Source organism: Anser cygnoides, chromosome 1, assembly GCF_040182565.1.
Source record: "Anser cygnoides isolate HZ-2024a breed goose chromosome 1, Taihu_goose_T2T_genome, whole genome shotgun sequence".
NCBI lineage: Eukaryota > Metazoa > Chordata > Aves > Anseriformes > Anatidae > Anser > Anser cygnoides.
Genome location: NC_089873.1, coordinates 136,278,441 through 136,422,619, shown reverse-complemented (window position 1 = coordinate 136,422,619; position 144,179 = coordinate 136,278,441). Strand labels below are relative to the sequence as shown.

Here is a 144,179-nt window from a genome sequence, read left to right as displayed (position 1 = left end):
GTTCCATGTGAATAATTTATTTCAAATTACAGTAGGTACCAAAATTTTGGCAAATGAATCATGTCTCAAATATGCTTTCCCCCCCAAATTCCTTTCCTTTGTTTTCTGTTGTCATATAGGCATATCATGGATTAGTAAAAAAAATATATATATATGTTTATTATCATATAAAAATTTCTGCAACAAATTGAAAAATATATGTAAAGCTCTAGGTCATATTGTGTAAAGACCTTCAGAAATTCACTAAAAAAGCACAACTTCCTTTCACAGAGGAAAGGATATTAAGATTATTTATATTAAATTTTATGTGCTGAAATTAATATATACAGAAGTATTTAAAATAGATATTAAATACACATATGAAGACATTAAACCTAATATTTAAAAATATTAAATTATGTCTATTTAGAGAAAAAGAAGTATGTGAAATGAGATTTAATTATAGTAGAAAACAAACTTCATGACTGATATGTACGCTTTCAAATTACCAAAATGTGTAATGCTATCTCATTAAAGTTCCTGTGAATTGTAATGTTGTGATACTCAATATACGTATACATATATATAGACAGCCAGCCATAAGAACACTGGCAGATGCACTTAACATTCAAAAACTGCAAACTCTGATGGCTACATCATGTTCCCCTCTCTGGCGTGTCAGGATTAAGCTGTTAGTGGGAATATATGTATGTATACACATACACATTTGAGCTCAGACACTGAGTCTGTGTATACATATATGTACATGTATATTTATACGTATATGTAAATAGTATGTTCATAAAAATGTATATTTATATATGTGCACATATATTACATATATATATATATATACACACATACATGCTCCAGCACAATACATATATTCAGTATGCCCAATAGCTGCCCCTGGATCCCAGTCTCCTTACCACCCTGGGGCCCCTTGGGCTCCCTTCATGGTGCAGTGGGATGGGATGGGATGGGGTAGGGTGCAATGTGTGCATCATCTGTCTATTGTTGTTCTTCTGTGTTCTTTCTGTGTCTGGAGATGAACTTCTCATGTACCCTAACAGAATGTACATGATGTGTATTATATTTTGATTTATTATTTTTTTTTTTCTGAAGGCTAAAGAATCTAATCCTCTGTTTTATTAGTAATATTTAGGGCACATTAAAACATATTTTAAAATATAGGGTTTTTTTTGTATAATTACTTTTATTTGTACCATTAATTAAAACAGAGAGGAATTGCAACATAAGCTTAGGATGACTGAAAAGCGCACATTTCAAGGACATTTTTTTTCAGATGACATTAACATCTTTTTAATGTTTTTAGTGTTATCCTTTTAAGGTTATTTTAATATTTTAGAAGTGAAAACAACAACAAACAAAAAACACACAAACCAAACCAAAAAGCAAGCAAGCCATAAAGTATTTCATGAAGTTATTTAGGAAAAGACATATCAAGATTATTTTTAGAGATGATAACCTTGTCAAGCTCAGAGTCAGCCACTGCCTTTTTCAGTAAAGACTTTAAAAAAAATGTTGCGAACAAACTCCTGTTTGAATCACATTAATTTTGGTAGGCTCTGGATCGAGCCCATAGTGATATTGTTATTAAAGTATGTTTGCTCTTTGATGAATTAATCCTATGGACAGTTTACAAAAGCAACCAATGTGTATGATCTGTATGTCATTCACTAGTCATGGCATTGTGTGAATTACCGGAAAAGTCTAAAAGGCATTGGCTGTGCCTCCATAGACCATGTGGAAATCCCCTTTATCTTCCTATTATGGATTAGTGTTATGTATATTCTGGCACAGTGGCAGAAAATAAAACAGTCTTATCTCCTTCACCATTTAGAAACTCTGTTTTGCTTTATTCTCTCTTTACCATTATCTCTTCAATTAAATGAAAAAAAAAATCCAATAAAATGTAATTTTCTAAACCAATTTGTTCCATTATATTTTTACTCTGCCTCCATCGTTTATACCAATCTTTTTTTTTTTTTTTTTGGTCTTTTTTTTTTTTCTATTTGACTTTTACTCTTGCTTTATAACTCTTTTGTGATGTTATTTCTTGTCTTCCATTTTTACGCAGCTATCAGTTTCCAGCTATCAGAAAGCTAAAACAGTTACTATTATTTTACAACAAAAAATTCTGTTCACTTAGTCAAAGTTTGGAGCTTTTCTCAAGACACGAGTTCGTACATCCTTGATCCATATGAGTTAGAGTTTTTCTATAAATCCCCAAAGCATTTTGTTCTCTCTGTGGAGTGCCTCTGTAAGTGTAAGGTTGTGTTTGCAGAAAGGCTAAGCATTCAAATACATGTTTCAGGGCACATACTTATTTGATGGTGAGTGATGTTAGCTGAGAGTGCTGCTACAGAAAACTAGTGAAACCAATTGAACTTTCTATCTTCATAGACTTAGCCTATCTTAGCTACAGAAAGGATGCACTGTCGCTTGGGCTGTAGTACAAAACAACACCAAAAGTAAAATGCTAATAAGACACTCCACAGTCAAGTATTAAGTTCACTTGTTTTTACCCTGAATGAGAATTTTAATTAAAAAATAATAAAAAAGTAATTGCTTTAATTTGTACTTCGTCTAAAGATTGACTGTGAAGACAGGCATTTCTTGTTTAACATACCTATTCACTTTGCACTTATGTTTTCCATTTTTATGGCTAAACCTTCCCTCCCTCAAAAGAGAAGGGAAGGGAAGGGAAAACAGAAAAGAGATGGGAAAAAAAACAAAAACAAACAAAAAAAACACATACCAAATAATAAAAGCAACATGATCTCAGGCCCATATTCCCCTGGAGGTGAACAATGAAGCAACATACCTCTATACATCTGAATTACTTAATCTGACTCTGCTGAAGATCACAGGCAGTAAGGTGAGTACCTTCTCTGCCTCAGCAGAAGGGCCTGATATCACTATATAAAGACATACCATATGGTGGTGTTTTTTTTAAGTCACAATAACAATCAAAGTATGAGATATTAATAGAAATAGAGAACAAGATTTAATCTCTATAAACTATTTTTATGCCTATTGTAACAATAACATCTAATGGACTTCTTTATCAACAATGTTCTAGCACGACAACAAAGTAGAATGGTAATCTATGTAAATCCCATGTGCTCCAAAATTATCTTTATTCAGGTTACTTTTGTCAACACAAATCTTTTTATTCTGTCTATAAATGTCAGCCTCTTGAGATATTAATTGCCATTTAGCTTTGTAATGTCATTTATGCCTCTTGTTGAACAGTGCTGGGCAATGTGTTTAACAACCATCCTATTGTTACATATTCTGGATTGCAAATATTGAAAGGGAAATTGTTTGTGCAATGCCTCTTAATGATGTTATTAAGAACAGTTCCCCTGCAGTGAAATGCTTAAATAACAGTGAAAACAAAGTCAAGGCTTCCAGAAAGCATACCATAAATGTAAAAAGAATGATGATTCTCTGATTCATTCTCTTCAAGTTGAGCATGCTTTTATGCATTCTTAAATAAAATAAAATAAAATAAAATAAAATAAAAAATAAAATAAAGGAATATAATGTCAAAATAATTTTATCTTTGGGATTTCTAATGTGCTGGAAATCAGCTGGTGGTTCAGTGAAAGCTAAGGGTTTTGTTTGTTTGTTTTCCATATTTGTTGTTTGAGACTTTGAGTTGTTAGTTTGAGACTTTCTGTCTCTTTCTTTAAATTCACACATTCGCATAATACAGCTAATCGTATTATACCTTACACTCTTCCTTATACTTAAGAGAACTACGTATATGTCTGTCATTCTCACATCTTTAAGTTGAAATGACACAGTTTTCTTGACTTCAGAAGGACCAAGATTTTACTAATTATCTGTTCTTTCCGACTATATGACATTATGAAACATCTTGACAAAAGGTATAGCTACTCCTGAGTTTGAGTCCCATGAATTAAAAAAAAAAAAAAGTAAGAATAGTGCTAATAAACTGTGATTAATTTTATTATGGAAATGCTAAGAACTTCCATTTTGCAGCTATCATACATTAATTTAGAATAAAGGACTGAGGCAACCTCACTTCCTGAATAGGTGAAAAGGTGCAAAGAAAGAAAAAAGACACTCATCCTTTCTAAATAAGGAAATGAGAGAAACACGTATTTCTCTCCCTTGACTTCAGGCATCTAAAGAATAGATCTACATCAAAGCTCATTGCTTAGGTTTCTACTGGAAACTGCTTTCACTTAAGGAGTCCTCAGTTACAAGTCTTTAGCTCATAAAGTCTGTGGTGGTTTCACACAACTAAACTCCACCACACTGCTCTCCCACTCCTCCTCCTCAAAAGGACAGGGGGAGAAAATATGATGAAAACAAACAAACAAACAAACAAACAAACAAAAACTCATAGGTTGAGATAAGGATTTTGTCATGGGCAAAATGGGCTCAACATTGGGAGGTTAGTGTAATTCATTCCCTAATGCTAACAACCGACTAGAGCTGTGATAACTAAAAGAAAACTAAAACCACGTTCACCCCATCCACCCTCTTCCACCTCCTCCCCCCAGGTGGAACAGGGGAACAGGGAATGGGGAAACTGGTCAGTCCATAACACTTCGTCACTGCTGCTCCTTCACGGTCACTCTCTACCCCTCCTCCAGCATGGGAACCCTCCCACAGGATGCCATCCTTCCCAAACTGAGCCTGCGGGGGCTGCCCAGAGGCAGCAGCGCTTCAAGAAGTGGTCCCACATGGGTCCATACAACGGGGTCTATCCCCCAGGAGCAAACTGTTCCAGCACGGTTCCCCACGGGCAGCAGCTCCCCCAGACCCCCTGCTCCTGCGTGGGTTCCTCTCCACGGGCTGCAGCTCTGGCCCAGGCCCTGCTCCTGTGGCGGCTCTCCATGGGCCGCAGCCTCCTCCAGGCCACATCCACCTGCTCCACCAGGTTCCTCCACGGGCTGCAGCGTGGAGATCTGCTCTACGTGGGACCCATGGGCTGCAGGGGGACAGCCTGCTCCACCAGGGGCCTCTCCACAGGCTGCACAGGAACTTCAGCTCCGGCTCCTGGAGCACCTCCTGCCCTCCTGCTGCACGGACTGACCTTGGGGTCTGCAGGGCTGGTTCTCAGAAAATTTTCTTACTCCTCTCTCCCAGCTGCTGCTGAGCAGTATTTATTTATTTATGTATGTATGTATGTATGAATGCTCTCACAGGAGCATGACCAGCATTGCTCATGGCCTCAGCTTTGGCCAGCAGCGAGTGCCTTTTGGAGCCAGCTGGAACTGGCTCTTATCTAACATGGGAAAACTTCTGGTCTGTTCTCACAGATGGCACCCATGCAGCAGCAGCAGCAATACCCCCCCCCCCATCCCCCCTCCCTCCCCCCCCCCCCAAAAAAAAAGCCATGTAAACTCTATACAACACTGTAGTCTTCCCTTTCTGTTTATAACTTCCCTCTCACATACCCCTACATACATCTGAGGAAGTAATTTTTACCCTCACATTCCAAAAACTGATCATCCTTCTAGTGTTGCACTGGCATATTCTGAAAACATTGCTATAGCTCTAATGGTAGAGTTAGAGGGAAGCAAATACAATTAACACTTGAATTGTCTTTTCTTTCCCCTCCCCTTTCTAAGCACTTTGCTTTATAATTTTTAGTTTATAATCTTATATTTGATAATAAACAGAATTTAATGGACAGCATTAGTAAAGTAGGCATTTAGAGAGCCATAAGCATATCTCGTTAATGTACATGCACAAGCTTTAAAAGTTAACTCCGCAGTTTCTGCAAATTAGAGCATGCTTCAGTCAGCACTACTAGAGTAACAAATCAGAGCAACAAGTAAAAAAAAATGAGGGGTTCTTGTAGAAAATTTGGAGTTGTATTGAAGATATTTGGAGGGTGTATTTGCTGCCCTGGACGAGATGTTGAGAGGAAGGTGTTCTTCTAGGGAGCCCCCCATTTTAGCCTAAAGGAATAGATTACCAATGTTTAGTTTCTGCTATTACTTTAAATGAATGTATGGAAAATTGCAAGAGAATTTTTGGTATGTGTATTAGACACATCTCCTAAATTAAATTAATAATATGCTTCTTTATAACCTTTGATACTTTGGAAAAAAACTCCCTGCCCTCCTTGATCTCCCGCTCCGCTGCAGAATGTGTCTGCCCTGGAGCCAATTGCTTCAGCAAGAGCCGAGGTCTTCTGGAGAAGAGGAGGCTCAGGGGCAACCTTATCGCTCTCTATAGGTACCTTAAAGGAGGCTGTAGAGAGGTGGGGGTTGGTCTATTCTCCCACATGCCTGGTGACAGGACGAGGGGGAATGGGCGAAAGTTGCTCCAGGGGAGGTTTAGGTTGGATATTAGGAAGAACTTCTTTACTGAAAGAGTTGTTAGGCATTGGAATAGGCTGCCCAGGGAAGTGGTTGAGTCACCACCCCTGAAGGTCTTTAAAAGACGTTTAGATGTAGAGCTTAGTGATATGGTTTAGTGGAGGACTTGTTAATGTTAGGTCAGAGATTGGACTAGGTGATCTTGGAGGTCTCTTCCAACCTAGGTGATTCTGTGATTCTGTGCGTCTACAAATAAAAATAACCCTGTTCCAGCCAAAACCATGACGTGTGACCCAATATCTCAAATTTGAGGTTAGATAAAATTGACTTTTATATAAGATACAATTTTCTAGTACTGTAGATAATTGAACATTGAAACACTACCATAGGTAGTGGTGGATAAACCAAGAACTGCAATTTAAATCAGATCAAATATCTTTCCAAAAATACAACTTTGATTTTTGGAAATATTCTCTAATCTGCATATGCAGAAGGTAAATTTTGATGATAATAGAATTACTTTTGGCATTGAAGTCTGAATCTAGATATTCAGTTGAAGTGAATAAAATTTTATAATTAAGATATATTGAAACTGCATTAGGTGACCAGAATTTAACTTCCTGCAGTTGTAAACTGATCCAAAATAAAGTACCCACTGCAGTGACACTGAAAACCTCTTAATTTAGCTTAGTATCCTGTCTTAATAGGAAAATTACAGATTTTATTTTTGCAGATTTTTGTTTTGTTTTGTTTTGTAAAATCAAGGCTTTCTATAAATTTAAAAGAGCTGAAGATCTACACAATTTAAAGTACATGTACTTATTTACTGTTACAGGACACAATTTAAAGTGTCCTGTAACAATAAGCACATACAGATCCCTGACTAAATATGTCACTGTCAAGATGCTTCTACTTCAACCAATCACAGGTCTTATTTAATGAATTTTAGATCAAATATTAGAGGTCTCTTAGGTGTTCAACTGCTCTTCTCTGTCAACCTAGGTGACGGAAACTTCCATTCACTGGGAAGGAAATAATATTTTTACTGTGTAGTGCAACCTATATTTTTACTCCTACACTTTATTCTAAACAATACAACACCCTGCAAAGTTACCTTCAGAGGAATGTAACTTCAGAGACTGTGCAAAAATCTACGGAATCTTAAATAATGACACTTCTTGACATTTGACTTTGAAATTTTATTTTATTTGGTTTATATTTTTGTTCCTTATTTTCTTTTATAATATCTTTTCATTGAAACATGGAACTTTTTTTTTTCTTCCAATTTTTATTCAGTGGATAACTAACAAAAATATTCTTTCTTCTTCATTTGTACTTTGGGTAAACAGTGTGAATGGTGTTTTACTAAGGCATAATAAATGCAGGGGTGATTTTACTTCGAGGTATACAGGATACAGCAATCTCAGTTCCCTGTGAGTGGTGGAGTGATTCAGTTGACGCTTCAGCTCATTCAAGACAAGATGTCTGTTTCATTCTTGCAGCTACTTTTTCAACTCTGTGAGGACATGAAAATGACTACAGACTTTTATGAATTTAGAGCATATCCACAAAGACATGGAGTGTAGTACTATCTTTACAGAGATCAGAATTTTGATCAGAATCTGACATTTGCTGAATAACCCATTTTAATTCTAATTTTGAAATAATGCATTGCTCTTCTATAACTTAATTAAATATGAAGTAATATATCTGGCAGGCATCCCATAGGTTTTGAATACTGATAAACAATAAACTTCAACGATATTGGGTTTTGTTCCCATAGGCTGATGGCTTTTAACTGAAATCTGAATTCAGAGGAACATAAAATACAGCAGGCAACTTGTCATTGTCAGAGAACAGAAGGGCTAATTAAAAGTACGTAAGGAAAGAAATGGTTAAAAAGAAAAAAAAATGTTTCTTAGTGTTTAATGGAATTATAACACATGACATTGGTTAGTTGTTTGTTTGGTTTGGGTTTGGTTTTAGAAATTTTGATGTAAGGTCTATGTAAGCATGATTGACAGGGCAATGCCAATTTAGACTCTAATAGGTAAATCTTGCACACTGTGTGAAACTAAGGAAGCACATAAACCTTTTATGCTCTAAGAAGATGTTTTAGTTGCATAAGTAGAATAGTTTACGTTTGATAGATGTATGTATTTCAGAACAGTCTTGCTGATAATAAAAGCACAATGTAATGTCACAAACATTGATTGTCTTGTAGATGATGCATCTCTCTTTTTAACAGCTCAAAGTTTCAGTGATTTGAAGTTTTAAATCAACTAACTGGAAAGTTGACTTACTTTACTTTATTTCTTAATAAAGTATTCAGACAATAAACAATCCGTTATTTCTACCATCAAAGGTTAATGGGCTTGGAAAAACTATTTTGACTCTGAATAACAGACTACCACAATTATTCAGTAAAGATACAGCCATGAGAAGTGATCACAGAAACTGTGTTTTTTTTTTTTTTTTTTTTGTTAGAATATAAACAATGTAGGATTGCTGCAATATTCCCTTGACACTAAGAAGCTTAATGGTACTCTTGGCTGCATTAGGCAAAGTATCGCCAGCAGGTCAAGAAAGGTGATCCTTCCCCTCTATTCAACACTGGTGAGGCCACACCTAGGTGTACTGCACCCAGCTCTGGTGTCCCTGGTACAAGAGCGACATGGACATACTGGAAAGAGTCAAAGCCACTGAGATGATCAGGGAACTTGAGCACATCTCCTTTGTGGAGAGACAGAGAATTGGGACTGTTGAGGCTGGAGAAGAGACAGCTGGGGGGGATCTTATTAATGCCTATAAACACCTGAAGGTTCAAAGAAGATGGAGCCTTCTCAGTTATGCCCAATGACAGGACAAGAGACAATGGGCACAAACTGAAATACATGAAATGCAGCCTAAACATCAGCACTTCACTGTGCAGGTGATGGAGCACTTGAATAGGTTGCACAGAGAGGTTGTGGGGTCTGTCTCTCCTTCGAGATCTTCAAAAGCTGCTTGGACAGAGTCCTAGGCAGTCTTCTCTACATGTCCTTTTTTGCACAGGAGGGTTGGACCAGATGAGTTCCAGAGGTTCCCTCCATGCTTTTTTTCTGTGATTAAAGAGATCAATTTTATGTACACATGAACAAAAGAAATACTGAGATATAAATCGATAAACAAAACCAGATATATGACCATATTAATTATCTAAGATTTACAAAACCAAAATTATTTGAGAGAAAAAATGTCCATGTTTCAGAGAAACTCTCTGGTTCAGTACACAGACTAAACACAGATATGACATAAATAAACTGACTGGAATAACTTACCTGTATGCTATGTAGTTTTTAAGACTCATTTCATCCTTTCCAGCAAAATATACACATATGAAAGAGACTCCCTGAGATAACTGCTGTTCAGTAAAACAAATTATGTTTTTTAAAGGTTAATAAAGAGCCATAGAATATGAGGGCAATTTTCAAATAGTTTTTTGCCCAGCTTAGTCTAGATGTTAAACTTATCTGAAGAATATGTCTGAGTCATAGAGATTTCATCATCTTTATCCAGGTTTCGATGCATAGTTGCTCTGCTGATATTTAGATGTATTATCTATTGGCAACATATACTGTATGTACTTCTTAGGAAAGCTGACCTAAGTGTGTGTGTGTGTGTGTTGGAGGGGGAGAGGGGAGTAAAATGATCTAATCCTTTCTCTGACTTAATAGGAATAATTTTTTTCATTAGGAGGTCACCTTGAGGTTGGGGTGAGAGATGATTATTTCCACATTGTGCGTATTTTTTAATACATTTTTGAGTATTTTTATACTCTGTAATACCTTGCTGAATATACATATATATTAATATATATGAATATATATTTCATATACTTAGTTCAGAGAAGTGACTGTAGATCCTAATCATCAGCACGGTCTTGGCGGAATGGTCTGATTCAAAATTTCACCAGTTCCCCATTTAGTGTTTTTGCCATCTAAATTCCATGTTCTTGCAGCTAGATTTCTACTAGGGTCCAAAATAAATTAGGTTTCTTAGGTTTATCTCCTAAATTAGGAGATATCTGCATGCAAGTTGATATCTCATTTCCCTGTAATGAAGCACATTCAGTCCTTCTGTGTTATGAAGCCTCTTCTATACTTACAACAGCGTTGTAATACAAAAGCTTCTAATGTGCTCAGAAGAAAGGAAGTACAAGGTAGAACTTTTTCGCCAATAATTTCTTCAACTCTATAGCATTGCACCAGCACATATGTTCTTTAACCCTTTCATAATGTTACAGATGTGTTTACCACAGGAACTATAGAACACAGAATAATTCTGCTTTACAGAAACCAATAAATAAATACATAAATAATAATCAATCTACATATCAACTTCACAACTACAATCAATCTTCAACTTCAACTTCTATTGTCAAGAAACTATGGATACCAAATCTATTCAAGAAAGGGATTCTTATTTGATCTTAATTTCATCTTCTTTCTCTGCTTTTCTTCTACTTCTTGGTCTTGGGGAGTATCTTCTATGTACATTTTCATTCTTACATCTTCCCTTCCCTTCCTTTTTTCCCCTTCCATTTTTCCCCTTCCCCTTCCCCTTCCCCTTCCCCTTCCCCTTTCCCTTTCCCTTTCCCTTTCCCTCTCCCTCTCCTTCTCCCTCTCCCTTTCCCTTTTCCCCCCCCTCCCTCCCCCTCCCTCCCCCTCCCCTCCCCCTCCCCCTCCTCCTCCCTCCCCCTCCCCTCCGCCTCCGCCTCCCCCTCCCCCTCCTTCCCCCCTTCCCCTCTCCTTCCCCCTCCTCCTCATCTCCCCCTCCACCCTCCCCCTCCTCCTCCCCCCCTTCCCCTTCCCCCCTTCCCCTTCCCCTTCCCCTTCCCCTTCCCTTCCCTTACCCTAGGAAACAGAGACATTCATGCCTCCAAAATATCTTTCAGATGATTTGCAGACTCTGACAGAGATCATTAAATCAGTAATATTTTGTAAAAATATGTAGTCTATCTTCAGGTGAAAAACATCATACTTACAATAATTATTTTGGACTTATTTTAAGATTTGGTCTGCCTAAATCTAGAAAACACAGTCTTTTAATTGAGCTGTATTGAAAATGTCTCACTCAGCTAAATTTATATTGACTGCTTTAAATGGGTTTGTGTCTTTTCATGCCTTCTCTTTAACCCTATTTTTATTAAAGGGTCATAGTCTTAGAAAGGTCTATTTCTGTAAAGGTTTATGATGAAGGATATTTTAATGAGATTTTCATGTTCTGCTGTTATAATACTATTTTGAAAATGAAGGTTTCAGTATAGCTATCTCTTCCCCAGTTTATTTTGCCTTATTTTTAATTTGCTTAGTTTTGTTTCTGCAAAATATTTCTTCTTTAATTATTTTGTTACCTGTTAATTGATAACAAAGACTTAGAATCATTATAGACCACCGGTTGCTGCATTTAATGTCAACATTATATTGTCTGAATTTGATTTTACTTCAATTTCTCTTCCTTGCTCTATGCTTCTCTAAAAGAATTGCCCTTGTCACATCTGGTATTTAGGGATTATGAAGGATTGAAAGTGATCGACATAAGAGATTAGAGATGTCTCTAGTCTCAGTTTTTGTTGTTGTTGTTGTTGATAATGTTTCTTCATCTTTCTTGTGCTTTTGTTATTTTTTATTTATTTTTTATCTTTTCTCTTTCATGACTTCAGCTATTTTGGACTTCATCCAAAAATATAAGCTTGTTTGGAAAAATTCATTGCAGAACTTTAAATAAATGAATACAAGCAAACAAACAACAATAACAATAACAACAAACAAAACAAAACCCAACAAAAACAACAACAACAACAACAACAAAGAGAAATATTATTTTTAGAAGATGGAACTCCAGTGCCAATTACATAGCCTAAAACATTTGCATCATTGGGCTGATCTAATTAGCTTATGGCAGAAGAAGCCTCTAAAAGGTCACAGTATGTAAAAATAAGAAGCCACATCATGTCTCATCTTAGGAATCTCTGCCACTGATGTAAAAATGATGTGTCTTATGCATTCATATGATTTGTGCATTCTATGTCTTGAACATCATCATAAATTATGCCATCACTCATTTTCTAAAGTGCCCAGTTATACATATATAGTCCAGACTATATGTAGTGTAAGAGTGCCAGGCATAATGATATTGGCAAAATTGTGTGAAAACATGGTAAGAAATGCTAGCAGCAATATTATCATAAACTGAGACATGATGGGGCAGATCTAGAGGTGAAAGAGAAGGAAGGCTCTAGTTTTCACTGCTGAAGGAAGGATTTCCTAATTTCTGAAATCTGAGATTTTAGGAACTGCTTCATCTTGTCTGGAGGTTTGAAATCCCTATGTTATTTAAAGGATTTTAAAAAGTATCATATGCCAAAAAATATGAGCAACACATTGGGTAAATAGTAAATAAATAAATCTTAGCTCATGTCAGTATCCTGACAGCTACATTGTTATTCCTACATTTTCCTACATAGCTACTCTTATGTCAATAAATATATTACTGGTTTGTAAAACACTACTGGTTTGTAGAACACTATTAAACTCATTGGTTTGTCACCATGTTCAAAAAACATAAAAAAAGTAATCTTCACAGTCCTTAGAGAAGTAATCAGTTAATAACCTGGATCTTCAGATGATAGAATGCATCACAGTTTTTTCAAAAGTTGCAAGTAAGTATGACTGCCTTGTTGTATTTATATTTAGCAAAGTCCATCTTATTCTTTGAAACTTGTCAGACCTTACCTTGAAGCAAAACAGAAATACTAGATTTTTTTCTTCAAGGATAAAACCAGTTCTTATTGCAGCAAGTTGGAAAATGATAAATATTTCACAGCCCTCCTAATCACACATGGGACTTTTTGGAAGATTCTGTAAACATGGACTGAAGTAAATATTTTAGAGTGATGAACATTAGTGACCTATCCTGGACAAGATGAAGATGAGAAGCATAACTCAGTACTAAGGATCAAAACTATTTAGAAGTGATCTGCCATTCTCTTACTGCATTCTCCACAGTTTAGCTCTTCATCAAACGTAAGGAAATATGAAAAGACTTGCACAGCTTGCCTTAGTTCTGCTGTCACTGAACTCATTTCTACAACATGCTCAGGTTTGTGTGTAATTTGTGCTGAAGAAATTCATGATCATTTGAAAAGTAAGAAACTGCTTCCCTTGAATAAACTTCCTAAGACTGGTTTTGTACAGAAGTGGAAAGCTCTTGTAGATTATTCCCATGGGTAAGAAATGAATATATATGAATTTACTAGAGAAATAAATGCTGTCAGAAATTATCTTCATTGCAGAATTCTAGTTTCACAGGTTTACATTAGAGAATAAATGCTGTTAATAAATAGTAGTTTTGGAAAATGTGGTTAGGTCACATTCAACAGAAATAAATCGTCTGCAAAAGATTTCAGGCTAAATTAGAGTAAGAAACAAACAATAAGAAAAAAAAAAACATAAAAACACCTACTTATTGAAACAGCTATCCAAAAGGATTAAATACATGATTAACAGAAGATTTTAATTGTGTCCTAAAACCAAAGATTCAGGTGATGACTTGCAAGTATCATTCCAAGAAAGAGGGAAAAAATTTGCAAGGTCACCTGTATTGAGAGAGCTGCATCAAATAAATAAATAAATAAATAAAGAGTAAGACAGCTGGTAAGACTTGTACTAGAGTCTTACATCTACTTCAGATGACCAAAGCAGAAATACAAAAAAAAAAAAAAAAAAGTTTGGTTGAGAGACTTAAAAGCTGGAAAAACATAAAAAGGGACATTGAAAGGCTTTTTTTTTTTTCTTTTATATTTTTGTTAGCATGTGTAACATCAGTGACTGGAGACAAATGTAGAACAAAACATCATAACAATTTTTGTTTTTTTTGGTTTTAATAAAGGAAATTTTTATTCTGCTCACTGAGATTATTTCTACAATCCAGATATGGAATACCAGTCCAGAGTTATCATCCAAACAAAGACATTGCTGGACAAGTGGAGGTACCTTTAGAGCATCAGGTGAGTTAATATACACTTATAAAGGTATAAGGAACCCGCTGTGGAAAAAAAAAAAAAAAGATAAATTTTATCTATTCCTTCTTTAAATTTCTACTTGGACATTGATATGAAAACTGTGACACAACTCTAGTGGTCCAAGAGACATCATTTTAACACTTTAAAGAAATGTTAATTTTTCAAGGAATCACTGGTTTTATCTTTTTTTGCCAACTACAAAAATTTAAGGGTTCATGAATTGTTGTGTCATATTCCCTGTGCATAGACTTTCAACCTTTGATAATCTATGGGGAGTCAATCAGGCACTGGTTTTGTCATTAAGTTTTAGAACAGATGTATGATGAATGAATGTATGTTATTCATATGTGCATATGAACATATATATGCATATGTATATATGAACATGTAAACATATATGCTTTCTACATAAAGCAGAGAAATAGAGCAATAAAGTTGTTCTTTTTATTTCTTTCTTCATAATTCAGAAATGTTTAATCAAAATATATTTAATTATTCAGCACCTTCATACTGGAGTTCTTTGTAGAAGTAATGGGAGGGGTAGTGGTCCTCTTGGGGATTGTTAGCATAAAAATGACTATTTGGGTCATCATTAATTTGCTTTCTAAATACCATGTATTTTCATTTGGAGCTTTCATCTGCTATTAAATTATTTCTTTCCCCTGTGACTAGGCACTGAGGAAGGTCTGCTGCTAAATAAGGATTGCCAGAAATTAAGGACATCTCTTACAGGAAGATGTAATGAAAATATAAAACTTCAATTACTTTAATTTTACTGTCTTTTTTTTTTTTTTTTTTTTTTTTTTTGGTAGACAGCTAAGTACCACACAATTGCTCTTTCACTCCTCCTCATCAAGACAAGAGTCAGGTTAGGTTGGGAAGACATCCTTCATGCTGTGCCAGCACTGCTCAGCAATAGCTAGAATGTTGATGCAATAACAGTGCTGTTCTAACTAAAAGTACAAAACATAGCATGGTATCGGGCTGCTGTGGGGAAAATTAACTCTGTTCTAAACAGACCCAGAACATTTTCTGACTTCTTTTGGTCATCTCAAATATAAGATAATTGCAAACAGTGGTAAAAAATACCTCTGGGATCAGATAGTCTGGTTGATTTCCAATAAATATATCATATAAATCCATTCACAGTTTAATCAATCTTCATCTTAAACCAAGATAAGCTGTAGGCCCATGCTTCTCCTCCTTCACTTCATATTTCTTTTGCAATCTTGTTCTTTCCCTCAAACCACCCCCCCCAAAAAAAAAATTTATATATATAAAAAAATAAAAAATAAAAATAAATCATTGTAACTGATGTTACAATTTTAATCTGACTGTGGTGGTTTTACCTTGCTAGGTAGCTGAACTCCACCACAATTGCTCTTTTACTCCCCCTCCTCAAAAGAGGAGGGGAAGAAGAAAAGGAAAGAAACAACTTGAGATAAGGATAATTTAATTAAATGAAAAATAATTATTAAGGGAAAATTATTATTAATTACATAATTTAACTAAAGGGAAAAGGGAAAGTGAAAAAGGGAAAACAAAACAAAAAACAAAAACAAAGCAAAACAAACAAAGCAAAGGCTGTGTGGAAGAACAGAGGAAAGAAATTACTTCCTACTTTCCACCACCGAGTGTTGCTTGACCACATCCTTGAAGCAGTGCCTCAACATGCATAGCCGGTGTTTGGGAGGACAGACATTTTCACAAGAGTCCACCCCTCCCCTCTCCTTCCTTTTTCCACCTTTTATTGCTGCGTGTAACATCACATGGTATGGAATATCCCTTTGGTTGGTTTAGGTCAGCTGCCCTGGTGATGTTCCTTCCTCAGCCCCAGCCTGCTGGCTCTGGGCAGGTTAGAGGGAGTCCTGATGCTGTGCCAGCACTGCTCAGCAATAGACACAACACTGGTGTGATACCAGTGCTGCTCTAGCTACAAGTGCAGAGCACAGCACTGTATGGGCTCCTGCAGGGAAAAAAAAAAAAAAAAACAACTCCATTCCAGCCAGACCCAGTACATTCTTAATAGCGAAAACTTAATAGAGACCTGTAATTTCAACTACACAAAAAGAAATCCACAATGATATTGTTACAGGAAAGAGATTTGAGATAGCTATCTTAAAGAATTTTTCCTCATAGGACCACGTGTCTGTGATTTTTCTGAAAATGCATAAATAAAAATTTGAAAGTGCAAAATTCAAATACAATATCAAATACAATAATAAAACCACCAAATTCTCTTTCCATCTCAAAACTCCTTTAAATCAATTATTTTTTCTGACTTTTTTTTTTCTTCTGAAGATTTGTAGTTGTTGGGTGCAAACATGCTCTGATATTCTAATGATGAGTTTAAAAAATACATGTAGCTCATCCATTCCCTTTGCCATTTTTACATCCTTTCTGCTTTTCGTCTTCAGATTCATTGCCCTGACGTTCTCTAAAACTAAAGCTCTCTTTCATATCATCTCTCATCTGAGATCTGCTCTCTTGTACAATCTTGGACATCTCAGTCTGTCTGACATTTATTTCTGGATGGTCCACTGTCAGCTCAAGGCAAGTATACTAAAGACAGCAATGTCCATTACTTTTCCCATCATTATTATTTTTATCTCATACTTGCAAGTTAAAGAATCTCTTTCTATTCCAGCTTCTCTGCATTAGCCTAAAGTTAGCAACTATTTCTTAATTACATTTATATGTAACCAAAACAAAGCAACAACAACAAAACCCACATTTTCTCATTAGGACAATATGTATATGTATATTTATATGTATGTGTATATATAAACACTGATTTTTTCTTATACTCACTACACTGTTCTAGACAACCCTTCAGGCATCCCATAATGAAGATAACTAAATTTTTCTTGATTTGCTTACCTCCATTTCTTGGGATCTCTGCTTTATCTCTCACTTCTGTAGATAGCTTCGCATTCTTACCTTGAAAGTCTTCCAGAATTTCACTGTGTTTTCATATTAGATTTTTCCTTTACTAATTTAGTTTAATATATATATATTTTTTCTATCCTAACACAATATAAATTCTAATTTTCTTTCTCCTATTATTATTATTATTAATTTTCTAAGCAAACATACTGTGTTTCCAGAGAATTGCCTTAGGTTTTCTTATTGATATATGGTAGCTGAAAGGTGCATGTCTGGTCTTTCCATTAGTTAGACTTCAGATTTGCTCATACTTCAATTTAATTCAAATTCAATAACAATTAACTGTAGTTATTGAATATCTGTCACTATTTTAGTCCTCTGTTTTTCTATTTAAACTATCTTGTATTAAATATTACAACACGCTGTTAATCTACATTTGAAAGAAAAAAAATATTTTAGTTTGTATTAATCTTTCCATATGTTATTATAATTACTAACATATATCTACCACAGCTCTTTGCTAATATAAGATAGAAATAATACAAGATGCAAAGACTTCTATTAAGTTTCTGTTTCAAAAAAGTACTTCATTACAAAGGAAAATTCAAATAGTCTATTCATTGACTCTTATTTTTGACTTTTATTTTTTATTTTTTTAATATTTAACTAGCTGAAAAATGCTGTAACAAATGTACTTCACTGATGTAAGATATTAAACCTTATGACAAAAGATTTTGCCTTTTACCATCTTTCAAGCTCATTTCTTGGAAAAGAATTTCCATTCCTGGAAAGTGATCAGCATCTTTCATACTGAATTGATATCACAATGATGTAATTTAACCTTATTAAGATATGACATAATTATTGCGTGTTTTAAATTTGGACATCCTACCACAGATATGCACAATTGTTTTTTTCCTTTCCTTTTTTTCCTTTCCTTTTTTCCTTTCCTTTTTTTCCTTTCCTTTTTTCCTTTCCTTTTCTCATATGTAACTTATCCATTCTGTTGGAGTAATCTAAGCTTCCATGCACATTTCAACATTTATTTGGGGGTTGAAATTTTTGTGTACATTCAGCGATTTGTTTTCTGGTCAACAACTGAATATGTAGATCAATTTTTTCACAAATCATGGTGTATCTGGTAATAAAAAGTAATGACTCTTTATTGTTAGCCGGATAATCTTTGCACAACATCTAAATAATCTTTTATTATTTTAAACATATTTTTAAAAACATAATAACACTGCGATAGTGCAGCACATTTTCAAGTTTCATGTGCATCCTTATTACAGATACTCTGACCATTTGTGGAATGCACAGACAGCAAGCTGAAATTCTGCACTGGTAAGCTGGAAAAGTCTGGTCCACCTGGTACAACCACCACCCTACCACCAATATCACCCACTAAACCATGTCCCTAAGCACCACATTGAACCTTTCCTCAAACACCCCCAGGGATGGGAACTCCACCACTTCCATGGGCAACCCATTCCAATACCTAACCACACTTTCTGAGAAGAAATGTCTCCTAATTTCCAATCTAAACCTCCTCTGGTGCAACTCGAAGCCATTCTCTCTAGTCCTATTTCTGGTTATCTGTGAGAAGAGTCCAACCCCCACCTTCCCAAAACTTCCTTTCAGGTTGTTGGTTGTAGAGAGCACGAAGGTCTCCCCTGAGCCTCCTCTTCTCCAGATTAAACAACCTCTGTTCCCTCAGCTGCTCCTCATAGGACTTGTGTTCCAGGCCCTTCACCAGCTTTGTAGCCCTTCTCTGGACATGTTCCAGGGTCTCAATGTCCTTCTTGTAGTGAGGGGCCCCAAACTGAACACAGTGCTCAAGGTGCAGCATCACCAGAGCGAATACAAGGGGATGATCACCTCCTTGGTCCTGCTGGCTACAGTATTCCTGATACAAGCCAGGATGCTGTTGACCTTCTTGGCCACCTGGACACACTGCCGACTCATAACATAAGCACATAATGAAATACAGATTCTTTCTCAAGCTGGGGACACCTGTTTCTTTCCTGATGAGCATAACCCAAAATGGTGATATTGTAAAGGAGTTATGAGATGATACTTCTAGAACAAGTGCATCCAGTCTACACTATAATTAATTTTAAGTATTAACATGTATAAATGGCAGTCTATATTGCAAGTCATTTTCATATCATTTTATATCTGAGAAACAAGATATATAAAAGTGCAAGGACATTTTAAACACTGTATATTTATTTCTATTTTTGTCTGGGAAGTAGAATCCAGTCTCTGAGAAAGGGCTTTCATTCTAGCTAATCTTGTAATTTTGTAATTAATTATTATTATATAGTTATAAAATCAAACTAATGACACAAAACAGTTCTTATATTTATTGGAATACATTTCCCATTCTGGAACGACTGTTTCAATCATGCTTCTTACTTCATATTTGAATTCCTAGTTATGGTTAGGTTTTTTCTTAAAGAAGTAGCATGATCAAGTATATTTTACACTGGATATTAGGAATTTCATTATCTTTCATGCTTTGGTTACTGGCATCTTTAGCATCTCTTATGTTTTGTACATCCTGATGTTTCCTTGGTAGAGTAGAAATAAACGGGTCTTTCTAGAATATGTCATCTGACCTAGTTTCAGCTGTCAACTGGTAAGAAATATGGCCAAAGGCAAAGGACTGGGAGAATGAAGAACAGCGCACTGTAATCAGGTTCAAGACTACCTAAGGAATGTGAAGGTGCACAAGTCCAAGGGACCTGATGAGATGCATTCTGTTCTCCATGATGGTAGAATAATCATAGAATCATAGAAAGGCTTGGGTTGGAAGGGACCCTTAAGAGCATCTCGCTCAGTCTTCCTGCCTTCGACAGGGAGGCCACCCACTAGATAAGGTTGGCCAAGGCTCCACCCAACCTGGCCTTGATCACCTCCAGGGATGGAGCATCCACAACTTATATGAGCAACCTGTTTCAGTGCCTCACTACCCTTACAGTGAGGAATTTCTTCCTAATATCTAATCTAAATTTATCTTTTTTTCTTTTTCTTTTTTAGTTTAAGACCATCCTCCCTTGTCCTATCATTATTTACCTGAGTAAAGAGTCTCTCCCCATCCTGTTTATAAGATCCTTTTCAGTACTGGAAGACCACAACGAAGTCTCCCTGGAACTAACTAAATGTCTAGAGTGACAGAATGAATGAGAACATACCATTATTGATAACTGTTCGTAAAAATGTGACATGCTTAAAATTAATTCTGCATGTCCTTCATTTAACTGCACATTTAGATCAATTGTTAGTAGACATCATCTTTTTGAGATCCTTCTCAAAATTGATGCCATATATGAACTTCCTTTCACTGAGGAAAAAGGCAGAAACAAAAGAAGACAGAGTTTTATCTTTGTTAGGAACACATAAATATCTCAAAGTACAGCACAGGCAGCATATGAATTGATACAAAATGTTTCATAAGGAGGTGCTTGACTGACCCTTTGTACATTAAAAAAATAGTAATTCCAAATATTTTTATTTATGTGGAGGAAATTAGGAGATAGTAAAGCATATATGAAGATTTGCAAATTACTGAATTTTCTATTTTGTTAAGAAAAATAATATTTTCAATTAAATGAAACTATGTGCTTGACACAAATCAAAGCCTCTCATTTTGATATATAGTATTCATGTCTGAAGCATGCAGTGAGTTAAAATGAATCTAAATTTTGTAGGGTTAGAGACTCGCCTGGGAAATGTGACACTTACTTCCATGTTTCCTAAACAGCGTAAGAAAGAAATAAATAAAAAATGAAACCATAGAGTGTGTGGAGGAAAATAATGTAAATCTTAGAAACTGAGACAGTAACTTAACAAAAGGGATTTATTAGTCTATGAAGGCATAATAGACAGCAACTACAGCAACTGTTTCAGTAAAAATGTACTTTCTCAAAGAAGGTTGGGATTATTATTGCTAATATTAGTTCTTCCTCTTCTCTATGAATCTTGCATGGAAAACATGAGTTTGTGTACATACTCTTTCTTTCTTTCTTTCTTTCTTTCTTTCTCTTCCTTCCTTCCTTCCTTCCTTCCTTCCTTCCTTCCTTCCTTCCTTCCTTCCTTCCTTCCTTCCTTCCTTCCTTCCTTCCTTCCTTCCTTCCTTCCCTCCTTCCTTCCTTCCCTCCTTCCTTCCTTCCTTCCTTCTCTCTTTTTTTTTTTCTTCTGTAAAACACATGGATATACTTATACATATATGAATATGTATATGTATAAGCATATATAGGCAAGTTAATAGTTCTGAATGCCAAGAGAACTACTTATGCTTTTCACTGATTTAGTAAATTTGAATTCATGCTGGTCAGATGCAATTTTCAGACTCCTGGAATTTGATTGCATGGCTGAAGTTCAAGAAGTTGTTTTAAATGAGCTAGGTGTTAATGAAGATAAGAAGCCTAAATGGCACTTAAATGAAACTGATCTAACTTTCAGTAGTAGTCATCACTGAGAATCTATTATATACAATAATCACTGTGCATAACAGATAAAAAAGGAGAAGGATTGCAATTGTGGCTAATTTCAGCAATAAAGACATTTATAAAAATATTCTTTCAGATTAATGTAAACATGGAACTTTATCTTGGATAATTTGGGATGTCAATTTGAGCAATAAATAAGGAATGTTTTCTTGCAACCCATAGTGCTCACAGTAGCCAAGCCCAGAGTGAAGGTTTTTGGCAGACAAAATCTTTATCTATTTGAAAAAAGTAGATAAAAGATAATATATAAAGAGAGATAGTAGATAAAAGTAATATATAAAATTATGTCCCAAGAAAAGACAGGAGAATAACCACAGAAATCTAGCCAGCTCCTGATAGACTTCTAATTTAAAATCTAATTTGTGATCACCAGACATACTAAATACACAGTAAATATCATGGAATATCATTGTATGTCTTGTTCTATCAAACTGATTTTTCATGTTTCATGTTGAAACACAATTTACTGAATAATTTCTGTTTTCTTCAGTGTAACTTTTGCTTCATATTGCCTTGATATATTTCAGTGTTTGGAAGTATACAAAATCAAGGGATCATAAAATAATTTATCTATGACAAGAAAGTGGATTGAAATAAGCAGTATATTTATATCATGCTGTTCTTGTGTTACTTGCTATCAACTCAGCCACATGAAAATACAACATACACTGCATTGACTTATTTGACATATTTTCAGTATTGCTTTAATAAGTTAGTAGTTACAAATATATATTACCTGTGCGACATTTATAAATTTTTGAAAATTGCTTCTTGACAAGTTAAGCATCAGTTTTATTTTATAATGTGTTACATTCCTTTACGTGAGAACTTAAAAACTTTCAATAGCTAAGGCATGACACAACTGTTTTAAATATTGCCAACTCTGCTTTTGTAAGTAATGTTTTTTTTATTATTATTATTTTGTTTTGTTTTGTTTTTACCTTACTTTTCAACATAGAAAACGTAAGGAATACCAAGTTTCCCCTAAAGAAGAAGAAGTGTTTCCAATGTTAGTTAAACTTAACAAAAAGCAACATCTTCCCAGCTACAGCTCTTGGAAAAATATAATCACATTAGAGAAAATACTTACACATAATTAATTCTGAGGATTTCATTTTAAAATGTAAACTAAATTTGAAGAAGACAGTTATATTATTAATACATTTATTTTCTAATAAGCCTTATCTGATAGGCTTCTACAGCTGTAGCGTCCAAATATTTTCTGAAACAATATTAAAAAGCGTGCACACACACACACACTAAAATTTAAACAGTTTCTTGTATTGAAACAAAATTCCTAGGTTTTGTGAGAGGAACATATATATATATAGGAACATATAAATACAGAATACCAGTAGCAAAACTGTCTGTGAAACCTTGTTTAAATACCTAGTCATGTCATTAAACACAGTGCAGCAACTTTTCTGTTTGGTAGTCTGCAAAACAATATAATACACCATAATTTGTAGATTAAAATGTCACCAAAAAAAAAAAAAAAAGGCCATTTCACAGTTGGTGTGTAACAGGGTAACAAACATTACTCCTGTTGAATACAAATGGGTATAGCAGGAGAAAGCATGTTTGAAGGAATAACTTCTAGCAGTTTGGGAGTGCACAGATGCAATTTCAGTATCTCCAAAGGGTCACAGTACAGTGGCAAACTCTAGGAGCTTTTGATTCTTCCTGTCCCTTCACTAATGTTGCAGAAAGTGCATCCAGAAATTTTTTTTTCTTATCAAGCTAGTCTCTCTTAGACTACTACAGAGATGTGATAGCTTGCTTGAAAAGAGACTGGAAACCATTCTCCATTAAAACAAATAAAGATGTGCTATTAGTTTTTCAATTTTGAATACTCTTATTATGACTAGTACAAGCCCAAGGGAAAGACAGATTAGTAATAACAACAATAAAGCAAGCAAAACCATGCAACCTTATATTTACACAGTGTGAAGGGTACACTCTTACCGTGTGTTATACACCCAGTTATTCATTTCCTCCATTTTTTTTAGTTTGTGACAAGATAATTCTGAAAATAACAAAAATAAAAGCAAGACCTGCATTAACATATAGGTGATAATATGACAAATTCATTAGCAGTGAACTTTTCTGACAGATAATTCCTTTTTTTTTTTCTTCCCTTCACAAGCTCTGGCAGAACCAAATATGTTTACGTGTGTGTATTCTGGTTGATATCTTCCACCTCTTAGTGTCAGAAAAAGCTTGGTATTACATTATATATGATATTACATTATATAAGATGCCACCCACTAGATCAGGTTGCCCAGGGCCACATCCAACCTGGCCTTGAACACCTCAAAGGATGGGGCATCCACAGTTTATCTGGGCCTCATCACTCTCTGAGTAAAGAATTTCCTTCTAACATCTAATCTAAATCTCCCCTCTTTTTGTTTAAAACCATTCCCCTTTGTCCTATCATTATCTACCTGAGAAAAGAGTCTCCTTCTCTCCATCCTTTTTATAAGATCCCTTTAAGTACTAAAAGGCCACAATGAGGTCTCCCTGGAGCCTTCTTTTCTCCAGGCTTTTCTATAGCCCCAGCTCTCTCAGCCTTTCGTCGTAGGAGAGGTGCTCCAGCCCTCTGATCATCTTTGTGGCCCTCCTCTGGATCTACTTAACAGGACCCCTTGGACCCCTTCTTGTGCTGGGGGGCCCAGATCTGTGTGCAGTACTCCAAGTAGGGTGTCACAGCCTCCCTTGACCTGCTGTCCGTACTTCTGTTGACGCAGCCAAGGATATGGTTGAAGACGGCATACACACACTGAATACAAGCATGAAAGACAATCCTTTGTATGCTGCTGCAAATCATTCAATCAAGAGGTTACTCTTACACAAATGCAATTGATAACACAGAACATGCATGGAGAAAAACAACAAATACCAGTCTTCTCTACCCAGGTATGTAAACGTATACACAGATACCCAATATATAAATACATATAGTACAAAGAAATATATACACCTGGGTATACATACATATAAACGTATATATATACGTATATATGTACGTGTATATAGTATATGTAAAAATACTGCACTACATCTGATACATATATACATATACATATGTATATATGTATCAGATGTAGTGCAGTTATTTACTTTAGTGGAAGAGCAGAAAGGTTTTCACTATAGCTGAGTCTAAATTTAGATTTAGCTCTTTTTCATAATTTGAGATCATGTCTTTAAACAGATTCATGATGAGTGTAGATGTGAGCTTTGTAGCTTTCTACTAGCCAGGCCTCACTTACACTTCTAATGGATCCACCACTCTGTAAAATTAAAGATAAAATTAAATAGAAGTGAAAAAGAAAAAAAAGAAAAAAAAGAAAAAAAAAAGAAAAAAAAAGTTTTGTTTTGTCTTTTGTTTTTCCTTAAATATACTTGAATAATATATACTTCATAATGTCTATTGGAAATGGAGATGTGTTTGTGATTTTTCCATTTATTCCATTGTTTCCATTAGGGCATTTGCAGTGATTTATCTGTGGAATGTATCCCATTATTGTTTTAAGTAGTAAGTACAGAATTTCCTACAATATCTACTAAATCTAATCCTTAGCATGAAGGAAAGTACCTAAGTAGGTACCATAGTACCTATTGGTACTGGGGAGACACTCTTTATCAGGGAGTGTAGGACAAGGGGTAACAGTTTTAAACTAAAAAACGATAAGTTTAGATTAGACATTAGGAAGAAATTCCTCACTGTAAAGGTGGTGAGGCACTGGAACAGCTTGCCCAGAGAAGTAGTGGATGCCCAATTCCTAGAAGTGTTCAGGACCAGGTTGGATGGGGTTTTGGGAAACATGGTTTTGCTGAAGGTGTCCCTGCCCACAGCAGGAGGGCTGGAACTTTAAGGTCTCTTCCAACCCAAACATTCTACTTTTCTATGATTCTATGATTTTTAGATCACATCTTGAAACTATATCAGTCTGAAGAAATTATATGATTATAATTTTTAAAGATCTTTCCATTTGGATGCTGATTTTTTATTAACATTTCAAGCAACAGGTTGGGCTTAGAACTAGTTTGAAAGTAATTTAATAGTTCTTTACCATTAAAGATGAGATTTAATGTATGGTTCAATGTGAAGAATAAATTTGTCTGTCTGGTCAAATAAACAAATTTCTTATATGTAAAATTTACATTTGAGCTATCATCAAGCCTTAGATGTGTTCTAATGGGAATAAAAGACTCCAATGATTTGCCTTAGTATAAAAATGTCTTATTTAACAACTTTTTTTTTCTTTTTTTTTTTGTGTCAAAGAATAATGGCACTGACATTTCGTAAAGCTAGCAATCATGACCCATTGTTTGACATTGCAATGCATGTGCTGAGTTTACATCGGCTTAATATCTACAGAGGTAACTTTGCTCGTATCCCAGAACACCAAAGAACAGGAAATGTTATGAGTGATTTTATCAAAGCCTTTCTGTATAATCTTATAGTGATCATGTCTGTAATTTCTGATCTACAGTACTTTCATTTCTGTTTTGTTGTTGTTGTTGTTTTTAAGTCCCGAGATGATGCTACAAAAAAGTGAACTATAGATCCAGATATCAGAGAGCCTTAAATTATCTGTAGCATAGATTCCTTCATCATCATTGCATTTCTCTTTTGAAACCCTCTTTGATTTCTTTATGGGCTAAAGAAGCATTGTATGTATAAATAAAAGGCTCTAGTATTTACTATAAATAAGTATTTTTGAATCAACTGAGAACAAATACAGCGCCCCATCAAATTGAACTTTACTGAAGGTAGGTTTCTACTGTCTCCTGCACCTAGTGAAGACGGTTTTTATATTCCTTTATTTTTTCCACACCACAACCAATAACTGTTTTCAAATGGATTTAAACCAAGTTGGATTGTTTTCTGCCAGCAACAGATAAACAGCATAAGCAGTGTCATCCCTTAGTTATACCATCTCTTTGCAATCTGTGTAATATACAATTTTAGATTAAAAGCAGACCTGTCATTCTAAGCAATTTAATTTCATTCCTCAACAACGATCCTTTCTGAGAGTTATGAGGCAAAAGGACATTTCTCCTACACTCTTCCAGTGTAAACTACCATTTCTTCATCCTTGCTTCCATTTTCCTCATGCTAAGAACATAACTGCACCATCCTTACAAGGTCTGAAGTTCTTCAGTTCACTTTGGCAATAACCATTTAGTTCTGCCTGCAATATTCCTTGTCCTACATTGTCTGCAGTATGGCACTGTTTTTTGCACAAGTCTAGACAACCTTCCTTCAGATCTTTGCTCTAGGGACAAAACTGAGGGCACAATATAGCAAATGATGAATAAACTCTAAACCAGGCTACTTCTGTCTATTAAATGAAAACATTACAGACAAGATATGTCTGTAGAGGCTTGGAGTGGGCACTTTCAGTGGGACTTCAAGAACGGTCTTGAAGTGGGCTTTCTGAATGGTCATGTATCTTAGCAATTCTAAGAAATCTGGGAAAGCTGAGGCAATAGAAGAATGAGTGCATTGTCTTGTTATGAGATTCTAGTTTCACAGAAAAACTAACAAAGTGATAGCTATAGAAAAACTACTAACAGAAAAGCTAAATATGTGGAAGCTAAAGAGGAGGTCAATACATTTTTCTGGGCCACCTATGAATGTCTCCAGTAACCCAGAAAACATAAACTGAGCAATAATATTTGACAGTCCAATCATGAACTAAAAATATCCTTAAATTTGAGCATTTAGAAGGTCTGTTTCATTAGAGGTTGTGATGATGTACAGTGCATATTCACTTAACAACTTACAAGACAGTTCTTGTATCATCATTATCTTGTTAAAGCCAGAATTTGTTTACCTCAATTTCCTGCCAATGAGTCCAATTACATTTTCTCTGCCTGACTAACCTTTCCTATTAACATAATTTAAGTGCTTGAAGGATGTGATCAAACCACTGGCAACTTTTTTTGTTTTGTTTTGTTTTGTTTTTTAAACAAATGAAGTAGATCATAATAACTGGTTTTAAACCTCAGGAAAAAATCCAGTCTAACAGTATTTTCTATGACTGTTCCTTGCCATCTTCAATTTTTCACAGTCAAAACTAGTGATCCCTTTTTGGTCATATACAAATGTAATGTAAAAAAAATGCCAATCTATTCTCCTTAATCACCACTGATAGGACCTGCAGGAACAGTGTCAAGCTGAGGCAAGGGAGGTTTAGGCTAGACATCAAGAAGAGGTTCTTCACTGAGAGGGTGGTCGCACACTGGAACAGGCTCCCCAGGGAAGTAGTCACTGCACCAGTTCCGTGTTATGGAACTTAATATGATCTGTTCCATGACCTTCTGCAGCACTGAAGTTAGACTGACAGGCCTGTAGTTCTCCAGATTCTCCTTCTGGCCTTTCTTGTAGATTAGAATTACATTTGTTAGCCTCCAATTAACAGGAATATCCCCAGATAACCAGGAATACTTATAAATGCTGGGAAGTGGCTTGGTGAGCACTTCCACCAACTCCCTCAGTACCCTTGGGTGGATCCCATCTGGCCCCATATTATGTGTGTCTAAGTTGTAATTAGCAGGTCACTAACCATTTCCTTGGAGATTATGGGGTCCTTTTTCATAGAATCATAGCATCATTAAGGTTGAAAAAGACCTTCAAGATCATCTGGTCCAACCATCACCCTACCACCGATGACACTCACTAAAACATGCCCCTAAGCACCACATCGAACCTTTCCTTAAACACCCCCAGGGATGGTAACTCCACCACCTCTCTGGGCAACCCGTTCCAATGCCTGACTACTCTTTCTGAGAAGAAATGCCTCCTAATTTCCAAGCTAAACCTCCCCCAGTGCAACCTGAGGCCATTCCCTCTAGTCCTATACCTATTTAGGTAACTAGCGAGAAGAGGTCAACCACCAGCTCCACACAACTTTGTTTCAGGTAGTTGTAGAGAACAATAAGGTCTCCCATCTGCTCCACGCCCCTGTCTTCTAGTGCAGGGGGCCTGGTACCCGGAGAACAACTGGTCTTACTACTAAAAACTGAGACAAAGAAGACATTAAGTACCTCAGCCTTTTCCTCATCTTTTGTCACTATGTTTCCCTTTACATCTAATAAAGGATGGAGATTCTCCTGATCTTCTTTTTGTTGTTAAAATACTTATAGAAGCCTTTTTCATTGTCTTTAATGGCAGTAAACAAATTGAACTCCAGCTGGCTTTGGCCCTTCTAATTTTCTCCCTGCATAACCCTCATGTCTGTAGTTCTCCTGAGCGTACCTGCCCTTTCTTCCAAAGGTCATAAAGATTCTTTTTTCTTCCTGAGTTGTAGCCACTGCTCTCTGTTCAGCCAGACTGATTTTCTTGAAGATTGTCCAACCTTCCTGGACTCCTTTGCCCTTCAGGAGTGCCTCCCAAGGGACTCTGTCAACAGGTCTCCTAAACAGGCCAAAGTCTGCCCTCTGCAAATTCAAGCTGGCAGTTCTGTTAACCCCCTTCCTTACTTTTCCAAGAACTAAAAACTCTATTAATTCATTATCACTATGTCCAAGACAGCCTCCAACTTTCACATCACTCACAAGTCCTGTGTTCAAAAGCAAAAGGTCCAGTGGGGTTCTTTTCTTGTTGGCTCACTCACCATCTATGTCAGGAGGTTATCTTCCACACAGTCCAGAAGCCTCCTAGACTGCTTCCTCTCTGCTGTACTTCATTTCCAGCAGACATCTGGTAAGTTGAACTCCCCATTGAAAAGAAGGGATAGTGATTGTGAGACTTTTCCCAGCTGCTTACAGAGTATTTCATCTTACTTCCAGCAAGAATGGAGCGAAAAAGTTGTTTGTTTCCTACAGAGGAAATGAGTGAGTTCATTTCTTTTCTAGGAACTTAGGAACTGGAGAGAATGCAATCTAAGATAAATTGGGCCTAATAAATACGTAAATAAATGAGACAAAATATAGAGTTGATGCAAGATCCCAGAATGAATTGCTTGCCTCATAATAAATAGATATTTTGCTAATGACTCCCATGAATAAAGGAGTCCAGTCCTCATCAGTAAGATTTTGCTGTGAGACAGTTTACTTCTCTAGTAATACATAGGGTTTATTTTTTCATTTGTTTGTTTGTTTGTTTTACATTTGTAAAATGTTTGTTTTACATTTTTTACATTTCCATGTATTCTTTGTTATTCATATTCTACAACAGTTTACATTGTGAACTTGAGAATGCCTGGAAAGAAGCTATATGTATTTCTTACTTGAACTGTGAGTCCTACTTACTGGACACATTTTTGTATTTAGTTGGTTTGATTGCCTTTTGTTTTGTTTTCAGGAACATTTCTAGATGTAGTATATCCGTGTGTGGTAGAGATGTTATTTCCTTCTGATACCTTTACTTTGCAAAATGACTATAATAATGCAACCAGTTATACATGTCTACAAAGCAGTACAGATTGTTATAATAGTGCAAAAATACCAATGGACCATTGAGTTACACCACTGCAACTCAATGGAGAGAGTTGATCTTTGATGACTGAATTTCCAGATTGATTTGAAACTATTGAACGATAAAAAGAAAGAATAAAAAATATAATACTAAGTTGTATGGCCAAAATTAATAACAGTTTCATAAAAACATTAGTAATACTTATACCCAACCAGCTATCTGTAGCTGCTACTCAGTACTATTAAAATAATAATAATAATAATAATAATAATAATATACGAAAATGTTCTGGAAATAAGGTTCACACTAGAGAGGTTATTTACTGAGATTGTTACAAAACACACAGAGAGAAATAAGTTACCTTACCTAAAATAAAAAGGTATGTAGACAGAACTCCTTAAAAAAAAAAAAATGTTATTCTAACATTGGTCATTTTCATGAAAGCAAAAAATAGTAGGAAACAACAAAATACATTTTTTTTTCATTTAATGCTTATTTGCATGGTCCAAAATATATTTAGAAAAAAAATATATTTAGAGATTGAAATTATTGGGAAAAATTGAATTGAACGTTAAAACAGATGATTTAGAAGTTTTATTGACAGTGAGAAAAGTAATGTCAAAATGAAACACCAGTACAAATGAAAACAGAAGCAATTATAACATACATATGATTTCGGATCTTATTCCAGTGCAACATTTCAATTCAGTTAAGTTAGGTAGCCTTAGACAGCATTTGTTCCAAACTTAAAACTCCCTACGGCTACTCTGAAAAGCTTATGAAGAAATAGATTCATAAGTAAATGATAGCTTTAAAAAAAAAAATCAGAATTGTGTAAAAGTGTATAATTGCTTTATATTAATTTAAAGCTACATTTGTCACAGTAATGTCATCACAAATTTAACTAAACTTTTTAAATTCAAGATAATGTAATCTTGTTAAATTCAAGATAAATGCATGCAATTATTTTCTTGCTTTGAAATAGTTCCTTAGTTACAAAATCCGAGTATGACCAATTTGGAAAGTTTTGCTTTAAGCAATATTAATTCTTATTGGCTTATAAGTAATTTCCTTAAGACAGTCATCCAAAACTAATTTAGAAGAAATGAAAACTCAGCTTGGCCACTGAAAAGACTATAAATATGTCAGGATATTTGGAATCTCGACAGAGCCAGGTTCCAAAATTTAGCAAATATTTATGTACATTTTCAGATCTAGTTGTGTTGTGATTTAACCCGGCTGGCAGCTAAACACCACACAGCCGTTCGCTCACCCTCCCCCCTCCCCCCTCACTCTCTGGGGTGGGAGAGAGAAATGGGAAAGTGAAGCCTGTGAGTTGAGATAAAGACAGTTTATTAAGACAGGAAAATAACAATAACAATAACAATAACAATAACAATAACAATAATAATAATGTGTATGAAACAAGCGATGCACAATGCAATTGCTCACCACCCGCTGACCGATGCCCAGCCTACCCCCGACCAGCCGGCCCCCCCACCCCGGCCAGCCACCCCTATATATTGTTTAGCATGACGTCAGATGGTATGGAATACCCCTTTGGCCAGTTTGGGTCAGCTGCCCTGGGTCCGTCTCCTCCCAGCTCCTGCTGCACCCCCAGCCTGCTCGCTGGCAGGACAGAGTGAGAAGCTGAAAAGTCCTTGGCTTGGTGTAAGCACTGCTCTGCAACAATTAAAACATCAGCATGTTATCAGTGCTCTTCTCATCCTAATCCAAAACATAGCACCCTACCAGCTACTATGAGGGAAAATTAACTCTGTCCTAACTGGAACCAGGACAAGTTGTTAGGCAACAACTTAACCATTGTATTCGATAAATCCCGCTAAGGTAAATGAGATTAAAATGCACAGTTAATATCTGTGTTGTATATAATAGCTTTTAATCCTAGTACTAAAGATAGTGGTTTTTTTTTTTTTTTTTTTTTTTTTTAAGGAAGGCTTTAACTTATAGAATGTAATGCTATTAACTGAGCAAAAATATTTTGCCTGAATAACCTTTTGTGATGATATCTTCTCTAGTTTAGGACTTGTGGTTCATTATAATAATTCTGAAGTTGTGTGATGCCCTTGATTTTCTACAGAATAGAACTGGTTCAGAGCAATCAGAGTTGTTCCTAGAGTATGAGCAGATCAAAATGAATAGTCCTTCAGACAAAAGCTTTGAGGGAAAAGAAGATATTTGTGGGGGAATAAAACTAGCAGAACCAAGAGTATTTCCAGGGCAACTGTCTCATGACAGATACAGGGCATTGAAGAGCCTCACATTTTTCACGTCACAGCCTTGCAAAGTTTTACTTTTCTCTTTTTATTTTTTTTTTTTTTTTTTCTCTGAATATTTTCAGCTGCAGTGCTGCATTTTAGCCACAGATCTACTAGGACTGTGAGCACTGAGCACAGGAAAAGGAAGCTGCATAGATTTCTGTATCTTTGTTGTGGTGTTAAATCTTTGGAAAATAAATTGTTTCAGTTAGAATGAGGAGGCTGGAGGAGGGAAAAAAAAAAAAAAAAACAAGGAAAAGAAACTGAATAATATATATATTTTTAAATTGATAATTATTTGGGAATAACAAAGAAGAAACAGACTTAAAGTAAGAAATAGAAAGATAAACTCACACAGATCTTATCATGTGTTCCTGTCTCTGCTGCATTTCCCACTGGAAAAAAACAATATGTCAATTTGTTTTTGGGAGCCAGAATGAACACAAAACATTTAGATACTTTTTTTTTTTTTTAAAGCCACACATTGCTTCTCTTAATAAATCTCAGCTGAAAGCTATTGTCTGTTCATGAGAGATTTTGCAGAGAGCAATAGAACATGCAGAAATAATAAAACTGATTCTGAGATTTAAAAAAAAAAATGTTGGTATGGAACACAATGGAAGACTTTTCAGCAGGAGTGACAGTTTGGCCTGTGAAAGCCAATGTGATGCCCTTCCAAACTCCACAGGGACTAATTGAAGAATTATTAGAAAGGAAAGCATTTTAGAAAAGAAGTAGCCAGGAAGGACACCAAAAACGAGGCACAAACACACACAGAAACAAATATAGGACCCAAAAGTCAGGAAGGAAGTGAAACAGAAAAAAAAAAAAATGTCAAGGAAGGAGGAGATAAGCATGGATGAACAAGAATTAGAAGAAAAATCAGTGCAAATTGAGAAAAAAAAATGAAATAATGATAAAGTTAAAAATAAGAATCTCCCTCCCTCTCTCTATCCCCCTCTCCCTCACTCCCCCCCGCCCATCTACCCTCTTTTCCCTCTTTCTCTTTCTCTCTCTGTCTCCAGCTGTTCATTCAATTTTCCAGGAACGTATGTAAGAAATTTAGTCAACAGGGTTTACAAGAAACTGATTCTTCTCATCTTATGACAGATCTTTAAAATAGACTTATTTATCCCATTGATTTATATAATGACAACAACAACAACAACAACAACAATAATAATAATAATAATAATAATAATAATAAATCTAGGATAAATAAACATAAATTATAGGATAAATAGATATACAACTTCTCAACATGTAGATAGGACAGAAAAAAATATTGCACATAAGAAACTGCTATAGAAATTGAATATACTGATCAACAAAAAGTATATATTTTTTTTCACTTTATGATTAAGTTTAAGAAAATTCAGGTGGAACATTTGAAAGAGCAAACTTCAAGACCATCTGGAAAGAAATAAAAATATTTAATGATTAAATAATCAGAATTATTTTGAGATACAGAGGTACACCCCAAGACTGATTGATCCAAAAGAATATGTAAAAACAAAACAAAACAAAAACAAATAAATAAACAAACAAAACCACCCAGAAACTGGAAAAAAAAATCAAGCAAAAGAAATTCACTTGAAAAATTAAAAAATAAAAAATTAAGAAAAAAATTAAAGAAAAGAAATAAATTCACTTTAAATTTTCAGCATAATCCTCGAAGTAAAAGATACCACATCTAAGTCTGAAAAACAAACAAACAAACAAAAAATGAATAAATTCTCTCTTTGCTAGGTGGTTTGTGACAGTTGAATGCTTCTAGCACTTTTTGAAATTTTAGTTTATGCCATAATTAATAAATTAAACATTGTCATGGAACATTCTTGGCACTGGCACTTGATTGTCTATACCTTTAAAATGCAGCTCCTTGTAGGCTTTTACTTCATTAAAACTACTCTCCCCAAAAATCCATTGCACTGTTTGGGAGACAGGCCATGAGTTTCAACAGGCAGTTTTTCATGAACCCATACTTTTCTGGGGGCTGAAATCTTAATGGCATGGCTGTGAGCCAGTTTGTGACAATAAGCTGCAGTACCAGTGAATATTTATTAAAAGACCAACTTTAGAGAATTCCTATGTAAGGTTACTTGAAAAGGGAGTGTCTTCTCCCTTAAGGGTAACTGGTCAAGAATGTTTTCTAATGCAGTAAGGAAAAATAAGAAAGGGAAGAAGCCACAGTTCAGAACCTATGGGACACAGACCTGACTGACAAATAAGGGAAGCGGTGATAGAAACCAAGTCTGGTCAGTCGCATTCATTGATGAGGGTATATGAAAATGTGAGAATGTTTATGCTAGTGAGGTTATCTCATTGGGGACATTGGCAACTGGGAAACTAAGAGAAAAAGAGGGAAGCCAGAAACCAAAATACACCAAGACATAGACCTGAGAAAGCAAATATGGAGAAGCATGAACATTTAGAACATTTAGGAACAAACCTGTCAGTCACTACTTAATGGGTTATCAAGAAACTACAGGCACTACATCCAGGAAGATCAACCAGGACTTTGCAGCTGATAAGATTGTGAACCAGAGGGGGGCAGACTGGGAAGGATGTGGGACTCAATAGAGCTCTGTAAAGCCATGAAAGGGTGTGCCAGGAGAAGGGAGAGCAGAAGGAAAAAAAGTGGGGAATAGGTAGAAGAAGGTACAAATTGGCTGGTTGCATGTAAAATGGGGCTGGTCAGTATGCTTGTCTGGCTGAACCCTGTGCTTGACCACCACAGCCTGTCTTGTCCTTTTTTTTGTATATAAAAATTTCCTCATTTAATCTTCTGTGTATTCACTAGCAAACTCTAAAAGGGACTAGCCAGCGAACAGTGGGGTCGTTGGGGCCAGGGTTTCAATCCTGGTATATCCAGGGGGACTTGAGAATATGCTGTGCCTGAGGGACAAGTGTGTGAGTGCTGTGTGTGTGTCCGCAACAGCAAACTTCTCTGTCTTCCATCTGGAGAGGAGGAAGATAATGTGCCTGTTTGTGTCTTTCGTGTCTTTTTTTTTTTTTTTTTTTTGAGCCCTGTGTGTATGTGCTGTTGAAGCGTAAAAGCTGTTGAAGTGCTACTGCGTGAGAGGTCATGTCACTGTCTTGTCTGTCTGTGTGTCTCTGGGATATAGGTTCAGCATTGCCACCCAGTGAACCCATAAAGAGGAAAGAGGCAGCCATTCCCATAGCCTGGGAAGAGATTCTGGGTCCCCAGGGACTTGTCTGGGCCCAAGCTGCCAAGCAGGAGCAGTCCTGGGCTAGAAAAGCTGGAGGAAGTGGACACACTCTTCACCTCAGTTAACATCATATAGAATAAATAAATGAGAAGATCAATTCAAGTACCTACTGTTTTCTATCAAGTCCAGCAACCCCCTCAGATAGGTATGTCTTACATAGAAATTAAAAATGTAGATTAGCTTTTGGGGGTTATATCATCTGATATCCCTCTATACATATATTACTATGTAAGACAAGAACTTTGTTTTGTAGCACCTATGAAAGGTAGTTAAAATATAACGAATAAGGAAACTGAGAAAGATAGCTGGAGAGAATTGAAATAAATAAATAAATAAATAACACATTAACTTCTGGAGAAGTCTCATGATTTATTATTATAATTATCATACATTTTGAATAGGACTTTTCAGTAAAATCATAAATAACATGGGTAAGTAGTTAATAAAGCAAAATATAAAGATACAGCAGATTATATATATATAATATATATATATATTCCAGGAGGATGTGTTGTAGGATTAAAGGCTTCTCTACAAAAAAAAAACTTCGAAGGCAGTACAAATTATTAACACATACAACAAAGATATGCCTGCATGAGGGAGGTGGGGACTGTATTGATGAACCAGGAGGGAATCTGTGCCTGAAGATGACTATTAAAGAAGAGTGATTTGAGAGAGCATTCAATAACTCATGAAAATGCTCAGGCTATTAATAGAACAGCAGTAAAGCTAATGGGATATTTTCAGGGTCTCAGCATCCTGTGAAGGAGATGTGAAGGGCAAGATCTCTAAATATTTTTTAACTGAGGAATGGGAATTTTTGTCCTAACTGCTTGTTGATCTTAGACATGGGTACTGATATACTGATAAGGATGATAAGGATGAATTTTTTTTGTTTGTTTGTTTTAATTTTTGTTGTTATTGTTGTTGTTTTCCCTCCTTTAGCACAACATGTGAGATTTTTTTCTATAACTACAATTGTTTTTGAATGAATTTCCTTCTGGTCATTCTATACTGGAAAAGCTGAAATAGAGTTTTTGCTGAAATTGGTAGACTATGAGAGAATAGCACATCTACTGCCAGGCTTGAAAATGGGTTGAGGGTACAGAAAATGCTCTAGAGTGATGGAGTAAAAGAGGATTTGATTGGTTGCAGAGAAGCTACATAAGAAACTTCATGTATATTCATTATGAATATGATAGTCAGGAAACAGAAGGTATATTTACAGAATCACAAAATCACATAATGGTGAAGGTTGGAAGGGACCTCTACAGTTCATCTGGCTCAAGGCCACCTAGAGCAGATTGCCCAGGACTTGATGAGTTTAAAAGTTGGAAGATTCTTCTTGTAGTCAGATAAAGCCTTGAATTTTAAGGCATCTACATTTACATCTAGAAGACTTCTCGACTTGCATTATTTTTTTTAAAGCAACTAAGCTTAATGAAGCCAGTTCAACTGGATGATGAAAGCCTCTGTAAGAAATAAGAAATAAGACTACAAGTTTTGAAGTGTAAAAGGGAATTAAACAAAATTGTCCCACTTCATACTCACACCAGGCTCTTGATATCAAATCAAGATAGCTGCAGGATGGTTGTTACTGGAGGTAAGGTTACTTCTTTGGACTTCGGGGTATGGGATTGAGAGTGCATCATTTATTCTAGGGCTCTGTTGTCTACTTCTCTACCTCAGGCCAATGACTAGAAAAGAAGAAAAAGGGCAAAAATCCATAGCAAAATCTGATAGGAATTGTTCCGATAGAAAACCATAGTGTTTGTGATCCCTACCTCTTCTAGAGTCTCATTCAAAGTTTTAATTCGTCTGTGGACTACAAACTTCAGATAACAGAGATTGAATAGCCTGCCTCTTAAATGCCCACAGCCTTTTGTACCTGGTATGATAGCAGTTAATATCTATGGCACACACATAGTTCATGTAGATAAAATTCTTGTAACAGTAACAATCATTCATTATATTTACCTTTTTTTTTTTCCAATATTTACTATTGCCAAACAAATTGCAAAGGAAGTGACAGATATTATACATGCCCTTACAAAACGATAGCATAAAGTTATGTCTTCTTATTCTCAGTTAAGAATAGGATCTTTTTCTTTTTTTCACCATTAGTCATATGGAACATTTTCAATAATAAAATTTTGAATTTCAGGGAATCTGTCAGAGATGCAACAGTCAGAATATTGTCTCCAGGCATCTCATATAAAATTGCTACATGAAGTTTTGGAATTTTCAGACTGTCATTTCCCTTTAACAGAAAAACTAATAAGATTATAATACTTAACTGTCTATTCATCAAAAGACACAGAACCACAGAATGGCCAAGGTTGGAAGGGACCTCTGAAGATCATCTCGTTCAATCCCCCTGCCAAGCAGGATCACCTACTGCACGTTGCACAAGATGGCATCCAGGCAGGTTTTGAATATCTCCAGAGGAGACTCCACAACTTCTTGGGTCAACCTGTGCCAGTGCTCTGTCACCCTCACAGTAAAGAAGTGTCCCCTCATATTCAGCTGGAACCTCCTGTGCTTCAGTTTGTTCCCATTGCCTCTCATCCTCTTGCTGGGCACAACTGAAAAGAGACCATCTAAGGTCTCCCCTCAGTCTTCTCTTTTCCAGGCTAAACAGGCCCAGTTCTCTCAGCTTGTCCTCATATGACAGATGCTCCAGTCCTCTAATCATCTTCACAGCCCTCCTCCATAGTCAGCCTGCTCTCCACTAGGATTCCCAGGTCTCTCTGCAGAGCTGCTCTCCAGCAGGTCAGCCCCCAGCCTGTACTGGTGCTTGAGGTTATTCCTCTCTACGTGCAGGACCCTCCACTTACCCTTGTTGAACTTCATGAGGTTCTTCTTGGCCCAACCCTCCAGCCTGTCGAGGTCCCTCTGAATGGTGGCACAGCACTCTGGGGTATCAGCCACTCCTCCCAGCTTTGTGTTGTCAGCAAACTTGCTGAGGGTGTACTGTTCCTTTGTCCAGGTCATTGATGAGTAAGCTGAACAACACTGGACCCAGTACTGACCCCCTGGGGACACCGCTAGCTACAGGCCTCCAATTAGACTACACCACTAAGCACAACCCTCTGAGCTCTGCCATCCAGCCAATTATCAATCCAACTCAATGTCCACTCATCTAGGCCGCACTTCCTGAGCTTGTCTATGAGGATGTTATGGGAGACAGTGTCAAAAGCTTTGCTGAAGTCAAGGTAGACCACATCCACTGCTTTCCCCCCATCTATCCAGCTGGTCACCTCATCATAGAAGGATATCTGATTGATTAAACATGATTTACATTTGGTGAATCCATGCTGACTATTCCTGATCAATTTCTTATTCTCCACATGCTTGCAGATAACCTCCAGGATGAGCTGTTCCATCACCTTTCCAGGGATGGAGGTGAGGTTGACTGGTCTGTAGTTGCCTGGGTCCTCCTTCTTGCCCTTTTTGAAGACTGGCATGACATCAACTTTCTTCCAGTCCTCAGGCACCTCCACTGTTACACAGAATCACGGAATGGTTGAGGTTGGAAGGGACCTCCAGAGATCATCTAGTCCAATACCCCTACTAAAGCAGGGTCACCTTGAGCATGTTACACAGGATGGCATCTAGGTGGGTTTTGAATATCTCCAAAGAAGGTGACTCCACAATCTCTCTGGGCAGCCTGTTCCAGTAGTCTGTCACCAAAACTGTAAAGAAGTTCTTCCTCTTATGGCGATGAAACCTCCTCAGGTACAATTGATACCCATTACCCCTTGTCCTATCACTCTCCATCACTGAGAAGTTTGGCCCCATCCACTTTACATTGTACCCTCAGGTACTTATAGAGGTTAAGATACCCTCTCAATCTCCTCTTCTCTAGGCTAAACAGGCCCAGCTCGCTTATTCTTTCCTCATAGGACAGATGCTCCAATCCCTTAATCATCTTTGTGGCTTTACAGGGGACACTTTCTAGAAGTTTTACATCCCTCTTGGACTGGGGATCCCAGAACTGCACACAATATTCCATGTATGGCCTCACCAGAGCTGAGTAGAGGGGGAGGATCACCTCTCCTGACGTGCTGTCCACAATCCTCTTGAGGCACACTAGGATCCCCTTGGCACCTCTCTTCTCAGGCACCTCTCCTGCTCTCCGCAACTTTTCAAAGATGATGGACAACAGCCTAGCAATAGCATTGGCCAGATCCCTCAGCACCCATGGGTGCATTCCATTGGGGCCCATGGATTTGTGGATGTCAGGTTTGCTTAGATGATCTCTGACCAGATCCTCTTTGACCAAGGCAAAGTCCTCCTTTCTCCAGACTTCCTCTCTTGTCTCTGGGGTCTGAGAGTCCCAAGGGCTGACCTTAGCAGTAAAGACTGAATTAAAAAAGGCATTCAGCAACTCTGACTTCTCTGTATCGTTTGTCACTAAGGCATCCGCCCCATTCAGCGGCAGGCCAACGTTTTCCCCAGTCTTCCTTTTTCTACTGATGTATTTGAAGAAGCCCTTCTTGTTGTCCTTTACATCCCTCACTAGATCTAATTCCAAATGGGCCTTGGCCTTCCTTGTCACATCCCTGCATACTCTGACAGCTGAAACCAGGACGCTCTATATTCCTCCCAAGTGGCCTGTCCCTTTTTCCACATGCTGTAAACTTCCTCCTTTTGTCTGAGCTTTGCCAGGAGCTCCTTGCTCATCCATGCAGGTCTCCTGCCCCCTTTACTTGCCTTCTTACTCATAGGGATGCACTGATCTTGACCTTGGAGGAAGTGATACTTGAATACTGACCATCTGTCTTGGACCCCCTTCCCTCTAGGGCCCTAACCAACGGGATTCCTCCAAGTAGATCCCCGAAGAGGCCAAAGTTTGCTCTCTTCAAGTCCAGGGTCACAATCCTACTTTTTGCCCTGCTTCCTCCTCTCAAGATCCTGAACTCCACTATATCATGCTCACTGCAACCAGAGCTGGCCCTGATCCTCACATCTCCAACTCGTCCTTCCTCATTTGTTAATACAAGGTCCAGCAGCACACCTCTCCTTGTTGGCTTCTCTAACGCCTGTGTCAAAAATTTGTCATCAATGCACTGCAGAAACCTCCTGGACTGTTTGTGCCTAGCTGCTTGGTCCTCCCAGCAGGGTGGTTGAATTCCCCCATGAGAACCAGGGCTTGTGACTGAGAGGCTACTGTCTGAAGAAGGCTTCATTTACCTCCTCTTCCTGATCAGGTGGCCTGTAGCAAACACCCTCAGCCATGGTAGCCTGCCCTTTAATCCTTACCCATAATCTCTCAACTCACTCTTCACCCACCCCTAGGCAGAGCTCCATGCATTCCAGTTGCTCTCTCACATAAAGAGCAACTCCACCACCTCACCTTCCTGGCCGGTCTTTTCTAAAATGCTTTCCATGACAGCATCCCAGTCACGAGAGCTATCCCACCATGTCTCTGTGACTGCAATGAGATCAACGCCTTGCAACCACACACAGATCTCCAGTTCTTGCTGTTTGTTTCCCATTCTATGTGCATTAGTGTACAAGCATTTCAGGTAGCTGAAATGCTTATTTCTCATGCTGTGCGCGTATGTATAGAAACGCTTCAGATGTCTTTCATTCAACTTAGCTCCTCGTGGGGCAAACTGAAGGACCTCACCAGCATTCAGTTCCTCAAAAATTGGCACGCAGTCCCATAGCTTATCACTAGTGGGACTGTCTTTGTCCCTTTCTCCCTTCAAATCCAGTTTAAAGCCCTGTCAATCAGCCCTGCCAACTCCTGGGCAAAAATCCTTTTCCACCTCATAGAAAAGTTCTCCCCATTAGGATCCAGTAGGCCCAGTGTCATGTAGACCTTCCCATGATCAACAAAACAGAAACTGTGTTGGTGGAACCAGCCTCAGAGCCACATATTGATCAGCTGGGTTCCCCTGTTCCTTTCAATATTGATCCCCGCTACTGGAAGGATGGAGGAAAACACTAGCTGTGCACCTGAACTTTCAACCAATTGACCCAAAGCCCTAAAGTCCCTTTTGACAGCTCTTGGGCTTTTCTTTGCCTCCTCATTGCTGCCAACTTTTAAAAAAACAATAAAGGGTAATAATCAGAGGGGCATACCAGGTGAGTGACTCTCTGGGTGATGTCTCTAACCCATGCCCCAGGGAGACAGTAGACTTCTTTATGGGTCTGGACGTTAAACTGGACTGTCCATTCCCTTCAGAAGGGAGTGACTGTGATGGTTTTACTCGTGTGGGCGGCCGAGCTCCACCACAACCGCTCTCTCACTCCCTCTCCTCAAAGCGGAACGGGGAGAAAATACGATGAAAAGGGCTCAAGGGTTGAGATAAGGACAGGGAGATTGCACAGTAATTATCGTGACGGGCAAAACAGACTCAGCATAGGGAGATAGTAAGATTTATTGCTTATTACTAACAAGCTAGAGAAGCAAGAAACAAAGGAGAGAAACCAAAAGCACCTTGCCCTCCATCCACCCTCTTCCACCTCCTTCCCCCGAGCAGCACAGGGGAACGGGGGAATGGGGGTTATGGTCAATCTATAATGCTTCTTCTTCGCCGCTCCTTCTCGGTCACTCTCGTCCCCTGTGCTGTGGGGTCCCTCCCACAGGATGCAGCCCTTGGTGAACTGATCCAGCGTGGGCTGCCCACAGGCAGCAGCTCTTCAAGAACTGCTCCAGATATGGGTCCGTACCATGGGGTCCATCCCTCATGAGCAAACTGCTCCAACCTGGATCCCCCACAGGCAGCAGCTCCTGCCAGGTCACCTGTTCCTGTGTGGTCTCATCTCCACGGGCTACAGGTCCGGCCCGGAATCTGCTCCAGCAGGGGTCTTCCACAGGCCGCAGTCTCCATCGGTGCAGGTCCACCTGCTCCACCATGGTCTTTTCCACGGGCTGCAGGGTGGAACCCTTCTCCACCGTGGTACTCCATTGGCTGCAGGGGGACAGCCTGCTTCACCATGGTCCTCACCACAGGCCGCAGGAGACTTCTGCTCAGGTGCCTGGAGCAACTCTCCCCCTCCTTCTTCACTGACCTTGATGCCTGCAAGGCTGTTCCTCACTCCTCTCACTCTCCCAGCTGCTGTGTGTGGCACAGCATTTTTTTTCCCCCTGTCTTAAATATGCTTTCACAGAGGCGCAAAACAACATCACTTATTGGCTCAGCTCTGGTCAGCAGTGGGGCCCTTACCAAACATGGGGCAGCTTCTAGATCCTTCTCACAGAAGCCACCCCTATGGCCCCCTGCTACCAAAACCTTGCCATGTAAACCCACTATAGTCACCTATGACTACAACCCCTGAAGACTTTCATTGCTAAAACTTATGTAAAACTGCTTAAGCAAAAAAGGCTGTCCCTGTAAATTTGTATCTTAATGAATGTATCTTTACAGATTTCATTATTTCTTTTCAGGCTTTTTTTTTTTTTTTTTTTTTTTTTCAGATGCAGACATTTGAAAAAAAGCATCAATGATTTTCAAGAACAAGCAAAAGAGAAAAATTCATGTCTAAAACCTCCTCTCTAAAAGTTCTGACACAATCAAATGAAAAAGTTTGCAACACTTCATAAACATCTGAAGTTGGGCATTAAAACTGAACTATTAAATTGCTGAAATCCTAAGAAGCCTGTGTCATCTTGTTAAGTGCTGGATTTGTACCTACTTTTAAAGATAAATCTGCAGGAATCTATGTGGAATTATTTGGACTAGGTTTTTTACTTAAATGCACGGTTTCAGACTAGCCCAGAGACATAAAAGTAAACAGTATATTTCTTAATTGATCATTGGAATTTATAGGAAGCTCCAGAGAGTGTAGGAGTTGAGATGAGATGAGCTAGCTGGGCAAATGATAGAAATGGGGAAAAAACAGAACAGTTCTCAAAAATCATATAAAAGTTCATAACAGATTTTTTTTTTCACAAAAATCATAAACAAATTTTATAATCTTGCAGAAATTATTGAAAGACAAAATATAACTGTACTTTTCCAAAACAGATGTACACTCCTGGTAATTAAAGTGTTAAAAATATTTAAAAAGTTAAAAAATAATATTAAGAAAAAATAATTGATTTACCTTTACTACCTATAAAACCTTTTTTTTTTTTTCCAGTATGATATACATTTGTGCCATTTTGAAGCAATTTCATAGCACTTAAAATGGAATCAAAAAGCAAGCTAACAAAACAGAATCTGCTAAGTTAGCAATTACAGTTATGTTCTCATTGTAATTGACACCGTCAGTACAGCATGCTTGAGGACTCACATTTTGGTTCTTATTTACAGTACAAAGGAGATAAAAGTACAATACTTATTACAAAATATGATCCTATACATTTTTTTATACTCATCAGATTTAAATTTTGAAGAAATGTCAGGGAAAGAAAATTTTTACATTCCATTTCAAATAGCCATCTCAATGGCAGAGTGAAATATATTGAATTTGACTGAAAATGGAGATTTGACCATCAGAATTCACACATTGTCTTTTTAATGGCAGGTTCATGTAGTATTTGTAAATAAGACCATTTTTCAGGATCACTAAAATATGTTTTTTTCTTTTTTATTTGTACTTGAGTAAGTACAGAATAAAACTTAAAATAAAATTTACCTGTGACTTGCTGCAGTTGTCATATAGTTGTCATTTATTTAAAAGCAGTAAAAGTAAATAGAAGTTGCTTTTTACTGTATTATTTGAGCCATTTTTTCATTCATGTCATTCCTTATCACATATTTTCACTGAACATGAAGTGGCAGTGTGACCAGGTGGCCAAGAAGGCCAACAGCATCCTGCCTTGTATCAAAAGTAGTTTAGCCAGCAGGACCAAGGAGGTGATCATTCCCCTCTACTCTGCTCTGGTAAGTCTGGATGTCACTCTGTTCAGTTTTGGTCCCCCCACTTTAAGAAGGACATTGAGGCCCTGGAACATGTCCTGAGAAGGGCTACGAAGCTGCTGAAAGGTCTGGAACAAAAGTCCTATGATGAGCAACTGAGGAAACTGGGGTTGTATAGTCTGAAGAAGAGGAGGCTCAGGGGAGACCGTATTGCTCTCTACAACTACCTGAAAGGAAGGTGTGGGGAGCTGGGGGTCGGCCTCTACTCCCAGGTGATAGGACTAGAGGGAATATCCTCAAGTTGCACCAGGGGAAGTTCAGGTTGGAAATTAGGAGACATCTCTTTTCAGAAAGAGTTGTCAGGCATTGGAACTGGTTGCCCAGGGAAGAGGTGGAGTCACCGTCCCTGGGGGTGTTTAAGAAAAGGTTCAATATGGTGCTTAGGGACATGATCTACAGAGTGATATTGGTGGTAGGGTGATGGTTGGACCAGATGATCCTGAAGGTCTTTTGTAACCTTAATGTTTCTATGATTCTATGATTCATTTTTCAAAAAACTCGTTTGAATCACAAATCAATTATTTTAAGTCTTTCCCACACGTTTGAAAATATTACTAGCAATCTCTGGGAAAAATGAGTAGAACTGAACAGAAATGTTTGATAGACCCTGTCCTTGTAAAACACCGTAACAATGTGAAACTTGTTCAAAGTCCTTTGTCATTTCAAAATCTATTTAACTGTGAAAATATCAGCAGTTGTATTATAGCAAATTTTCCAGATTTGTCTGTGCCATAAGATTAAGTAAATCAATAAAGCAAACATCACAGAGGAAAAATAAATGTGTTAAATAACTATGGATAGAATCATAGAATCATAAATATGCTGAGTTGGAAGGGACACAGAAGGATCAAGTTTAACTTATAGCTTCACCCAAGTCTACCTAAAAATCAAACCATGTCTGAGAGCATTGTTCAAAGGCTTCATTAACTCTGGAAGGCTTGCCGCCATGACCACTTCCTGGGGAGCCTGTTCTGGTGCTCAACCACCCTCTTAGTGAAGAATCTTTTCCTAATATCCAGACTGAACCTCCCCTGATGCAACTTCATGCCATTCGCTTGTGTCCTATCACTGGTCACCAGCAACAAGAGATCAACACCTTCCCCTTTGCTTCCCATTGTGAGGAAGATGTAAAACATGATGAGGTCTCCCGTCAGTCTCCACTTCTCTAGGCTGAACAAACTATGTGACTTCAGCCACTACTCATACTTCTTCTCCTCTAGACCCTTCATCATCTTCATAGACCTCCTTTGGACACTCTGATAGTTTTATGTCCTTTGTAGCACCCAAAACTTCATGCAGTACTCAGGTGAGGTTGAACCATCATGGAGTAGAGTGGGACAATTGACCTTGACCAGACAGCAATGCTGTGCTTGATGTATTTCCAGGATATGGTTGGTCCCTATGGCTGCCAGGGCACACTATTGACTCATATTCAACTTGCTGTTGCCAGATCCCTCAGATCCCTTTCTGCAGGGCTGCTCTCCAACTTCTCATCCCCCAGTTGGTACATATACCCAGGGTTGCCCTGTCCCAGGTACAGAATCCTGCACATTCTCTTGTTAAATTTCATGCAATTGGTGATTGTCCAGCACTCTAATTTGTCAAGATTTCTCTGAAAGGCCACTCTACCTTTGACAGAAGCAACAGCTTCTCTTAATTTAGAATAATCTGCAAACTTATTTTGTATGTATTTGAGCCCTGTATCCATGTCATTTATGAAAACATAAAGGGATCCCTGCAGAATCCCACTAGTGACCAGCTGCCAGCCTCATGTAACCCCATTTAGTATAGCCCTTTGAGCCTGATCCATCTGCCAATTGTTCACCCACCACGTTTTGTTTCTTTCTAGCTGTGTGCTGAACATCCAGAAGGATACTCTGAGAAACACTATCTTAAGCTTTGCTGAAGGACTTCATAGCTCTGGGAGCAGTGGTAAGGATCTCTGGAATGCAGGTAGTTTTTTCCTTAGTCGTTCTGGTCAAAGGGAAGGGATTTGAAAGGACCAGTCAAATCTGGAGAATCGACAAATGGTTACAGGGATGGCACCATGGCCAGGGATTTGGCTACTTAAACCATGGGACTTCCTTTGAGAAACCTCATCTACTATGGTCAGACGGGGTCCATCTGTCTGATGAGGGAAAGAACATCTTCGGTCATAGACTTGCCAAGCTGGCAAAGAATGCTTTAAACTAAAGCTGCTGGGGGAAGGGAAGATTGATGCCAGCATTAACAATGGCTGCCCAGAGACAGGCAAAGGAACAGAGGTAAGCGGGAGAGCACCTGAAGAGCACCACATATGAATGCCAGACAGCTTCAGTGAAGCAAATCAGATTCATTAGGGGCCCAAATTAAATGCCTCTCTGCAAACACACATAGCATGGGAAATAAGTAGGAAGAACTGGAACTGTTATCCCACTCTTAGGGCTATAATATCAGAGAACTCAGTGAGATGTGGTGGAATGGCTCATATGAATGCTGAGATGGATGGCTACAGGCCCTTCAGGAGAGATGTACAAGGAAGAAGAGAAGGTGAGGCAGCCCTTTATGTTAGGGAAGGTCTGCATGGTATGGAGCTCAGTTATGGTGATGAAAGTGTCAAATTTCTCTCAGTAAGTGTCAGAAGAAAATACAATAAGGGATATATTGTGGTAGGAATATGTTATAGACCACCCAAACAGGATGAAGAAGCAAATTAATTATTCTATAAGCATCTAGAAATGTCTTGACCACTAGCCCTTGTTCTCAAGGGAGACTTCAACTTTCCAGACATCTGCTGGAAATACAATAGAGCAGAGAAGAAGCAAATTAGAAGATTCCTGGAATGTGTGGAGCATAGCCTCCTGATGCAGATGGTAAGGGAATCAACTAGGGAAGGTTCCACACCTGACTTGATGGTTGTTAACAGGGAAGGTCTTTTGGGTGGTGTGTTGGTTAGAGGCCGTCTCAGCAATCTTGAGGTGATCGACTTCTCAGTCTTCGGGGAAGCAAGGAGGGCAGTCAACAGAACTGCTGCTCTGGATTCTCATAGGGCTGGTTTTGGCCTATTTAGGGACCTTGTCAACAGTTCTAAGGAGCAAAGGATTCCTGCAAGGCTTGACATTCTTTAAGAATGAAATCTTCAAGGCACAGGAGCAGGCCTTCCCTATGTGCCAGATGAGCTGGTGGGGAAGAAGAGCAGCCTGGCTGAACAGAGAGCTTATTCTGGAACTACGGGGAAAAAAAAGAGAATTCATGACCTTTGGAAAAAAGGGCAGGAGAATCAAGTGAAGCCCTTATGATCCAAGGAAAAATGGTTAGTGACCTAGTACACCGCTTGGATACCTGCAAATTGATGGTGATGTATGGAATCCACCGAAACGTGCTGAAGAAGCTGGCAGAAATGCTCAAAAAAACACTTTCAGTAATGAACAAGCAGTGCTGGCTATCAGGGGAGGTCCCACTTGACTGGATAGTAGTAAATGTGATGCCCATCTACAAGAAGGGCAGGAAGGAGGATCTAGGGAATTACAGGCCTGTCAGTCTGACCTTGGTGCCAGGGAAGGTCATTGAGCAGATCACTTTAAGTGCTATCACATGGCATGTACAGGGCAATGAGGTGATCAGGTCCAGTTAACAAGGGTGTACAAAAGGCAGGTCCTTCTTGTCTAGCCTGATCTCCTTCTATGACAAAATGACCTGCTTAGTGGACTGTGAATGTTGTTTACTTGAACTTTATCAAGGCATTTGATACTGTTTCCCATAGCTTTTTCCCTAAGAAACTGTCTGCTTATGGCTTGGAAAGATGTACTGTTTTCTATGCAAATAACTGGCTGGATGGCCAAGCCCAAAGAGTTGTGGTGAATGGATTTAAATCCAGTTGAAGGCTGGTCACTAGTGGTGTTCTTCAGGGCTCAGTATTGGGAGAAGTTTTGCTTAATATCTTTATCAGTGATGTGGATTAGGGGATTGAGTGCACCCTCAGTAAGTTTACAGACAACACTAAGTTGGGTGGGCATGTTGATCTCATGAGGGTAGGAAAACTGCAGAGGAATCTGATTAGGCTGGATCAATGGGCCATGTCCATTCTCATAATGTTCAACAAAACTAAATGCCAGGTGTTGCACTTGGGTCATCATAACCCCATGCAATGATAGAGGCTGAGGGAAGAGTGGCTGGAAAGCTGCCTGGCAGAAAAGGACCTCAGAGTGCTGGTCTACACCTAGTTGAATATGAGCCAGTAGTGTGCCCAGGTGGCCAAGAAAAACACTGACATCCTGGCTTGTATCAGAAATAGTGTGGTCAGTAGGATGAGGGAAGTGATTGTCCCCCTGTACTTACCACTGGTGAGACCATACCTTGAGTACTGTGTTCAGTTTTGGGGTCCTCACTGCAATATGAATATTGAGATGCTTGAAGGTGTCCAGAGAAGAGCAATGAAACTAGTGAAGGGACTTGAAACCAGACAGATGAGGAGTGGCTGAAGGAACTGTGGCTGTTTAGCCTGCAGTTTTCAGGAGGTTGAAAGACATTATTGTTCTCTACAACTGCCTGAGAGGAAGATGCAGCAAGGACAGTGTCAGTCTCTTTTCTCAGGTGACAAGTGATAGAACACAAAGCAACAGCCTGAAGCTGCACCACAGAAAGTTTAGATTGGGTATCAGGGAGATTTTTTTTCATGGGAAGTGTGGTTAGATATTGGAACAGGCTGCCCAGGGAGGTAGTGGAGACACCATCCTTGGAGGTGTTTAATATCTCTGGATGTAGTGTGGATGTATGTGGATGATGTGTGGATGTAGTGATTAGGGACATGGTTTAGCAGTGAACTTGTAGTGTTAGGTGGATGATTGGATTTGATGATCTTGATGGTCTTTTCCAACCTAAATGATTCTATGATTATAAGGCATTAAACGTCTCTGCTTTGTCTACATGCCTATTTGTGAGGTGACCATCCTCATCAAGTAATGGACCAATGCTATCTCTGCTCCTCCTTTTGCTGTTAACATACTTTAAAAAGCCATTTTTGTTGTCCCACACAGTACTGACCAGTTCCAACTCTAATTGAGCTTTAGCTGTTCAAACTTTCTCCCTACAATGGCAAACAGCATCTCCGTAGTCCTCCTATGTTGCCTATCTTTGTTTTTAATGTCCATACACTTTTCTGCCTACACTGTAGAAAAAGATCTCTTATATGATCAGTTTAAGATGCTGGCTTTCTGCCCTGCTTGCTTGACTTCCGACACTTTAGAATTGCTTGCTCCTGCACTTGTAAGAGATGGCTCTTGAAAAATGAGCAGCACTGATGGACCTCTATACCTCTAAAATCAGATTCCCAGGGGACCTTACTAACTAGTTCCCTGAGCAACCTGAAGTTTACTCTCCCCTTATGCAGGGTCAAAGTTTTGCTGGCAGTTTTCCTCCTATCACAACTGATTTTAAACTTGACTATTTCATGACCACTGTGGCCAAAATGGCTACCAATCAGCAATTAACCCATGAGACCCTCTCTGTTTACAAACAGAAAATCTAGGAGGGCACCATTCCTCGTCAGCTCCTACAGTACCTCTAAAAAGAAGTTGTCTTCAACATGCTTTAGGAATTTCCTGGACCTGTTTATATTGACTATGTGGTGCTCCCAGTTAATGTCTGGGAAGTTGAAGTCACCCATAACGACAAAGACAGCTGATCTAGAGATTATCTTAATTCTTTATAGAATAATTCATTGGTATTGTCATGCTGGCAAGGTGCCCTATATTAGATCCCACAACAACATTTGCTTTACTTGCTTCTCCCTTAATGCTTACCAAGAGGATCTCAACTTCATCACCAGTTGCAAGCTCCATGCAGTCCAACCCTACCATTACATCCAGCAACACCCCCACACCTTGCTTGTCCTGTCTGTCCCTTCTGAAGAGCTTATAACTGCCCATCACAGCACACCGGTCACAGGACTCTTCCCACCAACTCCCATTTATGCTGATAATGTAGTAGTTCTGGGACTGAGCCAAAGCTTCACGATCCTCTTGTTTATTCCTCACGTTATGTGCATTGGTGTAGAAACATTTCAAACATATCCAGCACCTTCTGGAGCATACTGAAGGACCTTGCTAGCACATTATCCCTCACATAATCCCTATATAGTCTACCTATACAGGCCCATTATAGCTAGACAATATAATCCATATAAACTCCAGATATGTATCTGAGATCCATCAAGGGCTTTAATTTTAGATTTCATTAAGTAAGTACAACATCTAAAAACTGTTTATTGTAGTGATATTTAGAATTGTTCAGAACATTTTCATTTAAGAGAATTTAGAATGAAATAAAAGGACCTACCAATTTCAGGTTTATATTTTGGAGAAGGGTTAAGCAACCTTTCAAGTTATTATACCTGACTATATTTATTTCTCTCAGACTGAAGATTTCTTGCCTGTAACAAACTCTGTGAGATCTAGGCAATATCACTCTTCAGAAAGATAGGATGATGCCAGTTATTACGCCATTCATGTGTTCCCTCCATTCAATGGAGAGTGCAGTACTCAGGAACTAGAAGCTGGAATGTTTCCAAGCTCTGCCAAGTGCTGTGTTTAAGAGCTTTTGAGACAGCTTGCTCTATCTCACCTTCAGTTTGGCCCAGGTCTTGTATACAGAGTGAAATTGTTTGAAGGTAGAATAGTTATTTGGGCATTTACCCCTTCCATAAGCTGTGCTGCAGGACAAGTAAAAAGAAAGAGAACTAACCAGAAATGTGTCTGCCATCTCCATGTGGTTCTGACAAGATGGTGAGTGAGTGACCAAACCCCATGCACTATAGACAAGAGGCTTTCTTCTGGGATTACATCTGAAATGAAAGAAAAATGTACATCAAGATCAAACTGAAGTATACTCAACAAAGCAGAAAGACTTCTCACATTGGGAGTGGACATATGAGCTTCTAAACTGATTGTCCACTATTCAAAAGAAATGCCTCTATTTCTGAAAGTCAGTAGATTGCCTTCTGGAGCTTCATGACAGCTCTGTTTAGAAAGCAGTCAGGGGCAAAACAAATGTCTTTTTTCCTTGTTTATTTTTAACCTACGAAAAATAAATTCTTTAAGTATGAATTTACAAATCCATTCTTATGCATATCACCCGTATCACATATTCAAAAGATTCATTTGTTCTTGTTTTGTTAGTTTTTCATTGTTTTCCATTTTTTTCCCAGCTACAAAGGATTTTAATTCATGCCTGCCTATTTCTAAAAGCTGCTAATGTCATCCACGGAAGGGAATTTTAATTTCATTTTAATTTCACTAATGCTCAGGCATTTACTTTGATGCATTTTTGTAAACATGTTTGTATTTTTTTTTTGTTGTTTGTTTTGTTGTTTTTATTTTTTTTTTTCTGCTTTCATTTGCATCCTCCTTCAACAGGAGCAAACAATGAAAAATATGTGTTTTGTCTAGTCTGGACAGCTTGGTTAGATAAACAATCTTCTTTATGTTCTCAAGGAGCAGAAAACTAATGGTCTTCTACTGTTATTAAATTTCTTTTCTCAAAAGAAAAATGTAAAAAAAGCTTAGGAAGAATTTGCAGTTCAGCTTTATTGTTTATGTTTAGCTTGCAAGAACATATTTTTTAATTTAAGATGTTCTTATGTATAAATACGGCTTGTTAAATGACAGTTGCTTCTCAGGACCAACATCTGACATTAGAAAGGAGAATTCAGCTGGTAATTTCCAGTCAATGGAAACTGTTGGCTTTTATATATCCTAATGCACACTTGATATAAAACTTTGTTGTTGTTGTCTTTTGGTGTCTAAGAAATTTTCAGCCCAGATAAGGAAATCACTTTGAAGGCTTAGTGTTGCTCAGAAACAGTCTCTAAGGTTTGATTTAATAAGAATCATCCTGTAGTGAAACTTGATTAAAGCTGTTAAGTTAGATATTTTAAGAATAAACCAATGTCATAGGAAGCTATCATAATATTCAAATCTGTCTAATAAGTTCATTTGTGTACAGAAAATAAAGCTGAGGCAGGAGACAGATTCTAAATCTTTTCATACGATTTATATAATATACCATTTTGAAAATGGAGGATTCTGGGTTTGAATTGGATTAATTTGACTTGGATTTACCCACTAGTTTGATTTTAAATCATTTGATTCAGTTCAGAAATGAGGGAACAAGACTTATTTACAGTTAATAATAACTATGAATATGCTCTTTTTAATCTCCACAAATAGTTATTTCTAGTCTTTACAACAACAAACATTTGAAGATAAATAAACTTTGGTTTTGTTATTATTGGATACTCAGTACTCAAGAAGTCCAAAGTTATTAGTCTATTCCTGCTAACTAATTTAAATAATATACACAGAATGCTCTTGAACGTTGGATCTCATATTCATTTTAAACAAAGCTCAGAGTCCATAAGCATTTAAGTATATAAATAATTTTTTAACTGAATTCAAAGGTCTTCACTTTTTAAGGTGGCTCCAAAATAACACACTCTTCAAAAGCAATACTGTGAATTTAGAGAACACATGACCGAGTTATTTAGTGGAAACTACATTTTAGTTACTGTACTTGAGTATATGCTTTGCTCTTAAGATAGCTTCATAAATGATAGTGAATTAAGGACATGATTCTGAACCTACATTAATTTGCACAGTTTGGTCTTCTAAATATGCAGTTGAGTTATAACGACGTGAAAAAAGTTTCAAGAACATGAGGAAAGAATTAGGGATAGAGAAAGACACGAAAGAATTTGCTGGCCTTATATATTGAAAGTTTCCTATATATAGGAAATATAACTGTTTTTTTGTTTGTGTTTTGTTTGTTTGTTTGTTTGTTTGTTTTGGGTGTAACAGTAATCTCTGCAAATTATACCAACCTTATCTATCAAGTAAATCTGTTGCAATCAATTTAAGTAAAACAGTTTATAAGAGAACAAGGTATGTAATTTCAAAGGCTTATACCTTCTGTTATTAAGCTTAATTTAAAGTATGTAACACATTCACAGCATAACTTCAATAGTGTGAGTTACATTACATTGTTACCCATTTATTGTCTTCTATTGCTAGCCTGAACATTCAACTTCTACAATGTCTGAGTAAACATTGTCGAAATAGAATCTATGCGAGTCATCATGCCTATCAGAAGTGTATCCTACTTAGATTTTCCCACTGCATCTCCTAGAGAGAAATGACACTTGTAAATTATTTCTTTCTTGTCAGGTAGAACATTTTATAGAACTGCAGTAAAAGTTGTCAAGTTGCTTGAAGAATGTCACAGCCAAACATAATATAGAACAGTATTTTATCTTTTAGCATTTAATTTATTGGGAAAACAAACAAACAAACAAACAAAAAGAAAACAAAAAACACAAGGTCAACAACAAGGTCAAGACTGAAAGGAAATATGGAAATATGTTTTCTAATTCTCAGAATTGAACTCTAAAAATATAGTGTCACATTCTTCAGTAGGAAAAAAGAAAAAGGTTATTTACAATATACTTATCATATGTTCTTGATATTTACTGAGGATATGTCCCCCTTTTTTAACAGTTTTAATTTTATAGAATCGAATGCTAAGATGAAATTGTTGAGCAGCATAATTGTAGTTTGAATTGAATCAATTGGTGACCGACTGAGAAAGTCTGAGAGAAATTGTCAGCACTTATTAACTCTAATTTTGAAAACAACAACAACAACAAAAGCACCCAGAAAATGCAGTATTTCTGAATAAGCTTAGTTGTCCACCATCTTCAGAGAATGGAGAAGACATCTCATGCCCTGTGATATTGTTATTTAAAGTTCCAGAATAAAGAGAAGAGAAGAAAACCATGAATGGTAAAAGTCAGCAAACTTACCCCAAGATTCTAGAACCCCCCCAAATTATATTAAACACAAGCCATAATTAAAAAAAAACACATTCTTAATTTATTCTTTCAGAACTAATTCAGTTACCCTAAACTATTTCATCTTCATATTCTATTCGACACAAGAATGAAATCTGTTAATCTGTTGATAAATTTATTTATTAACCTATTTACTTCAAAAATTTTATAAACTCTTCTCTCTTCTTCAAAATTACTGTTTGAATTATGATAAGAATAGAAAAGGAAGAGCAGGTGTAACTACTGTGATTATCTTTTTCTTTTTTTTTTTCTTTTTTTAACTCCATGAAGGAAAGACAATTAATTAGAATGTAAATCACGTATTTTAATTAACACAAAGATATGCTTAGTTTAAAGAGAAGTTCTGCAACCAGAGTTGCATGCATGAAGATTTTTGTGGCAAAACCAAACCCTTCTTCAGATTGACATTACATACATATGTCTCAGGAAAAAGAAAGAACCAGAAACAGGCTTAGGATAAAAACAGCCAACAGAGACTTCACAATGTATATCTCCTGGAATAGTCATCAGTGCATAACCAACATTTGCCAAAAATTTCCACCTGATTTCAATGGCTCTTGAAGTGTAAATTTAAAATGCCAGAAACAGTTTAAGGTAGCTAATGATAAGCTTGTCTGTCTTTTCTGTATTTAAATGGCTTGAAAATAATGCTGGATGGATTTTTGTTAAGTCTGTATAGATGTTGTCTCCTCAACCCACCCCTCCCGCCACCCTCTCTCCTTCCCCTCCCCCAGCCTTCTCCCATAGAAGAGGCATAGAAGATGATGATGAGGAGAAAGGTAAAATTGAATAAATGGTTATAAATAAACAGGCCGTTTAAGGACTGGGACTGTTCTTTTAAAGATATTTATTCCTTTACTGTGGGAAAAAAATAATCCTTCAAATACAGCTACGAACTTAGTTTTTACCTTGACTTTTTTTTTTTTCTTCCTAGACAATGGAAGGATTAAAGACTTGTGAGCACATAAAGAAAAAACCCAAGAGGATGGTTTGTTCACGAAACAAACAAAAAAATTGTTAAGGTTGTTGACATTGTTTAAAAACTAAAAAGAAATGTTACAGAAGAGGGCTTTTCAGGCTATTACACAAGGTATAAAAATAGAACAGAAAGTTAGGTAGTTTAAAGTGTAGGGTGCAAATAGTTAATAATAATATGAAAAACTGCAACATGATTTTTTAATCTCTACAATTCATTTTTTTCCTTTAATACAAGGTAAGGATTTCACATTTAAAAAAAAAAAAAAAAGTTTTCTCAAAATCTTCTTATCAGAATTAAGTATGGCCTTTGAGCTATACTACGCATATTTTATTTCCTACATCTCTAGAATATGTTGCCATATAAACTACTTGAGGTGCAAGTTGGTCTGTGCCAAACACTATGATATCAGTGTATGAGGGAAAGGCTGTGGATGTGGTCTACCTAGACTTCAGTAAGGCTTTTGACACCATTTCCCACAGCATTCTCCTGAAGAAGCTGGCTGCTCAAGGCTTGTACTGGTGTACGCTTGGTTGGATTAAAAGCTGGTTGGGTGTCTGAGCCCAAGGAGTCATGCTGAATGGAGTTAAATCACTAGTGGCGTCCCCCAAGGCTCAGTATTGGGGACAGTTCTTTTCAGTGCCTTTATCACTGATCTGGACGAGGGGATCAAGTGAATTCTCAGTAAGTTTGCACGTGACACTGAGTTGGGTGGTAGTGTTGATCTGCTCGAGGGTAGGAGGGCTGTGCAGAGGGATCTGGATAGGCTGATTTAGTGGGCTGGGGCCAAGTGTATGAAGATCAACAAGGCGAAGTGCCAGGTCCTGCACTTGGGGAACAACCCCATCCAATGTTACAGGCTGGGGGAAAAGTGGCTGGAAAGCTGTCCTGTGAAAAGGGACCTGGGGGTATTGGTTGATAACCAGATGAACAGGAGCCAGCAGCATGCTCAGGTGGCCAAGAAGTGCAAGAGCATCCTTGCTTGTACTCCACTTGGACTGTCACAAATCCATGAGTCCAGATGGGATCCATCCGAGATCCAACAACCTCGTGCAACGTTACAGACCTGGGGCAGAGTGGCTGGAAGGCTGTGCAGAGGAAAAGGATCTGGGATTGCTGACTGATGCTCACTTGAACATAAGCCAGCAATGTGCCCAGGTGGCCAAGAAGGCCAATGGCATCCTGGCTTGTATCAGGAACAGTGTAGCCAGCAGGACCAGGGAGGTGGTCGTCTCCCTATACTCTGCTCTGGTGAGGTTGCACCTCGAATACTGTGTTCAGCTTTGGGCCCCTCACTACAAGAAGGACATTGAGGCCCTGGAGCATGTCCAGAGAAGAGCTACAAAGCTGGAAAAGGGTCCAGAACACAAGTCCTATAAGGAGGGGCTGAGGGAACTGGAGTTGTTCAGTCTGGGGAAGAGGAGGCTCAGGGGAGACCGTATTACTCCCCACAATTACATGAAAGGAAGTTGTGGGGAGCTGGGGGTCATCCTCTTCTTGCAGATAACTAGCAGTAGAACAAGACGGAAAGGCCTCAAGTTGTGTCAGGTTGGAAATTAGAAAAAAATTCTTCTCAGAAAGTTATTAAGCATTGGAACAGGTTGTCTAGGGACGTAGTGGAGTCACTGTCCCTGGGGGTATTTAAGGAAAGGTTGGAAATAGTGCTTAGGAACCTAGTTTCGTGTGTAATATTGGTGGTAGGGAGTCAGTTGGACCAGATGATCCTGAAGGTTTTTTTCAACTTTAATGATGCTATGATTCTATAACAAATGGAAAATTTTATATTACCCAACTGTAAGAGAATTGTGAAAATGTGAGCTAAATGTTCTTCATTTGTTTCTTAATCCTTCTACAGATCTTTTTTCCTTCCTTCCCTTCTTGAAGACTTTTCAGACTGTAGAGCAACTATAAGAATAATCTGACACTGTTTTGAATTTCAATATGATTGAAGAGATGGGTTAGAGTTTAATTAACTATGTCTTTTATTTATTAAAGTCAGGCTAAAACCAAATATTAGGTATCTCTTAACGTGTTGCAAAAGATAACTCCTTTTTAAGATGGTCAATGAAAGGGAAAGAAAGGTAACAAAATATTTTCTTTTCAGGACTGTACTACAGAGACAAATTTCAATACGGCAGCAAAACTGAATTGATGTTTTTTAACTAATATACTATAAGCTCATAATACAGTGGATTCTTCTTAAACAACATTATGCAATAAATAGCAGAAACTGGATTTTTGGATTGCTTTCAAGACTTTGTGAATATTTTGTCCAAGACTGCTATTATAAACCAATTACTGCTGCTGAAATGGATATGGGGATGTTCAAAGTTCTCTCTGCAGGCAAAAATAAAAAAGATTTGGTGCACCTGTGGTTTAAGCTCAAATAATCACTCAGGAGTTAGTCTTTGGTGTGATTGTTTTCTCAAGAGATTTGAAGGGCTAAATTAACCTGAATGAAAATAGTTCTCAAATATCAAGCATAATTTGCTACACTGTTGTGACTAGATATCTTTGGAGGCACTACATTAATATGGACGTACCCAGGGAGAAACAAAGAGGAGGGTTGTATTTCCCTACAAATGACTCAGGAAACTAAATGTCTAACACTGATATTATATATACTGTGAACAAGGTATGAGGAACAGCAGAACATTTACTCCGAGTGTAATAGAGGAGATTTTTTGTTTTTATTTTCTTCTTTTTAAAGATCTTTGAATTTTAAGGGACAATAAACAAATATATGACTTCTTGAATACATGTTTTGACTAAGAGAGTAATATGAAATTGTTATTAGAAACAAATATAGAGCCTGTTAAATCCGTGTAAATATGCAGAAGTAATTGGAATTGTGTGTTACTGATGATACCATAGTGGTCAAACTACAGCTGTGCTGTAATAGAACATTGTTAGTCACCATGAAAAATTCCTGTTTTTTCTTTTACTATTGTCACTTCAAAATGAATCTTGAAAAACAATTCTCCTTAGCTTGCCAAAGAGCTGGTTCAAAGTTTTTGCATATGTAGTGGTTTATGTGTAAAGGTTTTGGTAGCAGGGAGCTTCAGGGGTGGCCTTTTTGAGAAGAATCCAGAAGCTGCCCCATTTTATAATGGCCAGTTTCAACCGGCTCCAAAGAGATGTGCTGCTGGCCAGAGCCAAGCCAATAAGCAATGTTGTTTGTGCCTTTCTGAGTTCAGATTTAAGAAAGGGGAAAAAAAAAAAAATCACAGCTGGGAGAGCAAGGAGTGAGAACCAGCCCTGCAGACCCCAAGGTCAGTCCGTGCAGCAGGAGGGTAGAGGTGCTGCAGGCACGCAGCAGCAGTTCCCCTGCAGCCTGTGGAGAGGCCCCTGGTGGAGCAGGCTGTCCCCCTGCAGCCCATGGGTCCCACATAGAGCAGATCTCCACGCTGCAGCCCGTGGAGGAGCCCCCGGTGGAGCAGGTGGATGTGGCCTGGAGGAGGCTGCGGCCCATGGAGAGCCCCCGCAGGAGCAGGCCCCGGGCCGGAGCTGCAGCCCGTGGAGAGGAGCCCACGCAGGAGCAGGGGGTCTGGGGGGGAGCTGCCGCCCGTGGGGGACCCATGCTGGAACAGTTTGCTCCTGGGGGATGGACCCCATTGTATGGACCCATGTGGGAGTAGTTCTTGAAGAGCTGCTGCCTCTGGGCAGCCCCCGCAGGCTCAGTTTTGGAAGGATGGCATCCCGTGGGAGGGACCCCACGTGGAGCAGGGGCAGAGAGTGCTGTGAAGGAGCGGCGGAGATGAAGCGTTAGGGACTGACCGCAGCAGCCCCCATTCCCCGTTCCCCTTCGCTGCTCAGGGGGTGGAGGTGGAAGGGGCGCAGTGAGGGGGAAGGTGTTTTTAGTTTCTTTCCTTTGTTTTTCACTTCTTTAGCTTGTTAGTAATAGGCAGTACATTTCTCTAATCTGCCTACTCTGAATCTGTTTTGCCTGTGACAATAATTGTTGAGTGATCTCCTTGTCATTATCTCAACCCTTAAGCTGTTTTCATTGTATTTTCTCCCCTTTTCCCTTTCTGAGTCAGAGCTCAGCTGCCCACCTGAGTGAAACTACCATAGCGTATAATGGTTTACAGCAATTAGGTTACATTATGTATAATATTTGCACAGGACATTCATTATATGGTCCTGTGAGTGCTGTCTATGCTTGCATATGCGCTTTCTTTGACTGCTGAGAAGTTGCACTGGTATTCACCTCTTAGGTCTCCAAATTAAATGTATTTACAGTGATCTAATCCACTACAGGTAAGAATATTTTTTTTTGTCCCAGCAAATATGAACTTCTGGTTTCTAAGCTTTTGTTTATTTAATATTGATCATGTACATAGTAATTCTGACCTTGAATAATTACGCATTCATGTCCTAGTTTGTTGACTGAAGTTCCGAGTAACAGGTAAAGTGTATAGAATATGTACAACTGTAGCAAAGAAAAAGCACCTCACATTTCTGAATTGTATATCAGTATGTCATAAGAAGTAAACTGTTAATTCTACAGCATAGAGCAGCATATTTTACTGATTTAATTAGCAGCCATTGACTAATGCATCTACAAGAATTTTCAAAACATGATTCATGATTCCAAAGTAAATATTTCAAAACATCTTTACGCTTCTAAAATAACTTTGTTTTAATTTATGTTTACTTATTTTATAAGAGCATTTCCATTTCAGTGAGTGGAAACTTAAATGTAAAATGAACAAAAACACAGAGGAATTGAATGGATTTGCTAGTTTAAATTCCAATTACATAATATACAGATTATAATATTCAGATACCCCCCCCCCCCCCCCCCCCCCCCCCCCCACACACACACACATTGGCAGTGCTAGGGTAAAAGTTGGACTAGAGGTTTTAGAGGTCTTTTGAAACCTAAATGATTATATGATTATATTACTGGAGCACCTGAATGGTTTACAGATTATATAGTTACATTCACATACTTACATCACAGAAAAACTGAAGTACAGTGGATTGAAACCTGCAGCAGAGGATACCAGTTTCTCTCCACTGATAACATGTAAAATCTAGGACAGTTAGGCTTGTGGTGTTTTTCTGGTACCCAGTTTAATCACCTTTCCAAATTGGTCTTATTTGGCTAAGATGAATATAGGTTTATGTGACTTTCTTGGTTCTGTGTACTAGGTACTATGTACTATGGTAGAGCAGAGAAATGAATTTGGTTATTTCACAACCTTTATTCTTTCACTGACTATCAGATCCTTCTTTTATTATGAAAATCAATATACCTCAACTGATGTCAGCTTAGAACTTACTATGGAAGATACTAAGAGGAATATTAACAGCATATATTTGGTTCTCTTGGGAAATTATTTTCATAATGACTTCTAGTGAACTTAAGACAGAAAACAGTAATAACATGAAAATTTATCTGACTTGTGGGAATATGATAGTTAACACTGTTGAATTTGATAGTTACCATACAGTGACATGATTAAGGTATTCCTGTTTAGAGTATGTTTTTATAGGAGGTGAAAATTGACAAAGCTGGTCAGGTTTTGTAATAACAACAGTTTCCTGAAGATGTTTACATACAGTAAAATAACAGAACTATGTAGATTATAAATTAATGGATAATTTATATCACTGTGTAATTATAGTGCTTTTAAAATCTTAATTGTTCCTGGCTATGTCTGCATGAAACTATAATTAAAGGATTGCTCTGAAATCATTGCTCTGAAAAGAAAGATATATTACTGAATACAGACATAATATTCTACAATGATCTTTCCTTGAGGATATTCCTACTTCTTTGGTTTTGTCTCTTCCATTTGCAAATGGAAGTCTGGAATTTTACAACTTGTACATGCCTGAACAACATTTGATTACCTGCAGTCAAATATTGTACTTTGAACTTCTTGACTTTTTCTCCCAAGTCTGGATAAGGACAAAAAAAAAATGTTTTGGTTTGTTTGTTTGGGAGAAGAGTTATTTTTTTTTCATTTTGTCTTTCCTCTGAAATACATACAACAGTTGTAGAAAATTCTTACTATCAAATAACAGAGCAAAATTCATTTCTCTCATAGCCTGGAATAATCCAGACAGTAAGGCAATTCAGAAACTGATATAAGCAGGAAATAAGCAGACCGGCATTTTCCCAGGACTGAGGCAGGGTGCTCTTACCTTTTGATTTGCTGAGACTCACTCAGTCCTGCTAGCTCTACTTATTTTACTCATTTCAGAGACAGATTAGAGCTTTAGGTAGTATTCCATTCATCTTTTTTTTTTTTTTTTTTTTCCCCCCGTGTGCGTGCGATGATCAACTGATTTGCTGGCTATATGGAATTCAGGGAGAATACCCACCAATCATGTAGAGTCCTCTTTATGTGATTTACTAAGCATGTAACAAGAAGGTAATTTAAGCAAGTCCAGTAAATCAAGACTCAGGATGCATAATACCAATATATAACACTATTTTTGGTTGTGTCAGTGTTGACAAATTTGTAAATAACTACTATTCACTGGAATAGAACTGTGCTATTCCAGGAAACCAAAACCTCTGGACTGCTGAATTGAATGGGTGTTTTATCCAGTATATAGTTATCAGGGTCTCAAATTTTCACCCAAACTAAATATCCTTCATAAAGAACCACTTTAGCATGGCAGTAACAGTTCTAAAAATGTGTGTAGTCAGTGACTATGGCTGTTAGTCTCCAGCATCAATGCTGAACCTAAACTAAGGACTTTGGCACGTTTTAGCAAACATACTGATACAGTTCTTAGTGGAGAACTGAAGTCTGCGGTATGAATAAAGCCATATCATATTAGGTATGACTACCTTTCACTTCTGACCCCTCCCCCCCTTTTTTTTTCCCTGCATAGTGTTGCGGAAGAGGAGTGGATCTTGTTGTTTATTTGTTTAAGTGTTAGGAACTATTGACCAAAAAATTAGCTCTCCCCTGTATGCAGTAGATATTTGGGTAGGAAGATCAACTATTTTTAGAACATTCTGTTTCCTTCTGTTACTTTGTTTATTGTCTTATAAGCATTCGGTCCACTTCTAATAATACCATTTGGACATGGGCATTCCTTTCTTATGCTACATTAAAAATTCCACACTTTGGGTGAACCTTTCACATTCAAGGAATACTGATGTGCCTTGACTACCAGACAGGCAAGGGCACAGTGGTGTGCTGTCTTGCCAGACTTCACAGCTGCACTGGTAGTGATTGCCAGCTCCTCAGTAACTTCACTGTAAATAAAGCAGTCTCTGAACAGTTTGAAATTGCTGCCCAGTGTGACTGTAGCTCTGTAGTGGAGATGCATTTCACCAGTTGTCAGTCCTGGAAGGCACACCTGTTTTTCCAGTGTTTGAGACTGTCATGGTTTAACCTGGTAGGCAGCTCAGCATATCAGTTTGCTCAAGCCACCCTCTGTCCAGTGGGATAGGGGAGAGAAATCAGAAAGGTAAAAGTGTGAGAATTCATGTGTTGGGATAAGGACAGTTTAATAAGAAAGGAAGAGGGGGAAGAAAGGAAGGAAAAAAAAAAGTGATTCACAATGCTCACCGCCAGCAGACTGATGCCCAAGTCCCTGAGCAATGTTAGCCCCCCTGGCCAACTTCCCCCACTTTTATTGTTCAACATGATGTCACATGGTATGGAATATTCCTCTGGTCGGTTTGTGTCAGTTGTCCCCTCCCAGCTTCATTTTGTGTCCCCTTCTAGCTTCTTGTGTGCCCTCAGTCTCCTAGCTGGCAAGGAAGCATGAGAAGCTGAAAAGTCCTTGACTTTTTGTACGCCCTGCTCAGCTACAACTGTCAACATTATTTTCATCCTAAGTTCGAAACACAGCACCACACCATCTTCTAGGAAGAAAATTAACTCTAGCGAGCTAAAACCAGGACAGAGACTTCTTCTTTTCTCTATTAGTTTTAGAGGCATGAGGTTCAAAGTTTCTTGGATGCATGTTGTTTGCATAGATCATTAACCATACGTGTTAGCTTTTTACTCTCTATAAAACTCAGCCTTTCATATATGGTAGAACATGCAAGATTTTGAAAAATCAGTAACTCGTGTTTAGTTTCATGTTCTCATCAGGACTGGGTTCTGAGAGGCAGCTGTAAAACTAGAACTGCTGCTTTCTCTCCATTTCTGATCTTACTTATTTACTGTTACTTAGCAAGTAAAAGTTTAAAAAAAAAAACAGTAAATTAAATCAAAATGAGCATTAAACTAAAATATATTTTTATTGTCCATTAACTTAATAATTCTTCCACACAATTGTAAAGAAATCAGTACATTTCTGTTATCACTGAACTATTTGTTATTTAATACTAAAGCTGGCTTTGCAATGCAGTGAAACTGTGACATGAGAAACTGGAATGTACATACACCTCTACTTAAAGTAGAAACGTGTCCTGCTAATCTTAAAGTCTGTGAGGTGAAGAAAATATACACAAAAATATGCAGATTTCTTGCTTTTATGTCATACCACTCAAATGTCAAAGGTCAAATATCAAATTAATTCAGTTCTGATGGAAAAGATTAAAGGAAATGAACAATTCAATGAAGTTAAGATGAGGTAAGTTTGCTACATGTCAAAATGTAGAAAATATGAAGCCACAGAAAAGACAGTTTAATCTACAATTGATACAGGAGGGTAGTACAAGGTTATCAGCTGAAGACAATCAATAATTTAGAAATCTATGTCAGAGACACGGGCTGTTACAGATAGAGCTTGAAGCACAGATAAGGTTTAAAGAATTTAATCTAACAGGATAAAAAGATGTGATTAATTGCCTATGAAACAAGGAATATGATAAATTTACATGACAAGGAATATAATAAAACAATAATTTGCGTAGGTGAAGAAATAACACAACATGTCAGAAAGACAATACTCTCTGGACGTGCTTGCTTGCCTGCACACCTTGTGTACAAGGCAGGTGTGATGATCAGTGACAGCTTTAATATTTTGAGCTGCTGGGAAATCTCAATGGAAGAGTTTCTGGAAGACTATTAAGTTCAAATATGTTTTTGCAGGTGTGTGTGTCTGTGTAAGACAATGTAGATTTCAAAGAACAGTATCCAAAGCAACAGCAGCATAGGTTATTTGATATCAGAATAGGAATGGCAAGACAATGGTTCAACAAGTTTCACTTGTGGACTGCTGTGCAAGTGAACAAATGCATGAGAGCTCCTTACTAAAACCACTATGAAACTTTTGGTATGTTGGAACAAGTTGTGACTAATAAAACGTCTGGGATTTGGGGAAAATAAGTATGCTGGAGCAAAGTCGTCTGCAAGGTAAAATCATTTCCCGCCTCTAGACCTTCCCCCATTTTTCAAGCCAAATTTACTAAATACTATTTCCTCATTAGTACTCTCTTAGCAATCTATAATCTTGTTTCATATGATACTGTTTTCTTAAACCTCATCTGAGTTATGCTGCCATTGTATTACTACTATGTGTCACTAAAAAAGAATGTCAACATTAAAAAAAAACAAAACAGTGACTTTTTTGAAGGTCTGGCAGAAATAGACCCTGTTATCTTCAATATAAGATCTTTGCAAAGACATTATACAAAAACCAGAAAAGTAATAATCAATGAAGAGGAACAAAATGATTTACAATGGTAGAGTTACAATATCTCTTTAAAAATGTAGAGCATTGATCCATGTCAAATGTCTTTGGGAGCAAATAGCACAATGCTGGATAAAACATAAAAACTAAGCTATTTAAAATTATTGGAGGTTTTACAGTTCCACTTGCTACTAGTGGAAATTTAGGGATTTTTTTTTCCCATGTGAAGACATATTTGTTCTCATCAGAATGATGATCCCAGTCAGAAAAGGACAATTTAATAATAAATTGTATGAACTAAGCTTTTAACTGAAATCAAATACATATTTTCCTTTTTTTTTTTCTTTTTAGAATCGTGTCAATTTTATTTCTTTTTTTAGCTATAGTACCATCAAAACCCTGACACAGCCAAACAAAAATAATCCCTCTTTATGTCAAAAAAATATGTAAATAGTACATACTCCTATTCTTGGGACTCTTAGGATTTAGTCTGTATGGAATATTGTATGCCAACAAATAAAGCTGCAGTCAGCTCTGGGACCCTCAATATAAGAAGGACAAGGACCTGTTAGTGTCAAGAGGAGGGCCATGAAAATGAACAGAGTGCTGGCAAACCTCTCAGTTCAGCCTAGAGAAGATACAAGAAAGCTGGAGAGAGACTCTTTATCAGGGATTATAGTAAAAGGACAAGGGGTAATGACTTTAAACTAAAAGAGGTAGATTAGATATAAGGAAGAAATTATTTCCTGGGGGAATTGAGACACTAAAACATGTTGCCCAGAGAGGCTGTGGATGCCCCATCCCTGGAAATGTTCAAGGCCAGGTTGGACGGGGCTTTGATCAAGCTGGTCTAGTGGAAGGTGTCCCTGCTCATGGCAGGCGGTTGGAACTAGATGATCTTTAAGGTCTTTTCCAACCCAAACCATTCTATGATTCTATGAAATACTAACCAAGTTCTTCTCACATAAAGAGTGATGTGGTGGTAGGTACTTATCTGGAGAGATCCATTTTACTGGTGGTTCTGCTGAAGAATATATCTCAGACTACAAAGTCAAAGGGAACTACGGATTTATAGAAGGAGCTGGTGAAAATAGCATGTGCCAAGTTTCTCACGAGATTTCTTAAAAATTATTTAGATAAATCTATTAACATTGGATACTTTTATATTAATGGACAATTAATTATTGTCATTTTTATGAGATCTACAAGTTAGGTGGAGATAATAAATATAAGTAGAAACATTTTATTTATTTATTTATTTATTTATTAATTTGAGAGAAACATATACTTTATTATTAATGAGACCGGTCTCTCAAATACCTCAAAAATAATTAAATCATGGATTAATTTCCTGGGTTTAGTAAATGTATTTGAGTAAAAGTGTAGTATTTCCACTTGGAAATCTTGTTGACAATAAATAAAATATTCCTCTGAAATCCTTTATTGATTTTAACTACTGACATAATGGAAACTATTTCAGTTGGATATTTTAATGGTGTGTTACGATGGAAAAAACATTACTAATTTAGGAGTCTATAGACAATTTTCTTTAAATCACCTCAAATACAGTACTTCAGATGTCTTCAGTTTATTGTAGTGTTGTCATAACTGAAAATATATAAATATATATATATTCTGCATTAGCTTCTTCTTGCCAAGCCAGTTTTTACCCTTCAGTTTCCATCTCTGTGTATCCTCTTTCCATGTAGGTTACAAACATAGGCATTGATCCATGTAACATGGAACATGTACTAGAAAACTGAAAATGTTAATGTTAAAAAAAAAAAAAAGGAAAGAAAAACAAAAATACTTGCTGTATAGGATACATTTGCAAAAGAAGTTGAGTAAATCCATACTTTTTTCTTTTCCCCCTCCTCCTCTCTCTCTCTCTTTCTCTCTCTCTCTTTCTCTCTCTCTCTCTCTAAACCAATTTGGTCAGACCAATAATTTTATAAAGAAAGACTATGTCTTCTTGCCTTGTTTGACATTATAATAATTACTAAATGAATGAGCTTTCTCTTTCACAAGATTTTAATGTATTCAAAATCCAAATATACAGCCATTAACAGGAATATTTATTACTAATAACTAAAAAATGGACTCTAAAATGAACTCCAGGGGTTTTATTGCTGGAATTTAATGTAGCTGAGATGGTAGGTAACAGATAAATTCTTTCTTCAGTGCTTTCTGAGAGTTCAATGACAAAAGAGGAGAGAAATAATGGGAAATAAGAATGTTTATTGGATGCATGCCTATACTAACACTTCATCAATGATAGATGTGTTCCTAAATGTTTGTAACGCCTGAGACTGAAATTCATAGTTTGAATTACCAGTGCATTAATCTCAGTCTTCCCTTTCAGTTCAAACCATAGTATCTTGTTTTAAAATATGATGAAGAGAGACTGGGGTTTACAGTCTTCTTGTTAGAGTACTAGTCAAAGAAATGAGAGAGCTTGCAAAGCTGTCTTTATGTGCATGACATTTAGGAGACATCCCTTTAGTTCAGCTTTACCTCTGCTCCAACACTCAGACCATCTGTGGCAATGGCTTGTATGAATTAAAAAAAAGGTCTTGGAACTTATTTCTCTTGAGCCTTATGTGAATACGTCAATCACACAGCATACTCATACATAATTATCATGACAACATCATTACCACCAGCACTGTATCCATTCTGAGTTGAGCTTTGCAGTATATGTCACGGATTCAAACCATAGGGAGCAGACAGATGTCTCATTTGTGAAGGTCTGAGGATCAACGTAGGAAGAAATTAATTTCCATAAATAATTAGCATCTAATAAAAAAAAAATATAGTACTGAAAAAAAAGTTTCAGAAGCTATTTATAGAAGATTATGAAGACTGCTCCTTAGAAGCTGATAGTTAAATTCTATTTGAATTCCACTATATACTTCAATTTTCCTTCAACACCTTTTAATTTCAGCTATGCTTATTTATCTGTATATCAATCAGCAAAAACTAACATGCAGTATTTGACAAACTAAAATATTGGTATTAACCAGCTTTTCAATGTGAATGTTACTAACGTTAACTGTTTCTATCTCAGTCTCTCTTTAGTCCTTTATTTTTGTCCCTCATTATATAATGCAAATATTATATTTTTTTTTTTTTTTGTGAAGAACAGGGTGAATAGTATTTATGAGGGGTGAATAACACAAATATATGTGGACACCTAATTCCTATTCATTTTAACAGGCATTAGAAATCAAACAGTCAATCCAATGATCCTTGAAATCTCTGTCCCTCAGTGATGCCAAGTGCCCATTCCTGACTGGAAGCACAAGGTGGTAATGCAAAAGAAACCTCAGTAATACACTAACACATGTAATATATTTTTTATGGTTAACCATCCTGGGAAAATAGCCCAGAAAAATAATGCTGCAAAGAGGAAGAATTCCCCTTTGACATGCATTAATTTATGTCTTGAAAGAATGAAACTTTGTAAGGACTTCTGGAATTCAGTTTCTCTTGTTTGAATTCTATCCAGGTTTATTATTATTATTATTATTATTATTATTATTATTATTATTATTATTATTATATTTAAATATCCTGATATAGTCATTGGAATTTTTAATAATAAATGCAAATAAACTGTAATTATGTACCAATAGAACTACTTCAGGAAAAAGAAATAATATGTTTTGTACGAAACGTATTAGAAGTCATTCAATTACCTCTCAACCAGACAGTGGGAAAAAAAAAAAAAAAGTATGTTTATATCTGCCATTATATATCAATGTATTTTGCTCTGGTTGTGTGTCTATTAGAAAGCTTTCTTTATATTTCTAATGCAGTAGACAATGACAAATAAATACAAGATAAATCTAATTTAAAGAAAAATCTTTGGAAAAAAATAAAAACAATTTTTCATTGTTCAAAAGGAATTTTACAGCATTTAATATCACTGATATTCTTATTTAGAAATTATAAAATGATCCTTGAAAATATAGCTGGATTTGATGTTGCAAGATGGTTTTATAAGTTAGCGTTTGTGATTGCTTTGTTATTTACATAAAGTAATTTTTGAGCTAGATCATACTAAATAAAACTAATAAGATTTGTTTTCCTTCAGCTTATATATTCCGTATTTTGTACAGGAAAAGAAAAATGCAGTGTATTGAGCTGTTTTACCAGTTGAAGGTATGTTTATAAGACTCAGCAGGAAAAAAAATATGGAAAGCTACACAGAAGTAAACTTAAGAAAGTGTGATACATGGAGTAATAATTTGTGTCAATTAGATGATTGGTATAGAACAATGAAAAACACTGAGTAAACTGCTAATATTTGTTGTTTGGTGTTATATGATAATCGCATTGTTAATGTAGTTTTAAGAGTTAACAAAACACGGGAAAAGATGGCCTCACATAAGTTAGTGTCAATCACATTTTGTTACTTTTGGGAACCTTGTGGTTTGAGATAAGGAGGGAAGAGCCTGCGCAGAAGAAGAGGGAGTGGGTCGAAGTCGCCCCTGCAGTTTGGATGAGATCCAGGAAGCCACCGAGTCTGCACAAGAACGAAGGGTTACTAGGGGTGATGAAGAAGAACCGTGAACCTTCATCCCCACAACCCTCAACGACCACCACCAGGAGACACTACGCAGGCAGGTGCCAAAAGGAGGAGTTTATGGAAATGCTAATTATAATACAAAGCAGGGATAGGTCATACATATGTATAGGCGTACTCAGGTTTCTTATGAATATGTAAATGCAATAGTATATATATTTAGAAAATCCAACGGTTGTGTGTGTGTGTTGGTAGAGCGTAAGGCTCCCCGTGCACCCAGCACTGTTTACTTGCCTTTTATAAATATTACTAAATTCAGATTGAGTTGTATCTTCATTTATAACAAAAGGAACATACAAGGCTTCCTAAACGTTATTACATCATAGACTTAATATCTGATATCTTGGAATATTCAGCTCATATGCAAAAGAAATCCATCTATTAAAAAGAGAGAAATCTACATAACTGTGGTGGTTTTACTCAGCTAGACAACTGAACTCCACCATGACCACTCTCACTCCCCCTCCTCAAAGGGAAAAGGGGAGAAAATACAATGAAAACAGTTCAAAGGTTGAGATAATGACAAGGAGATCACTCAACAATTATCATCATGGGCAAAACAGACTCAGAGAAGGGAGATTAGAGAAATTTACTGCCTATTAACAAGCTAAAGAAGTAAGAAACAAAGGAAAGAAACTAAAACACCTTCCCCCCCCCCCCCCCGCCCTTCCACCTCCACCCCCTGAGCAGTGCAGGGGAATGGGGGAATGGGGGCTGCAGTCAGTCCCTAACGCTCTTCTCCGCCGCTTCTACACGGTCATTCTTTGACCCTGCCCCACCTGGGGTCCCTCCCACGGGATGCCATCCTTCCCAAACTCAGCCTGTGGGGGCTGCCCACAGGCAGCAGCTCTTCAAAAGTTGCTCCCATATGGGTCCATATCACTGGGACCATCCCCCAGGAGCAAACTGCTCCGACTGCAGCTCCCCCCAGACTCCCTGCTCCTGTGTGGGCTCCTCTCCACAGGCTCCAGCTCTAGTCCAGGGCCTGCTCCTGCGGGGGCTCTCCATGGGCCACAGCCTCCTCCAGGCCACATCCACCTGCTCCACCGGGGGCTCTCCATGGGCCGCAGCCTCCTCCAGGCCACATCCACCTGCTCCACCGGGGGCTCCTCCACAGGCTGCAGAGTGGAGATCTGCTCCATGTGGGACCCATGGGCTGCAGGGGGGCAGCCTGCTACACCAGGGGCCTCTCCACAGGCTGGAGGGGAACTTCTGCATGCCTGCAGCACCTCCTGCCTTCCTGCTGTACTGACCTTGGGGTCTGCAAGGAACAGAATTTCACAGGTATCCTTTTTTCATGGCAAGAGAAATGGGTCTAGGATGACAGGGAAAAGCATTCCTTTTAACAACTGAAAGAAATTTACAATTTATTGTAACAAACTAATACTTCAGTTTCTGGAATAAAACCTCTGGAATTTGTGCCTGGTCACATGAAAGAGCTATTCAGTGTATTCCAGTGTTCTTGATATAACACAAGTGATCACTGTGATTTGTTCTCCAGCATTTTTCATAGGTAGAGGAAACTTAACAGGGATACCCTTATGTTAAGGCATAAGAAGATTCAGTTCCTTACAGTAAAAGCATCCTTGAAGTGAGGGAACAGAGGAAGTGACCTGCTATGAATGAAGGTGGGAGTTGACTCTTTCTCCTGGGAGAGTAAAGAGAAGATGGTATTTAGGCTACAGAACACGAGTGGTTAGAACTGGAATGTGGACAGGAGATCATGGAGTGCAGTAAAAGCTGCCAATAAGCAGAGTTGAATGAAGCTGAAAGCTAAAACAATGTCAGAGACTGAAAGGAAGCAGAGCAGAAAGTTAACAGGAGATAGGAATGGTTCTGGACATTGGACAGAAGTATAGATTAGAGTAGGCATATAAAATAAATAAACGCAGGACTCTATGGTCTCTAGACTGCACACTTCCCTCCAAAAATCTGGAGTCTACTTTTGCTTCCTTAGTGCAGAGTCTTTTAATACCAAAGATTGGAGCTGAGTTTGACATTAGCAGGGACTATTTTGGAGTAAATTCTATCATCATCATTTCAATGTGAAATAACAAGGCCTGCACCCCTTATATTTCCTCTTTTCCTGCACACATAACTCTCTGTCAACATAATTTGAAATAAAAATGTGTAAATAATATAGGGTAGGGCTCTCAAATTGTTATTATATATGATATGTTAATGCTTCTAATACTGCCACAGCATGTTTTCTTTCTATAATTCACAATTAAATGACACTAGTCTGAAACAAAAATGCATTAGACATTGACATTAGACATTGAAACTATCAGTATTTTCTATTATTTTTGTCTCACTTCCAGTATATGATATGAATGACTTTATCAAAACAAAATAAAATCCCCCTTTTTAAAATAGTTATGATTTTTTCAAAAAATTCTTTATAGCAATAAAAAGATTAGCAATTATAATTACTATCCTAGCAAAAAAAAAAAAAATATATATATATATCTTTTCACCTATTTTTCACATTATAGCAAATCATATAATATTAAGATTTTGCATTTGGCTTTAAAAGATTTGAAATAAGAAATTTTCACCGTATGATTAAGATATTTTATTTAAGACCTAGAATAAAGACTGCAACTAAAAATATTCTTATCCTCAAAAAATGCAAATATATATAAAATACTTACCTGTTATTAAGTAACTTAACTTTATTGAAAAAGTATAATGACATCTTTCCATTATACTTGAGAAGTCATGGCACTCATACAAAGTCTCCAGTGACTGGAAAAGGGGAACATCTGACTCAGTTTTTTAAAAGGGTAAAAATAACCAAAGGAACAACAGACGGGTTAGCCTCTCCTCTGTGCTGGGTAAGACCATGGGACAGATCCTTCTAAAAGCTATGTTAAGGCATATGGAATGTGAGATGGCCGACATGACTTCAAATATGACAAATCATCCCTGATTAATAGGGTGGCCTTCTACTATGGATTAATTGCTTTGGTGGATAAGGGAAGAGCAACTGAAGAGCATCTACCTAGACTTCTGTAGGGCCTTTGATATTGTCCCACACAACATCCTGGTTTCTAAATTGAACAGATACGGGCTAGTTGATGAATAAGGAACTGGCTGGGTGGCCGCATCCAAAGTTTTGCAGTGAACAGCTCAATGCCCAGGTGGAAACCACTGATGAGTGGTATCCCTCAGGGGTCCATCTTGGGATCAATGCTGTTCAATATCTTCATTGATGACATGCACAGTGGGATTGAGTGCACCCTCAGCAAGTTTGCAGATGACACCAAGCTGAGTAGTACAGCTGATAATACACTAGAGAGAAGGGATGCCATCCAGAGGGAACTAGTCAGGCTTGAGAAGTGGGCCTGTGAGAATCTCATGAAGTTGGAGAAGACAAAGTCAGGGGTCAGGGCAATTCCCAGTTATCAGTACAGAATGGGTGATGAACAGATTGAGAGCAGTGCTGTGGAGACAGACTTTAGGGTATTATTGAACAACACTTAGATATGAGCTGTTAATGTGTGCTTGCAGCTTAGAAATCCATTGTATCCTGGGCTGCATCAAAAGAAGCATGGCCAGCAGGTGGCTTTTGTCTTCTGCCCTGTTCTTGTGAGACCCTACCTGGAGTGGTTGTTGTGTTAAGGGTGTAGCCAATTAGCCATTATAAGTCCAGTTGCGTTCAGGGTACTGAACTGTCATGATTCACAAATAACGTAGTACACCTTCACTCTAGTCATATTCCATGAACTACCACAGCCACACAGAGTTTGGTCGCGTTCAATGAAAACTATCACAGCTAGATTTCATGCAATCCAGTGCAATGTATTAAAGCAACAGGTACACAGATTCTTTGGATTGCCAGTGATAACTTCACTGTCTGCAAAGCACACTTAAATAATAAAAGTATGAGTAAAGCAGTGTGGCTATAAACACGTTAAAAGCCACAAAGACTCTATAGAGATTTCTTAAGATTTTCAGGGAGGCACTTGGTATAACCAAGTGTTCAAGTCTTACCCAGAGGTGTCCCAATATGGGGGAAGAGAGACTCAGCCCATTGACTGATCCCAGAAATCACAAAGGTATCTTCCCCAACTTCCCCTCTCTCTTAAGCCAATTTATATTATTTTCTATCTTTTAGGTGGAACTTGAGTGTCTCTAGTCATGCATATCTTGTTTATGATTGGTGCAAAGATTTCTTGCTTTTGTTTAAAGGTGTAGGCTCTGAGAAATTTAGAGTGCATGCTCAGTGCGGGGTAGTCACACCTTGGACGTGGGTAGCTTTTGGGATGGAGGTGTGGTTTTATATTATAATAATATTATAATAAGCAAAGCTTACTAGAGCACAGCATTGTGTCAAAAACATGAAAGGCTGTTGGCTCAGGGTAGCAAATGTGCAGTTTGTTGGTCTCAGTATTCACAAGAACAATCAAGTTCCCATCTTGTCACAGAGGCTAGCCACGGTGTCTCTATTCCACTCCATGCTCTCTACTGTTCCTTAGAGTCAGCACACCAGGTTCCCGCAGTGTGATTAACATCTAAGGCTGGAGGCCTACGGAACATTTAGGTAGTGCAACTACACTTTACCCTGGAAGTCTCTTCAGTGCTGTACATTTTCTTCAAAATGTGCATATCAATTTAATTTCCAAGTCATCTTAGGCAATTATTCCACATTATTGCAGCCATTTTTATGAGGTTTCCAATGTAATAGAAATGTGGACCTGTCAGACCAGGCATGGAAGAGGGCCACAAAAATGATCAGGAAGTCTGTAACACGTCTTCTACAATGAAAAGGTAAGACAGTTGTGGTTGTTTAGCCTAGAGAATAGAAGGCTCTGGGGAGATCTTAATGCAGCCTTTTGATACAGAAAGATAAGAAAGAGAAAAACTTTTTACCAGGGTATAAAAAGTGACAGGACAAGGGACAACAGTTTTAAACAGAAAGAGGGTAGATATAGATTAGATATAAGGAAGAAAATTTTCACGATGGGGGTGGTGAAACACTAGAATAGGTTTCCCAGAGAAATTGTGGATGCCCCATCATTGGAAGAATTCAAGGTTGGGTTGGAAGGGGCTTTGACCATCCTGATCTAGTGGAAGATGTTCCTATGTTCCTACCCATGGAAGGATGGTTGAAATAGATTATCTTTAAAGGTTCCTTCCAAACCAAACTGTTCCACGATGCTATGATTTCTTGAGAAATGTATATTGCAAATACTTTAACATAAAAGAGAAAATAAATAAATGAGTAACTCTTCCATTTGGCTTTTTTTTTTTTTTTTTTAGATGCAGAAACCAGATATATACAGAATGATCTGATTACTGGGATATTTTTGATGATGTAGTGAGAAAAAAAAAAACAAAAAAACAAGGAGCTTTGGGATTTATCTCTGTTCTATAAAATCTTTACTATTTTCTGCTTCTTAGAGCATAAATGCTGAAGGAAGGTCAGGAAAACAGAAACACAATATCACCTATACTTTATAGAACATCAGTCATTGCACATTTTTCTAATATCATAGGTGGAGACGGCATTTTTTTTTTTCAGTGAGGATGGATGATTTGTTTTTATTTTTACTAAACTTTGAAGTTTTTCTTTGGACACATCAAAAACATTAGCATATAAAATAAATGAACTGTTAAGATTTTTTTTCATATGCTTTAGTTCACATTCTTAGTTTAATTTGACAAATCCCAAAACTCTAAAAAAAAGAAAAATCGGTTGCTAGAATCTGATCAGGTTTTGGAGGAGAGGAAAATTCACCAGAAGGACATTTTCAAAAAAAAAAAAAAAAAAGTTAAAGGACACCATTTCTCAAACACAATGTTTCAAAATATGTTTCTTAAATAGTTCTTTTTTCTACTTCACACCAACCATCAGGTAAAAAGCCAAAAATGTCCAAAAATGCAAGATAGAGTTTGCTGGGAGAAACCATTAGGAACTGTATTCTTCAAAGCACATTTCCTCAAGATTTTGCAGAGAATCACTATTTTGCTGAATGTTTAAGATTAACCTTTTCACAGTAGCCTTACCTCTTCTGGGCTAACAGCTTGCTTGCAGCAGAATGAGTGTCTCAATTAAATATTTCTTTTGGCTTTCCACTGCTACTTTAACAGTGGGACAAATTTCACAAAGAACGTGTATATGTTGTGAAAATGACAAGTAACTGCTTAATAACTGTCCTTTGATATCTTTTTAACTGAGATTTAGTGAGTCTGAAACATTCTCATTAGGAAAACAAAATTTGCAGTCACTAAAAATTATGAGTTTTTTTTTTACAGTTCCTAAAATATCTCCATTTGGTCTTTAGCACTAGTTATCTAATTTATTAATTATACCTCTTCTGTGTTTATCATTAACTTTAACTTGTATTATAAATGAGGGAGACGGTGCTGAAAATGAGGGGTGAATAGGTGAGTGGAACAGACCTTAACTGCAGTTCTTCATATTATCATCTAACCACAGAATGCGAAATATTCGAGAAAACTGAAGGAAATTATTACCACTCTTGATCATTATATTCCAGAAGTTCTCTCTTATAAAGTAAATTCCATACAGATGGAGGAAAAAAAAGAGGAAGGAAGGAAGGAAGGAAGGAAGGAAGGAAGGAAGGAAGGAAGGAAGGAAGGAAGGAAGGAAGGAAGGAAGGAAGGAAGGAAGGAAGGAAGGAAGGAAGGAAAAAGAAAGAAAGAAAGAAAAGAAAGAAAAGAAAAGAAAGAAAGAAAGAAAGAAAGAAAGAAAGAAAGAAAGAAAGAAAGAAAGAAAGAAAGAAAGAAAGAAAGAAAGAGAAAGAAAGAAAGAAAGAAAGAAAGAAGGAAGGAAGGAAGGAAGGAAGGAAGGAAGGAAGGAAGGAAGGAAGGAAGGAAAGAAAGAAAGAAAGAAAGAAAGAAAGAAAGAAAGAAAGAAAGAAAGAAAGAAAGAAAGAAAGAAAGAAAGAAAGAAAAGAAAGAAAACTAAAAAAGGTCAAAATTCCATTCTCCTTGTTGCCATCAAATGCAAACACAAAACAAAAACCCCAAACATAATGAATACACACACACACACACAAATCAAATTCTCAAAAATATAAACATCAAAACATTATATTTCTGTGTCACAGATCAGGAGGAACGCTGTTCCTTGAGTATGTTTGGAACGCCTCCAATACTACAGCATTGTAGTCTGGCTCTAAGATGACCGTGGTTGCTGGAAAATGCTAACTACCACAACTTTTCTACCACTTAGGCCTCCAACGTAATCCATTTCTTTTGTCCATATCCCATTCATCAAAAGTCCATAGTTTGTCCATTTACTCAACCCTTGTTTCATCAGTTTGTCTATTTATTTATCCCTTGTTTCATCAGTTTGTTAAATAGGGTGTTATAAGAGACTGCTTGAAATTCTTGCTGAAGATCTGCATTCCTCCTGGGTTACCTGCTCTTGTTTCTGCCCTTTATACACTTCCTAGTAATATCTGAAATCAGTCAGGAACTTCTTCTCCATCCATGAAGGCCTGTTGTCACCTTTGCTTGTTTTTTTTTCCATGTGGGTATGGACGGTCCTTAAGCTTGACTGAGGTGATCTTTGAAACCCTCCAGTTCCTCCAGACCCCTCTTCTCTGGGGAGTCTCATCCAAGAAGATCCCTGAACAGACCATTCTTTGGATTACTTGTGCTTTGCTGCTCTGTTCTTCCAGCAGATATCAGACAATTAAAATCCCTTGTGAGGACCAGGGACGACAACTTATAGTTGTCTGAAGAAGGCCTTGGCTATTTCTTCCTCTTGATCAAGAGATCTGTAGCAGGCGTAGCTTAATGTTAATCATTATCTGTCTGAGCAAGAAGTTTCTCTCTATCTTTTTTATAAGCCCCCTTTAAGTATAGAAAAGTTGCAGCGAGGTCTCCCCAGAGACTTCTCTTCTTGTCATAGAATGAATCATAGAATTGTTTGGATTGGAAGGGACCTTAAAGATCATCTAGTTCCAACCCTCCTGCCATAGGCAGGGACACATCTACCACTTGAGCAGGTTGCTCAAAGCCCCATCCAACCTGGCATTAAACACCTCCAGGGATGTGATATCCACAGCTTCTCTGGGCAACCTGTTCCAGTGACTCACCACCATCCCCTGCTCTCTCAGCCTTTCTTCATAGGATCCTCCTTCCCTGTTCTGTTCTGGTATCTTTCTTGTCCTCGTTAGACTGCATCCTTCGTTAGCCAGCATTCCCCCTTTATGTAACCCCCTTGGTTACATAAAGTCCTCTGTCCTCACAAAGAGTCCAGTGGCAGTAAGAGCTGAATCCTTCTTTCAAAAGCCACATATAAAAATGGAAATTATATCAAAACATTGAAAGAAAGTTAATCTTTCATTTGATATATATATATATATATATATGCATCCCTGACAACTAACTCTGTGTTAAGAGAACTTGTCTTTTTTAATCCTTTCCTGATAATTACAGAAGGGGAAAAGAACAAATAAATAATCAATCAAACAAACAAACAAAAATCAGGGAACTATTATTATTATTGTTGTTGTTGTTGTTGTTATTGTTATTATTGTTGTTATTATTACTAATACTAATCCATTTTTGAAGATATCAGTAGTACAATATGAGGAATTAGTATTTTATTTAATGGTTTGTAAACATGGTAAAAGTTGCCCATTTATAATTGATTATAGTTATGATTGAACATCAATTTCTGCTTAGGGATCACCTCCAAGTATTCTGATATGTACACACACTTCTCTTATTTTTATTTATATATATATATTTATTTTTATTTTATTTTTATTTTTATTACTTTAAAATTAACTGCACTTGATGGATGTGCTGTGTTTTTAAGAAATGTTGTTAAAGAAGGAGTTGCCTAGATGAAAACCCTGTAGACGCAAAGTATTTTTCAAAATGCAATTTCTTTTTTTTTTTTCCTCGAATACCAAGGATTACATTATAAAGTGTGTACAGAAGACATATTATACCTATTTGACTTGCAGCTGGTAAGAGGGATTCTCTATTCTATGATACTTTCTAAAATAAAATTCAAAATTTTGCTTTTCTTTGTGAAAACATTAAAATATTTGAAAATATTTTACAATGGAAAATAACTTTCAAAAACATTTTAATTAATGAAGTATTTCAATTAGTTTTTTTTAAATAATTCACTTCTGATTTTAATTATGAATACAGAAAAAATGTTATTTTGATTGATATAATTTCCATCTTGAAAATACAAAAATGAGGTAATTTTTAAATTTTAAGACTGCTTTCTCAAAACTTTCTAGGAAAAAAAAAGCTTCAGATTTGTTAGCAATTTACATACACATTTTTGATTTAAATAATCCAACAAATTTCTGCAATTAACCTTTTGAAAGTCAACACAATAGAATAACAACAAAAGAGGGTTTTATTATAAAATAACTTGGATTTAACTCATATATGATGAATTTTAATCTTTTTGGAGACATATAATTAGGAAATTATAAAGGTAATGTAATGGATGAATTACCCATTATTACAGGAACTGGGCTTTGTTAGAAGTCTTGGACGGCACTGGAAACTATGTTCTCAGTCCAAGACAGGCAAATATACATATCTTTATTGACATGGCTTTGTGGAAAAATAAAAATAAAAAATCTGTTGTAGATACTCTAATGCCAAAAGAAGGAAACTATTGACAATTTAGGCAGTACAATTCAAGAAGCTTAAGTGAAAGGTAACCAACCAACCAAAAACGTTCTTTATCTACCCATTCTGCATCTATGTCAGGAGTCTCAAAGGTATTCCTAAACAATTCAAAGGGATCCAGCGGACCTGAGGTAAGATATTATGTTTAGCAAATCTGAACTCTACTTCAACTGTGAACCCTACAGTTAGTAAGACAAACTTGGTTCTATTTAGGGAGTGGCTGTTCTATAATGGATTATCTGTTTAAGAAAATTCATTGTGGTTTAGACTTTGGACTGAGAAGAGCTGTTTTTGGTTGGTTGGTTGGTAGGTTTTGTTTGTTTTTGTTTTTGAGTTGCAAATATAATTAAACTCATAACTACAAAGTAAGTAAATATAATAATTAAGAAGTAAATTGGCTTGGTTCAAACATGTGATCTTATGTTTCTGACATTTAATATTCACAAGGAATTTTAATTCAAATGAAGATATGCCACTCAAAAAATTGGGATGTTTTGAACACATGAGTCTTCATGAGTACGTATAACTTCTTCACAACCATATTCCAGAGGGGTGATAGGAAATCTTTAGCCACTCTTCTTTTTGCTGGTGTTCACGGTAATTTAGTTTCCTACTTCTGTTGCCAGCAAAGTAGCACTGTAGCAAGAGCAGAGTAGAATAGTTGTGTATTTCAGAGTCACAAACATTAGTATATTCTTGGGAGAGAGCACAGAATGCCACTAGAACAGGTTACAGAATGGGTCTCAGAGCAAATAGGAAGGATGGAGAGATGAAGAAATAGTAGACACTGGGAAAAAGAAAAGACAGAAACTAGCTGGTGTGTTTAAGCAAAATGGAAGGTAAAAAAAAAAAAAAAAAAGGAATGTCAGACGTATCAGGTAATTTTATGAGATTCTGTTCTTTTCCCTTAATAATTCATACCCATTCATTTATCCTTCCATAATTTACTAATTAATATTTATGTTGCATCAATCACTATCTTAAATTTAATTATTGTTTCAGTGTTACATAATGGTGAAGTACTTTTGTCTCCGTTTCTGTACTTTGGAGGTTGATAAAACTAGATGACAAGCTGGAGTAGGACTAATTTTGCTTAATTTAAACAGCTGCAATACATGTGTCTACACTAGTTTGTAGATCCTTGACTCATTAATATCCCTATGGTCAATTTGGGTCAGCTGTCCCAGCTACGTTCTCTTCTAGACTCTTGCCCACTCCCAGCCTGCTCACTGGGCTGGGGGCAGAGCGAGAAGTGGAGAAAGTCTTGATGCTGTGCAAGCACTGTTTGGCAACAGCTGTAACATGGGTGTGTTATCAACACCATTTTGGTTATAAATTTAGAACAGAACACCATATGGTTGTTATGAGGAAAATTAACTCTATAAAGCCAAAACAAGCACACTTTTGTAAAATTTCAGTACTAAATAGTATCTTTCTGAATAAAGAAGGTGGAAAAAATGTACTTTGGAGAGTCTATTTTTTATTTTTTATTTTTTTTATTACAGGCTCAGATGGGAACACAATCTTGCAATTTCTCGCCCTAGTTTTCTTTTTTTAACAAAACGGACTTATCACAAAAAAGACTACTTTCAGACTGAGAAGGAGAGTGTTTTCTGTGTGTCTGTGTCTGTCTCTCTCCTTTCTCTTTCTCTGAAAGTGACTGAGACTGTATCTTACATTTGAAATAATTCTTATTGAAAAGGTCAGAAAAAATCAATGCAGCACTGAAATCATAGAATCATAGAATCATAGAATATCCTGAGTTGGAAGGGACCCTTAAGGATCATCAAGTCCAACTCTTGACACCGCACAGGTCTACCCAAAAGTTCAGACCATGTGACTAAGTGCACAGTCCAATCTCTTCTTAAATTCAGACAGGCTCGGTGCAGTGACCACTTCCCTGGGGAGCCTGTTCCAGTGTGCAACCACCCTCTCTGTGAAGAACCCCCTCCTGATGTCAAGCCTAAATTTCCCCTGCCTCAGCTTAACCCTGTTCCCGCGGGTCCTGTCACTGGTGTTAATGGAGAAAAGGTCTCCTGCCTCTCGACACCCCCTTACGAGGAAGTTGTAGACTGTGATGAGGTCTCCCCTCAGCCTCCTCTTCTCCAGGCTGAACAGGCCCAGTGACCTCAGCCGTTCCTCGTACGTCTTCCCCTCCAGGCCTTTCACCATCTTCGTAGCCCTCCTCTGTACACTCTCCAACAGTTTCATGTCCTTTTTATACTGTGGTGCCCAGAACTGCACACAGTACTCGAGGTGAGGCCGCACCAGCGCAGAGTAGAGCGGGACAATCACCTCCCTTGACCTACTAGCGATGCCGTGCTTGATGCACCCCAGGACACGGTTGGCCCTCCTGGCCGCCAGGGCACACTGCTGGCTCATATTCAACTTGCTGTCTACCATGACCCCCAGATCCCTCTCTTCTAGGCTGCTCTCCAGCGTCTCATCGCCCAGTCTGTATGTGCAGCCAGGGTTTCCCCGTCCCAGGTGCAGGACCCGGCACTTGCTCTTATTGAACTTCATGCGGTTGGTGATCGCCCAGCTCTCCAACCTATCCAGATCCCTCTGCAAGGCCTTTCCACCCTCATTCGAGTCCACAACTCCTCCAAGTTTGGTGTCATCAGCAAACTTGCTCAAAATACCTTCTATTCCTACATCCAGATCGTTTATAAAAATATTGAAAAGTACCGGCCCTAAAATGGAGCCTTGAGGGACCCCACTGGTGACTGCCTGCCAGCCTGACGCAGCCCCATTTACCATAACCCTTTGGGCCCTGCCCGTTAGCCAATTGCTCACCCATCGTATGATGTTTTTATTTAGCTGTATGGTGGACATTTTGTCCAGTAGGATCCTATGGGAAACCGTGTCAAAAGCCTTGCTGAAGTCCAAAAAAATCACATCAGCTGGTTTCCCTTGGTCCATCATACGGGTGATCTTATCATAAAAGGAAATCAGGTTAGTTAGGCAGGACCTACCCTCCACAAACCCATGCTGGCTGGGACCAATGACTGCTTTGTCCCCCAGGTGCACCTCAATAAGTTCGAGAACCATCTTCTCCATGATTTTACCAGGCACTGACGTGAGACTGACAGGCCTGTAATTGCTAGGGTCTTCTTTCTGACCCTTCTTGTAAATCGGCACAACATTTGCCAGCTTCCAGTCTACCGGGACCTCTCCAAATTCCCAGGATCGTTGAAAAATAATTGAGAGAGGTTCCGCGATGACGTCCGCCAGCTCTTTCAGCACCCGGGGATGAATCCCATCCGGACCCATGGACTTGTAGGGATCCAGGTGGAGTAGCAAATCCCGCACACGTTCAGGGTCAGTTGGGAGTTTGTCATCCCCACCGTCCCGGTCCTCCAGCTCAGGGCACCCTGGGTCCCGAAGCCCATCATCGGCATTGAAGACAGAGGCAAAGAAGGCATTAAGCGTCTCTGCTTTGCCTATGTCATTGTCTGCGAGGAGACCTTCCCTATCAAGGAGCGGCCCTATGTATTCTTTAGTTCTCCTTTTTCCATTCACATATCTGAAAAAGCCCTTTTTATTTTCTCTCACAGACACAGCCAGCTTCAACTCTAGGTGTGCTTTGGCCACACGAATTTTCTCCCTACAAACACGAACAGCATCCCTGTATTCTTTCCATGACACCTGGCCCCCCTTCCAGTAGCGAAACACTCTCTGTTTCCGCCTAATCTCCATTAGAATGTTCCTGGTCAGCCACGCCAGCCTCCTGCCCCGCCTGCCTGACTTGCGATATTTAGGAATTGCCTGATCTTGTGCTTCTAGGAGGCATCGCTTAAAGAATGACCAGCACTGGTGGACATCGAGGCCTTCAAGAGCAGTTTCCCAGGGGACCTTGCTGACTAGTTCCCTGAGCAGCCTGAAGTCCGCTTTCCCCATATCTAGGGATGAGGTTTTGGTGGCACTTTTCCTTCTGTCACCGTAAATTTTGAACTCAACCACTTCATGGTCGCTATGACCAAGGCGGCCACCAATCACCACATCTCCCACCAGACCCTCTCTGTTTTCTAGCAACAGGTCTAGGAGGGCACCTTTCCTAGTTGGCTCCGTTAGCACCTGCACCAAGAAGTTATCATCTAGGTGCTTCATGAACCTCCTGGACTTGCTCGTGTCAGCCATGTGGCACTCCCAGTTAACGTCTGGCAAGTTGAAGTCCCCCATAAGGACAAGGGGAGTTAATCTCGAGGCCTCTCTTAGTTCTGTAAAGAATAATTTATCGGCGCTATCATCCTGGCCAGGCGGTCTGTAATAGACTCCCACAGCGACATCCCCTTTATTCGTTCGTCCCTTGATCCTTACCCAGAGGCTCTCAACTTTGCCATCGCCGACCTGAAATTCCACACAGTCCAGCCCCTGCTTCACATACATCGCCACCCCCCCACCTCGCCTACCCTGCCTGTCCCTCCTGAAGAGCCTGTAACCATCTATCGCAACACCCCAGTCACAGGACTCATCCCACCAGGTTTCGCTTATGCCGATGATGTCGTAGTTGCGGGACTGGGCCAGGACTTCTAGCTCATCCATTTTATTCCTCATACTGCGTGCGTTCGTGTAGAAGCACTTCAGGTGCGTCTCCTTACACTCAGCACCTTGTGGATCTGCCTGAAGGACCTCACTGGCACACAGCCCCTCTGATTCTAGCGTACCTTCCCTTAGGTCTTCACCGGCGTGCCTGGTTTTAGCCCCTTCCCCCTTCGACTCTAGTTTAAAGCCCTATCTATCAGCCCTGCCAACTCCTGACCAAAGATCCTTACCCCTCTCCGAGAGAGGCACATCCCATCCGGTGCCATCAGGCCCTGTGTAGCATAGACCTTCCCGTGATCAAAGAACCCAAAGTTCTGCCGGTCACACCAGTCTCGAAGCCACGAGTTTATGTGAACAGCACGCCTTTCAGCTTCGATCCCCCCTATCGAAAGGACAGAGGCAAACACAACCTGCGCCCCTGATCCTCTAAGTAGTCGCCCCAAATCCCTAAAGTCTCTTTTGATTGCCTTCGGACTTCTCGTTGCTACTTCATCGCTACCAGCCTGAAAGACCAGTAGCGGGTAGTAGTCAGTGGGCCGTACCAGGCGCTTGACTTTCTTGGCAAAGTCTCTCACCCGAGCCCCAGGGAGGCAACAGACTTCTCTGCGGGTTGGGTCCGGTCGGCATATCGGTCCCTCTGTCCCTTTCAGAAGGGAGCCCCCCCATAACAATAGCCCTTCTTTCTTTTTTGAAGCATGATGTGGCAATGCGATGTGTAGGTTGCCTTGTCTTAGGCGCCCCCTCCAACTGCGACGGGTTTTTATCTACTTTGTCATTCAGATTGTCTTGTTCTAGTCCTTCATATCGATTATTTAAGGGTAGATGAGAAGGTGAGGTGGGCAGAGAGAGGGCTCGCCTACCACCCCGAATAGGCACCTGCCTCCATTCCCCCCCTTGATCTAGGTCTCCTCCCGCTGCCTGGCAGGAGGAGGGAACCTCCGTCTTCTGCATAACAGGAGACGCCTGTGCTGTGGCAGGCTCGTGAGCCTGCCTCAGAGAGGGTAGAGTGCACCTCCACCAGTCAATTTCCATCTCCGATTCCCTGATGCTCCTGAGCCTGTTCACCTCCTCCCGGAGCACCGCTACCTGGCTGAGCAGTTCTTCAACGTGGGCACACCTCCCACAGGCATACCCACCACTGCTGTCGGAGACTGACAGAAGGCTGGGGCACACTCTGCAGCCCAGGACCTGGACGGCTGCGTGTTTCCCGGAGCCTTCCGTCTGAGTAGCCACCGTGGTGACCGTGGCTGGAGATGCCGCACGAGATGTGGAGGCCACGGTTTTCTGCCTGGTTGATACCATGGTCAGGTTCTACGCAAGCAGGTTACAAGCACCGAAGGGAGAGGCAGCTGCAACAGAGCGACGATGGGTTCCCGCCCTTCCTGCCCGCGCTAACTGCCTCAATGTTTCAATTCTTGTTGAAATATATATTTTGAGGAAAATGTTCCATTCATTTCTCATATGAACATCCTTGCTTTACTGCTAGTAACTTGTCAGAAAACTTTCACTGCCACTGACGTGTTATTTATGGTGCCCAAAGAGTTAGTTTACTCAAAAAGTTATAGTGACATTTAGTAGTATTTAATTTTCATAAATAATTGCCATAAAAATCTTACAATACCAACAACTTATTTAAGAGACATGTGAACATGGCACTAGGGATGTGGTTTAGTGTTAGACTTGATAGTGTTAGATTGATGGTTGGACTTGCTGATCTTAAGGGTCTTATGCAACCTAAATGATTCTATGATTCTATTATTTAAATAGACTAAATAGTTATTATTTTCCTCATAGCCTGTGTGGGAAATGCAGAGTTAATTGTTGTTAACTCTCAACTTTATGCTTTATGTACTAACAGAGATCCTGTTGCAATTTACATCATGGGACTGTGCCTCATTCCAGTCAGAGACTCTGAGACCTTTGATTTTATAGCCATTTTTCTTTATTTTTAGTCAAAGACTTTTTGAACTAGTCGAAATCTGTAAAACTCACATCAAGTCAAGCTACCCAAAAGATTTCAAATTTCTTCAGTTTTCAAATCTCGTGAAAGTAGCGGATGTTGTCTCTTGGGGGAGGCTTAAAGAAAACATATCAGATGACAAGTGCCACTTCCATCACTTAATGTGACATGAACAGATATCATGAGATACAGGATCTTGCACAGATGAGTTGTAGGTTCTTGAACAGACCAAAATAAAAACTTAAAATTTGCTTTCCCTTGCCTTATATTTCCAAATATTTATTTGTTTATTTTTTTATTCCCCTACTGGGAAAACAGCTGGAAAATATTTTTAGGATAGAAATTAATACCAGCCCTTTTATAGCAAAAGAGTCTCAACCTGAAAGCATGAATCTGAAAGCAGTCACTAGTGTGCTTAATCCACATAAGCAGATTTGTTTCTTACTATAGTGTTTAACATCTTTGATGGACTCCAGTAACTTCCTACAGCCCTGGATTATTTCGTCTTTCCCATAGCATTTTATTTTTCCATAAACTTGCTAGGTAACCCTTGAAAAAACCTTTTCCCACTAACTAAATTTCACACCATAAATATTCCATCATTATTTTCCTGTTTACAAATGCAGGGGTTAAAAAATACTATGATAATACTTTTTATGTTTTTCAGCTGCAGCTGCCCAGCCTACCAAATAGACAAACACATATTTCCTGGTCTTACTTTTCTTCTGCTGAACCTCTTTCCTTCTTTTTTTTCGCATTGTTTTGTCCAGGTAGACTTTAAGCTTGTGGATTTATTTCCATTTCATTTAGAATAGTTATGCAAACTCAGCAGATGTTGATACAAGTTTGTAAATCAGGCATCTGCATAGAGCTATACATCTCCCTGACGTTCCCTGAAGTTTATCAGCAGTTGCCTTTAGAAGGAATTATGTGAGGAAAAAATTCTGCAGATAATTAATTGGCATAATTATTCATTTATTTATGTACTTTATTTCTGGACATTAAACATTCCACATAAAATTCCTGATTTTCAGATTGGTCTCTTATTTATCTATTTATTTATCTATTTATTTATGTATTTATTTATTTATTTTTTCCACCAATTTTTTTATTAGTTTTAATACAGATATATATTTATATAGCATAAAAGCTGGAATATGTCTCATTAGGAATAAAAGGAACAGCACGTATGTTGACAGCCAAGTACAAATAGATTTGTATTTAAAAATATAAGGTCCTAGACTACCAAAACTGGTTTGAAGTCTATGTAATTCAATACATTTAAGCAATAACTGAAGTCTCCTGTTTACACCAAACAAACTTTACCGTTGTCACTATAACAAATCTACAAAAAAGTCCTTGAAATACACAATTACTGCTTCTTCATCCATAAGCACTACATTTCTAGCAAAATTATCAAAGCCTTACGGTCTGCTGGCCTCATAAGGGCTCTTGAGGAGCTTGTGGAACCAGCTCAATTGAGAATATGTGGTTCCATTTCTGGCATGACTAATGCAGAGTTGAGAAATGTGCCAAGCATCATGCTCTTGAGGGCAGAGGGAAAAAGAAGAGAAAGCTAGAAAGAGCCCAGAGGGGGAAGATCCAAGCAAATGAATACCACTGAGCCAGCAGGCTTCACCAGAATAACATTTGACATTTGCAGAGCTGTAATGTTAGGAAGCCTGAAGCAATATTGAAGCCCCGATGCTCTAAGGGGAATCACTACTGGAAAGCAAGCAACAAAGCCCATGGGAGAGAGGTTGAAACACGGTCGTGAAAATGAACACGCTGACCACATCAGCCCTTATGTTGTACAGGGATGTACAGGAATGGAAGAAATTGTGAAGGGCATCTATTTTTCCGGTAATGAAAGTGCAAGGTATTTCAACTTACATAAAAAGTAGGTAGCCTTTTGTGAGGGGCAAGAAAATACAAAAACATTTTGTCAGCCACTTGCCCTGTGAATTTCACTCTGAAGTGTCAATTACTGCAGGGGAACAACTGCCAACAGCTGGCGCTCCAAGTCTGGCTTCTTTAAGTTGTAATAACTTGATAAAATAAGGTCACCTGTGTTGCTAGAAAAGATGTTATGCAATTTCTCTATCTAAACTACCTTGGTGTATATGAAACATAATTCTCTTCAATGGAATGATAATTTGTAGCAAACTGACATCCTCAATGTCAAAAGGGATAGTCTGGTGATTGCCCAGTTTGAACCATCATTGTTTGCTTTCCCTCTTTTTTCATTCCTCTTTTGTGTCTGCTCCTGAAATGCCGTGTACCTTGGGAAAACAGATCCTTATTTATAGTGCTGCAAAGATATTAAGGCTGTTAAACTGAGTGAGTCCTTTAAGGTTCATGACCAAAAAGGCTGACAAAGCTCTCACTGTCTTCCTCCCTTGGAGAGAAGAAAAAAAAAATAAAAATTTTAAGTGCCTTTTGTTCTAGAAGATGATAAAAACTGCACTACTGAGTACTGACAGTAATTTTCTGTCTCCAGTGTACTGCACAAGAAATGAATTATATGATCCTGTGACAACTTGCTTTCTACGTGGCTGAAGGTAACATAAAATGCTGTAGGATTTCAAAGGAGTTTAACAGTTGCTCAGCTGCAATGCAGGTAATTTGAATGAATTATCGTGCTTTCAATATGCAGTATGTAGGCATGCTCCTTCATATGAAGCTGGTCAAGGTTATAATGTGATGCAATGCATCATTTCATAATCCAAACCTGTTACTGGACACACTGACTGAAAGTAATTTGTATTTTGTAGTGTTTTTTTTAAGGAGCTTATGCAGATTATGGTCACCAAATTACTGTGTTCCTCTCTTAGCAATTCTTTTCCCCATTCTATACAGAAGATTCCTAGCCCTGTTCATGAAGTCCATGTTGCCTCTTAGCTAGACAGACATATCTGGCTAAGTTTTGAGAATTACTCTGCGTACACATAGGCATAAACATGATAAATACACATGAGGGCATGTTTATGCTGAGGAGTGTGCAAGCTTTTTTTTTTTTTTTTTTCAGACTATGGGATAGTAAGTTTCAGATCGTATCAGTTTCTACAAATACAGCAAATCATAAACTGCCTTTTTTCCTCACTCTCCCCAGATTATCCTTGACATCATAAATCACATGGGTGTATTCTAGTTTTCAGGCAAAAAATGTTATTACCCAGTGATGAAAGACAGTGACCATAAAATTAAATTACTAAATTTAAACATCTATGTTATTACCCTATTCCTGGAAAACTAGAAATAAAAAATTGGAAACTACAGTTTATTACAGGAAGAAAAGCAAAAGCAAAAGAAAAACAAAAACACAAACAACACTTTAATATCAGTGTTACTGTGTCACTGTCAAAGTCATTCTGAATAAGAAGTGTTGGCAAGTAGAAATGAGTAAAAAGGTAATTATTCCTGTATATGAGAATTTGTGTATATATATTTTTTGTCTTTAACTCCACAGTTTCATTAGACTCATAATTATACCAGTGCTATATAAAGAAATGATCTACTAAAAAAGATAGTTTTGTATTTATTTCTGTATTGCTGACATTTCAAAATTCCACTGAGAACTGATCTTCCCTAAAAGTAACTGTTCTGCAGTAACTTATCTTAATTTCCACAAAAGATAGTATCTCCTCCAAAGCTTGCCTTTTGAATCTAACATTCATATTAAGGAACCACACCTATCAACCTCTTTATTAGTATAACCAGTGAACTGAGGCTAGTTTGAGAAATTTCCTGCCTATCTCTGAACATTCTCGTTATTTAAAATATAGTTGCTAACAGCCACAGAACAAAAAGTATTTTGTAAAGCTTGTAAACAGGGGAAAGCTTTTTCTTCTTAAATCTATGCCTGGAAGCATGAAATTTTTGAAATAAATGCAAACTCTCTTTTGGTCAGCTATAACCATGCATGATGTGACACATCATGCCCAGTTCCATCAGCCATGTCAAGAGATGGGTTTGGCACATAACTGAATGAAACAGCAAGACAGAACAGATTATAGAAAAGAAAATGTTGATCTGCCTTAGTAAAGCACCTCAGGGTAGAGCAAAAATAGACTTTGTTGTGTGCCACTGGCAATGAAAACTGCAGTGTTCATTGTTTGTGGAAAGGATTTTGCTGATGATAAAACCAAACTGAACACTGAGATCTCTCTGCAGAGCCTTGAAAGCACTGTAGGCAACTTCACATAATGGAATGGAATGGAATGGAATGGAATGGAATGGAATGGAATGGAATGGAATGGAATGGAATGGAATGGAATGGATGGGATGGGATGGGATGGGATGGGATGGGATGGGATGGGATGGAATGGAATGGAATGGAATGGAATGGAATGGAATGGAATGGAATGGAATGGAATGGAATGGAATGGAATGGAATAGAATGGAATAGAATAGAATAGAATAGAATAGAATAGAATAGAATAGAATAGAATAGAATAGAATGGAATGGAATGGAATGGAATGGAATGGAATGGAATGGAATGGAATGGAATGGAATGGAATGGAATGGAATGGAATGGAATGGAATGGAATGGAATGGAATGGAATAGAATAGAATAGAATAGAATAGAATAGAATAGAATAGAATAGAATAGAATAGAATAGAATAGAATAGAATAGAATAGAATAGAATAGAATAGAATAGAATAGAATAGAATAGAATAGAATAGAATAGAATAGAATAGAATAGAATAGAATAGAATAGAATAGAATATTCTTGCTAGAAGGGACCTACAAAGACTGAGTCCAGCTGTTAGACTACTTTGGGGCTGACATAGAATCATAGAATCATTAAAGTTGGAAAAGACCTTCAAGATCATCTGGTCCAACCATCTCCCTAACACCCACTAAACCTTGTCCCTAAGCACCATGTCCAGCTTTTCCTTAAACACCCCCAAGGACAGTGACTCCACCACCTTCCTGGGCAGCCTGTTCCAATGCTTAACCACACTTTCTGAGAAGAAATTTCTCCCAGTTTCAAACCTGAACTCCCCTGGTGCAACTTGAGGTCACTCCCTCTAGTCCTAACTAGTGAGTTATCTGCAAGAAGAGGCCGACCCCCATCTTCTACAGCTTCCTGCAGCAACATGTCACAGATGTCACAGTAACTAATGCAGCATGTTCTGTGCCTGGATGCATCATTTTAGGTTTTAATTACTATCGCACAGGTTGTTTTTTTGTTTGTTTGTTTGATTGATTGTTTGCTTGTTTGTTTGTTTTTAAGAACAAGAGTATTACACATATAACCAAGTGGATAAATGTATTTGTTGTGCATAAATAATCTGCCTAATTTTGTCTTGTTTTAATATCTCTTTAGTTTGTGATAGTTTATGCACTGCTGGTGGTGTTAGAACATTAAACATCACCAAACAGTGGCACAAGGTATATGTTAATTGCGTGTAAGTTATAAGGAGAATCCTGAACAATTCAAAAAGATGTGGATTTGTACAGTCCATACAATGTATACTTGTTTGCACTGCTGGAGTGGTTAAGTATAACCCCCAATGGATATTATTCCCCTAATGTAAGGGTTTCAAGCACTCACACTGAAGGCAATGTGTAAAAATCCAATATGCTTTCTAACAATGGTGCGTCATTGCTAAAATCCTAATAATAATTATGCGTCAGCTTGCTAAAGAAGTCATGGGGTTTTTGTTGTTGTTTTTTGTTGTTGTTGTTTTTTTGTTTGTTTTGGTAGCATGCATTTCTTGCTCTAGGGAATTGCATGAGAATATATGAATGTACAGATGGATCCAATGCTTGTAGGATTGCATTTGAGAGCCTTGATAAGATAGAGAAAAGGGCAATCTGTTGTAGTTTCATTCTTGCTGCTGTTAAGAAATGACAGAAGTGAATTCTATTCAGACTTTATTTGTACTGGTCGCAAACACAGTTGGTTTTCTCCAGAAAACAGCTCAGAAAAAAACTAAACTGAAGTGTCCATGTTAGTGTTCTTGTTCTCAACAAGAGAGCACTTTTGAAGAATCTATTCCAATAATCCTTCTAAGAGTGATGTTTTCAAGTTTGCAGTGTAGCCTGGGGTATAAGCAGCATGGTTATTCAGGGTCTAAAGTGAATCAGGTAACTAACTTGCTACTCTAGATAAACAAATCCACATATTGATTATACATTGTAATAAAAATGAGTTAATTTAATACAAACAGATGGTGAAGAAAGGCTTGAGGTAACTTTGATATATATATATATGTGATATATATATATATATGAAGTATATGTATATATAAAGAACAGAATCACATTTTCATGTAGCTGAAGCAGACGAGAAAATAATGCATTTGCAAGATTCCCAGTGGGGAAACTTTTATTTCCTTGAGTAGGTGTCATCACTCAATGATTTTAAAGTGTTTTCATTTAGAAGGTATGTAAATAAATAAGTAAATAAATAAAAATGTTAAATTTTGGAAGAACAACACTATGTACAAATAAGTAGGGCTTGTGTATGATGCTTTAGTTGGTAAACACAGTTAGCTGAAACCAGCAGTTCCTACACGATACCTTCATATTCCTGATGTTGTCTAAAATGAGAAAACACAGCAAAATGACCAGCTATATAGATTGTTACATCTAAATATTTCCCTTGAGTTTACTCAATTATACTCAAGAATATGTATATAATAATATATATTATTCAAGAATACATTTATAAAGGAAAACTTTAGATTTCCTAATTTTTACAACTACATAAATTACAGGAAAAATGTGACCAATTTCTATTAATATCTAGAACATCCAGAATGGTTGCTGTCAGGGCCCTGAAGGCACCTCCCTAGACCTCCCAAGTCTAGGGATTTAGCTGTATGTGTTCAAGGCCATCTCTGATGTATTGCTACTGTCTAGCCTTGAATGAAACAGCTGTTAGAAAACAAACCCATAGTGCAAAAGAACTGTAAGACTTATTGCTGAGGGCTTCCTGCTTTTGTTTAGATGCTACATTTAAGTTTGGACCCTCACCTTTGTCCTGCTGAGCATGTTACAGCTATGCCCAGGCCTGGCAACGTATCTTGCTGATCTGGAGCTGGGCCCTAATATTGGTCCCATGGTGGACTTATCCACACCAGAATGTCATAGATATCAACAGTCTGAGTTTTCTTCCCCTCATGGTAGACAAACCAACACACATGCTAAAATAAAGCTTTGCAACATAACTTATTGAAACAAGAAGTAAATAAAGGAAATACACAATGAAGAAAAGTATACTTTGCCTGCATTTCCCCCAGGCTAGAAATCATTACAGTTTTCATTGCACAAACTTTACTATGACTGACACTCCAGAAGACTTTTTCTTCAAAAACATATACATTTTAATTTAAAACTATATACATATTATCTTTAGAAGGAAATTCTTCACTCAAGGGATGGTGAGGCACTGGAGCAGGTTGCCCAGAGAAGCAGTGGATGCTCCATCCCTGGAGGTGTTCAAGACCAGATTGGGTGCAGCCCTGGGCAACCTGATCGAGTGTGTGGCATCCCTGCCCAGTCCGGGGGGTGGTAGAACTAGATGGTCTTTAAGGTCCCTTCCAACCCAAGCCATTCTATGGTTCTATGATCTGCAGAAAAACTGCATACCTCAATTCATCTTGAAGTTACATTTCTGTCCTTGATGATTTCATGTTGAGATGATGGTTTTCACCCTTCTGAACAATTAAAAACACTTTTAAGAGAATGAAGAAAAAGAAAACACTGTCATATATACTCATTTTATGATCTATTACATGACCTGATCTACTGATCTAGTATGCATTTCCATCATGTGAATTCAATGCTGTTTACAAGATCTTTCTAAACAATGAACGGAAGGCTTTATTTATTTTATTTTATTTTATTTTATTTTATTTTATTTTATTTTATTTTTATTTTATTTTATTTTATTTTATTTTATTTTATTTTATTTTTATTTTATTTTATTTTATTTTATTTTATTTTATTTTATTTTATTTTATTTTATTTATTTTATTTTATTTCTCCTACTGTTGTTTTACATGAGGATATATAGAAACAAAACCATGGAACACTATGAAATATCATATGCCATATTCAAATAAAAATTTCAAATCTACTTTTATACAGATATGCCTATTGGGTGCTTTGGGTAACATTTCCCCTAGGCACATAGGGTTGAGTCTTAATAATTACTTATAATTACCGTTGAATTAAATTTCCACTAGTGACTGGCTGTATATTATATTTTCTATATATTAGCTTTTGTATTAATTTGTGCAAGTAGATCAAACTTCTTTGAACTTTATAATCCATATAGTGCTCTTCCTTATTCGTCTGTCTTTACCTTTGGTGAAGCAAATGGAAAACAGTAAGTCAGAGACAGAAGCAGCTGAGCAGCAATTATACAAGTGTTGTCTTTCTACTTCAAAGTGTTCATTCAGAGTGCTCTAAGGACTATTATCTCCTATGCATCAAAAGTGCTTCCTCACTGCCCAAATACTCCCTTTCTCCTGTCTTCATATCTAGTTCTGACTAGAGTGGTTGACAACATCATTCCAAATTAAAGGAAAAAATAATTAATCCAAACACTATATCAGACAACAGCATATATTCAGACAGTTATCAAAGAGCCACTACCTTGCCAAGACTGGAGATATTTCTTTTGCAAGCCGCTGAAGGTGATCGAGGCATATGTCCTGGCATCTGGAAATATGTTTAATTCAAGACATACTCTGCTGAAATGATTTTTAAAATCAAATAGAAATCAGAATCAGAAAATTTATATGAGTTTAATAGCTTATAGTTCAGTGATCAGTCTTTATGTATATTTATTATTATTTTATTTATTTCCCTAACCATTACTCATCTATTTTGGTTGTAAGCATTTTGGACAGTAATTCTCTCAACTCTGTTTCAATATGCTGAGTAAATGGACCTCTATTCTGACACAAATTGCATTAGTACTGATTACATGTAATAAATATATTTAAATTAAGTTGACATATAATCTTAAAAATAAAATTCTAAAAGCATACTGGTATTTTTAAGCAGATACTTCTATAATTCTGAAACTCATTAAACCTGTTTTCTTATAGATTTGCTTTATGAGACTGGTACCTGGAATAACCAAGAATTTATTAAGGCCTCTGTGAAGTCTTCCCTAGCATGACTATCCCTAGTCACAACAGTCCAGATGGACCAATTCATGTAAATATCCTGTTTAGTCATTAACAAGTCTTCATAATTTAAATCAGTTATTTCACCACTAATAATACTCAATATAAGTCTAGAACCTCAGATACTAATACTGCTGAGGAAGTTCATACTGCTGACAGGGAGATGTAAGATATGATGTAAGAATGTGAGGCATTGCTTATGTCTTGGAGAGAATGAGAAATAAGAATAAATCAATATGTTTCTTTAATAGGAAGCTGATATCAGATGGAAGCTTAGTTCCAAATTTTGGGACTACTTGATCAGACCCAAAATCTCCCAGTGGGACTTCTTTTACCTAGGTGCTTATGGACACTGTTGCATTCAGACTTCACCCCAACAAACATTCAAGACCCGTAACCAGAACAATCATACAGAACCACTGAAACCTTGGAGAATGTATTAACATAAAATTCCCTTATAATAATGCTTGGTTTTGTATAGTTGGTTCTGAAGAACAGGGATATCTGTACAGTTCATAGAATCATAGAATCATTAAGGTTGGAAAAAAGACTTTCAAGACCATCTGGTCCAACCATCTCCCTACCACCAACGTCTCCCACTAAACCAGTTCCCTAAGCACCAGGTCCAACCTTTCCTTAAACACCCCCAGGGACGATGACTCCACCACTTCCCTGGGCAACCAGTTCCAATGCCTGACAACTCTTTCTGAAAAGAAATGTCTCCTAATTTCCAACCTAAACCTCCCATGGTGCAACTTGAGCCCATTCCCTCTAGTCCTATCGCTAGTTATCTGTGAGAAGAGGCTGACCCACATCTCACCACACCTTCCTTTCAGGTAGCTGTAGAGAGCAGTAAGGTCTCTTCTGAGCCTCCTCTTCTCCAGACTAAACAACCCCAGTTCCCTCAGCCGCTCCTCACAGATCTTGTGTTCCGACCCTTCACCAGACCCTTTGTAGCCCTTCTCTGGGTACATTCCAGGGTGTCAATATCATTCTTGTAATGAGGGGCCCAAAGCTGAACACAGTACTCAAGTTGCAGCCTCACCAGAGCAGAGTACAAGGGAACAACCACCTCCCTGGTCCTGCTGGCTACAGTATTCCTGATAAAAGCCAGGATGCCATTGGCCTTCTTGGCCACCTGGGCACACTGACGGCTCATGTTCAGGTCAGCATCAATCAGCAATCCCAGATCCTTTTCCTCTGCACAGCCTTCCAGCCATTTTCCCCTAGGCCTGTAGCATTGCATGGGGTTGTTTTGACCAAAGTGCAGGACGTGGCACTTAGCCATGTGGAACCTCATCCCATTGGCCTCTGCCCATCTATCCACCCTGTACAGGTCCCTCTGAGAGCCCTCCTACCTTCTGTCAAATCGACACTTACCCCCAACTTGGTGTCATCTGCAAACTTACTGAGGGTGCACTCAATTCCCATCAAGTCCAAATCATCAATAAAGATATTCAAGAGGATGGGCCCCAACACCGTCCCCTGGGGGACACCACTCGTGACCGGTCGCCAGCTGGATTTCACTCCATTCACCACCACTCTCCGGGCCTGGCCATCCAGCCATTTTTTAACTCAGCAAAGAGTGTACCTATCCAAGCCATGGGCTGTCAACCTCTCCAGAAGAATACTGTGGGAGACTGTGTCAAAGGCTTTGCTGAAGTCTAGGTAGACAATGTCAACAGCCTTTCCGTCATGCACCAGGCAGGTCACCCAAGTCATAGAAGGAGATGTGGTTGGTCAGGCAGGACTTGCCTTTCATGAACCCATGCTGCCTGGGCCTGATCCCCAAGTTGTCTTGCATACATTGCATGATTCCATTCAAGATGACTTGTTCCATCACCTTTCCTGGCACTGAGGTCAGGCTGACAGGCCTGTAGTTCCCCAGGTCCTGCTTACCACCCTTCTTATCGATGAGCATCACACTAGCTATTCTCCAGTCATCTGGAACCTCCCTGGATGACTATGACTGATGATAAATGATGGAAAGCAGCTCGGCAATCACATCTGCCAACTCCCTCAGCACCCTGGGGTGGATCCCATCTGGACTCATGGATCTGTGACAGTCCAGGTGGAGCAGCAGGTTTCTAACAGTTTCCACCTGAACTGTGGGGGCTTTCTTCTGCTCACCATCACAGACTTCCAGGTCAGGAGGCTGAGTATCCCAAGGATAAGTGTTCTGACTTGTAAAGACAGGTGCAAAGAAGGCACTAAGAACCTCAGCCTTTTCCTTATCCTCAGTAGTCATGTTCCCTCCTGCATCCAAAGGATGGAGATTCTCCTTGGCCCTCCTCTTGCTGTTAATATATTTATAAAACATTTTTTGTTGTCCTTAACCATAGTGGCCAGGTTGAGCTCATACTGGGCTTTGGCCTTCCTGATTTTTTCTCTGCATATGCTGCAACTTCCTTGTACTCTCCCCAAGTTGCCTGTCCCTTCTTCCACCAGACATAAATTCTCTTTTTCTCCCAGACACTCAGTAAAAGTTCCCTGTTCAGCCATGCCGATCTTCTTCCCCGCCAGCTCATCTTACGGCACATGGGGAGAGCCTGCTCCTGTGCCTTTCGATGGAGTTTGCTGCAGCCTAAGTGACAACTAGAGCTGACTCCACCTGTATTATTATTTATAGTCCTTTTTTATGATTACTCACATGGTTAAATTGTGATCCTTATACAAGATTAACTGGCTTTCTCACAAAAAGCTTCTGTTTTCTTTAATCTGATATCACATCCATTCTGTATATTAGTCATAAATGCAAGTATTTACAGATAATTTGTTCATATCTCATGGACAGTACATTTTCTTATATTATGTAAGTAATTCTAGGGCCATCTTTGTACCACCCATCAGGGTGTATTTTTCTACAGCTGCAAATTAATTTCATTATTATTTTATTTATTTATTTATTAACTTACTTGCATACTTAGATGGCATTTTACAGTTTTAATGCATTTTTGGTCATGCATACAGTAAAGTTCTCAGATTTATCAGGCTTCTTTGACATTCAATTTACATTGCAGTGTTACAAGTGCAAATAAATAGAGAAATATATACATACATACTAAGATATATAACGTGTACATGTGAGTATTTTATAATTTCTTTCTACTGAAAAATGTTAGTAATTCTTTTCTACTCTTAAACTGCTGATAAATGACATCGTAATATCTAATTATGGTAGAGCAAGTGGTAACTATTAAACTTTTTAACACAAATTTATTTGATTCTCTTCATCTTGCAATATGATTACATATACTCTCACGGTCATTAGGTAAATCATACATTCCAAGCAACAGCAGAATCAGGAACTGATTAACATAGAGGAAAACAGAGAATCTATATTTGCTATTAATTATACCTTTTAAAGTAGAGCAAGCAGAGGATAAACAGCTGTAGGAAAGCCAAGCCAGAACTGGAACCAGGAGTCAGGGATGAGTAAGCGTTTGTCAAGAGTGGAATGAAATGAATGATTGCAACTGCACCCAAAAGGCACAATGAGCAGTCAAGGATGGAATTGTCTCAAAAAGGCAATAGCAACACTACTGATCAGCCTCTGAAAACAGGATTTGGTTGCCAGGGATACTGATAGTGTCAGATGGTTGGGTGCAGACAGATTGTCTAGCTGAGGCCAGACAGAGATCACAGTATCCATGTTCTCATCTTTTTCAGTCTAAACCTTCCCCATGTATCCCAAACACTTCCCACAAAAGTCAAGGTTTCCGTCTTTCTTTGTTGTGTTAGAAAGTGCAAGTACTCAGACAAGCTTTCTCACATCTGCAGCATTTATACAGCCTTTCTCTTTTCTACTGAACAGAAATGAGGAAGATTTTAAATTTTGTTGAGTTCTTATCTCTCCATGAGACTTTTTTGAAACCAGCTAACAAGATATAAAATAATTAGAGAACAGAATGTGGAGAACCAGCAAGACTATCATTATAAATGCTGCTTTTTTTTTTTTTTTTTTTTTTTTTAGCAAAATTCTGGAAAGAAATTATCTTTTGCATCACAGAAATGAGTATGTGAATAAAAACTAGATTAAGCATACTTGCTTTAGAGTGCTAAATTGCAGCATAACCTCTTGACCATGTTTACACATTTACGCAGCCTGAACAGTCAGAAAAGTTATACTGGTTTGCAGCTTCATAGAACTTTTTTTTTTTTTTTTAAATTTAGTAGAAAGTGATCTACTGTTTAAAGAACTAAGATTTGTGTTAACATTTGGTGGCAAGTAAGTAACTAGGGAAAATATAGGAAATGAAAAAAAAGATATAAGAATAACTAAAGTAAATATAAATAAAACATATATGCTCTGTGTGTGTGTGCACGCAAGTACGAGTATGCATGTATATGTATGTGTAAACTTTGTACACCAGTAAAATAACTTAAAACTAATGAAGCAAACATTTTGATTGTGATGATTAATCTTTACAAAATCCTTTATGACTTTATATATATGTATTTTAGTACTTATTTGGGACATGTTGAGACAATCCTAAATTTGCACATTAAATGTCCAAAATAGATTGACCAACTCATCAGACAAATGCAAATTAAACTAAAGAGAAGAAACACTTCCAACATTTTGAAGTGAAAAAGAAATAGTTCAGAAGCCTCCAATTTATTTTTCTTTGTTCATTTTTCTTACAAAAATACTGTCATGATTTTACTTCTCCAGATTTTAGTGGTCTTAAATGAAAGACCATCAGGGAACTAATGCTCATAACTAGTCAACCTGAGCACATGCACATACATTGCTATGCCATGCTGCATATATAATTTGACCTTGAGGACTGTTCTGTGCCATACACATTTCTTGATGTAGGATGAGCAAACCTCACCATGTATTCTGTATCTTGACTGGAGGTCTATCCAGTGCTGTACCATCCTAGGGCTCCCAACATCAGAAACTACATAAGATTTTATAACTTGCTATCACCTTTCTGGGATGTAAATAAAATAATAGTTCCTTCTTGAGACAGTTTTTGTGGGATCCAAAGGAAGCAGTGCACTTCTTAGTGCACAGCATTTATGAACTGAAAGATCAGTTATTTGAGAAGATCTAGTAGCAAGAAATTTAGCTTGAGTACCAGAAATTTCCCAAAACATAGTTTCATCAATGAATAGTTTTTCTTTCTCTTTTAACAAATGAAATTGGCAAACAAACAACAATTAATTGTTCTGTAGACATACTGGTAGAATAATACTGAATAGCATTGATAATATTGCTGGAACCTTGACTTGTGCAGTATTCAATGTGCCAGTAGTCCGGGTGCAACACACAGTGGAAAGGCTACCTGACATTTTGGTCCTTTGAGCTCTTAGAGGATTTCTTAAAAGAGGAGAACTTCCTGTCAAACCAAAAGGATGTTCACAAGACAAGCTGTTGTTGCACTGTTAGGTAAAGGCAAGGCCACACAAGTGGTACTCACTGATACTTAGTGGGAGCTGCTGCAGGCTCCTCAGTTACAGGGAGCTGCTGAGCTCATCCGGCAGCCAAGATCTTTGTGCAGCATACCATGGAGCTGAATTCATGCTGTAGGTGCAGCACAGCACAGGCTGTGACTGATCAGGTTTGCTGTGTATGTGGGTCACCAGCTACTCCATGAACAACTGCGATCCAGTCAGTATTGCTACATCCATGAAGACTGTATGAAAGTAAAAACTCTTCTCTCTATTTGGCTACCTTTTTTCCATTTGGATTCTCATTAGATGTTCCATTCAAATCTGAAAATTTCCAAAGCATAACACTGAAAAACAGTAGGAGGGAACAACAGTGGAGAGAAGAGGGAAGGTGATCTCCTCCATCCAACCTGGCTGCCTTCATTCTATTTCATATTTTCTGCATCCTCATTTACGTTTAATATTTTCCAGTAAAACCAAAAGTTTATCGGAAGGAAAACACTATTTTATAATCAACTCTGTTGAGAATATAGTTTGCACTGACTTAATCTGAGGAAGATATTATTCAGCAATCTTGACATTTTGGTGTATAGAACCACAGCATGAATTTAGGAAAATAATTATTGATATGCAAGCTTGTAAATTTCAACTATCATTTTGAAGAACCAAATTTGCATAAAATGTTTCCTTTCAAGTGCTTGGTTCTTAAAACAATTTCAAATACCATGTAAACCATTACTGAAGCAAAATTACATTTCAAAGTGCTACACAGTGATCTAGCTGTTCAGCTGTCACTGGCATTAATGAGAGTCACAAGGTTTAAGTCCCTGTGCACCACTTTGAAAGTTTACCGCAGTGTGTCTCCATTAATCACATCACAGAGGAAACATCCCATATCAGCTGTTTTTTTTTATTATTATTTTTTATTAAAGCTCCATAGGTCCATTTAAATATTTAATCCTATTTAATCATTGTACAGAGACCCTCCCTCAAGCGATTACTTGCTATGAAATTTCATATTTATTCATATTATCTATGACATTATTCTTAGTGGAAAGCCCAAGGTAAAATTGTAATGTCACTTGGGACAGTAGAGGTAACTGTAGTTATTTTATGATTTACTATTTTATGGTAACAGCCATCTGCAGTCTACTTATTTGCTTTTGCAATTCATTTAGTAAAGCAATTTTGTTTTCTTTTCTTTCATTTTGTAGGGTAGCAATGTTTGCCAGGAGAACATCTCTGTTTTTTGGATAGTCAGGATGAATGGAAGAGTGGAATAACTGTGCTGATTACAAAACAAGAAGGAAATTTTTCAGGTATCCCTTTGGCAGCATGGCGTGTTTTTTTTTTTGTTGTTGTTTTCTCCCCTGGCATTTTCACTTCACATTAAAAGGCAGCAAGAAAACAGTGTATCTAAGTCTACCTACATCTGTTAAAGGGAAAATGAAAGCTAGAAAGATCCTATTATCCTATGGCAGGGAGGTTGGAACTAGATGATCTTTGAGGTCCCTTCCAACCCAGTCCATTCTATGATTCATTCTACGATTAATTCAAGTACTTAAGGACACTTGAGATGGGTAAGCAATAGTTATTAAATTCTAAGACAAAAAAAAAATAATCACAAGAAACAAACAGCACCAAAACTATATCTTTTCCCTCCTTTTTCTTACATTATTACATTATGGAAAATGAAACTACAAAGAAAAGATATCATAAAGCAGCAGATTAATGATTTTTTTTTTCTTGGGGAAAACAATGTTAATTACCTGAATATTTCTGCACCAGTAGTAATCACCACTGATTTATTGCCTTGCAATGCATATATCTTCATTGGAAAGTATTTTTAAATATTCACTTTCACAGTATTTGCTAAGCAAATGATGAAGGTATTCTCAGTTTCTTGCAGAATAAACTGTGCATTTATCTTTAATCACTGAGATAAAATCATTTGTTGATACACAGCAGTACTAAGTGTAAGTTTTGTGTAATTTTCTAGATTTTGGTAACTATCCCCCATGTTTTCTTACTCTTATTTGTCATTTTAAAACAAATTTTTTAAAACAAGCTTTGTCAAAACAAGTATTTCAATTGACTATGTGATGAAAACAGGGCTACCCCTCCAGAGACTTAGAAAAAATATACTCCTCTGCTTAATGAAAGGCTTCAAAATGCTTTGGAGGTGGATAAGGCTAGAGAATGAAAAATGTTTCAACACTAGTTCAACACTGTTTAATGAAGAAAACATATGTCTGTAAACTAAATAAATATAGTTTTTACAGTAATTCAGAAAAAAAAAAGAAACACTGAATATAGTAATTATCTGTATTGATTTGTTTTGGTGTTAGTTCAATTGCTAGTACTGACTATAAGCATATGTCCTTATGGCTGGGGTACTTGGATCAATATTTTACTGGCTGTGAGCACTTTTCCAGGAAGTAAATAAATAAATGCAGCATCAGCCCATGTATTAAATAGTACTGAATAATTTATCAATATCTTCTATTATTGGTTGTCAAGACTTTGTCCAGAAAGGCCTTTTTATACAGAAACTACATGCATACTTTGCTGGCTATGAATATTTTTAGTACAATTTAGTTCTATTTCATCAGTATTCTGGGGTCTTTAGAATGAATATTTTTCCCTTGCAGATCACTTACTGACACCTCCCGAATGATAATTTTCTCTACTCCTTAGGTAACCATATACTATTTGCAAACACTGCCATTGATGGCTCTGAAAATAGTGCTGGTTAGAAGGAATTTTATAGCAAACAAAAGATTAAATTTTTAAAAAATATTTCTAGACAGGAAATAATCAAATTTCATAGTTCTCTCGCCACATTGTTAAAATATTTAGCAAGAAAATTACAAGTCAATTACTCCTACCTGTAGAAAATAAAATGCATAAATAATGTATTTATAATCTCATAAAGAGTAAACTACCAGCCACCAAGATTATTTAAAGCTGAAAGAAGACCACTAAACTATGAAAGACATTGCTTAGGTGTCTAAACCTGGATTTCTTATTGTAGCTGTTTAGCTACCATCCAAATATTCAGACAATAAGAGGATAAAAAGTCGACCTGTACAGTTCCTTAAAAATGTAGGTCAGGTGTTCACTGCCTGAAGAAATTACCTGCTATGTGCTTCTCATTGGATAGAGCATTAGCTCATCAGCAGGGTGGTCATATATCACTGTCACATAGTAGAATGAACGTGGAAAGCATGATAAAAATGAAGAAAGGAATTAGAAACGAGGACAATATCAGGACCTATATTTTAATTAAGCTCCAAAGAATTGTATTGACTATTTTTCAGGGAACTGGGTTAGGTAATGATCTCACAGCAAACCAGTCTTTCAATACAAAAATTTTATCAGTGTTGTTCACAAGGTTAGAGACTAAACTCAGCAGTACTACCAAAATAAGTGTACCATGATGTGTACCTTAAACTACAAGAACATGGTAGGTAAATTAATACTATTATTATACATTAAATTAAAATATGTTAAATTAAAGAAGCTTTAGAGAGTTTAACATTATGAAGGGGAAGGGAGGATGCACAGAGATCCCATTAATATTGGAACCTGGTCAGTCATACAATAACAGGAAAACAAACGTGGAAAAGACTGTGTGGGGTCTCTTCCTTCCTTCCTTCCTTCCCTCCTCCCTGCCTCCCTCCCTCCCTCCCTTCCTATTTGTTTTACCTGGATATGTGTATTATGATACTTTGGTAGGATTCAGTCCACCCTTGTATGGATGAATACTTTAATGAGTCAGGACTGAGCATGTACCTTTCAGTATTAACTGAAGGGAGAGAGCAAACACTGTGGAAACTCTATGACCAGATAAAGTGAATGAAAGTGAATTACCTATAGTAACTATACTCTACTTTTGTTTTCTTTAATTAATTTCACAATACATTGATCCTAACTTTAATCTGCTTTAAACTATCTGGAATAAGGAATAACAGCACATAAATTTATTCTTAAATTGGTATAAAATCAGTATAGCAATAGTAAAACTTGTTCAAAGCATGTAATCCTCTCTGGAAGAAACTAAGTGAATAATTTTGCTTTCCATTATCTTCATCTCACTGTTTCAGGAATCAGTAGCAGAGGATAAATTTATGACTTTTAAGAAGAATTAAATTTCATTCATTCATTTCAGACTCTACCTAGAAGGAATCTTCAACATGGAAAGTTTTAGTTTTTATTCTGTAGCCTAGCTAATCCTGTCTAACATCTTCAGGCATAAATATTAAATAAGTACCTTCATAACCATTTGAATATACTTTATGGTATATACTTTATCTGATTTTGTACCTCCAAAGCAAATAGTTTTATTTTCTTTTACATGCTTTTGACTTCAACATGGACAAAACTACAACACAATTAATTGTAGTTTTCAGTAGTCATTAATGGCATTGAACTAATTTTTTTAAGTTGGAGGAAGATTGTCCCTGCCTTTTCTCATGCTTGTTACAGTAATAAAACTTCCTACAGCTTAGTGATGTGCACTTACTAACTGTGGTTCACACAATGAAATTTTTAGTAATCAGAAAAGTAACAAGCAATAAGGTTGACTACTTAATAGGTAAGAAGTAATTGCAGATTTTGAGAAAGGCAGTTGTGTTCATTGCTTTCATAGCTCTCCACAAAAGACCAATTATGACCAAGGGTAACATAAAGTTAATTTTAGCAAGAAAAAAAAAAAATTACAGTTACAAAAATAATGTTATGGGATATTATTTCTGTTGTGGTAAATCTTGAAGAAACAATATTTGTAAATATTATAGGACCTGGCTAGAAGTACTTTTGATCATCGGTGACTATATTTTCCAGAGTTATAGAGAATAAAAGAGATTTTATATGATTGAAGAAAGGGAAACAGTAGCTTCTTTTAAAAAGAAAAAAAAAATGTTTACAAGATATTGTAGATTTGTCCATGTAACTCCAGACTCTGTTTAGGATCTTGGAAACAATATTTAAAATGTATTTCTAAATGCCTAACAGAGGCATAATATGATCCTAGCGTGTTGTTGTTTTCATGAATATATCTAGCCAAACAAATGCTATTCTCTCTTTCAAAAGAACACAAATTAGCTGTATAACATGAATATTAGGTACCACTGGGTACTCCTCATGCTAGACTTGTTTCCACCTACTTACATTATAGACTTAGAAGGTATAGCAGTTAACAAACTTATAATGCTTGGAAAGCATATTAAATTGCAAGGTGAAATTGTGGGTAATTCAAGGAATCGGGAAGAAAATCTCAGAATCATACTAAATGTTTCTGATGGTTATAAATCATGAAAATAAAATTTAGTGGGGATAATTTGGAATATTTTAGCATAAACAGAATCAAAACGTGTTGAAGAATACTGATATAGGTAGGAATAATCTCAGGTTTACTATGAGTCACTAACTAAATCTGGTTAAGCATATAACAATGTTACAAAAACAAATAGTATTCTAGGATCTCTGAAATAAAGTCTTATATGTAATATGCAGTAGATAATTCTTGGCACTAAATGGGATTCTGCTGAACATTATGCCCAATTTTAGATGTTATAAGAAATAGAGAAAGTCCATTTGATGGCATCAAGACTGATACAAGTTTTGGGGGGTGGGAAATACTACAAAAAATCAGAGGGAAATACTACAAGGGATTGGACACATATAAAAATTAAAATGGAGATGAAATCTAATAACTTTCTTCTACTAACATTATACACTTGCCCTATTTGTATAGTAATATTCTTCTCCAATATGATCACTTCTGGCTTCTGTAGCAAAATGAGCCAGGTGATACTTAAGCTTAACTTGGTACAGCCAAAATAACTACAAGAGATAGTTATCAGGATATAATGATTAAATGCATGCCAGAAATTCTAAAACCAAGGATATCATTTTATGAAAATAATAGTTTATTTGAAGCTTCATTTTTATGGGAAAAATATTTTATAAAAAGTTTAGTTGCTTCTAGTTATTGAACTTATTTTCAATATCTCTGAAATCTCTGTGGTTGAGGAAAGATAGGCCTTCCCTATAATGACCTTATGGCCCTGCTGTGACTGGGATAAGTTGTTTTCAAGCTACCAGAAATAGAAAAATCCATACTGTTTCTTGTTCAAGTACAAGAGGCATTCCAGAAATACTGATGCTGAGACATTTCTAAAGTGAAATAACCAGTCCTGATAGACGTTATACTGTCAACCGTCAAAGGGTTATACAACGTGAGCAGTGGCTCACAAAAAATTCTTTGCTCAAGTAAACATTTTCCATAAACTATTCAAATACCCAGGATTTGTGCATCATAAACTGCACTGGAAATTCACTTTTCTATGAATATTGTGCATCATGGATCAGTTTCATTCTGTACTTCATCCTCACGATTCCATGAAAACAGAGTCCTGGAAATTCAGACATATCATGGTTTGCACTGAAGTTAGAGAAGCTGCTTGCACACTTACAATCAAAGATGCTGTTTAGGATTTGCATAAACCTCCACACAATGTCTAAAAGAATTCCAGGTTCATGCCTTGCTGTGCAGCTACATGCAGCTATCTTATGACAGACTTATGTTATGTGTGTATATGACAGACTTATATGTGTGTATAGTTTTATATATATATATATTATATATATGTGTGTATATATATATATTTTTTGCTTTTGACTAGGTACAATCTAATGCATTCACCAAAAAATGGAAATGGTGACTTGACCAAATCACAGTAACTGATGACAACTGGGAGATCCATTTAAAAGGCAGCCTTGACACAAGCTAAAATGATAGTTTATACGCACCTTGATCCAGATACTTTAATTGAATTTTCTGTTAAAAAAATATAAATAAATAAAATTAAATTAAATTAAAATAAAATAAAATAAAATAAAATAAAATAAAATAAAATAAAATAAAATAGTCTACAATTTGCATAACAAGCCTCACATAATGTATAATGATGTCTGGTTGCCAACCTTACTTTGCACTGCTTCCATAGCAATATCAATTTTTAATTTGTTCTTTATTAATCAGATTTTGGATTTAGTAGATATCTTCTGCTGTGAGTTTTAGCTATATTGTCACTGCTATCTGTATGACAGAAAGCTAGCAAATCTTATATCCATACTGCAATAGAAAGCAATCACAGCTAAACAGTGAAATGAATCCTTCATTGACTTCTGTGGTACTAGCATTTATGAATTCCTCTGGTAACCAGTTCAGAAAACAAATGTCTGTACCTGTTATAGACTCCATTCATATACATCACTTTTCACTTTTTTTTACTAAAATAAGTCAACAAGGAGCTCTTTTTCACCTTTTGACATGCAAATGAGTGTCAATTTAGTCTTTTCTAGATGGAGGCTCAGAATACTACCATCAACAGTAACTACTTAAGAAATTTAAGAGGGAGTCGTATAGACATATTAAAAGGGGGAACAAGACTGTAAATACAGTAGTGCATGCTTGCTACTAATATTACCCTTCAGAGGTCAGAGATATGAACATGAAAATCTTATAAAAACTCTCCAAAAAGTGTAAAATCATTGAAATATATATGAAATACATATTATATAGAATAATAGAATCATTCAGGTTGGAAAAGACCTCTAAGATCATCTAGTCCAACCTTTAGCCTAGTACTGAAAAGTCTACCACTAAACTATGCTATTAAGTTCTACATCTATATGTTGCTTGCTGACCTCCAGGGATGCTGACTCAACCACTTCCCAGAGCAGCCTATTCCAATGCCACACAACTCTTTCAGTAAAGAAATTTCTCCTAATATCCTACCTAAACCTACCTTGGTGCAACTTGAGGACATTTCCCCTTGTCTTATCACTTGGTGCTTGGGAGAAGAGCCTCATCCTCACCACACTACAACCTCCTTTAAGGCAATTATAAAATACAGCAAGGTCTTCCCTGAAACTTCTGTTGTCCAAGCTAAACAACTCCATTTCCTTCAGCCGATCCCCATAATAATTGTTCTCTAGACCCTTCACCAGCTTCATTGTCCTTCTTTGGACATGTTCTAGCAGCTCAGTGTCCTTGTACTGAGAGGCCCAAAACTGAACACAGTATTCAAGGTGTGGCCTCACCAGGGCCGAGTACAGGATGACAGTCACTTGCCTAGTCCTGCTGACCACTCTATTTCTGGTACAAGCCAGGATGCTGTTGGCATTCTTGGCAGCCTAAACACTCTGGTGGCTTACATTCAAACAGACATTTACTAACACTCCCAGGTCCCCTTCCACTGGGCAGCTTTCCAGCCACTCTTTCCCCAGACTGTAGCATTGCACGGGGTTGATGTGCCCCAAGCGCAGGACCTGGCACTTTGCCTTGTTGAACTTCATACACTTGGCCTCAGCCCATCAATTCAGCCGATCCAGATCCCTCTGCACAGCCCTCTTACCCTCGAGCAGATCAACGCTTGTGCCTAACTTGATGTCATCTGCAAACTTACCGAGGATGCACTCGATCCCTTTGTCCAAATCATTGATAAAGCTATGGATGAGAACTGGCCACAGGACTGAGCATTGGAGGACACCACTAGTGACCAGCCTCCAGCTGGATTTAACTCCATTCACCACAACTCTTTGGGCCCAGCCACCCAAACAGTTTTTAATCCAACAGAGTACACCTGTCCAAGCCTTGAGCAGCCAGTTTCTTCAGGAGTAACAGGTGGGAAACAGCATTCTTACTCAGCATTCTCACTCTTATTCTCACTTATATAGATAAGCATATATACTTATGACAATTATTTATGTGCTTATATTTGCACATAATCAATGGTAACCAATAATATTCATGAAATACGATAAATTCTCTACTCTGAGGGTGGTAAGGCACTGGAGCATGTTGCCCAGAGAAGCTGTGGATGCTCCATCCCTGGAAGTGTTCAAGGCCAGGTTGGATGGGGCTTTGAGCAACCTGGTCTAGTGGAAGGTGGCAGAGGAGTTGGAACTAGATGATTTTAAGGTCACTTCCAACGCAAACTGTTCTATATTCTATATATTCTATATATTCTATAATTCTATGAATATATGTTAATCTAAATATGAAAGTCAGAATCACAAAAATTAAAGGTTCAGTCTCAAATATTTATCTAATTAAAGAAATATGGATAAAATAATATCCCTGAATATTTTCCAAATGTAATGTAAGCAATAAAAAGTATTTGAATGGAGTATATCTGCAATTGATAAAAGACCGTGTACAAACTATTATTCTTTTCATCCAGTTGGACCAAGTCATATAGGCCTTTTGATAACAAAATAAAAGATTTTTTTTCTTTAACTTAAAAAGGAAAGAGAATTTGCTCTTCATATACAGAAATTAAAGCACTATGTAGTACACTGTTTTACATGCAATTAAAATAAACTTATGTGCTCTTGACAATATTTTATTTTTTCATCAACACTTAAAATTATGATCTGTCTATATGCTGGCAAATGAGATATAAAAAGAATACCTGCAGTGCAGAGGCGATGATGCCAGAAGCAGAAGAGAGCAGTATATTTGCTTGAGTCTGATAGCAAAATCTTCAGTTTTAGTGTACATTTTTTTTCTGTCTAATCTGCATCTATCAAGTAATGTTGTTGTTTTCCCCCTCTATTAACACTCTGGTGGGGTCTACACTGAAGTAAACCTAAACTAGTCTAGGATTTTGGAAGAGATATGAGAAGGAGCAAGCAGGGAGGATAGACCTGCATTTTGACTGAAGTTGCCATTTTAAAATATGGAGACAGCAATGACCCCTAGGTTTTAGTCAAGTAAATAATGTGAAACTGTATGTAATATAAGCCAACGCAAAGGATAAAATTTGTCACATCTGTAACATGTCCAGGTCAAAACATTTCATAAGCGTTACTTTTTTTACGAGCCTTGGAAGCATGTGGAAGGCTGTTACATGGAATTGTGTATATGGGTACTGCAGTGATATGAATACTATTATGTCAAACTCTCATTTCTGCAACCTGCTGGAAATGGGTTGCTTGATTTTAAAGCCTATCCAAACAGAAATGTGATATATTTCCTTGCTTTATATCACTTATTTAGAGCACCCCATTATTCAATTTAGATTCAATAATGCAGATGAACAAAAGATATGATTTTGGCAATTAAATTTCTTTGGTGTTGTTTTCTTAACAAAACTACAGGACCACAAAATCTTTGCAAACTAAAAAATTAAGTTTTCCTATATTCATCCTTGTCAGCCCTCCGTAAGCTTTACATTTGTGCATCAGTTTCAGCTTAGTTTTGAATCTTTGTTTCTATGGACTATTTTTTCAACATCCTTCCCAAGAGAAATACTTTAGTAGATTTTGCAATACAATCTTGAACACTGTTTTAAAGTTGCCATGGTTAGCGGCAGTGGCTATGGCTTAGGTGTCTATGTCTCCCCTGATCTAGGGAGTACAACAGGGTCTGCACCTGCACTGGTAGATCTGTCCTAGGAAGCTAGGAAGTGTTCATTGCATGATCAAAGAAAACTAGTTCCATTACAAGTCTAATACTTTTCAGAAACATCAAAATAATTTGTAGATAAACATTGTTTTTTTTTTTTTAAGACTCACAAGTGTATCTCATACTTTTTTTCTTAACAAGGCAGTGTCTGAAATTAACAGATCTTACCAAAATCCCTTTGACTTTTAAAAATCGGGTAAAAATAAGAAACACACAGTATTATTAGTCACCAGTAAATAAATAAATGAAGCAAACGTCAGTTAAACATTGTATGTCTGCCCTGGTGTGAGAAACAAAGTTGTGTTTTTGCAGTAGATGTTTTTGCAGTGGAAAATTCCACTAACCTTGCACATTCAAAAGTGATTGTGCGGGCATGACAGTAGCATAGCAGTGGGGAGTATGTCAAGCAGAGAAGGGGAAGGTCCCATTGTCCCCAAATAAGGAGGACAGCTAAGAAAAACAGGATGAACAGTGCAAAATCAGTAAAAACAAAAATCACGACCCCTCTAGTCACGAGAGAAGATGGGGAAAAAAAAAAAAAAAAGAGGAAAAGGAGAAATTAATGGTTGGACAAATAAAATTGTACATATATGGTATAGTAATGTGTCAAGTATTTTGTGAACCTGTAGTACTCAGCCAATATGGAAACAGGGGAGGAATCAAGCGTTGGGAAATAGAGAATATAAGGTTTATGATATACTTTTGCTGTGTGCTCCTGCTTGCAGGACACCCACCATTGCAATCAAAAATAAAATAGCTTCACAGAAGACCCTGTCTGAAAAAAAATTACGGAGACTTTTCTCACGTTGGTCACAATCGCATTGATCACAATCTCACTCTTTAATGAAACAAACATAGAGGAGCAGTGGTATTTTCCTCCCTCAGGTTTTTGTATGTTTGTTTTTTTGTTACTTTGTTGAAAAGTTCTGTTTCATTCATTTTTATTTGAGCCCATTATCTTTGCCTCTTGGTCTCTACCCCTGTGCTTCTTCTAGACTTTCATCTTCCCTACAAACATATCACCTCTATTCTTATATATATGGATAAATAAAACCCACATCTACCTCTACTGCTTTGTTGCCTTTTCAGAAATTGTAAGGCCAAAGGTAAGAGGAGGGGCAAAGGCTATTAAAGGTTGTAACACAAGTACTCTTCCCTGCTCAATGGTACGGGAGAAGTTGTAAAGGATCAAGGGACCCAAGGTCTCTTTAAGCTTTGCCTTATTTCTGATCTGTGGCCAGAACTCCCAGCTCTAGGGAGAGTGTAGAAACCAGGACATATGCTGGATAACTCACATACTGATAATCTTTCCCTAATTTGTGTTCTCAGCAATGACAGTTTGACTGAAAAGATTACCTCTGAACAGACATCCTGCTGAAGATTTATGCAATGAATAAAGAATGAAAACCCACAAGACATTAATAATGGCAAGACAGACAAAAATTACCAGAATACAGGAGAGAGAAACCCATTAAGTATCTGAAACAGTTAGCTAAGACATACAAAAAGCAAAATTACACAATTCCTTGGTTTCCACTGAAAATTCTTGTGTTGCACAGTAACATCTCTACACATATTTTTCTTTCTTACCTCCTAAAATCAGGGGCATTTACTGTAATCACCTTTCGATAACAAGATTGATGCTTTAAGGTCAGAGGAGACCATTGTGATCGTCTTTCCTGACCTCCTGAAAAAAACAAGCAATACAAATTCATTCAGTTATGCTTATGTCAAGTCTGCAATGTCTTTATAAGCCACACTATGTCCTTGAGATAAATCACCCCATCTGATTAAGAGACTTCTGTTTAAGAAGAACCTTCCTTATCTCTCAGAAACTCATCTCCTCACCTTCCTCTTTATATTCATATTCCATATAAGCCTTTATATTCATATATATATATATATATAAAGGCTTTATATAAGCCTTTATATTCATATTTCATATAAGCCTATGCTTCCCAGATCATTTGCTGTTAGGAGGTGGGTATTTATAGATGAAAATAATTTAACTCTCTACCTTCTCATCAATAAACTAAACAAAGAGATTTTTTTCTTTAGTCTGTTGTTAATTTCAAATAAGATTTTTATTTACTTATTTATTTATTTTCCAGAATCAGACAGGTATGTGAATAATCAATATGACAATCTGCACTTTTCAAAGACCAGGCAAGTTGATTTCCTAACCCTATAAATCACTCTAGCTGCTTTATATCCCACTAAAGAAAAAAGTCTCTACTAAGGTGTTGTGTAGAAAAATGTCATCAGGAGACAGTAATGACACCTTTTGAAGTATGTTCCGCTCTACTCTGCGCTGGTGCGGCCTCACCTCGAGTACTGTGTGCAGTTCTGGGCACCACAGTACAAAAAGGACATTAAACTGTTGGAGAGTGTCCAGAGGAGGGTGATGAAGATGGTGAAGGGCCTAGAGGGGAAGACATATGAGGAGCAGCTGAGGTCACTTGGCCTGTGCAGCCTGGAGAAGAGGAGGCTGAGGGGGGACCTCATCGCAGTCTACAGCTTCCTCGCGAGGGGGAGTGGAGAGGCAGGTGACCTAGTCTCCATAATCACCAGTGATAGGACCCACGGGAACGGTGTCAAGCTGAGGCACGGGAAGTTTAGTCTGGACATTAGGAAGAGGCTCTTCACCAAGAGGGTGGTCGCACACTGGAACAGGCTCCCCAGGGAAGTAGTCACTGCACCAAGCATGTCTGAATTTAAGAAGCGATTGGACTGTGCACTTAGTCACATGGTCTAAACTTTTGGGTAGACCTGTGCGGTGCCAGGAGTTGGACTTGATGATCCTTATGGGTCCCTTCCAACTCGGGATATTTTATGATTCTATGATTCTATGATTCTATGTTAGCATAAATGACAGACTAATATATTCATGCTTAAAGGGACAGTTAAAATGTAAGAAATAGTTGGAATGAAACTGAAAACCATAAACACTTAAGGAGAAAAAGATGTTGAGAAAATCATAGAATCATAGAATACCCTGAGTTAGAAGGGAACCACAAGAATCACCCAGTCCAACTTCTGGCTCCACACAAGACAACCCAAAAATCAAGCCATATGTCTGAGAACATTGTTCAAGTGCTTCTCAAACTCTGTCAGGCTTGACACCAAAGCCACTCCTCCGGGAGCCTGTTCCAGCGCTCAACCATCCTCTCAGTGATAAACTTTGTCATAATATCCAGCCTGATTCTCCTCTGTTACAGCTTCACACTGTTCCCTTGGGTCCTAGCACTCATCACCAGAGAGAAGAGATCAACGCCTCCCGCTCATGAGCTCTAGGCTGTGATGAAGTCTTCCATCAGTCTCCTCTTTTCTAGGCTGAACAAAACATGTGACTTCAGCCACTGCTCATGTCTTCTCCTCTAGACCCTTCACCATCTTTGTAGCCCTCCTTTGGACACTCTCTAATAGTTTTATGTCCTTATTTTGTGACATCCGAAACTGCATGCAGTATTCAAGTTGAGGCTACATCAGCACAGAGCAGAGCAGGAAAACCATTTCCCTCGAGCAGTTAGTAATGCTGTGCTTGATGCACCCCAGGATAAGCACTCCTGGCTGCAAAGGAACACTATTGACTCACATTCTACTTGCCGCCAACAAAAACCTCCAGATTACTTTCTGCAGGGCTGCTCTCCAACCTCTCATCCCCCAAACTGTACAAATATCCAGGGTTGCCTTTTCCTGGGTGCAGAATCCAGCACTAGCTCTTGTTAAACTTCATAGGTTGGTGATTGCCCAGCTCTTTTATTTATCAAGATCACTCTGAAAGACCTCTCTACCCTCAATGGAGTCAACACCTCCTCCCAGTCTGGTGTCATCTGCAAACATACTTTTTGAGGGTTGAGACAAAGGGGCACCAGTGAACAACCCAAAATAAATTGTAGTCAGTTATGTTAGTTAAATATTATGTGGATGCTGGGTTGTATGCAAAGGATTCTAGAATACTATAAAAGAGATTATTTCTAAGTAGACTTCTGTTTTTGAGTTAACTGAGCTCATTTTAGTGCTAAGTGTATACTTAAAATTACTACTGAATTAGATTTTCACTAAGAAAACAAGCAACTGTGAGAATAAATGTATAAATCATAGAATCACAGAATGGTTTGGGTTGGAAGGGACCTTAAAGAGACTCTAATTCCAACCCCCCTGCAAACTTATTTTCAAATTCTGCATCCAAGTCATGTATAAAAATATTAAAGGGAATTGGCCATAAAATGGAGCCCTGCAAAACCCCGTTAGTGACTGGCTGCCAGCCTGATGCATCCTCATTTACTATAACCCTTTGGGTCTGACCTGTCAGCCAACTGTTCACCCATCATATTATGTATTTATCTAGCCATATGCTTGACATTTTGCCCAGAAAGATACGGTGAGAAACAGTATTGAAACTTTGCTAAAATCCCAAAAGATTAAATCAACTGGCTTCCCTTAGTCAACTAGGTGGGTGACCTTGTAATAAAAGGAAATTAAGTTCATTAAACAGGACTTTCCCATCATGAACCCATATTGGCTGTGACCTATGATCACATTGTCTTTCAGGTGTTTTTCAGTAACTCCGAGAATTATCTTCTCCATAATTTTACCAGGCCCTGAAGTGAGACTGACAGACCTGTAATTACCAGGGTCTTCTTTCTTGCCCTTCTTGAAAACTGGAACAAAATTTGCCAGCTTCCATTCGAATGGGACCTCTCCAGATTCCCAAGCCCATTGAAAAATAATTGTGGGAGCTCTCATAATGACATCAGACAGCTCTCTGATTACTCTGGGATGAATCCCATTGGGCTCCATAGACTTATATGCATCCAAGTGAAGTAGCAAATCCCACACAATTTGAGTTGGAACATTTATAATTGTTTGTTTCAGATTGGGAATTATTGTAATACGAATGTGCTGTCTTCATTGGTCCATGAATCTGATAATTGAGTTTACATTTTACTAAATGCCTAAAAGAATTATTTTCATTATTTTGAGACATATTCAATCCTTGGCAAAGTAACTTATATTTTCCCAATATAATATGAAACTTGTCACTCATGAAAAATAGAGGTCATAATTACAATAACAGTACTATATTAATCACAACACCTTGGAAGATCTGCTAATTTATTTGCTAATAAATGATCTGTTTCTTCTGTAACCAGCCTCTTCCATGAACATTAAGGAATAAAAATTTTGTCCTTATATTTTTTAATCACTAATATGAAGAAATACAAGTTGTCAGTATGAAAATGTGCTCCTAATACTACTTGTATGGTATACAAATATGAAATCTACATTGTCTGGATTCATTGTGTTACCACTTATGTAGCTTGAGAACATAGCACCTACTATAATACAATACTCAACACAAACGAAGTCAAATAACAATTTGCATTTTCTCTAATCTTTTTCTTAAACTTGAAAATAATGTATTCACTTGTTTATTTTCACCTGTAATCTGATATACAGTAAGTCCATGGTTCATTTAATTATGCTACAACTGTATTTCATCTGTTCTGTCTGCATTTGCTCAAATAATTTTATCACAATTTGACAGAACAATAACTCCTGAGAAGAACAGCAAAAATTAAACAATCATAGACAAAAAAAAAGACAATTGAAACAAAAAGATAAAACAGATGATCAAATAATTCAAAATAGAATTTGAATAAGAAATTAACTAAACAAATGAAAAAGAAACAAATTAACATGCTACCAAGACAACACTTTTTGAGCCAATCCTGGGAGAGCTGCTGCCTGCTTGCAAGTCCTTGTGCTCCTCTGGGATTTCCTCAGCTCATGAACGCTGCCCTGTGTGCAGGGATCCCTTACTCAGCAGCAGATTGTGCTTACTCCAGAGCTAATCGTCTTGGGGAGTACCAATAGAGGTTTCATAGGTGATGAACAAGTTAAAAAATATCTTTATTATTAATTACTTAGCTTTAAAAGCATGCTCTGAAAGAGTCTTACTGGTTTTGGAGTATGTTATATTGTTACAGTAGAGGTAGACAATGGAAGAGCAATCCTGGTTGTTTCCCTGCTGTGTCTGCCTGCTTTTGCATCTGTAGTAATGAAATTCTATTTGCTTCATTTAATCTGATGTGAATCTATGTAAAAGGAACCATATCTGAAACCATTTTTCAAGTAGATAATTCAAGTAGGTAATTCTGAATCTGAGTAGTGCCTTTTTCCAGCTGATGTATACAGGATAACTTTCAAAATCATTATAACATGAGAAATAGCAAAAAATAATAAAAAAAAAAAATAAAAATAATAAATAAATAAAAATAAATAAAAAATAAAAATAAATAAATAAATAAAAAATTGTGTTAAAATTACCACATGCTTATATTTTTCCATTCAGTGCATATCAGTGAGAGTAACAAGGAGCAGAGCTCTGGTTACATATTTAAAAAATAATTTTAAAGGCCAGATTGTAAGGAGTATTACATGACCTAACATGAGAGGGACTCCATAAACCTTCTTCTAATATTCAGTTAAATGAGTGCTCCAAACAGTAACCTTTCTTGTTATTCTCCTTATTTCCTATTCATCTTCTGTCTGCCAAGTAATTAAAGAGGAGGTAACGAACAGCATTAATGACTTCATCTCTCATAGCAGTTTGCGAGACATGACTGGAACAGTGAGGGATACCCTTTTTCACGGTAATGGTAGCCTACATGTGGAGGAGACATGAAAGAGACTTTTTCTGCTTGTCTGGCTCAGTACTTGTATTATTTTTGAGCCCTTTATGGCAATGTCAAATCTATTGCTAGATAAGCTCACAAATTCTGGATTTCTGAGTTAAGCCTTGTTTACAGGTCTTTGATCAGACAGCTATGCTACATCAATGGGACCGTTCCTTGGAGGTTGTTGCTCACTATTTTAATAAGTGAATTATTTGACTAAAACTTCTTCTAAATGAACATCTATGATTGTTTTGTTTTGTTTTATTATTTTATTTTATTTTATTTCAAATCCATTCCTGTTGTACTGAAAATAATTATATTTTGATCTCTTTATTCGTAAGACTTGTGGCTTCATATCATGCAAATTTATTTTAAGTCTTTCTGTTACCATGCTTGCTCGTAATTAACTTAATACAGATGCTAACACTAATATATCGCAAAGTCTATTCAGAAAGCCTATTTATTTTTTTGCACTGCACTACAAAAATAATATAATATGAATGAAATCTATATGGCATTTTCATGCTAAAAAGACAACCCCAAGGGACTGTGGTTGATGGTGACTCACACCAGCCAGGGACATCCCCTGGCCTGTATCAAGGGTATTTACCTAAGTGTTGTTTTTTTTTTTCCGTTTTTTTTTTGTTTGTTTATTTCTCTTCTTTTTCTGAATATTGGTCATCATCACAAGCATTTACTTTTTGTGTTGTGATAGCATTTTATAGTATTTTAAAAACTATTCATAATTCCAAGTGAACGATGCTAACTGAGAATCATCTTCCTGCTGGATATGAGTGCAAACTTCACCGGTTTATATTTTTTTCTTACTAACTTACAATCAGTCCAGAGTGGATTTTCATATTTCTGTTTTTCTCCTCTGCTTCTGAGTTCTGTGCTTGGAGAGATCAGGATATATTCTTCAAAGTTAAAAATGCACTTTACTCTAGAAATGTTGGAGCTCAATATACATTTGTTTTTATCAATGTGTAAAATTATTGGAGTACTTCAGAAATTTTTATAAGTGTTTGAAAGTGATCAGAATTCTAGGCTCCTTCAGTATAAAATGATTTTAAAATTACCAAAACACTTTTACTAATTTGAGAGATTGTGAATTTCCAAAATCAATGTGTATTTATTTTATTAATAATAACCTATGAATGGAAGTTTAAATTTTTGATCACCCAAGACTAGATATAGTGTGGATCACATGTTAGGAGTCTAAAGAAACTAACTGTTCTAATGAGAGTATTGCAATGGACTATTAACCTACTTTCTCTGCTGACTCTTGTTACTATAATATATCTGGCCAGGACTTTGATCTTGCTTTGTTTTTCTCTCTTCTGACCCTTTAATGACATGGAAGAGCTAAAGGTTTGAGCAGCTGAATTCTGATGACTTTTCTTTTTTTTTTTTCCTTTTTTCTTTTTTTTTTCCCCACAGTTATTAGTAGTCCTTTTTGAATAAGCTCTAATAACTTGTTATTTTGAAACTATCCTCCACAGTAAATTGCAAAGAGTAAAAGGAAACAGAAGTAAAAGTTTCATGGTCTCCTGTTAGTGCCAGCATTCCCGGCAAAGGACAACAGAAATCCATTTCTCTTTCAATTCCCACAACTTTCTCTTTCTATCTCCACCAGAAGTCAAGAAAAAAAATTGCTGTTGTACAGATATACATACATAATCTGTTTGAAATTAGTCATATATGGCCTGAGGAGGATGGGAAAAAGAAAAGAAAAGATTACAGAATCTTTTTTCTTAATTATTTCTTGTGGGTCTTGTTTATATTTTATTTTCATGGTTTATTTTAATTCTGGTTTATGTTTTTCTTAAATCTGGATTTCTGGTGCTTCTGGAAATTCCTACAGTCTTCTGCAGACAGCACTTTCTGCTATCTGTTTCTTGAAAGGATTTCCTGTTTAAAAAAGGCCAGCAGCAGTTTGTAACATGCAGATGAGTAGGGAGTGTCAGGAGTACAGCTGACATAGACATCAGCTGTCACCAAGACAGGGAATCTTAAAGATGCCTAGAGGTTCTGTTCCAGACAGTGGGGGACTCTGTGTCTAAGGTGGTAACGTGCCATAGCTTTTTCTTATTTTTTTTTTAATTTTTTATTTTTTTGTCTTTTACCAGCTGGAGAAAGTACCCCTGGCAAATTGGAAGCCTTGACCCAATGGATCTGCAGTAGGTGGGTGCTGCCACCCAGGCCTGAGACTGCAAAGTCGCCTGATAGCTCTCCTGGTCTGGGGTGAAAACTGCAAGTACAGTAGGAAGAAGAAAGCAGACTGTATAGTGTCAGGATGCTGAACAGGAGACTGATAAGATTTTCATACACACTTTGCAGAGATAAAAGCTTTGAGTCACACGATTCAAGGAAGAATGGACAGCTAAATGCTGTGCTTAGTGGTGGCCAGAAATGCCAAAGAAGGGGAAAACTGGAAGCTTGTGGCAAGAAGAAAAAACTTCCCCCTCCTCCTTCAGATCTAAACGTGCAGCATCAGTGTTATTATTATCTAATCACCAAAGAAGGGGAACAAGGCCAGTTAAGGCAGGCCTCAACCTGGACTGACCATTAGCCCTGAGAGGAAGGTGTGCGTGACAGTGGCTGGAGATTTCCTTCTGCAAGGGATGGAGGCACCAATGTCTCATTTAAGAAGACTGTAAAGGGAGAATCGTTACTTGCTGGGGGCCAAATCCAGGATGTTGTCCTGAGACTACTGAAGGACATCTGGACTTTGGACAGGAACAACAGGGCTAGAAGCATAAGTGTACCTGGCAACATGGTACATATATTATTCTAACGAGAAATATTTCTTTGGATTCCGTGGCCAAATAAATGCTTTATCACTCATACAGCACTGTCTTTAAAAGTATATTCAGGAGCCATCTGGACATGATCCTGGGCAAGTGACTATAAGTGGCCCTGCTTGGGCAGGGAGTTGGACCAGATCATCTCCCAAGGTCCCTTCCAACCTTGATCATTCTGTGATTGTGTGATTTCTGATACCATTTACACAACTGCTGTTACTAGAGAAAATGACAAAAACTAAATCACAAAGCAAATTATCCAAAGATTCCAATGTTTCATTCACAGTGGAAGAGCCATATGGAGAGTAAGGAGAGACTAAATATAGTATGAAATAGTCTGTAAAGAAAGTAAGAGACATAATAAAAATAGCTTTATTGGTGACATATGCCCATTGTAATTATATATTTGCAATACTTTCAGACAATACATCCTAATGTTTTAATTCCCCCAAGATTTCTTGGATTTTGTCTAAAAAATCTGTAATCTACTATGACCTCTGGCAAGTGACTTTAATTCTTATGATCCAGTGAATGTCTTAAGTAAAACATATTTAATTACATATTTAATTAAGAAAAAACAAACATATTTAATTAAGAAAACAATGATTAAGAATAAGACAGAGGAGAAACGCACTAGGTGTATATATATATATATATTAAAAAAAAAAAGCCCCATAATCTAACATTACAAAGAAATAGAGGTAAACCAAACAACAATGTCCATCTATAAAGTTTGTATTAAACATGTCAAAGGCAACATATAGAAATTAATCAGCAGAAAAAAAAGTTACAGATGTACTGTATTAAAAATTTAACATTGTAATTTTATACAAAGAAATACAAAGAGAATTCTGAAAATCAGCAGAATCCAACTTAAAATACATTAAAAGATGTATGTTAATTCTTAAAGTAGTAGATCAGAACAAAAGGTCTCCAAACAACAAGTCACGTTTGGAAAAGCTTTATGACCATTTCATGGAGCAAGGAAAGTAAAGTATCCATAAATGGGTCACTGTCTTGGAAAAATCCAGTGAGCATTGTTTCGAACACAGTTAACACTGAGTCAACGGTTTATCCCCACATCAACAATATTTATAGAGCCTCAGATAAATAATTTAACTTTAGCCTATCACTGATCTTAACACAGGGCTGGGAAATTGTATTTGTTACTATTTTTAATTGCAGTAAATTGTATGTAATGTATTTATGTATATATATGAGAAATATGACTTTAGAAAGTTTATTTTAATATAGGTTCTCCATTTTCATTTTATTAACACATTATGGTCACCTCGTCTGTCAAATGAAAGTTTCTTTTCTGTCATTTCTGTTTTCAAAAGTGTAATTTCTGTAACAAAAATAATAGTGCGTACTTATATACGGTCATGTAGTGCCTGGCATATCCGCTGACTTTCTCCACAGGAAAACAGCTCTCCCTCTATCCTTTTCCACCTTCCCACCAAGTGTAATGGAGCCTGCCCTCCTTTGCTAGACTGGCAGAGCTCTCAAAGTAAGGAAGCTATCCCTCTTGCCCCCATGACTCACTCATACACCTATCAGTGACTGCTACCAACAGCTTCATTTACAAAAATTTACAGCATCCCACTAAGTGGTGTCAGTCAAGTTCCACTGTGAAATCTTCTTCAGCTCATCTGCAAAAAAAAAATACAGTAAGAAATTAAGAAATAAATGGAAAAGTTTAGTCTAGGGAAGGAGAGGTTTATATAAATCATGTAATCAATTTAAATGTATTATCCATTCATCCAGTCTCATGAAATAAAAAACAAACAAACAAACAAACAACACTAAATTGTGAAGAATTGCTTCTGTTATTGTCAGCGCTTCTGTTTTAAATGATAATCATGTTTAAATGATAATCATAGTTGTCTTGACAATGTCTTTTATGAGATGCTTTGTAGACTGTAGCAAAACTGTTAATTTAGCTAACTGTAAGATTTAGAAGTTTTTTTCTTTGTTCTTTTTTTTTTTTTCCCCCAATTGCTCAATGTCTCCCACTAAATACCAGTTTTAATATGCTTCTGGCTGGTAAGGAGCTAACTTTTCCCACAGCAACCCATATAGTGTTGAACTCTGTACTTGTAGCTAAAACTGCATTGGTATCACACCAATGTTTTGTCTGTTGCTGAGCAGTCCTGGCACAGCACCAAGGCTCTCTCTAAACCCCTCAGAGCCAGTAGTCTGGGGGTGGGCAAGAAGTGGAGAAGAGACATTATCAGGGCAGCTGACCTGAACTGACCATGCCAAACCACACTCAGAAATAAAAGGTGGGAAAGGGGGAAGAGAAGGGGGGCTCTCATTATGAAGATGTCTGTCCTCCCAAACAACTGCTACATGAGACCCTGGTTCCCTGGATATGGCTGAACATTGCTCATTGATGGGAAACAGAGAATATTTTTTTTTTTTTTATCTCTCTCTTTGCTCCTGCATGGCCTTTGCTTCTTCTTCTTTTTTTTTTTTTCTTTTTCTTTTTCTTTCTTTTTCTTTTTCTTTTTCTTTTTCTTTTTCTTTTTCTTTTTCTTTTTCTTTTTCTTTTTCTTTTTCTTTTTCTTTTTCTTTTTCTTCTTTTTCTTTTTCTTTTTCTTTTTCTTTTTCTTTTTCTTTTTCTTTTTCTTTTTCTTTTTCTTTTTCTTTTTCTTTTTCTTTTTCTTTTTCTTTTTCTTTTTTTTTCTTCTTTTTTTTTCTTCTTTTTCTTTTTCTTTTTCTTTTTCTTTTTCTTTTTCTTTTTCTTTTTCTTTTTCTTTTTCTTTTTCTTTTTCTTTTTCTTTTTCTTTTTCTTTTTCTTTTTCTTTTTCTTTTTCTTTTCTTTTTCTTTTTCTTTTTCTTTCTTTTTCTTTTTCTTTTTCTTTTTCTTTTTCTTTTTCTTTTTCTTTTTCTTTTTCTTTTTCTTTTTCTTTTTCTTTTTCTTTTTCTTTTTCTTTTTCTTTTTCTTTTTCTTTTTCTTTTTCTTTTTCTTTTTCTTTTTTTCTTTTTTTTCTTTTTCTTTTTCTTTTTCTTTTTCTTTTTCTTTTTCTTTTTCTTTTTCTTTTTCTTTTTCTTTTTCTTTTTCTTTTTCTTTTTCTTTTTCTTTTTCTTTTTCTTTTTCTTTTTCTTTCTTTTTCTTTTTCTTTTTCTTTTTCTTCTTTTTCTTTTTTTCTTTTTTTCATTCCCCCCCCCCCCTTTCTTTTCAATTATCTTTATCTCAACCTGTGAGCCTTTTTCTTTCCATTATACTTTCTTTTCCCCCTCTTCTTTTGAGGAGGTAGAGTGACAGAGCAGTTGTGTTGGAGTTCAGCTGGCCAGAAGGGTAAAATCACCATGCTGTGTTCAATTGAGAAAAGTTATTGAGTTCTACACATGTATAATACTTAGCACAGTATAGTAATACTCAGAGTTGATCTTATTCAACAAAATCAGGACAGTACCTATTTGTTTGGACCAATCAGTTTATCACAGACTCACTTTACATTATTGATGAATAAAGATTTCATTAAGTCAACAATTTTTCTGCAAGTATGCTCATTCATAATGGATGCGCTTAGATTCTTCCTCTATAATTCATCAGCAATGACTGACTTAGTGGCTGTATTGGGTTTATATGACAAGGTTTTGGTAGCAGGAGTGGCCTCTGTGAGAAGCCTCCAGAAGCTGTCCCAAGTTAGGTAAGAGCCAGTTCCTGCCAGGCCTTAAAAGGAACTGCTGCTGGCCAGAGCTGAGCCAGCGAGTGACACTGGTTGCGTGACTGTGAGAGCATATTTAAGAAAAGGATAAATATGCTGCACCACAGCAACTACGAGAAGAGTGAGAAAATGTGAGAGAAACAACTCTTCAGAGACCAAGGTCAGTGAAGAAGGAGGGGGAGAAGGTGCTCCAGGCACCAAGGCAGAGATTAACCTGTGGCCCAAGAAGAGTACCACGGTAGAGCAGGTTGTCCGTCCCCTTGCAGCCCATGGTATACCATGCCAAAGCAAATATCTCCTCTGCAGCCCATGAAGGTGCTCACAATAGAAGAGGTGGATGTGGCCTGAAGGAATCTAGAGCCTACACAACGACAGACACAAGGCCAGAGCTGCAGCCTGTGGCAAGAAGACCACAGTGGAGCATGAGATCTGGTGGGAGCTGATGCCCACGGGGGACCCACGCAGGAGAAACCCAGTCCTGAAGGGTTGCCTCTGTGGTATGGACCTGTATTGGAGTAGTTCTTGAAGAACTGCTGTCTGTGGGAAGCCCACATAGGATCAGTTTGGGAAGGACAGCATCCTGTGGGAGGGAGCACATGCTAGAGCAGAGGAAAAGTGGAAAAAAAGAGTAACAACCCCGTTCTTTTTCTGTCTGTGCTGCTTGGGGGGGGGGGGGGGGGGGGGGGGCAGGGCGGAGAAGGTAGAAGAGGTTGGAATGGGGAGAAGATGTTTCTAGTTTGCTTTCAGTTCTCACTGCCCTGGTCTGTTAGCAATAGGCATTAAATTGGATTAATCTCCCTTATGATGAGTCTGTTTTACCTATGATGTTAATTGGTGAATGATCTCCCTGTTACCTAAGCCCATGAGCTTTTTATTTGTCATCATTTTTCTCCCTCTGTTACGTTGAGGAAGAAGAGTGAGAGAGTGGTGTGGTGGTGCTTAGCTGTCCACTGGACTTCATATGTTCTAATATGTATATGATCAGTTCATTCTTCTAATGATTTGCAGGACCCTTGCATTCTTACTTTTTTTTTTTTTTTTTTTGAGATTAAAATTACTTTTCCAGAGTGTATCTGTGATGATTTAAATGGAAATTTTCCACCTCTTGATAAGTCCATTACAAGTGAAATTCATTTTATTTACACTCATTTTCTGCTTCCACCTGACTTTTAAAAGAAAAATCAGGTTATGCTATTTTTCAAGCACACAATAATGTCCACATCTACAAGACTGGATGACTAGTGGATAGAGAACATCTCTGTTGAGAAGGACTTAGGGGTCCTGATGGACAAAAAACTCGACATGAAGTTTTTGATGAGCCAGAAGTACGTGCTTGCAGCCTAGAAAGTAAACCATATTCTGGGTTGCATCAAAATAAGTGTAGATAGTAGGTCAAAGGAGGTGATTCTCCACCTCTACTCAGCACTCATGAGACCCCTCCTGGTCGTGGTAGTGCCCCCCCCCTACCTGCATCAAGCTGCATCCAGCTCTGGGGCCTGCAACATAAGAAGGATATAAACCTATTGGAGCAGGTCCAGAGGAGGGCCGCAAAGATGATCAGAGGGCTGGAGCATCCCTCCTACAAAAACGGTCTGAGAGAGTTGTGCGTTGGTTTTTGTTGTTGTTGTTGTTTTCAGTCTAGAGAAAGGGAGGCTTTGGGAAGACCTTATAGTGGCCTTCCAGTGCTTAAAGAGGGTCTACAGGAAAGCAGGGAAGGAACTCTTTATCAGGGAGGGCAGTGATGTTGCCCAGAGAAGTTACTGATGCCACACACCTGGAAGTGTTCAAGGCCAGATTGGATGGGACTTTGGGCAACCTGATCTAGTGGAAGGTATCCCTACCCATGGCAAGGGGTTGGAACTAGAAGATATTTCCGACTTAAATCAGTCTATGATTCAATGATTTTCTTTTATGAATTCTGACCCTTTTTTTTTTAATTTCACCAAATCCAGACCAGATTTAATCCAAGGTCAGGTGACTGCATTAGCATATCAGTGTTTTCAAATTCAGTCTTAGAAGCTCAAATGTGTTATAAATGCAGTTACACCACACTTAATATGGATGTACATCTTTTGGATGAGCAAATGTTTGACTTAGCACAGGTCTGTTTATAAAATGTAATGCTGATGTATCTTCAAATATTAAATCTTGTGTGAAGTGGGTTTCATAACCTTAGCATTTGAAAGAGCAGTGTTTCCTACACAAAATTCTAAATGGTGCATCCAGTGATTTGTTATTAAATAAAATTAAATAAAATCAGCACATCTGTAAAAAAATCACTTGTGTAAAAAATCACACACACACACACAAAAAAAAAAAGTTTGCTGCTTTAAAGGTGAAATCTTGATCTTACTTTCCCTTGGATTTATTTTTTCTAAATTACAAAAAGATGTTAAAAAAATGAATTAACTATATTTTTAAAATGTTTATCTGCCAGTAGAGACATCCTCGCTGAAGTGTAAGCTGCTCTTATTATAATTTTCTTATTTTATTCTGTTCATCTAAGTCTCAATTATTTTGTTTTTAATTACCATTCACCATAAAGTACATTCCCTGTGAGACTTTCCAGCCAAGTTAGACAGTAACTCTTGCTTAATACCAATAGTTATGGATGGCTAACCAAGGATGACAAAGATAGAGGAACACCTACTTAGATTACCATAGCAATATACATCTAGAATGGAGAAACAAACATCCAATTTACTGTGAAAACTAAAGAACAAAGGCAATTAACATGCTTTGTGTTGTATACTCAAAGATCTACATATTGCAAGATAGATCAATGTTTTTTCCCTTCTTACCTGTAACTAATTATCTTTCATAATTATTCAGCATTTTTTATTTATAGTTTGTCTTCCATAATATAATAAAAATGTTAAAATGTGAAAAAGAAGCAAAAAGAAAACAAAGCAAACAATCAAAAACAAACAAACAAAAAACCACAACATATACAGGTCTCATACATATTGAGAAATAACCAGAAGCAACTAACTGTTTTTTGTTGGTTTGTTTGCTTGTTTGCTTGTTTCCCTAATTATAGTTATTATTATTTTTGGACTACCCAAATTGCAAAAGCCTGTTGAAAATGAGTTTGCCATATTTTCTCTAGTAACTTTTAGCTCTTGTGCCCAGACAAACTACCTGCATCAGTTCTGGCCTTACAGGGCTTCCCCTACTGAGTTCTGAGTGAATATCTTACAGATGCTCTTGTTCTCACAGAAGGGAGGCTGCTTCTGTGTAACTGCTTGATCTTCAACCTGGTCTCAGGACTAAGCTTTTGCTTTAAAGGCAGGGATTATCCCACTCCATCTCACATCTGCCTGTGTGGTAACTGCTGCTATGCTGCAGTCTTAAAACAGAGCCTTACTCACATTACACAGTACTCCATGACACTGTGTAATTAGATTTTGGAACGTATTGACACAGGATGTTATGGAAGCTAATAATTTAAAATTGTTTTAAAATCCATTAGGCAAATTCATGGAGGAAAAGGCCACTTAGTGCTATCAAGTTCAAAGATGCAGCTTCTAGTACAGAAAGTCCTAAGCAATAGATGACTGAGGTAGAGTGAATAGTTTTACCATGTACTTCTTGTGTTCCTATTTACTGTTGCCCCCAGAATATGCTGTTAGCCATGGCTGGAGACAAAATACTGAACTGGAGAGACATTCATTCTTATCAAAATAAGATATTGTTTAGTTTAGTGTGAGGAAAGGTTCATCTTCTTCAAAGTAGAAACTTCCTTTAAAGTGCATTTATCTATTTATCTATTTATTTTGTATTACTTACTCCAAACCAAGCAAAGACCTTCAAAACTCTTGACTGACATTCATTTCCTAGGCTGGATGGGGCCTTGGCCAATCTGATCTAATGGGTGGCATCCCTGCCTATGGCAGGGGTGTTGGAGCTAGATGATCTTTAAGGTACCTTCCAACCCAAGCCATTCTATGATTCTATGATTTCCTAATACTACAATCTAACAGTAGATTACAGTTATCATCAACATGTTTAGTTCAGTTATAGACTCAACAACGCTTCTTCTGCTTCTAAGCAATGTTTCTGGACTTCCACTCAGTTTGAAAGGGTTTGAAAGGGAATAGTTAACTGTAATTCATGACTGAAATGGCAGAAGTAAAAACACAGTATGGAGATAAAAAGTTGGACACAGAAAAACGTCTTTGCAAAGCTTTGTTAAGTCTATCATTCAAATATACAATCTAGCCAAATCTAAAAATAAATAGATAAATATATTAATATTTCATGTTTGGTCATACAGCAAATATTGTTGTACTCTGAAAAAGATTGGGGGTCCCTTCTTCACCTCCTATGCTTGTAAAAAGGTGACTCAATGCAATTGCTGTCTCCTTTGCTTAATACTGTGACAACATGTCAAGCCATGATGACAAGACTGAAAAAGGAACCAAAGAAGAATTAATCCTCCACTGGCAAAGACTGCATGTGTGCTTATTTTCTAGGAGGTGAAGCTGAAGTCCTCACTTTCTTATTACTGTCTACATGCTTAACTTTTCCTATGATAACTAAAAGTGTAGTGAATAGCTGTCATCTATCAAGGACTCTCTTGATGTTATACTCAGTTGGGGCATGCATGGGACTGTAAGAGCCTTAAGGTGTCTTAATTACAAACATCAGCCAAAGGAAACCTTACGTTCTACACATCCAGTTTGTAAGATACTTCACTTATAAGACAATTACTTCTGTTCTTCTCCACCATGAAGCAGACAAATGGTTTCTAGTTATGCTGAAGTGCCTCTACACCAATGCACACAGCATGGGAAACAAGCAAGAGTTGGAAACCATGGCACAATTAGACAAATATGACTTGACTGCTATCATGGAAACATGGTGGGATGGATCACATAACTGGAACATTGAAATAGAGGGCTAAAAATTCTTCAGAATGGATAGACAGGGAAGGAAGGGAGGGGGTGTTGCCCTCTACATTAGTGTGAAGAATTGCCTCTCAGAAACAGCCACGGACAGGTTGAGAGCTTGTGTCTGAGAGTTAAGAACCACACCAATAAAGGGCACCTTGTGGTCAGGGTCTACTATAGGACACCCAGTCAAGGGGAGGTAGTGGATGAGGCATTTTTGTTTCAACAGCAAGAAGCGTTGCACTTGCATGCTCTCATCCTGATGGGGGACTTCAACCACTTGGATGCCTGCTGGGAAAACTACACGGCAGGCTGTAAGCAATCCAGAAGATTCCTAGAGTAAGTTGAGAATAACTTCCTGGTCCAGGTATTAGACAAACCAACCAGAGGAGAAGGGTTACTTGACCTGGTGCTTACCAACATGGAAGAGCTCATTAAAGAGGTCAAAATTGTAGGCAGTCTAGGCTGCAGTGACACACTCTGGTTGAGTTTTTGATCTCAAGAAATACAGGCCTGTAAAAGAGAAGAGTCACGACCCTGAAATTCCAAAGTGAGAACTTCAAGCTACTTAAAGACCTAGTAGGTGAGATCACCTAGGAACACCATCCTTAGGGACAAAGGAGCTGAGCAGAGCTGGCAACTCTTTAAGGATATTTTCCTTAGAACACAAGAACTCTCCCTGTTTAAAAACGTGGGCGAGGAGGGCAGACAAATGGGATGGCAGAGCAAGGACCAGTTGGTCAGACTGAGGTGCAAGACGGAAATGCACAGGCAATGGAAGCAGGGACATGTAGCATGGGAAGAGTACAGGGATGCAGTCCAGATGTGCAGGGATGGGATCAGGAAAGCCAAGGCACGGATGGAACTGAGCTTGGAAAGAGATGCAAAGAATAGTAAGAAGGGATTCTATAGGTACATTGTTCAGAAAAGAAAGGCCAAGGAGAGTGTACCCCCTCTGATGGATGAGAAGGGTGAACTGGTAACAACAGACATGGAGAAGGATGAGGTACTCAACTTCTTTGCCTCAGTCGTCACTGACAGTCAGGCTTCCCAAGTCTTTAATTTCCCTAAACCTGTAGATGGAGGCTGGGGAGCAAAGTCCCTCCCACGGTAAGTGAAGAGCAGGTTTGAGACCACCTGATGAAACTAAACAGGTACAAGTCTATGGGGCCTGATCCCAGGATCCTGAAGGAATTGGCTGATGTAGTTGCCAGGCCTCTCTCCATCATATTTGAAAAGTTCTGGCAGTCAGGTGAAGTCCCTGGTGACTGGAAAAAGGGAAACATCACTCCCATTTTTAAAAAGGGTAGAAAGGAGGACCCAGGGAACTACAGACCAGTGAGCCTCACCTCTGTGCCTGGCAAGATCATGGAACGGATCCTCCTGGAATCAAGGTCAAGGCACATGCAAGACAAAGAAGTGATCCGAGACAGCCAGCATGGCTTCACCAGGGGTAAATCCTGCCTGACCAATATAGTGGCTTTCTACAATGGAATGACTGCACCAGTTGACAAGGGAAGACCAACAGATGTCATCTACTTGGGCTTCTGTAAGGCCTCTTACACAGTCCTCCATGACAACCTGGTCTCAGAATTGGAAAGAGATGGATTTGATGGGTGGACCATTCAAGGGATAAGGAGTTGGCTTGAAGGTAGCACCCAGAGAGTGGTGGTCAATGGCTCTATGTCCAAGTGGAGGTCGGTGATGAGTGGCGTACCTCAGAGGTCTGTCCTGGGAATGGTACTGTTTGATATCTTTATTGATGACATCAACAGTGGGATCGAGTGCACCCTCAGCAAATTTTCAGATGACAGTGATGCAGTTGATATGACAGAAAGAAGGGATGCCATCTGAAGGGACACCTGGACAAGCTTGAGAAGTGGGCCCACATGAACCTAATGAGGTTCAACAAGTACAAGTGCAAGGTGCTGCACTTGAGCTGGGGCAATCCCAGACATGAGCACAGACTGTGAGAAGAACTCATTGAGAGCAGCCCTCCAGAGAAGGGCTTGGGGGTTCTGGTGGATGAAAAGCTTGACATAAGCTGGCAGTGCACGCTTGCAGCCCAACAGGCCAACTGCATCCTGGGTTGCGTTAAAGGAGGAGTGGGCAGCAGGTCAAGGAAGGTGATTTCCCCCCTCTACTCTGCCCTTGTGAGGTCCCACTCGGAGTACTGTGTCCAGGTCTGGAGCCCCCAGCACAAGAAGTATGTGGATCTGTTTGAAAGAGTCCAGAGGAGGGCCACGAAGATGATCAAGGGGCTGGAGCCCCTCTCCTATGAAGATACGCTGAGAGAGCTGGGGCTGTTCAGCCTACTGAAGAGAAGGCTCTGGGTTGACCTCATTGCAACCTTTCAGTACTTGGAGGGGACTTATAAAAAGGATGGACAACGACTCTTTGCTCAATCAGATAATGACAACACAAGGGGGAATAGTTTTAAACTGAAAGAGGGGAGATTTAGATTAGATATTAGGAGCAAATTCTTCACTCAGAGGGTGGTGAAACACTGGAACAGGTTGCCCAGAGAGGCTGTGGATGCCCCATTCCTAGTGGTGTTCAAGACCAGGTTAGATGAAGCCCTGAACAACTTGATCTAGTGGGTGGCATTCCTGTCTATGGCAGGGGGGTTGGAACTATATGATCTCTGAGGTCCCTTCCAATCCGAGCCATTCTATGATTACATGATACAAAAAGCTTCAGTACTCTTGTTAAGTACCACAAATGAATAATAGCTACCATTTTTTTCAAGCAGTTTTGAGCCACTATATATTCTAATATTCACATCTATGATGTAGCTCCATACATATGAAAATGAGATTTTAAGTATAAAATCATCATTCATTCTGCCTGTAACACATCTTATTAGAACTACAAGTAAAATGTGCAGTATGTTCCAAACAACTTACTATTGACAGCTGCAGTGTAAGTGGTCTGGTACCTTAGTTTTACTCAGTAATCTTATTATCAAGCAATTATTGTGTCATAGATAAATATCAAAAGTAATGGTAATTATAAACTTGTTACAAACAAGTTAGGCCTCAGGATAAAATAATTTAAGTTGTGCTACCTTTGTAATCAGTTTTGTGTCACCAAACAATACACTGACAATGGCCCCTTGGCAGGGCAAACCAAAGACAGTTAAAACTGTACAGTCTTAATTTCATAGGTGATTATAATTTATTTGAGGGAAATAAAAAAAAAATTAAAAGGTCATTTATTTACAGAGCTAAAAAGCATTAGCAATGTAAGGGTCCCTGTTATTACATTAATTTGCTTCTATGGAGAGATGAATTGCCTTCAAATACCTCCAGGTCAGAATAATGTTTGTAATCGTGAAATAAATTTAGTTTCTGTCTTAATCTAGTTTAATGCTTCAAGCATCTGCTTAATTTAGCATTATGTTCCAAATATTTTTTGTTCTAGAATTGAGATTAAAATGGAGGGGAAGAATGTTCTGCACAAGGAGGTGGAGCTCGTGAGGTGAGAGAGACAGTGCAGGACTTTTTCTGGATCTGAGTAAGAAAGGCCCAACAGCAAATGGCTTAGTCAGATAACTGCTTTAATACGCCAGAATAAGAAGAGGAATACAAATAGTGAACAAATTTTGCATCCTTTCTGATTCTGGGCACCCATGTTCATGCAGCATCAGGTGGATCCCAGATGGATTTTCCCACAGTGCACTGCACAGACCAGAACAGATCCTGTCTGTGAAGAGAAGCTGTCCCTTTTTGCCTTTCAATCTTTTTTATACTCCCCTTACAAGAAAATTACTGTTCTGAAAGGATGTTCATATCAGAATGTCTTACTGCACTTTTAGACAAAGGCAAGGCCACACAAGTGGTGTAATCATTGGTAACCAATTGGGAGTTGTCTGCAGGATCCTCTGTTACAGTGAGATGCAAAAGTTATCCTGTGGCCAAGGGTTTTGTGCAGCACCACGTGGGCCTGAAAAACCATGCTGTATGTGCAGGGCAGCACAAGCTTGCAGGTTCCTGCTCAGGTTATCTGTGATGTGGGTCACCAGCTCCTACATGGGCAACACCATCCCGGTCAGGATCATTGAATTCCACTCGGTGATCTACATACGGCTTACCTTTCCTAAGATATATTATAACTTACTGATTACGTTAATAACATGCAGGTATCTCACATCCTAAGTATGAACCCCAGTAAAGCAGATGCGACCTGTGTGAGATCGCTGATTCCCCAAATGCAATGTCTTCTGAAAGGCTCCCAGTATAGGGTGGGAGGCCTGGGGGATTTGCATTTGAAATTGATGGTATTGTGTTTTTAAGGAGAGAAAAAAATAGTGCTGACAGCAGAATATTACATTTTAAAACCAAACTAAACTATTTCCATTCAAGTGGTATGTTCAGACTTGAAGAAGAGAGTCAAATGATATTCTAGAGTTGTGTTGAATTTAATCATACACTATTTAATAAATGATCAGAATTTTCTATATTTTGGATATTGATAAGTGTTTATTATAATTATAATACTGAGCTGAAGAATATAAAATCACAGTATAAAACATCAATCCTGATATTCCTTTACGGAATGTTCATCATATCTTTACTGTGTAGAAACAATTTTATTGTACTATAAAGGTCTGAAAAAAGATTACAATTATTTATTTTGCTACCACAAATTTTGAATTTTTGAAGTATGAAACACCTAAAGAAAAGACAGAACACATTCCCCACCTCCCAGGCTGTCAAAAGCTGTATCAACGTTCTTTGAAACTAATTGAAAGATTCATGTTTGACCCAATAGTGTCCATTTTTAAGCCATCAGAAAATCACCTGACCTATTTGAAATCCAGTTTTAGACACCGAATGTCATAAGTTATTTAAAACAAGGTGCAATTAGACCAGCCCACTTTCAGAAGGAGTAAGCAGTGGTAGAGGAACTCCTCTAAGTTCCTGCTGGGTTCGATGAACATTCAAGTAGGTGGAGAGTCATGTGAAGATTAATGTTACATGCTTGAACTGGGTCTTATAACGTAATCTCTTTTCTCTAAAGAACAGTATTTCCAGTTCTAGCCACTACTTCACTTAAACCATCCAATAAAAGAAAAATGAAAAGAAAAAACATTTCTCTTGGGGAAAACAAACAAACAAACAAACAACAAAACCTACCTGAAAAACTAAAGGAGATGATCAAAACTGTTTCCTATTCAGGGAAGATAAAAATGAATTAAAATATTCATTTATATTAATTAACATAGGCCATTTAGGAATGTTTCTCTGGTTAAGTAATAATTTCTGTAAATATTAATCTAAATATCTTGAGTGCCTTTCCTCATTTCTTAATATTGTACATTTGGTAGACATGATCTGTTGAAGTTATTATTTACCCTATTTCTTTTCCCACCTTTTGATTTGTCATTTTCATGATTTCTAGTGAATATGCACTTCGCTGATACATGGACAGAAATTCTAATTTTGTCTATGACTCAGAATTTTATCAGCAGCTATCTGTTTTTTATTTGTCTTCAAGTTGACCAAGGTACATTTCAAAGGTGTGGTTCTGTTTTAGGCTTACATAGCAAGGTTTTGGTGGAGGGGAGGCTGCAGGGGGGACACGTGTGAGAAGAGCCTGGATGCTGCCCCATGTTAGATAAGAGCCAGTTCCAGCCAGCTCCAAGAGGGACACACTGCTGGCCAATCTGAGCCAAAGAGCAATGCTGGTTACGCCTCTGTGAGACCATTATTAAAAAGGGAAAAAAAAGCCTGCGCAACAGCAGCAAGTATGAGAAGAGTGAGAAAATGTGAAACAATCCTGCAGACACCTAGGTCAGTGAAGAAGGTGGGGGAGGAGGTGCTCCAGGCACCAAGGCAGAGATTACCCTGCAGCTCAAGGAGAGGATCATGATGGAGCAGGAGGTCCCCTTGCAGCTCATGTTGTACCATGACAAAGCAGATATTCCATCTGCAGCTCATGAAGGTACCCACAATGGAACAGGTGGATGTGGCCTGAAGGAGGCTCAGCCCCTGAAGAGCCCACAGTGGAGCATAAGGTCTGGTGGATGCTGCTCTCCATGGGAAACCCATGCAGGAGCAGCCTATTTCTAAACACAGGCCTGTATCCTGTGTTACAGACCTATATCAGAACAGTTATTGATGAGCTGTAGTCTGGGAGAAGCCTACAGAGGATCATTAGGTGAAAGGGATCCTGTGCTGGAGTAGGGGAAGATGAAGTTTTATTATCTGACTATAACCCCTATTTCTCATCCCTCTGTGCTGCTCAAGGGGCGAAGACAGAAGAGGGTGGATGGAGGGAAGGTGGTTTTGGTTTGCTTTTGGTTCTCCCTGCTCTAGTCTGTTAGCAATAGGCAATAAATTACACGAATCTCCCTTATGCTAATTCTGTTTTAACAGATGATAGTAATTTGTGAGAGATCTCCCTGTCCTTATCTCTGCAGATGAATCTTTTTTTTCATCATATTTTGTCCCTCTGTTATGTTGAGGGCGAGCAAGAGAAGTGAATTATTTATATTAAATGTACTTTATTTTATTTTATTTTATTTTATTTTATTTTATTTTATTTTATTTTATTTTATTTTATTTTATTTTATTTTATTTTATTTATTTATTTCTTGATTTCCCTTCATTTGTCATTAGTTGATAGACCAGATAGACAATGCGTTAATAAAGAATTAAGTTAACTGTGAAATCCCAATAAATCAGTTCTACCACATTTTTCCTAACTTCTTCACCCTTAAATATTTTATTAAGATTCATGCAGTTTTGCAACTTATTCCAAGAGAGACAAAACTAAGGGAACAAAAAAAAAGGAAGCAGGAGTTTGTTTATAAAGAGAATGGTGGGTCAAAGGAAATGAGGAAACAGACAGATCTTACTTTTTCCTATTATTTTCTAGTTATCAGAAAATAATTACATAACAAATATTTATATATTATATATTATTATTTTTGTTGTTGTTGTTAAAGCCGGTCAAATATGGTGATTTACTTGCACTAATAGGACCAAATCTGTGGCCTAATAAGGTCAGTGTTGAAGTTCCTCATACCTCCAGTTAAGTTGGTGTAGAGGGAATTAACGTGATTTTTCTGGCCAAGTTATGCATTTTCTAACAACAACAACAAAACCAAAATATTTTTAAAACAAACAAACAAACAAAAAAGCAAGCAACAGTAAAAACTTGGCACATCAAAGTGGAGATTATTATGCCTCTAGAAATGATTGAAGAGTCAATTATCCTGACTTCTTTAAGAGCTAAAACAAAACTGAGATAAGATCTTGGTTGATATTCCTAAAATTTATATTAGCCATTTTACTTTATTATTATTATTATTATTATTATTATTATTATTATTATTATTATTATTATTATTATTATTAAATATTATCTGTGGCTGACTCTCAGATTTAGTTTCTGCATAAAGTGTAAGCAGAAATGACCACGCTTTTTCCCTGTACTTTTTTGTTGCTTACGTCTTCTTCCGCTACTATGGTCACTTTGTGCATCTGATTTAGTGGTGTTCAGATTAATCTAACAAAATTTATGCAAGTGTCTTATGGCAGTAGATTATTTTGGCCTAAACCTTGTGGCATGTTAATTGGAAAGATCACAGAAAGGTCAACAAAAGCAAATATATATATATATATATATATATAATTATCAACATTAAGAGGAGAAATTTATTGCTTCAGTCATAGCAAGTCATACTCCATATTACAAAGGATTTTATTATTCTTGGTTTTGTAACTTGCTTACTTGGTTAATATATTTCTGGATTAACAGAATGCTATGGAAAATAGAATACAGGAGGAAGTTGGAGAAAAAAAAACAAACAAAAAAACCCACTTGTTTCTTAGCTTGTGTACAAACAGCATTTATTTACCACTGTCGTTATATGTGTGTATTTTTATATAAATACATACATCTACATATATATACACACACATACTCCCCTGCAAACTTGAAATGTACACCAGATAAAGCAAGGAACATGTACATATTCTACAACACTGAAAATAATAATTGTGCAGGCTTTCTGAGTAAATATTAAATAATCTGCCAAGACGTTTTCACCTTCCAGCTACTCTAAGAAAATCATTATACACACATCCAGCCCTAGTGGGGATGCATCTAGATGAGTTTTTACACATAGAGAATACAGGTTCACTGAAAGAGCAGAAAGAAGACACAAAAGGGCAAGGGTTCTTTGTTTATGTATTTTCATTTGAATGCTTTGTCTACACACATTTTTTAATCAAAGCCTTATGCACAAGACTTTACTTGACTGCTCCCAAGAAAAGAAAGTCATGGCATAAATGTAAAAACATTGTTATTTTGATCACCGCAGTATAAAATATCACAACTCGAAGTGAAGTTCAAATTTTTGTGTCACTTTAATTAAATTACAACTTAAGAAAAATAAGTTTTGCTCTGAAGTATTGATCATAGGGTTCATAAATTACATGCTTTTACCAGTTTATTCATAGGACATGCAGAGCTATTTTATATATATATATGTATAATATATACTATATATATTATATGTATATATATATATATTCACATCTGTTGGGCAGGCCTTAATTCCTCAAAGGATTCTCAATACCGGCTTCTAATTTTGCAACTTAGTTTTTTTCAGACCTCCAGACAGAGTTCTCTTACCAGACTACACAGCTTGATACATTTTTTTTCATTAAGAATTCAAAATATTATATTCTCGATTTTTTAAATCCAGAGACCTTTTATTATTATTATTATTTATTTATTTATTTACTCAGAATGATAATTTTTAAGTGTTATATTCTACTAATTTACCTACAGATTAAAAAAGTTGTTACTGGGTTCCTTTATAAAGGCTAAATTTCACTTAACACATACATTTCCTTGAATGAGAATAGAGAATCTAACCTTCAGAAAAGGTTTGCCATTAAGCTTCATTTCAATACTGAAGACAGGATCATTTCTACTTTTTCTTGAGACTGATTAACCGAGGATATAAGATAAACTGCTGCTATAAAATTTTCCCATGGTCCAGATATTAAAAGAACAGCTAAAACTAGCTATGCTTAATAAGAAGGAGTTATTTTATTAATGTTTGGTATCTCAAGAGATCTAAATCTGTGATAATATTCAGGGCATTAATTTAATCAGGGCATCCAAAATATCTCAGTTTTGAATGCAAACAGCTCTACCACATTATAGAGATTAAGACTTAGGAAAAGGAAACATCACTGAAAAACAAAATTGTACATCTTCAATCATACAATCTATTTATCAGTGGCAATAATAGTTCCTAATGTTAGAGCAGAATCAAACTCAAGCATAGCTAGAATGCTCCATTACTACTCTTTATTACATTATTCTGGGATTTTTTATGCAATTTTTGATGATTTCCTGCACTAAATAATTTATACTGCATGATATTCTTCACTGTTTTACACATATTAAGACAAGAGAGAAGTTACTGAAGAAATATAAGCAATATATCCCTAAATATAAAACTTTCTGAAAACAGGAATGCCATTAACATGAAGTGAGAACTTAATTTATCTCAGAGTCCACAACAGATCCCAAAGGTCTTAATGTTAGGTGTGAATTACTGTGCCGAACAGCACTTTTTAATGCTGTACTGAAATAGCTTCTTCTCATAATCATCCTGTGTTCTGTGGCAACAGCTTTCAGTTAAAAACCTCCGTGAGGTAAAAAAAGCTTACTTTGTATTGGAGATCTGCATTATGCAGCACTAGAGGTTTTTGCCCTTGCCTTTATATTATGTGCAGTAACGCATGTGATGGGTTGACCTTGGGTAGATGGCAAGTGCGCAGCACCCTGCTCTGTCACTCCCCATCCTCAATATGCAAAGGGAAGAAAATACAATGAAAAAAAAAGCTCCTGGGCTGAGATGAGGACGCAGAGTTCGCTTACCAGACAGATTCAGCATAATGGAGATTAATGCAATTTAGTACCTATTGCTAACAGATTAGAGCAGGGAGAAATAAAAGCAAGCAAAACCACTCCCCCCCCCCCTGCCCCCAACATCCCCTACTACCTCCTCCCACTGAGCAGTACATGTGGCTGAGGAATCGGGATTGTGGTAAGTCCATAATGTTTTGTCTCTGCTGCTCCTTCCTCCTCACTCCAGCATGGGGTCCCTCTCGAGGGTTGCCGTCCTTTCCAACTGATCCAACATGGGCTTCCCACACGCTGCAGCTCTTCAAGAACTAGTTCAATGTGGGTCTGTACCATGAGGTGAAATCCTTCAAGAATGGAATGCTCCAGCATGGGTCCCCAGTGGGTGGCAGATCCTGCCAAATCACCTGTTCCTGTGTGGGCTCCTCTTCATGGGCTGCAGCTCTAGCCTGGAATCTGTTTCTGCAGGGACTCTTCATGGCCTACAGTCTCCTTAAAGCCACATCCACCTGATTCATGATGGGCTCCTTTCCATGGGCTGCAGTGTGGAGATTTGATCCACAGTGGTACACCATGGGCTGCAGGGGGACCATGGGCCTCTCCACCGGCTGCAGGGGAATTTCTGCTCCAGTGCCTCACTCTCCCTCTTCATTGACTTTTGTGGGAGTCAGCCTTCTGCAGGACTGTTTATCTCACAGTTTCTCACTCCTCTGTCACAGCTGCTCTGCATTTTTTATGTTTTCTAAAAGATGCTATCACAGAGGCACAACCAGCAGCACGTGAATCAGGTCCTGGTCTCCATTCTCACAGCAACCAACCCTGCAGCATCTTCCCCACACACCTCTGCCCCCTCCTTCCACCTACCAACTACTATAACCTTTCCACATAAACCCAATACAACATGCAAAAGAGAAAATATAGCATATAACTATAGAATGGTTTGGGTTTGAATGGATCTTAAAGATCATCTAGTTCCAAACCCCCTGCATTGGGCAGGGACACTTTCCACTAAACAAGGTTGCACAAAGTCCCATCCAGCCTGGCTTTGAACACCTCCAAGACAATGACAGCTTCTCTGGCAACCCATTCTAGTGCCACACCAACCTTTGAGCAAAGAATTTCTTCCTTATACCTAATCGAAATCAACCCTCTTTTAGTTTAAAGTTATTACCCCTTGTCCAATCTCTACACTCCCTTACAAAGGGTCTCTCCCCAGATTTCCTGAAGGCCCTCTTTAGGTACTGATAGACCACTATAAGGTCTCTCCAGAACCTTCCCTTCTCTAGGCTAAACTTTTTCAACCTCTCTTAGACTGTCTTCATAGGACAGGTGCTCCATCCCTCTGATTGTCCTAATGGTCTTCCTCTAGACCTGCTCAGGCAGATCTATATTTTTGTTATGCTGGGTGCCCCAGAGCTCAATGCAATACCCTAGGTGAGGTTTCATAAGAACAGAGTAGAGGGAGAAAACCACCTCCTTTGACCTGCTAGCTACACTTTTTTTTTTTTTTTTTTTTTTTTTTTGTCTGGTACAGCCTAGGATACCGCTGGCTCTCTGGGCTGCAAGTGCACACTGCCGGCTCATATTCAGTTTTTCATCCATGAGTACTCCCAACTCTTTCTTCTCAGAACTGCTCTCCATCCATTCTCCACCCACCCTATATTTCTGCTTGGGACTGTCCCAGCCACAAAGCAGACTATGTGACTCAACGGTCTGAGTCCATATAGTCACACTAGTACTCTGGTTGACAAGGTGTCTCCTCCCAATAAGGAAGAGACTTGCTTAGTACTGATTTATTACTCAGTTATCCAAGTATCAACTGGAAACCTCATCTAATCAACTGTATTTGATAAATAGCTTAAAAAGGTGCCCACAATGTTGTCACCATCAAGACCGAATACTTCATGCTCAAGATGTAGTGGCAATTTAGGAAGAAGAATGAGCTAGTGAGCTTGAAATCATCAGTGGTATCTCACAACATGACTGACCACTTCTATTTTTCAAGGAATATTCCCAGCAGATCTCATTATTTTATTGCTACAGATAGCAGTTGAACCTTTGTGTACACTGTTAATTTTCAGATACAATGTGTTGCTTATGTTTTTTTCCTCACTTTATTTTTGATAACCTTCCCTAGCTATGGCATGATGATTATGATTCATTCAGTATTCAGTCTGAATGGGTGCTAAGTCTGCAAGCAGCTCTAGTAAGCAAGTGAACTCTTTCAGCTTCTACTTACTTGAGATGGTTTCCAGTGACAAAGGTATCTAGCCAAAATTGAATTACTTCCTCCCATCAATAGTTGTTGTCCTTTATTTTTCAAGTGAACTCAATTTGGGAATTTGGGAGCAGGGTGGGGGGCATTCTGTTTTTTTGTTTGGTCGGTTGGTTGGTGTGGTTTGGTTTGATTTTCTTTTTTTCCCTTCTCTCTCTCTTTTGATATTAGCTGATATTAGAGTCACACTCATGAGTTTCTCAACATCAAATCAATAGAAGTGTTTCTTTTTTCTTCTTTCCAGTAATCTGCCATTTGAAAATAATATATCCTTACTTAGCAATATAGATTTTATGTCTGTTTTTCAGAATATGTCAAATATCTTTAACTACCTTTGATGTCTAGGGAAACTGAGATTCTTAATGCTTCTGAAAATCATACAATTCATCATAAAATAACAGCTGAAACAAAATAGTATTCTCCTAGCAGTAATTTCCAAATGAAGTGAATTTTTTCTATCAAAAATGCATCATTCAAGAAAGTTTGTTTTAAAAATGAACCTGCACTGGAGACATAAATATTTATCATGACATTGGCAGTTGCTTTGCAGAAATGTATCTTTGGTGGAGTGCATGAGCACTTTGAAAATTACATTAAATTATGTATATATTTTAAATCATGTATATAATCATATCTTGGCACTTTCTTATGCTGGAAATCAAAACAACCGAAAATAAGCAGAAGAGCACAAGACCCTATCCTAAGCTGCCTCTTTTCTAAGCTGAGGACACTGTGGCCAGAAGAACAGTGCTCTGCTATCCAGTCTGTCTTAGCTGCTTTCATATTCAGACCCTGAGTGACCCAACGATGTAGAATTCATGTCTTCCTTGTAGGTCCTTCCAATACTCTCATCTCATACCTGGAAAGGCTCGAAGCAGCAGGAAAGTAAGGAGTGGAATATAAGGCCAGTGGGTCAAAGAAGTGAAACCTTTTAGGAAACCCATGGAGCTTGCGGAAAGGTATCCCCGTGGCAGCAAAACAAAGAAGTTCTACCAGAAAGGAAGTGGATACAAAAGTTTTGTGCAAGTTTGTAAAAGACACATAGGTACCTCAGCATTTGGCTAAGCGATTTACTGGAGGATTTTGAATGACCAGAATGGGTACTTCTCCATGATTTGTGAAACCATGTATTCATACAGCCTGTCTGGACTCTCATGCCCTACAAGATGTGCATAAACACTGCTCTGCTCACCCAAAGCTGCATATTTGCAAATGCATGCTCCATTATCTCCCTCTTGCTTTTACTCCCACCCTAGTGTCCAGTGTAGAGAGGCATATGAAAACCTAAAAAGAGGTGGAAGAAATTCTGATAATGTTATCTAGGTATAATTTGAAAAAAGGGAATGAGGAAAGATAGAAAAAGATGGATTGTTCACCTCCATGAATATATGTAGAATCAGCCAGTAGAAGATGAGGAGTGCATTGAATAGGGCATGACTAGATGGTTGAAAGGCAGGCAATGAACAGGAACTTGTGAGGAATGTTTGCATCTGAAAAGTCAGTGCTAACTATGGAGTGGTTTAGAGAAAGATAGACTATACTTTCATGAGGTCTTGTGTAAATGTAGGAACCAGGCAAATACATGCATAATAAGCTAGGAGGTAGAAGCTAATACAAAGTTTGAGAATTGTCATTTTAGTTGGCTTCCATTACTATTACAAATTTAATTTATTGTCAAACCAATTTGACAAGCAGAATATAACCTATATGTAAAAGTCCTTTGAGCAGCACAACATATTCTTTAAACCTTTTCTGATTTCTGATTCCCTATACTGCATATTGTTACATTCTTTTCAACATTGAACTTCTTAAAATAGGAAAAACTATGAGAGGGTAGAAAGCTTTATTGGTAAAAGGAAGCTTAAGGCTCTTCTATGCAGCTTGCTTACACTGAAGTTGGCAGCTGCAAAGAAGATTTAAACAGTATAGAGCTGTTATAAGACAGTCTAGCTGCACAAACACATGGATTATTGTCTACATTATTATTATTATTTATTGTTGTTATTTGTGGAGGGTTATTCAATTTTGTCTGAACAATGTGAAAGGACAAAATTAAGACTGAACAGCTTAGAGGAAAATCCAATGGAAGAACTCTGTGATCATATTCACGTGTTTCACTTAGACTGAATATTTAATGTAAGGGGATATGTATTTTATAGCTTCTTTATACCATTATTTCATTTAATTTATTTATATATATATTCTCAGTAGTTTTTTTGTAAATATAATTATTTTATTTTTTTCCTAATGTACCACATAAAATCACATCACGATTTCTGTCAATCATTTATGATTGCTAGATTCACTGTTTCTTTTGTCTTTGCTTGCTTTTACATTGGCTTTGCTTTTACAAAGGAAAATAAAGATTCCAGACCTCAGTAGAATGTCTTCATTTTGACAGCACATAAATGTTAATTCACATGTTCACTTTAGTATGTAAACGCATTAAACTCTATTTATTTATATATTTTTTTCTTTAATAATGATAATTTTAAGAAATATTAAATTGCACACAGTCTGGACAGACACTTATGATATGTTAGTAATATGACACTCTAAAAAGAAATGATATGGAGGTTTTAAAAATACAAATAATAAAAATACTAAACTCGTTAACAAACTAAAGAGCCTCTCTTTGGGATAGCAAGCTGTCACTTTGAGAGCACATCAGTTTAGACTAAAGAGTGTAACAACTAAGCTCACACACACACACATACAAATGAATAGAATAGAATAAGAAAGAAAGAGGAAAGAGAGAAAGAGAGAAAGAGAGAAAGAAAGAAAGAAAGAGAAGGAAAGAAAAGAAAGAAAGCAAGAAAGAAAGCAAGAAAAAAAGGAAGAAAGAAAAAGATCAAGAGGATAAGAAAAGAAAGCCCTAAGACTTCATTTTTCACATGTGTTGTCATCATGTCAGGTACATAAGATCTCATATAATATCAAGGATTTGATTTTCATTTATTTGTTTGTAACTGGGTGAATTCAATAAATACATTAATGAACACTTTTTGGTTGCCGTAACTGTATTCTTGCCTGTATGTCTGTATTCTAACATATATGTATATGTGTATATATATATATACACACACTGTATATATTCTAGCATATATATATATAAGTATATATATATACTATATGTACTTATAGACATGAGGGAAAAATAGAAGGGGTCACT

The 144,179-nt window shown here is 37.6% G+C and overlaps 2 long non-coding RNA genes across 2 annotated transcripts in view; one reads left to right on the top strand and one right to left on the bottom strand.

The window, feature by feature from the left end:
- The window catches only part of LOC106040544 (uncharacterized), a 3,973-nt gene extending 3,786 nt beyond the window's left edge, over positions 1 to 187 (top strand). The window contains exon 3 of the long non-coding RNA XR_001209956.3: positions 1 to 187. This exon is cut by the window's left edge and continues 977 nt beyond it. This is a non-coding gene — a long non-coding RNA (uncharacterized lncRNA).
- Positions 188 to 30,768: 30,581 nt separating this feature from the next.
- On the bottom strand, positions 30,769 to 98,620 carry LOC125181298 (uncharacterized). Its single transcript, XR_010826505.1, has 4 exons — positions 98,261 to 98,620; positions 51,316 to 51,415; positions 32,838 to 32,878; positions 30,769 to 31,887 (listed from the first exon to the last, which is right to left on the bottom strand). It is a non-coding gene; the product is annotated as an uncharacterized lncRNA (long non-coding RNA).
- Between the last annotated feature and the right edge of the window lie 45,559 nt (positions 98,621 to 144,179).